Source organism: Crinia signifera, chromosome 3 (assembly GCF_055691185.1).
Source record: "Crinia signifera chromosome 3, ASM5569118v1, whole genome shotgun sequence".
In the NCBI taxonomy this organism is placed as follows: Eukaryota; Metazoa; Chordata; class Amphibia; order Anura; family Myobatrachidae; genus Crinia; species Crinia signifera.
In genome coordinates, this window is record NC_139219.1 from 50,548,528 (window position 1) to 50,692,706 (window position 144,179).

Below are 144,179 nucleotides of genomic sequence, written 5' to 3' on the forward strand. Positions count from 1 at the left end.
TCTTCATTCAAAAAATAATAGTTTATTTGGCATATTTTGTAGGTAGAATGCTTGCTTAACTTAAAATATTGCTATGCCATTTATTTTTTATTTTTAGAACAGTCCAGATGATCAGACTTTACAGGTGTAGTTCTCTCCAAGTCCTGCAGAGGGAAGTGTTTTCCATAGTCAGCACATTAGGAAAATAAATTCAAATACATCTGTCGCTGAGTCAACATATATGTCACAGTGTTTCCTAATTCTATAACATTCCTAGATTTTATTTTCAATATTTATTAGTAGAATACATTTTTTAGTAATTTTTGCTTCCGGTCGGACGCATGCGAGCTCCCATTCACTGGAGCTTCCATCCCCGGCCCCCGGAAAGAGGGTGCCCAGGACGGAGGGAGAGGACGAAGGGGGTGGACGGATGGCGGCACGGTGACCCCCCCCTGGCAGGACGGGCGCACCGCCTCGGCAGGAGAAGCAAGGAGACACGGAACTGGTCCAGGCCGCAGCCGCTGGCACAAAACCAGCAGCACACAGCCCGGCCCCCGGGGCTCCAGAGGTTCTAGACCCGTCCGCAGGCTCGCTTCCCCGTCATGATGACTCCCATCGGCACCCGGAGGCGGCTCCCGGCCACGACAAAGGAAGATCAGCGCAGATGTGGGAGCCCTCTATGCTGCGGAGGAGGTACGATTAGACTATAAGGGGCAGCGGCGTGGAACTCAGCCCAGGGAGGGCCCAACTCCAGCCCCAGGCCTCACTGTCTCTACCCAGGCCTCAATGATTCTCTCCCCCCGCACCACCACCACCGGTTCTCCTACAGGAAGTTGGCACTGCAAATGGCTGCCTGGGATCTGTGCACTTAGCCACATTAAAGAGTTTTAAGGGGGGGGGGGGGGGTGTCTGTGGAAAGAGTGCTGTGAGAGGTGCTCATTAAAGGGGCTGGTGGGGAGGGGTGCTGTGACCAGACCTTTGCCATACATTCTACCCTGTCACCCACCACATTTGTTCTGTAGACAAGACTGCCACAAACCACATCTGCCTGGCAGACACTGGGCAGGATGCATTGTCACCCCACCATGTGTGACACCCCTTTGATTTCTGTCCCAAATTTTGTGTCCCCCATCCCCCAAGTGGCGTACCTATCGTGCTGCAGCCCCACCGGCGGCTTGGAGGAGATGCCCGGCAGCGCAGATAATGACATGACACTGCAGTGGCCCACTGGATCCTGTTGGTTATAATATACACAGAGCCTATTGGCTTCTGTGTATAGAATGGGCGGGCCGCAGGCGTGGACGGCCAACGGGTCTGCCTTGACGGCTTACTTCGGGTTCTGAATAATAAGGTGCCTTCTGCCTGCCTACTAGGCAGCGATTAAGTTTGACCCCCTACCCCTCCTCCAGTGGCCATGCCCTAACCTAACTGTAAGTGCCTAATCATCCCCGCAGCCTAACCTTCCCTTCCCACTAATGTGACCCAGCTTAAAGTAAATTATCTGAATTTGGGCATTCTCTTTATGAATACTGTCATTTTTTTTGGCACCTTGAAATCAGTTATTATTTAAAAATAAAAATGGGAGGTACACTACCATTCAAATGTGTGGGTCACCCAATTTCGTGTTTTACATGAAAACTGACTTTTATTTATCAAATGAGTTGCAAAATGAATAGAACATATAGTCAAGATATTGGCAAGGTTAGACATATTGATTTTTATGTAGCGCCAACCTGGGACAGGGAGCCTGGAACAGCCAATGCCATGACAGCGCACCGCTAGATAATAAATATTAATGAATTTTAAAGCGGGCGTCCGGCAAAGCTGCTTGCATCGGCATAGCATGGTGGGCAGTGGCCGATTAAAATGTCAGACCGCCCCAGGCTCAACATTTTTGGCCGCCCCCACCTATTTTAACATTTAAAACATGGGGGCGGGGCCAGGAGAGTAAAGCCCGGCCACACTAACCATTGTGTGGCCGTCCTCCCTTCCATGCAGCCAGTGTGGCCGGTTAGACAGTCACTGTGCTGAATGTTAGGGAGGTAGGGTGCAAAAGTGACTGCAGCACTTGGTGTCACCTGGGTGCAGTCTGCACCCCTCACATGCCCCTAGTGGCACCACTGCCACAGCTCCCCCCCCCCCCAGTACCAAAAACCGTTTAAAATGATTTGGACATGTTTGCATAATAAAGATTAAATCAAAACCATACCAGCGCCTAAATAACAGACACTCGGATGAATGGAAAATAGCAAGTGATGTGCCAAAGTAAGCATGGTAAAATTGGAAGCGGGACAAGGGATCTACAACAAAAAGATAGACAACCATTAGGTCGACACCATTAGTTCGACAAGCAAAAAGGTTGACATGCAAAAAGGTCGACACTGCCATTAGGTCAACAGTCAAATGGTCGACATAGGGTTTTCCACTGTTTTTTCACCCAAATGTCAACACAGTTGACATGTATACAGTTTGAAGTGAACCCAGCCCCTCGCATCGCTCGCAATGCTTCGGGCACAGAGCCTCCCTGCGCTCAGCACACTATTTTATTCTCACACCTCGCCCTAGTGGATGGTAGGGCATGAAATACCGCCTGTCGGCTCAAATAACAGTGGAAAACCCCATGTCGACCTTTTGACTGTCGACCTAATGGCAGTGTCGACCTTTTTGCTTGTCGATCTATTGGTGTCGACCTAATGGTTGTTTATCTTTTTGCTGTAGACAAATAGTCCGGATACCAGTTAAATCAGATTGCCTAATACCTTTAACCATTGCATTTCCACACTGATGATGCCAAGCAAGCCACCCTAAACCGATCCCAATGACATGTGATTATTTGAGATTCCCTGCCATTGGCTGTCACAGTGCCAGCAAGCTTACCCTTGTTGTGACGCACTGGGAAGTGATCCAGGTGTCTGGGATCCACTAGAGTGCAGTAACCAGCCTAATCATTATCATAAACTGATGCTTAGCCGATCACTCGTTATGTGTTAAGTGCATTTATATTTATGTATATCACCATATTGGCACATCTAGTACTTTTACCAGGAGAGGGACTTTCAGAACAGAACCAGGAGAGGGACTTTCCTCTCCACCTTTCTGTGAATGCCAGTTGGCATTTAATTATCATTAATAATATATTATTTGCATAAATAGGACTCATTGATATTATCTGTGATGCTGTAATTGGTGCTGTGCAGTCCTAATTACAGTATTACACAATTACCCGTTCCTGTTAATCCTGTAACAAAATAAATAATTTAAGCAGATACATAGAGACATAGACTGTGACGCAGATCAGAACTACTTCTAGTCTGCCCCTTGTTTATCCTTTAGGTAACATAAAGGTGTCTGTATTTGTGGGGATCCCTCTTCTCAGGGCCAGATTAAGGTCTGTGGACAACAAAATTGCATCCAATCATGACACCATCTCAGAGGCAGAACTGCCATTGATGCAGCAGGTGCAGTGCACCAGGGCTCCTAAGGGCCGTACGATGCTGGTGGCTCAAATGTATTTGGCTGCCATAACTTTACGAATGGCTTCACCATTGGTTAATAGAAATATACGTCAGCTTCGGAAATGTGCTGTATTCTCCATTCGGTTTTTTGTCCCCGGTCGTACAAGGGATCGTCCGTAATCAGCCTTCTTAGTCAATCTCCCCGCACTTAATCTGATCAATTCAGACCACAGCCGCCATGACTGCAGTCATTTATGTTAACAATCATCTGCAAGTAACGTCCACCCTGTGAGTCATGTTATTTTCAGAGCTTGTCTTATTTGATTTCAGCTTGTTTGCTAGCAGTAGGAGACATGTAAAATAACAATCAGAAGCGTTTTGCTAATTCTCTAATTGAGCATTATGCACAAAGTCTGAGATCCGCCTTTTTTAATTATCTGCTATGGTTACATACAGTATATACACTGGAGGCTCTATATACACTGGAGACTGCTCCCTTTGGTTTCGGCATTAGCTCATAAATATTCCTGATTTTATTAGTATTTTCTGTTGAAACCTGTAAATTTTAACATTTTCTTTTGCCTCTCAGTATAGCGTTCAGATATGTAGCCAATCATAGAATTTAAATAAACCAATAAAAGAGCAGCTTATTGCGAGCAGTGAATGTAATAAAGGGGTGTATTTAATCCAGGATTCCAACTGTTGTAACGTCCCGTCAGTCGGAATCGCGGCCGAATTCAATGTTCTGACTGTCGAGTGTCTGAATGTCCGTAGATCAGCGAAAACGGCTGCAGATTGGCGAAAAACATCTGTGGTTTCGAGCTGTTTCCGAAAAAATACAAAAGTTTCGTTTAAAAGAAAAAAAAAAGATGAAACGGACAGCCTTCGATGCATTTGGAAATGGCAGCAGTGAATAGATGTGGCACAGATTGAATACCGGCCAAAGCCTCTTACATTATATGCAACAGTAACAGCACAGATGAGGAGAGTTTTTGAGGTTACTGTGTATACAAATGGTGCTATTCATATTTGCCAACCATACTGTAGCTACAGGTGTTCACAAGAGTTTGAAAACGCGTTTCATCTTTATACCACACTGTTGTTAAGAAGTACGCAGGCCCCCGCTCTGTTCTTACATACGTTTTTCAGAGATTGTGCTTTACAGTACATGATCGGAAGAGGCTCCAGTGGAATTTAGGGGTATATGTACTAATACTCTGTACACACATTCAATTTGGTCTATTTTTGTATTCTATTTTACTTGGATAAGCAAAATGGAATAAAAATGGAATTGAAATTGAATGGACATCAAATGTTTTTTTTTCAGCCGCATTCAATGCCGATTCGATCCCGGGTTTCCTCCGTGTACACCGGTATCCTCCCACAATCCAAAAAATATACTGGTAGGTTAGTGGGCTGCCAACAAAATTAACCCTTGAATGTCTGTGTGTGTGCATGTACATGTGGTAGGGAATATAGATTGTAAGCTCCACTGGAGCTAGGACTGATATGAATGTTCAAGTATTCTCTATAAAAGCACTGCAGAATATGTATGCGCTATATAAATAACTGGTAAAAAATAATAAATAATCTGCACTATATAGTCCAACTCAAATGTGTTTTGCTTGCCGTTCGATACGTTCTCAACTCAATCCCGAATTCAAAACCAATTGAATCAGGATCGAATCGCAAGCAAAATCACACTATGCGAACACCCCTTAAGAGAGATAAAGTGAAGAGAGCTAATACCTGCCATGTTACAGGCTTGGTTTGAAAAATGGAAATTAGCAGCTGGATGGTTGGTAATTTCCCTCTGTCCATTTTATTTAAGCTTTTCAAGGCTTAGCAAAGTGGTTCCCAAACTGTGTGCCTAGGCCCTCTGGGGTTCCTTGGGATGTTTGCAAGGGCGCCTCGGGTTAGGGGCCAACACCAAAACAAAGTGATAGGCAAAACCAGTGCTGGCGGCAGGGCCGTCTTAACAGCAGTGTGGGCCCCTGGGCAAAGCAATGCACTGGGGCCTTTACCCATTCTCCCCTCCTAGGGGTGGAGGGTGCTATCAGCAGCAGCTTTGATGTCCCACGGGTGGCAGGGGGCGCTCTATCTTCCACTCAACATGTAGGACCTGGAGCAGTAACTTCTGCTAATTATTCCTTTACTGCACAGGTGGTGGGAGGATGAGCACTAACGTGTGGAAGGGGGCACTGAGCTGAATGAAGGGTCCCTTGTAAATGACTTCCAGGGAGGAAGGGGGTGTTTTATACGCAGGGGAGGGTTGGATAATGGAGTGGGCTTTATATTCGTCATTTTCCGGTGGAAGGGCAGCTTGTTTCACTACAGATATCGCCATTATCTGGAAATAGATTTTTTAGCCTTCAATACTATAAAGACCTAGACTCCCAACTTTCAGGAGGTGCTGGGAACTTGGGGATCAGAGATCAGGAGCCAGAGCAATCCATTGACAAAAATATAAAACTGTACACCAGACGTTTGGAGCTGGAGCAGGGACCTGCTGCTGGATGGCTGATATCTCTGGTTCTGGGCATGATAGAAACAAGCTGCTAGTGTCGACAGAAAGGGGAGAGTCCCAGCTTTTGGAATATAACCTCAGAAAAACTTAAGTCAGAGACAACCTGAGAAATATGACTGGGAATTGCAATTAACAGGTCGGATGTGGACTGCTGCTTTGCAGTTGGATATCTCCAGTTCCCCAGGGCCGATTTTCAAAATTCTAGTATCCCTGGAAAAAGGGGATCCTCAGCTATGAGAATAGGGCCCTTATACACCTGGGGCCCCTGGGCAAGTGCCCATTAAGCCCATACGAAAAGACGGCCCTGGCTGGCGGCTGCTAATCATAAAATGTATGGACAATTAGAACCACAGCTATCTTCCCCACCACATAACTGAACCTGAGGGTGACAGTTAAGCACAATTTACTTGTTTTTTATTTATCCATAAGAAACTTTTTGACTAGGGTTACCTTGAACAAATGCTGATATTCTAGGGTGCCCTGGTCAATAAAGTTTGGGAACCACTGGCTTAGTACATACTGTAGACCCCACTATTTTTGATGAATGAAAATTAGGTGTGGGGGCGAGGTAGAAGTCCCGTGGCATGAATAGAGTCCGGTGCATCATTATAGTGAAATTGGGGCTACGAAAAAATAACTAATACCTTGTACCTAATCAAAATAGGGGATTTTTACCATCAATACCCTCTCCAATCCATCTCTGTATAATGCATTTTCCATATTATTCCTGGACACCTTTCCAAAGCTTACTCTATAGATACCTTCAAACAATCGCACAAGAATTACACTCCCATATTGTCTAGATAAGGCATGTCCAATCTATGGCCCTCCAGCTGTTGTAAAACTACAAGTCCCATCATGCCTTGACACAGATTTGCTATTAGGGAGTGCTAAAACTATGACAAGGCATGCTGGGATGTGTAGTTTCACAACAGCTGGAGGGCCACAGTTTGGACATGCCTGGTCTAGGTGCGGTAGAACTACAGGCCGGCGTGTATAGCACTATAGCATTATGATGCTTGTAATTGCACATCTGGAGGTTAATAGTTTACATAATATTGATTTGCTTAATCTGAATACAAATCAGATTAGCAGGATTTACTGTACCCCCAGTGAGACCATCCCTACCAGAGTCAAACTGGATGTTTAAGCCCTGTCTTAAACTCTGAATAAAAAGTAGAGACAGGTAATGAATAAGTTCAACAAGAAGTCAACATTTTAAATAATAAGATAAAAGTGATTAGGTAAAATAGGTGAATATTAAACATTAGAAATTTTATACTATGAGCATAAATATGATACAACAGCTAAACACTATATAAAGTATGCATCCATCATGTTGACATTGAAAAGGTCGTCAAAAGGAAAAAACGTTTGAATGATTTTTTAGCTGCATTTGATATCGATTCGATCCCGAATTGCAGTCCCGCAGCATCAAAATCCAATAAAAAAATAGACTGCGCAGGTAAGACTATAATACAGATCTGTACTATATAATCCAAATCGAATGCGTTTTGCTTGCCATTCGATTCAAACCTGATTTGATCCCAATCGAATAGAGATCGAACCGCAAGCAAAATCGCACAGTTTGAACACCTTTATGGGGCATACACATGGTTCGATGCCAGTGTGCATCGATACCAATTTGATATCGACCAGTACCTGGTGGGTTGTCAGAATCGAACAGGAGGGAGGAAGGGCGAAGCAAGGGCGGTGGGAGGACGGCATGCGGGGGGGGGGGAGGATGTTGTATAGAGCAGCATGTAACTACATCCTATCTTCCAAATCGAAGCAGAAAGTCTATTTCTGCTTTCATTGGGATCGAATCTAGAACGAAGGCAGTTAACACGAGTTTGATTCGATTTCCATTCTAGAAGCAAAATAGAATCGAAAACGTGTCCAAATCGAAACGTGTATGCCCTATTAGATTTAAGCTGCGGTTAAAGCTAAAATCAATACATAATACATGCCAACTGTCAACATTCATACTGTCGACATTCTGGTAGTGTCAGCCTTGTCGTCATTTGTCATGAATATTAACATTCAGGACTTGAATCAATTGCCTGCAAATTATTTGTGTCTGCGTATTACACCAGCTATATGCCACACTGAGAGCTGAACTCACGGACTTTTGCCTAACAGAGCTTCTTAGAAATAACAGCGAGTCTGGGTTAGTTCGGGTTCTGCGTTCCACTGCTGTTCATGGCGTTTCTACAACATTTCAATGGCAACTTGACCCTAACTTGAAGTGAACCTATTAAATGTCGATATTTTGTAACACACCATAACTCCATTTTAATTTTTTTTATTTTTCAGAATAGAATTTATTTTTTTCCTGCGGAATCACGGTCTGAAAACGTTACAAATTACAAAATGGCAACATTGTCTTAATACCTGTGCGTCAATACAAAAATGTAAAAAGCATGAAATTCACATTCCATACCCGGAATTAACCTATCTAACTAAGTATATCCAAAATATCTAAAATATCTTAAGTACATGAGATGTTTGATGAGCGATTCTCTAATCGAAAGCACGTTTTTGTACATTCAAAATGTTTAGCGCTTTATCTAAATAAGAAAGAAAAGATATTGCTTTTTTGTTCTACTCCTATAAACAATGGATGAAAAAGCAACAATGGAAGCTTCATAAAAGTGTAGACAATATACTGTGCAAACAATCTACATTCTATGCAAATACCCTGACTATATATATATATATATAAATATCTTGTTGTGCTATACTAATGGACTTCAGTGCAGAGACAAAGCTTTCACACAAACCTTTATCTTTATTTGAACGGATGCGGATGTTAGCACTATGGAAACGGGTGCGGTTGGTGAAGAATAGGCCTGCCTTGCCCCTACAAATAAAGCATGGCAGCACTCATTAGGTGAGATTGGCTCAGAAAATGATGGCGAGACACGGAACAATGGGTAATAACATGAAAGCGGACAGTAGCATTACTAGCCAATCAATAAAGGGGATATGGCTTGATTTAAAAAATAAAATATTATTTTTACAATTTAGTCAGTGAAACATGTATAAGTATGAAGGTATTTTCCAGTATAAATACTGCATATGTCATACTTACCTATTCTCTCAGAAGGTGCAGGAGACTCCCCATTTCTCAAGAAGTCCCATGAACCCCGGAAGAGATTATGGATTATCTCCCGTATCCCGCCCACTTCCTAGGGAATTGTGCGGTACGTTGAGATACTGGGAGTCGCAGGCGCATAGGAAGGGACAGGGCCAATTTGACGTGTTTCTCAAAGACTTGTGTCATTTTATCTCCTCCCCAACAGACCCACCATCATGGCATGATGATAAAAAGCCCACTAACAATATACCTAGTGGTAGCTGGTATGGGGGAATGTGACCAGTAGCAGTCAGGGAGACTTGACTGTGAACAATTACCTTCCTATCTATACTATAGGTATATAAAGTCGGCGCAGTGTCACCTTGGAGTGTTTTGTTTTGGTCATCTACTTCTATACCTTGATTCGTTCCTTTTCCTTCCTTCTCCTTCACTTTTACTTTTACTTTTTCTTTCTCTCTTTTTTCTGTTAAAGTGGAGACCGTTTTTCTTACCTCTTTTTGCAAAATCGACTATAAATACCTACTTATATTTTCGCTGAGACCAACATTATTCTCTGTGAATCTGATACATATACTGCCTAATAAAAATAAATACTAGCCTTCTTTCTAAAAACCCACTTATTCTCCAAACATTGGAAAAGGTGGCGAATACAGCCAAAACAATGGAACTGTACTTGAGCATAATATACTAAAAAGTGCAAAAACTTGGTTCTGTTAAAAGTATTTCAGTGTATCCAAATAACATCCCAAACTTTGGAAACTTTTGATACAAGGGTGGAAACACTGTAAACTTTTGATGTAAGAAGTGACTATATATAGCACTTCAATACTATCCTCTCTCTTTTTTCCAGATTGGTAAGCACTTTTTCTATAGATTATAAAGCGATAATTTTTTCTCTGTATATATGTTATCCATGGCTGCTTAGTGTCTGACCAATTCAGACTTGTAGAAAGAAACACCCACAAAATTGCTAGAGGGAGCCTATTCCTCAAATACCTATTGGAGGGATCACATCCCAGGTATACTGTTGGCCAAGGCAGTTGTATCTATTCATGTTATCTGTTTGTGTGTCCATGTCTAGTGTATAATTTTACTTTAATCTAATTAAAAGTTATATTTTAATAAATCAATAATACTTGTATCAGGGAACATTCCCGAACATACCAATAGTGTATCACTAGAATTTTAGGGTTTACCCACAATTGGCGTATCTGTGTCTGTCACATGCTCACCCACCTTTACTAATTGTCATAATTTTCGTTACTAAACTGTATTAATTACTGTATAAGAGTGCCCCAACAAAAAGAGAGTCTTTCCCCTCTTTCCCAATACTATATTCTTACTCTCTAGGGAGCACCTCCACATTTTCTATTTTTGAATATAGGTCTTGTACTTATATCTATAAATACATAATACTGTGGATTCGAACATACTATAATTTATTTATTTTCTTATACCTGTGCCCTGGTCACCTCCCATTCCCCTTTCCCTACTACAAACCAAATGATGATAATGGGGCCTTATGACACTATGAGAAAGGTTCCCACCCCAGGAGTGGTAATTTGCAGGTAATTTTACATAGCAGCCAATGAAATGACAGTTAGGGGTACATGACTAAGATTACCGTAGCAAACGATCAGATTCTATCTAATATCTTTGAGGTGATAAAAAAAAGAAGTACTGTAGAATCTGATTGATTGCTAGAACTTCAATAGAACGCCCATCTTGCTAAATTTACCCCTTTAAAGTGGAGTAGTTGCCTGAAGTAACCACTCAGCTCTGCAACCTTGCAGATGAGGGAAACTCTGAATACAGACGTAGATCTGCAATGGTTTCCCAGCATGCAATGCAGCTAACTTGCGTGTCACTGTAATTGAGTCCCTACATGCTTGCTTGAATATATATAATAAAGTAATTTTATTAGTATAGATGTCGGCATGTCGAGATAACCCTTCTCTGAATATTTGACCTTATACCGACAACAGGATCAAATAATGACACTCTCATCAGAAGCTGCTTCTATCTGTTCCAGTCCTTACAGTGGGGGATATTCTAATTCACTCGGAAAGGCACAATCACTCTCTAATGGACAAAATCATGTGCACTGCAGGTGGGGCAGATGTAACATGTGCAGAGTTAGATTTGGGTGGGGGGTGTACTTCAAACTGATATCTATATTGCAGTGTAAAAATAAAGCAGCCAGTAATTACCCTGCACAGAAACAATAAAACACCCAAATCTAACTCTCTCTGCACATGTTACATCAGCCCCACCTGCAGTGCAGATGGTTTTGTCCATTAGAGAGTGATTTTGCTTTTCCGAGTGAATCATAATAACCCCCAGTGTGCCTAGGAGGCCCAATTACTCTAAAGCAGGATTTTTGTACCAGTTTGCTGCTGGAGTGTTGTGGAATCTGGCCGACTTCCTGAGGTCTACGTGTCAGAATCCCTGGTTCAGAACAAGAGGCAAAGGATTACAGCAACTGGACCAAGAAATGACTGTAATCACCGGGAAGGGACAAAGGCTTCATTGTTGTCATCATGTGAGCAGACAATACAGGTAAGAACTCTCAGAATTGCAGCTAAATCTTTAGTGCTCGTTTGCCTACACATCTCGGGACAGTCATTTGCTGGACTGAAAAAATACTCACGAGAATGCAGCTTACCAATGCATTATTGCCGGATTCATGTTTGTTAAGAGCACAAAACTGGGCAAAACCATGCGGCATTGCATATGGATGCAGAGTGATTTCAGTTGGGTGGGTTATATTTTTTATCTGTGCAGGGTAAATACTGGCTACTTTTGCATGTAGCCCACATATGTTATAAAGCTTTACACTGCAATTGGTATTTCAGTTTGAACACGCCCCCTACACAAATATAACTCTATATGCCCATGTTACATCTACCCCACCTGCAGAACAATATAGTTTTGCCCAGTTGTTTGCTTTTTTGCTTTACTCAGAAACATGAAGCAGGTCCAATGAAAACACTTCGTACCTTGTGATGTCAGTGCTTCCCAGTGAGCCAATAAGCTGCAGTTTTAGAACCACACAATAGCTATTTCCATACTGTGTAGATCAGGGCCGGATTAACAATGAGGAGGATGGGACTACAGCGCTAGGCCTCCACATAATAATACTCCCACCATCATGATGGTAAGATGATCCCCAACTGGCCACATGGCCACTACAAATCATGATATTCCTTGCAAAACAACGCAATTTATCTGCATTTATATATATATTTAGGGAGGCACTAGGCTCAGAGTGTATGGGCAGTACAAACCCACATGACCACACAAAACTGTTCACAGCCCCTCCTAGGGTTTACTACCACCTGGACAGTCCGGTAATTAAGACTGAAGTCCGGAGGGCTGGCGCTATTGGACTATGCAATGACTGGGAATAGGCAGCTAGCCCGGGAACACCACTCCTCCAGACTCCGGTCTTAAGTACGGGACTGTCTGGAGTAATCCCATATGGGTGGTAGTAACCCTAGGAAACGATGTGAACAGTTTTGTGTGGTTAGAACCATAACCCTAGCTCCTCCACTTCTCACAATAGCCTCTTGGTCGTTTTCAGTCCCAGACCCATATGGCACCTAATCCAGCCCTAGTGGAGATCACAATACACTTTAAAAATGATTACAAGTTCTTCACTTCAAATACTAGATAGGTAATTCCCAAAGCCTGCTATCTCCCTAATATGTCCTCCATTGCTTGGTCCTGTCTCCTTCCAGGTCAATTAGCTGCTTAAACATTATATTGCTGTAACAGGAATTATAAATAGACTTCTGAATGCCCCCAAGCATGTTCTCCTATACCACACTATTTTACTGGAGAATGGCACAGTGATAGGGTATCTTCAGCACCAATGCATGATGGGACTCGCAGTGCTCAGTAGAACACAGGAGGATAAATATACCAAGCATGGAAACCATAATAAAAGCACTACAAATAACAGATTTATCATTGGCTGGAGAACACTGTTACAAAACACTATCCCCATCTTCCAAACATTCAAATTTGCACCACAGCACATTTTGAATGATTAACTGTATCGGCCGGGAAACAGCATACAAAACAATCCAAATATTACTGATCTGTTCACTGTAAATTCCTATGTTCACTCAATATGAACAGTGTTCCCTTTATTGATTGGCTCCTAGACACTCTAAAATGGTGATGACATACGGATAAAAAAATGACCACCAAGCGCCCTTTCATTCAAGTAAATTATGATTAAAAAAATGACAAAAATAATGATAAAATGACCTGCTTCATTATGAAAAGGGTAATCCGAGTCATTAGAAACTGTTTTACAGCCAGCCATTTCTATATACCAAAAACAAAATGGCTGATGGCGATTGTACTGTCCAGCAATCCTGCAGAGACGACGCTGTGTCACTGCAGAGGGAGTAAACGCGGTCTCCTCGCACCTCCTGGAGTGTGTTCTCTTAGTCCATTGGTCACAATTCTTCTTAGCCGTCAACCTAGTTTAGTAAGTTGGAGATCTCCGTTGATCTTAACAGTGTCAATTGCAGATAGTAGTTCAACACGATGGTAAAAGTCAAAAAGCTGGTGTCCATCGACAAATACCCTGAAACGTGGATGCTCACAAAGTATCTCAACCTACAATAAGAAAAAAAATAGAAATGAGTAACAAAAGGGCACTCTACCCTAAAGCACATTTCCCACTGTTTAACCCTTTTGAGTGCCAACATCTCTGTGAAATATGTTCAAAATATCTGCTAAAAATGCCACGGTCCCTCACATATGTTATTTAAATTCAAATAAAAAATGTTGTGTTAAAAAAAAAAAAAAGATTATATTTCCTATACTGTATAAGGTAAACATTATGGTCATTATGATGAATACAAATATTTGCTTGGCAATTTTCACATTCATTTTGCCAAATTCACTTGGCACTCAAAGGGTTAATCCTGACAAAAGCTGTATAAAGCAGAGAGCAAGCATACTGTAGATCCATAAGCTATTGTGGCGACTCCTTGTGTAATCACCACAGAAGGACATGAAAACATAAGTTAGTGTAATTAGTAAGACCGCTGCTTGTTCCGGACTAGTGATTTGTGTTTTTTTAAGGTGGAGATTCAAAGAAATCACAGAAATGTATGAAGTTCAAAGTCTTATTTAACGTTCAGCAATCAGATATGTTTTCCTTGCTTTTAGGACTTAGCATTCGTAGATCCAAGACATACTGTAGACCTACTGTATATAGCTGCAAATTTCCACAGACAGTCAGTGGCATAACAATAGCCCCGCAGACCACGCGGTGGCGGGGAGGCGCTTAGAAAGTGTGGGCGCCGGGGGGTCTGCGGGGCTATTGTTACCCGCTGCCGCCTGCCTGGACCTGCCGCTGCTGGGACATGCCACTGCCGCTGTCTGCGGTCCCATCCCGGCTCCGAGTCCTGCTAATGAAAAGTGACACACACAAAATGGCTGCCCCCATACAGCAGACAGTTTTTGAGGATGCTAGAGGAGGCGGAAGCCTCCTCTAGCATCCTTAAAAACGGTCTGCTGTATGGGGGCAGCCATTTTGTGAGTGTCACTTTTCAATTGCAGCAGTAGCCAGGAGAGCCGGGACGGGACCGCAGACAAGACCGGCAGCGGACACGGGAGGGGTAAGGGTTAACTCTACTTGGGGGTAGGGCACTGCCAACATTTTTGGCAGAGAGAAACATATTTAATAGTTCCGCCACTGCAGACAGTCCAAGGTGTTGAAAATTTGTCCCTGGAAATACATGTCCCTGGTAACATCCCTCTAACTGCGCCTTAATAACCTGCATGCATATTAGATGCAATTATTACCATCTGTCCTTAATCTTTATGTCTTATATGTTACGACTTAACGTGATACTTAAAATTTTATAATAACTAGCATTCAAATCTTCCTGACAGGTAAGTGTGACAATATATGTTTTTGTAGTGCTCCAGGGTCTGAGAAGAAAACATTAATGGGTCTATTTATGGCAGATCACATATTCAATGCGATGTGGGCGGGATTTTACCACCATGATCGCATTGCAATACGGGATCCCATTGGCGGGATTTATGATTGGGCACCTGCGGGGACAGAGGCTACGAAAGGAGTCCGTCCCTGCGCTGTGCTCAGCGAGCTGCCAGGGGTCCGCACTTATACAGCTGCCACTTCTGGAGAGGGTTCCCGGCTACCCTCTGCCTGGCCAGCAACATGGTGAGTAGCCCATAGTCTAAAATGGGCTAGTGGTAACCCCAGGGACCGGTATTGACAATTCTTGCATTCCTGATATTGATTAATCTGGCGGCATTGCATCCTTCATAAAAACCCATGGCGGATGCATCAGCGTGCAGGAATGAATACATAGGGCCAAATGTAATAGGGTGTAAGGATCAGAAAGTGAGAGATTTTGGGAGAGTTTTCCTTTTTTTAAAGTGGCATCATTAACACTGCAAAATCACCCTGATTTTTTCCCCAGTGTAAATGATTGCCGCTTTAAAAAATGAGAAAAATCTCCCAAAAATCTCTCACTTTCTGATTATCACACCCTATTACATTTGGCCCCTAAAGGATGCAGTTTAAATCCCGGCGGTCGGGATCCCGGCATTCAGAATCCCGACCGCCGAAATCCTGACACTTTCTCCCTCCGTGGGTGTCCACGACACCCCTGGAGGGAGAATAAATTAGCGTGCCGAGCGTAGCGAGGCACCGGGCCCGCTGCGTGGCGAGCGTAGCGAGCCCGCAAGGGGGGGGGGGCGATCCACGTCCCCCCCTTGTCGGGATTTCGGCGGTCGGGATTCCGGCGTCGGGATTTTGAATGCCAGGATCCCCATCGCCGGGATTTCATACTGAATCCGGCCCCTACTGTGGTCCTTTCATCATACAGATGAGGAATACTTCATATTTGCATCTCACCTCTGCAAATGTACAATGATAAATGGACCCCCAAGTGTCCTGTGATTAGATACAGCGCTGTGTTCTGAAACTCTATGGTCAATGAAACACACTACTGGTAGCTTCCTTGTTGATCCTATAAATAGCAAATGCTTATACCAAAGATTAAGCCATGCACATCCAGTGTCTGTACACACAGCTGGTTTATTGAAACTGCAAATGGCTTATTAACTGCTTCGGTGGCACACCCGGAAATCTTCTGGGGCCATGTGGCACTGACGTCACCTGCCACTGGGCTGTGTAATGGTTTGTGCCGATTCCCGGGCTCCACAAGCGACCAGGAAATAGAATTGCTCCAGCCCTTCACTGAAGGGGCTAAATCATATAAGGACAGGATGTTTGCTGTGGGTAGAAAAATATCCTCCTCCATAAGTGCAAAATGATCAAAAATACTTCTTTTTGAATGTTATTAGTGCAAAATGATCAAAAATACTTCTTTTTGAATGTTATTAGTGCTCTTTCATTGTAGTAATAGTTCTATAAGCAAACAAAGCAACTACAATAGGATTTCTACTCAACTGTTGTACTAACAGTTACCAGGTAAAGCTGCTGGGTGCCGGATGGCGGTGCCCCCGTTGGAATTCTGATGTTCAGTACAATGACATCGGAATCCTGACTGTAAAATGCCTGACAGTCGAGATCCCTATTGAAAGGGGCCATTCTCCCTCACCCCCCCCCCCCCCCCCATAGAGGGAGTATAGAACATGTTACATCTGCCCCCCCCCCCCCTGCAGTGCACATGTTTTGTCCATTTGAGAAGGAATTTGCCTTTGCGAGTGAACCAGAATATTGGCCAAGGTGTAGACTGACACTATAATTTGCATAGTATCACACACATTAATATTTACTTACCCTGAATGGCTGATCGGCAATAAATGGGAAATAGGGAATTGGTGATTCCTCTTCTCCCCACTCACCAGACACACAGGCGTTCCGGAGCAGCTGCTTATCGGTGAATTCCGCTTTCATCTCAATGGCCACATCGGCTGGTGGATATTCTGATTCCCCACAAGTCAGCCGGATGTCAAAGCTGAAAATATGAAAGACTTTCACATTCTGTACCACAGATAAGGTGATTTTAAGGTGAGAATGGATTTTTTTCTCTGAATTTTTACCAATGATCAACACAAATATTCTCCAGTGTCAAATACAACAAGATTGAAACAAAAAAAAATACACCCTAGTGCAGTGGTTTCCAAACTTTTGAAAGGGGTAGGAGGTACTTACCTGGGTTGCGGGTCCTCAGTATGCTGTCAGGCCAGGAATCCACACAGGCGGCAGGCGCAAATGACAGGACAGGTGCCTCCACTGCCGCCGGAGAGCTGCATCATCTGCACATGCCGTCTGACCTGTCATCTGCGCCCGCCGCCTGTGTGGATCACCGGCCTGCACCGAGGACCAGCAACCCAGGGTGAGTATTGTCCACCGCCTCTGCCGCCATTCCAGCTCCTGCCCACCTTCTGGCCTCCCCCCCCCGCCTCCTGCCCACCTCCTTCCCACACCAGAAAATGCAGGGACTTTTCTGTAGTGCCCCGGCATGATCCCTGGGCCTAATTCCTGGTGGTTCCCTGCATTTTCTTAGTGTGAAAGGGGTATAACTGGAAACGAATTAAAGGGCAAATGAATGGAGCAAAATGGATAGTCCAAATGTTCTAGGACTGTCCAAGCTCACAACTATAATTGAAGATCTAGATGAAGATTTCCTAATAAATATGTGAATTATGTACTGTAATAATTTATTTTTATTAATTATAATGAAATATGAAGCTGTCTAGATATCTTGCTTCAAACACAGTATTTTGTGTTGATCAGTGACAAACTCATGAATAAATCTATTATAATTGCAAAAAATCAAATGGGAATAATGTTAAACTCACTGTACATAGCAAGTAAACAATATTTTTTTTTATGGTGCTATAAGTGCTGTTCTTTTTACTATTTATTTAGTAACAGTTTCCTATATAGCGCACACATATTCCGCAGAGCTTTACAGAGTATAACATTCACATCAGTCCGTGCCCCAGTGGAGCTTACAATCTATACTCTAGAGTCTAGATGTACACACACACACAGACACTCTAGGGTTAATTTTTTGTTGGAAGCCGATTGACCTACTAGTATATTTTTGGATTGTGGGAGGAAACCGGAGAAAACCAACACAAACACGGGGATAATATACAACCTCCGCACAGTTGGGGCCATGGTGGGTATCGATCCCATGACCTCAGCGCCGTGAGGCAGTAATGCTAACCATTACACCATCCGTGATGCCATGGTACTAGGGTTACATTAAGGAATGACATATAAGGACAGGTGCAGTAAAGGTACAAATATAATCTAATGGATAACAGCAAGTATCAGAACTTTTTGTTCCTGAACTGATCTTATAAAATGCTGCAGTTTTAGAGGGAGGGAATGTGGCAATTCAATATCCTGTATGTGAGCACCACAGATATTGCATAGTCTTCTCCTTACACTGAAAAGCACAGAATAGTCTAGAATTTGTCATAGTGTCTGGACTAAGGGACATATTTAAAACGAGTGATATTCTTGTTCTCACTTGATAATAATTATGCTCCAACCAATTGGTCAATTAAATCTGCTTGTGGTAAAGGTGAATGCAATTAGTAAATTGTGTGAGATATATGATACGTTACATCTCGTACTTCCTGTGCCATCAGCTGCATGCTATTATACTGACACAAGTCATAGTAAATCCTATTGCATCTACACAGAAGACCATCAATTTAAATACCCCCATGTTGCACCATGGTTTAAAAATGGTGCCATCATTTCTTGTACAACCCTAACTTTATTCATGTAAACCTGAGATATTGAGACGCTATCACTGCACACAACGCTGTCATTCCCAAATCACAGACGCCGCAGGGCTAATATGAGACTTGCATCAAACTGTTCTCACCTCTCTGGGTTCATGCCAACTATTCCCATTATGAGGATCTTTTTCCCTGGTCTCATGCCACCTTTTATGTGACCACAGAAAGGGACTGTCTGAAAGAATAATAGGTTCAGTTACTTGAGGATACAAACTGTACACAGACACATTACTAACAGCACAGGAACCACAGGGGTAATACACAAGGGTATACACATAAAACATTTGTACTAGATAAATAAACTATTATGTAGTGAGTACATGAAGGAATTCCCATGCATTGTCAGCCAATGAGCTGAAGTGATACTAATACCCCTTTCACACCGTACAAATAACATGGGTTCAACCAAGGTTGTTACTGGGTGAAAGGACCAGCGACCAGGCAATCCGACCTGGGTTAAATGAAGGCTTTTACCCGTTCTGACATGGGTTGCTGGGTAGTGTGAATGGATAACCCGGGTCCCGTTCACACCATAGAGAGGAGGCAATGTCCGCTCCGGGAGTGACCCGGCACTGCAAGGCAATAATGACAGGTCGCTGACATCACAGGGGGTTGGGCAGGGCGGCGGCGCGTCATTGGATCCATGTCCGAACCCAGAGAGCGATCCGGCATTTGTTATGTGAAAGCGGTATAACCTGATCTCTCATTAGTTTAAATATCACTGGGAAAATACTGATGCTGGCAATATGACTGGGTGGTAGGACTAGTATGTATACAAGGGTTATGGTACAAAAGATCGGCGATGCCTAGATCGACAATGACTTGCTCGACCACTAATGGCATAAGGGCTTAAATGAGCGATATCGCTAATTTTATCGCATGGTGTGTATGCACCTTTACTTATGGTCGAGGGTAAAGGCCCAGCACAGCAATAACTGCACCTGAAAGTGATCCCTCTCCACACCTTTATCTCATAACAACATCAACTCTGCATAAAATAAAATCTGGGGTCCAAGGCCTCAGTTTCAGAGCTGCCATTGCAATTGCAAAGCGGCCATTTTGTGCTTCTAAGATGTCTTCAGGAAGCTTTACAAGTAAAAGCAAAACAACAGCTTGCAACGAGAAGCAAATCCTGTCACACAAATCACTACTACTGTGTAACAGAGGACCAGCGACTACCACACAGAGATCTATCCAACAACAGATGCTAATTACTTAGATATATTATAAACTACACCCTCATTATGCTCTATCAAAAGATACATATTTATACAGGAGAAAGGAACACCGTAGAGTTCAAGGGTTTGCCTCCATGAAAATGTGACCTCAACAACATAGACAAATAGCTTCTCTGTTTACGTTTGTGACACAGGACTTTTGTCAGCTATTTTCTCACAGGATGAATTGTAAAACACAGGCAGATGTGCAATATTTACTTTTATTGGTTCATAAAAGCCACCTGTCGCTTTCCTCTTCCAGCAAGATGCAGCAGAACAGTCACAGGAGGCTATATTCCATTACAATTAACAATGTCCTGAGCATGAAGCTGTATGTGGAAATTAATCCGGGATGGGCATCCCGATGGACAGGATGACGGCGGTCAGAAGACTCCCACCAGAATTCTGACAAGGAATTTAGGAAGGTTAGGGTTAGGCTGAAGGGGGAGAGGGTTAGGCACAAGGAGGAAGGTTAGGGTTAGGCGGCGGGAGAGAGGGTTAGGCTGCGGGGGAGAGTGTTAGGCTGCGGGGGAGAGTGTTAGGCTGAAGGGGAGAGGGTTAGGCACAAGGAGGAAGGTTAGGCTGCGGGGGAGAGGGTTAGGCACAAGGAGGAAGGTTAGGCTGCTCTTGAGAGGGTTAAGCACAAGCAGGAAGGTTAGGCTGCGGGGGAGAGGGTTAAGCACAAGGAGGAATGTTAGGGTTAGACTGCGGGGGAGAGGGTTAGGCACAAGGAGGAAGGTTAGGGTTAGGCTGCGGGGGAGAGGGTTAGGCACAAGGAGGAAGGTTAGGGTAAGGTGGCGGGGGAGAGGGTTAGGCACAAGGAGGAAGGTTAGGGTTAGGCTGCAGAGGAGAGGGTTAGGTACAAGGAGGAAGGTTAGGGTAAGGTGGCGGGGGAGAGGGTTAGGCACAAGGAGGTAGGTTAGGATTAGGCTGCGGGGGAGAGGGTTAGGCACAAGGAGGAAGGTTAGGGTTAGGCTGCCGGGGAGAGGGTTAGGCACAAGGAGGAAGGTTAGGCTGCGGGGGAGAGGGTTAGGTACAAGGAGGAAGGTTAGGCTGCTCTTGAGAGGGTTAGGCACAAGCAGGAAGGTTAGGCTGCGGGGGAGAGGGTTAAGCACAAGGAGGAATGTTAGGGTTAGACTGCAGGGGAGAGGGTTAGGCACAAGGAGGAAGGTTAGGGTTAGTCTGCGGACGAGAGGGTTAGGCACAAGGAGGAAGGTTAGGGTTAGGCTGCGGGGGAGAGGGTTAGGCACAAGGAGGAAGGTTAGGGTAAGGTGGCGGGGGAGAGGGTTAGGCACAAGGAGGAAGGTTAGGGTTAGGCTGCAGAGGAGAGGGTTAGGTACAAGGAGGAAGGTTAGGGTAAGGTGGCGGGGGAGAGGGTTAGGCACAAGGAGGAAGGTTAGGATTAGGCTGCGGGGGAGAGGGTTAGGCACAAGGAGGAAGGTTAGGGTTAGGCTGGGGGGGAGAGGGTTAGGCACTAGATGGAGAGACAGGATTAGGATGTGGGGAGGGGGATGAGGGTTTAGGAGAAGGTTAGTATATTTATCCACCAGGTGTTGGGATTCTAGGCATCGAGATATTGCTGTCAGTATACACTGCACACATACACATACAAAACATTGTGCTGGATTACCAATAGGACAGCCAGGGCCGCCCCCACACATCAACAGCTTGGATACACCGTGACATACTTTGTATTAGGGAATCTCTGTGGCATAATGTGAACTGGGGGTACTGAAGTGTGTTCTACACATTTGTGGTATTGGGAGTATTACATTCTAATTTCTAATAATATCGCTAGCATATCATTTAAATACATTTTTTTTTACATTTTTCTGTAGAGGCTCCAAAGTGCTAATTGCCCTGGGGCCACCACAAACCTTATCCGGTTTGTGGTGGCCCTAATCCGCAAGGGGCTTCATTGCCATACCACACCCCTCCAAACACATGTGCTGTACACTGTAGGTAAGATCCCAGGAGACAAATAAACACTTCAACTTAATTATTAAATGCATGATAAATAAAAGAATTACGTTACCAGTCGTGGAAAGTAGACTTCAGCTTGCACCGGAGACCCCAGCGGACTGCTCAGACGCCTGTTGTCCAGCTGCTGTAATCACAAAACATGACTCGGTGACACGTGGTGACAGCAATGCCCAAGCAGTTAAAGTGTATATAGCAAGAGGTGACAATTGAGCACGTTCCTGCTAATGCTGATAATAACAGTGTGCCAGGGTTTTTGTATCTTGCTGCAGAGGTTGTCAATGTTTTACCTACCATATATGGAAAACCATACAGACAGGTTACTGGAAAGATAACAGATATTTCTACCTTTGTACCCGTTGAACTAGATTAAGGAACCTGCAATATGATCCCTGGTAAAATAAAACAACATGGCATATATAAAGGGCTTACATGTGATTGGTAGGGTCACACTGACTGCTGATCATGTAACTGAGGGGTAGGGATGACCATCGAAGCAATGAAGCCCTGGACATGCACATTCAACATCAAACTCCCCTGTGCGAAATAGGGATGGCCATCGACCATCGTTGATTAGAAATCATCAATGGTTTATGGCCGATGTCAAATAGTTTTGCCATCGATGGAGGAGAACCAGATGCTTTCCCACCATCGATGTAAAGCTTAAACTAATAGTTTCGTTTTTGCTTTTTCCCTAAAGTGCTGGGACACGGAGCATAGCTCTGCCCCTGACACCCGCGAAGCCCCGCCCCCGCATTACGATTGGCCCACAGGCCACTCAATCACAGAAAATGGATGACCATCGATATACAAAAACATTGATGGTCATCCATTGGCTGGTTATACACTATCGATGGCCAGTTGCACTTTTGCCATCGATGGCAACCATCGATGGCAAAGGCAACGATGGCCATCCCTAGTGCGAATGAGCGGGTTAGTTTGCAAACCAGAATGAGTGCCTGTGTCCCTTCAGCTTCCCGATTAATGGGCTTGCAGTAGCAATTTCCATCACCTAGTGTAAATCTGATCCGGTTTATTCGCAGTCACCGCTTTTTTCTTATGTGCTTTTTGCATTGTTTTAACATTAGCAAAAAAAAACGTCTGGAATTGCTGATACGGCCAAATCACAATCAGGTGCATGCACGGACACAGATGGTTTTTCAGAAAGTAACCTCATATCTGCATAAACAGGGTTGTACACGTTATGGTTACTTCTTACGTAGTGCGGAGATGTGTGATTTTGCAAGAAGATTTTTTGGTTTCATTTTTTGCTTCAGCCATTATTGTTAATTATAAACTATATTAAATGTTGTTGAAGAGTTTTATGACCTTTCAAAAACACAATGCCTTTTTTTCCCTCGGTCATGGAACTCTGAGGTAACTCCTAATATCTGTAATATACTGTGGGGGAATGGGAATGCATTGTTCTCTAATACTAATAATTTCTTCACAGTCTTAGACAAACACATATGTAAGCAATAATAAAATAGAGACAAACTTTACTACTCATCTGATTTCAGTTTAATCTAAAATTTTCCATCTGTATTACAGCTGGCGAGTCAGGAAGGCGCCATTTTTCCCATCTGACTGACAATTGGCCTGATTTATACCCCTTTTCCACTAGCAACCTGGGTCGGACCCGGTAATTTGTACCCGGTTCGAACCCGGGTGGGACATGGGTAGGAGACACATTTCCACTACAGTGCTACCCGCTAAATTGCCTGATCGTCCCCTTTTACACTTAAACTGGGTAAGGCTTTTTTTTCCCTATAGATAAACATAAGAAAAAGCCTTTTTAAAGGGCTTTACCATGGGAGGTCACAAAATAGGGCCACCATTACACCAAAAGGGCCACCATTAAAAATATTACCATATTAGAAGAAGAGACCACACTCATTTCTTTTAAAATAACTTTTTTATTTTTACTGGCAAATATTACCACACTCATTTCTTTTAAAATAAAATTTTTAATATTTTACTGTAAAATATTAAATATTTGGAACTTTTAAAAGTTTCTTCACACAACACAAGAAAAGACATGCCAAAAAAGGGTAACAAACAGAGTCCTGGGTGCTTCTTTCTGGTGTTATGCTGCCTTGCCTTAACCCAGTGGTTCCCAACCCTGGTCCTCAAGTACCCCCAACAGTGCACGTTTTGCAGGTCTCCACACAGAATCACAAGTGCTATAATTAGCTCCACCTGTGGCTCTTTTCAAATGTGCCTGAATAATGAGTGCACCTGCCGGGTGACCTGGAAAATGTGCACTGTTGGGGGTACTTGAGGACCAGGGTTGGGAACCACTGCCTTAACCTGAGGGCTATTCCTTCTTCGCCCCAATAGAAGCAATGCAAATAGGTATTTTGGTAAGGAATCTGATGTAGCGCCTTATTCCTTACCAAAAAACCTATTGACCCGGTTAGGGAACGTTTCCACTACCCTTGAAGCCGGGTGCTAACCGGGTGCTACCCTGATCATGACCTGGGTAGGATTGCCGGGGAATCCAAACCGGGTTATTTGAAAGGGAGCATTTCCACTAGCAGAAAAACCCGGGTAGAAGCGCGTCCCCGCGGAGATTACCGGGTTATTTCTTCTAGTGGAAAAGGGGTATTAGACATAACCATTAACTTGTCAGGTCTAAATCAGACCTGACTATTGCAAGTGAATTGCGAAAGGATCGCTAACCGAAATCTATACGCAATTCCCGAACCGTTTAAAGGTTTTTGCCGTCTGTGCAAATGTGAGTAGCTTTGACCCTTCCACTAATCTGCTGAGACAGGCTGATAGAGGCCAGTGCTGACGTCACAGACCCTCCATTAAAATGATTGGGCGTGCCTGCACTATTTTTGACAAACCCAGAAAACGTCTGGTGTCCACGCACAAACGTCGACTTCCTGTCAGTCAAGCTCCAGTCGCTTTGCGTTTACAATCCATACGCATATTCAGTCGTTATGAGGCTCACACATGCGCAATGCGTACGATACTCATGTACGGTCATTCGATAATAATGTGTGTATTCTCTAATTAGCAATGAACTCTGAATCAGGCCCAATGTGCGACTGCCTATAGGAAGGTTGTATGCTAGGAGATATTTGAGGGTTGCCGTAAAAAAGGTGGCGCATCTGCTAACAGTCAGGGTAAATGTGCAGGTAGAACTGGCTACCAGTCTATAATAAGTGTATTATAATGGGCATAATGTCCCCCTACTGTAAAATATCATTGTATTAAATAAACCTGAGAAGTTGTGTGACTATAAAAAGCTGCAGGCCAATTGCTCAGCCTTGGAACGCCACAGTGACTTCTAATATGCTTTTAATTTTCCAAGGAGTACAATCTTCCTTACGAGACATTGGGCAGTATTCAATGCCGATTTTCGGCATGTGCAGTGAATCTTGTTTAGGATTCGCTGCACATTTGCCGCGTTCCGGAGGGCTGGAGCATTCGCTGCCAGCCCTCCCTGTCACCCTATTCAATGCCGCAGGGGCTCGCTGCCCCTGATGGCGAATTTTAACACAAGCTGCCCCCCCCCCCCCTGGAGAGCTGGCAGGGGACGCGGGTAGGGAGCCGCTGCACTGCTCCCGCTCGTGCATATGTAACGAGCGGGAGCATGGGAAGTGAATATATGAATATGTAATGAGCGGCTTCCTGCCCCCTGCTGGCTTATGTGTAAAAAATGTTTTAATATATATTCATCTGCAGCAGCCACATGAATAAAAATAGCATGCCCCTTCACAAGAAAAAAATTCAGATTTTTTGACAGCAAATAAAAAAAAACCTATATTTTAAAAAGTAACATTCCAGTTCACCTAAAAAAGATGGTGATTGCTACATGGTGAAGCACAGCGAAAATTACGCTGAAAGCAATTCGCCATCCTAGCATTGAATACACTCACGGCGAATCACGGCGAACCACAGTGAAAAACCCATTGAAAAACAGCAGCGAATTGCGGTGACTAACAGACGGCGAATTGTCCGTCATTCACTGTTCGCCGTCGGCGAATAGTGAGCGTTGAATAGGGCGAATCAATTATTCAGTAAAAAGATTCGCCTTGTAGCATGAAAATAGCACACATTTGCCGTAAATCAGCGGCATTGAATACTGCCCATTGACATAAGATGCTTCTCATATACTGGTGTATTTTGCCCCTCCAGACAGTTATAAATTCCATCAGGGAACACTTCAAAATGCTTTTGTAACAAGTGAAATCGCTACTTACTAAATCTAACCAAATGTTCTATCTCATTGCAGTGACATTAACCCTTTGAGTGCCAACACTGCTGTGAGTGATCCTCAAAATATCTGCATAAAATACCAGCGTCGCTCACAGCCACTGTTCTTTTAGTATAAATAAGTACAAATACAGCCAAGTTCATTCATTGAAGTATAGTTAAACACTGCACCAGGGTTCGCGAAAAACGCGCTATATCGCGTATTTTACCCTAAACCGGTCCCCGGGGACTCAGTTTTTAAAACTAAAGGGGTCCCTGAGGACGCGCTGTGCTGAACCTGTGGGATGCTGCGAGCCAATCACTGCAGCGGCTGCCGGGAACCAATCATTGAACAGTGGCCACCCGGCAGCCAATCACTGTACGTTTTACACGTTACGTTGCTGCCGCTCCGCACCCTGGGGTAGCAGCATGTTTTCTACTTTTACCGCGTCCCGTAGCGTCCGCGGTTACCAGGCAGCGCCAGTAGCTACCAGCCGGTGCCGGACATCATGTCGAGGTGTGGGACTCCAGGCTGGCCGCGGCGTGTGTCCAGACCCCTGTGCACCCCCACACTCGGGGCCCGGTCACCCTGTACAAAAGGCAGGAGGAAGAGCGACAGCGGTTCATCAGCGGCAGCAGGGCGCCCCCAGGAGAGGTGAGAGCCAGCTGTGCTCAGCATTGCCCGCAGTGTGTATTGGCTGATATTGCCCTTATTGCCCTGAATGCCGCCCCCCGCCATGTAAGACAAGGTGAGCGGGCTGTCAGGGTGGCGGGGGACTGGACGTGGCTAAAACAACTCAGAGCAGCGTGTCAGCTATTCCAGCCACATCCAGTCCCCCGCCACGCTGATAGCCCGCTCACCTACTCTGCTGAGCAGCATGTCAGCCTTTCCAGCCCTCGGGCAACAACCACCCCCCCCCCTCTGTGGCAACAAGCAAAATATGCCCCCCCCCTCCACTGTGGCAACGAACCTAAAATGCCCCCATCCCCCCCCCCCCCGCCTCATGGCAACCAGCATAAAACGCCCCCTCCCCTGTGGCAACCCGTATAAAATGCCCCCCCCCCCCCCCAGCATGTAACCCCTGCAAGGAGCATATAACCCCTAGCAACAAGCATGTAGGTAAGCAGCACTTATGTGCTATAATATATACTGGGCATATCGGTGTGTGCTGTAATATATACTGGGCATTGCAGTGTGTACTATAATGTGTGCTGGGCATAACGGTGTGTGCTGGAATGTGTACTGGGCATAACGAGTGTGCCAATTGATACTCCCCCCCCGACCCACATGTGCCATGCTGGGGAGAAGGTGAGAGAAGGCTTTATTGGGACCCAGAAAAAGTCAGGTAGGACCCCAATTTTTAGAAGTGAAGGGTCCCCGGGACCCACTTTTTTGGGTGGTTTTCGCGAACACTGTGCACCCACAAAAAGACCCGTCGTTGTGAGCGGCACTGACATTTTTAACGGATTTTGGGGATCTCTCACGGCAACATTGGCACTCAAAGGGTTAATTTAAAAAAAAAACACGTTTGCTTGGCAATTTTCACAATTTCTGTCAAATTTCCTTGGCACTCAAAGGGATAAACTTTCCAAAGTAGTAAGTTTACAGAATATGTTACAGTATTCATGTCACTTGTGTATTATATTTTATAAATTACCATTTATCTTTTTTTGACTAGGTGACCCCCAACCATGCATTCCCATCCCGTTGGCATATTGGGCCTGATTCATATATTGTTGGTGTGTCTATGGACGCTGCAGCGATGCACAGACATAATAATGCAGCAGGAGGAGACATCTGGTATAAATAGATGCTTCCAGCATGTATTTGTGTTCTAGGCCCTTATTCTGGTTCACTCGCAAAGGCAGATGCCTTCTCAAATGGACAAAACCATGTGCACTGCAGAGGGGGGCAGATGTAACATGTGCAGAGAGGAGGCAGCACCAGCTGTAAGTGCTGCCTCCTCCTCCTGCCAGCGATGATGCTCCGCCGCACCCCCACATGATGTCAGCAAACCGGCAATATTGCTGGATCGCAGAGGTGATGTGAACAGACCGCACATGCAGGGTCGCACCGGGACTGAACCGTTTCAAAGTCCCGGTGCGACCCTGCATTTTCGCTCTGAAAGCGGTATAAGTAAACACATAAAAGAGCTTCCACACAGCAAACTATATGGCAGCAAGCCTATGGACATATGTAAATATACGTGGCAAGCCATGCTGTCTTTAATTAAGGCTAACATGGCAGCAGGCAGAGACCTCGCTCACTTTGAAGGAGGCTGATTTGGAGGAGCTCAATTTGCTGGAGCAGCAGTAACATGAGCAATCGTGCCTGAGATACCGGCAGGCAACTTCTAAGGAGAGTTATCTGCAGCAAACATAAAAGTATTCTGAAACTCCTATCAGATGTCTACATTACAGAAATCTAGGACACAGGGATATTTATATTGTAACTATATGGGCAATATGCACAAGGTCAAAGGTCGACACACGCAAAATGTTGACATGGCAATGGTCAACACAGGAAAAGGTCAACATGAGTTTTTCATGTTTTTTATTTTTAACCCCTTCCTGACAGAGCCAGTTTTTGCGTTCCTGACAGAGCCCTTTTTTTCAAATCTGACATGTCTCACTTAAGTGGGGATAACTTTTTTTTGCTTTTACTTATCCCAGTGATTTTGAGATTGTTTTTTCGTGACACATTGTACTTCAAGTTAGTGGTAAATTTTCGTCGATACGGTCTGTGTTTTTTTGTGAAAAATACCAAAATATCGTGAAAAAATGGAAAATTTAGCGATTTGCAAAATGTTAAATTTTCTGCTTGTGAGACAAATAATCTTACCACTCAAAATAGTGAATAACTAACATAGACCATATGTCTACTTTATGTTGACATCATTATTTCAACTTCCTTTTAATTTTTTTGGACACTAGGAGGCTTACAATATGAATAGCAAATTCTCAATTTTTCAAGAAAATTTCAAACACTGATTTTTTTAGGGACCAGTTCAGTTCTGATGTGACTTTGAGGGACTTGTATGTGAGACACCCCCATAAATGATGCCATTTCAAAAACTGCACCCCTCACAGTATTCAAAACAGCATTTTGGAAGTTTGTTAACCCTTTAGGTGTTTCACAGGAATTAAAACAAAGTGTAGGTGAAATTTCAAAATTTCTTTTTTTTTGCAGATTTGCAATTTTAATACATTTTTCTAAGGAACACAGTACATTTTACTAGAGAAATGTGACTAAAAATTGATTCCCCCAATTCTTTTGTTTTCATAAATATCCTATATGTGGCCCTAGTGTGCACGGTGACCAAACCACAGGCTTCATAATAGAAGGAGCACCTACTTGATTTTGGAGCCTCCTTTTTATGAGATTATTTTTTAGGCACCATGTAGGTTTCTAGGCACCATAACATGCTAAAAGTTAGGAACCCCCCCACAAGTGACCCCATTTTGCAAACTACACCCCTCAGGGAATTCATCTAGGGGTATAGTGTACATTTCAAACCCGCAGGGGTTTCACCAATTGTGGTACAACTGGGCAGTGAAAATGAAAAATTATTTTTTTTACACAAAAATGCAGTTCTGGCTCCAAATTTGTCATTTTCAGAAGGTATGAAGGAGACAAAGCACCCCAAAATCTGTGCCCCAATTTCTCCCGAGTACGGCAATGCCTCACATGTGACCAAAAAATACCAGTTGGGTGCATGGCAGGACTCAAAAGGGAAGGAGTGATTTTTGGATTTTGCAGCTCAGATTCTGGTGGAATTTTGGTGGGTGCTATGTCGCATTAGCAAGACCCCCCAAGCACCAATACAGTGGAACCCCCCCACAAGTCACCCCATTTTGAAAACTACACCCCTCAGGGAATTCATCTAGGGGTATAGTGTACATTTCAAACCCCCAGGGGTTTCACCAATTTTGATACAAGTGGGCAGTGAAAATGAAAAATTACATTTTTTTACACAAAAATGCAGTTCTGGCTCAAAATTTTTCATTTTCAGAAGGTATGAAGGAGAAAAAGCACCCCAAAATCTGTGCCCCAATTTCTCCCGAGTACGGCAATGCCTCACATGTGACCAAAAAATACCAGTTGGGTGCATGGCAGGACTCAGAAGGGAAGGAGTGATTTTTGGATTTTGCAGCACAGATTCTGGTGGAATGAATGGTGGGTGCTATGTTGCACCAATACAGTGGAACCCCCCCACAAGTCACCCCATTTTGCAAACTACACCCCTCAGGGAATTCATCTAGGGGTATAGTGTACATTTCAAACCCCCAGGGGTTTCACCAATTTTGATACAAGTGGGCAGTGAAAATGAAAAATTACATTTTTTTACACAAAAATGCAGTTCTGGCTCACAATTTTTCATTTTCAGAAGGTATGAAGGAGAAAAAGCACCCCAAAATATGTGCCCCAATTTCTTCCGAGTACGGCAATGCCTCACATGTGACCAAAAAATACCAGTTGGGTGCATGGCAGGACTCAGAACGGAAGGAGTGATTTTTGGATTTTGCGGCTCAGATTCTGGTGGAATTTTGGTGGGTGCTATGTCGCATTAGCAAGACCCCCCAAGCACCAATACAGTGGAACCCCCCCACAAGTCACCCCATTTTGAAAACTACACCCTCAGGGAATTCATCTAGGGGTATAGTGTACATTTAAAACCCCCAGGGGTTTCACCAATTTTGATACAAGTGGGCAGTGAAAAAGAAAAATTACATTTTTTACACAAAAATGCAGTTCTGGCTCAAAATTTTTCATTTTCAGAAGGTATGAAGGAGAAAAAGCACCCCAAAATCTGTGCCCCAATTTCTCCCGAGTACGGCAATGCCTCACATGTGACCAAAAAATACCAGTTGGGTGCATGGCAGGACTCAAAAGGGAAGGAGTGATTTTTGGATTTTGCAGCTCAGATTCTGGTGGAATTTTGGTGGGTGCTATGTCGCATTAGCAAGACCCCCCAAGCACCAATACAGTAGAACCCCCCCACAAGTGACCCCATTTTGCAAACTACACCCCTCAGGGAATTCATCTAGGGGTATAGTGTACATTTAAAACCCCCAGGGGTTTCACCAATTTTGATACAAGTGGGCAGTGAAAAAGAAAAATTACATTTTTTACACAAAAATGCAGTTCTGGCTCAAAATTTTTCATTTTCAGAAGGTATGAAGGAGAAAAAGCACCCCAAAATCTGTGCCCCAATTTCTCCCGAGTACGGCAATGCCTCACATGTGACCAAAAAATACCAGTTGGGTGCATGGCAGGACTCAGAAGGGAAGGAGTGATTTTTGGATTTTGCAGCACAGATTCTGGTGGAATGAATGGTGGGTGCTATGTTGCACCAATACAGTGGAACCCCCCCACAAGTCACCCCATTTTGCAAACTACACCCCTCAGGGAATTCATCTAGGGGTATAGTGTACATTTCAAACCCCCAGGGGTTTCACCAATTTTGATACAAGTGGGCAGTGAAAATGAAAAATTACATTTTTTTACACAAAAATGCAGTTCTGGCTCAAAATATTTCATTTTCAGAAGGTATGAAGGAGAAAAAGCACCCCAAAATCTGTGCCCCAATTTCTCCCGAGTACGGCAATGCCTCATGTGTGACCAAAAAGTGGCAGGACTCAGAAGGGAAGGAGTGATATTTGGAGTTTGCAGCACAAATTCTGGTGGAATGATGGTGGGTGCTATGTCGCATTAGCAAGACCCCCCAAGCACCAATACAGTGGACCCCCCCCACAAGTGACCCCATTTTGCAAACTACACCCCTCAGGGAATTCATCTAGGGGTATAGTGTACATTTCAAACCCCCAGGGGTTTCACCAATTTTGATAAAACTGGGCAGTGAACATGAAAAATTACATTTTTTTACACAAAAATGCAGTTCTGGCTCAAAATTTTTCATTTTCACAAGGAATGAAGGAGAAAAAGCACCCCAAAATCTGTGCCCCAATATCTCCCGAGTACGGCAATGCCTCACATGTGACCAAAAAATACCAGTTGGGTGCATGGCAGGACTCAGAAGGGAAGGAGTGATTTTTGGATTTTGCGGCTCAGATTCTGGTGGAATGAATGGTGGGTGCTATGTGGCATTAGCAAGACCCCCGAAGCACGGTGAAATGATGAACCTAATATTCCATAGATGTGTGGTATATTTTAAAACACTCCTTTATACATAGGCCGGGTTTGTCGGGGCAAGTGTCACACTGGAAAATAGTTTGCTTTCTTATTCCCTTTTTATAGCAAACTTTGCACCTTTTTTGTGTCCTGCCCTTTTTTCCAGTGGAGGGGATTTCATCAGGAAAATGCTGCCCTGGTACAATACGGGGGCCAGTACTAGAAGTACTGGGGCCCTCTGCCTGCTGGTTCCCAAATATTAGGCCCTTTATGACTTCCTCTTGAAAGTGCATAAATGTCCCCCTCTGGCCGGTAGAACGGAATAGCACGTAAGCGTTATACAGTGCCATCTGGATGATATACACGGCCACCTTCTTGTACCAGATTTTTGTTTTCCGCAGGGCACTGTACGGCTTCAGTACCTGATCTGAAAGATCCACTCCGCCCATGTACCTATTGTAATCCAGGATACAATTAGGTTTGGAGGTGTGGGTACTGGTACCTCGTACAGGGACGGAGGTGGTACTGTCTCCGTGAATTGTTGTCAGTATAAGGACATCCCTCTTGTCCTTATATTTGACCAACAACATATTTTCGGTGCATATTCCCCTGCTTTCACCCCTTCTCATTACTTGGGCAATGTGCGTTTTTGGGAGGCCTCTTTGGTTCTTGCGCACAGTACCGCAAGCTGCTGTACCTCTTGAACCAAGGGCCTTAAACAGGGGGATGCTAGTGTAAAAGTTATCCACATAGAGGTGATAACCTTTATCCAGGAAGGGGTGCACTAAATCCCAGACAATTTTCCCACTAACACCTACGAGGGAGGGGGGGCATTCTGGCGGTTGAATTCTTGAATCCTTCCCTTCATAAACCCTAAACCTGTGGGTGTACCCTGAGGTGCTTTCACACAGCTTATACATTTTTATGCCATACCTTGCCCTCTTACTGGGAAGGTACTGGCGGAATTTAACCCTTCCTTTAAAATGTATAAGGGACTCGTCGATACAAATACATTTTTCAGGGATGTACACCTCTTCAAATTTGGCACTGAAATGATCAATGACCGGCCTGACTTTGAATAGCCGGTCAAAGGTGGGATCATCTCTGGGTGGGCACTGTGCATTATCGGTGTAATGTATAAATTTAAGAATTGTCTCAAATCGAGTCCGGGGCATGGCCATACGGTAAAATGGAGTACTGTACAGAACATCTGTACTCCAATATTGCCTAATTTCTGGCTTTTTTACTATGCCCATATGAAACACCAGACCCCAAAACGTCATCATCTCTACTGCATCTACAGGGGTCCACCTAGCAAATGATGACGTGGGGTTTTGAGCAATAAACTGCTGGGCATATAAATTAGTTTGGTCCACCATTAAATTTATAAAATCATCAGAGAAAAATAATTTGAAAAAGTCAATTTCTCTGAGACCTGTGGAATCAAATTGGATTCCTGGCATGGCCAAAAACTCAGGAACCTGGGGCTCAAAATTGTCTGGTGGTGGGGTCCATACTAGATCAATTATTGGGGGGGGAATCTCAGCTGATCTACGGGGGCGTCTTTGAGGGGGTCCCTCATCAGCAGAGGAGGAAGAGGAGCTTAAGGCAAATCCTTCAAATTCCCCGCTTGCATCACTGCCTGTGTCAGAGTCAGAAGCAAGCATGGCATATGCCTCCTCCACTGAATACATTCTCCTGGATGATTGGGAGGACATTTGGGAGGACATTTGGGAGGACATTTGGGATGCCATTTTTATTTTTGTGTTACCGGTAGTGAAATGTTTCAACACGTGTATAGTGTAGGGGGGGGCACAAACTTTATTTCAATCCGGGGGGTATGTAGTGTGTAGTGTGTATGTGGTGCAGAAAAAAAAAAAAATGCTTTATACCAATAAAAAAAAAAAAAATGAAGGGGTTAAAAAAAAAAAAAAATGAAGGGGTTAAAAAAAAAAAAAAAGGAAGGGGTTAAAAAAAAAAAAGGTCCTGCGCCAAAAATTGAGCACAGATGTTGGTCAGTAACGTCTGTCACTGAACAGCGCTCAAAGGCAACAGGAATTTGATCAAAAAAAAAAAAAAAATAGATCAACCCTGTGCCGAAAAAGATGATCAGTGATGTACGTCACTGATCAGCGCACAGCGGCCACAGGACACCCACAAAATCACAGTGTGTGTAAAAAAAAAAATTAAAAAAATACCCCACAGCACACACACAAAAAAAAAAGGTGATCAGTGATGCGACACTGATTACCAGTGAGGTGCAGCAGGTGCACAACCTTTGGTGCAACTGACAGGTATATATAAAAAAAAAAAAACCTCTGTACCCCCAAAAAAGTTGCTGATCACCTCAGATATAGTGATCAGCACAAAAGGCGGGGACAGCAGACACAAAATTTAGCACTCTCTATCACTATCTCTCTCTATCTCTCTATCTCTCACTATCTAACACTATCTAACACTCTATGACACTGCAGCAGCAGCACTCACAGGTATATCTATATATAAAAAAAAACCTGCGCCCCCAAAAAGTTACTGATCAGTTAATTTATACTGATCAGCACAAAAGGAGGGGGCAGCAGTCAGTTATATAAAAAATATATAGCACAATCTGTCACTATCTCTCTCTATCTCTCTCTATCTCTCTCTCTCTATCTCTCTCTGGGCGGGATGCTATATAGCAGAAATGCGGTAAAAACCCCGTTTTCGGGGTTTCTACCGCATTTCTATATGCTATATGGCGCCTCCGCAGTGTCAGCGCTGCGGAGGGAATCGCCAGCTAAAGCTGGCGAATCCCTGCAGAAGCCTATGGGCTTCTTACCGCAGCGCTGTTTGAGGGATCCGTCACGGATCCCTCCCAGCGTGCCCTGCGGCCGGCGCCGGGGTCTGCGCATGCGCAGATGGACTCCCGGGTCACAGACCCGGAAGTCCAGCGCCGGCACCGCATCGCAAGGGACAGCTCTTACCGCAAGAGCTGTCCCTTGCATGAATAACGGCATATGTTATAGCATATGCCGTTATTAAAAATGCGATGTCCGGCGAAGGGGGGCCGCGGATGTTATAACATCCCGCCCTCTATCTCTCTATAACTATCACACTGCAGCAGCACAAAATATAGCACTCTGTCAGTAGGCCTCTCTCTCTATCTCTCTCTCTCTATCTCTCTCTCTCTATCTATAACTATATCACACTGCAGCAGCACAAAATATAGCACTCTCTGACACTATCTCTCTCTCTATCTCTCTCTATCTCTCTCTATCTCTCTCTATCTCTCTCTATCTCTCTCTATCTCTCTCTTTCTATCTCTCTCTATCTCTCTCTATCTCTCTCTATCTATCTCTATCTATCTCTCTATCTATCTAGCTAATACTAATACAGTGCAGCAGCACAATATCACAGTATGGCACAATTATTGCACAGGATCCAGGAAGCAATCAGCAGCGATCAGGTAAGTATTGCAGCAAGTATTTCTGGTCAGTATGGCGGCAGGGGGGTACGGTGACCGCACTGCACGCTTTCCAGACCGGAATGGCGTCTGCAGTGCAGTCACCGTTAGTTTAAATCTCCCTCCTTGGCTGTGATTGGTCCGTCGGTCCGACGGACCAATCACGGCCTTTGGGGGCGGGCGGGGTGAGGTGGGGTGACACCAGTGTCACCCTTACACCCCGCGGTGATTGGTGCTGTACTTTACAGCACCAATCACCTCTGATCCCGTGTCACCGGCGAACGTTATTCGCCGGTGACACAGGAAAACGCTGTGAATGGCTGTTCACACTGAACAGCCAATCACAGCGATCGCCGACGGGGGGGCGGCATCGCAGCCCCCCCGGGGCATGCACGGACATGTCTGCTGTCAGGGACAGCAGACATGTTGAAACTGTCACCGCGTCTATAGACGCGGTGACAGTTTAAATCCATGACGTACATTTACGCCATGTGTCGGGAAGTGCTTCCCGACCATGACGTAAATGTACGTCAAATGTCGGGAAGGGGTTAATTGTTGAACTTTTTCATAAGTGAACGTGGACTCATATTGGGAACGTCCCAAAACATGGCAAAGGACGCGCTACACTAATTGGGGGACCATGTCGGCAGGTGTCGACATTGACAACACTTTTTAAACAAAAGGTATCGACTTTTTTAATAGTGACCTTTTGCTTGTGTCAGCCTTTTGTCAGTGTCGACTTGTGCATGTCATCCTTTTGGTGTTGATCTATTGACTGTCGACCGAGACACTGTCTATCCTGCGACTGATTGATCTATGTACTGTGAAATATTTTCCCCTCTGACATTTATGGTGCCAGTAAATTTACTGATTCTCAGTAAATACAGTAACTTTTTGCCAACACTCAAAAATAAAATCTGAGGACGAGTAAAATGATGACATCCTGGTGAAAGCACTAACAATGCATCATTTATTACAAGCCAGCAGTTTGGGATATAGGGAGGTATTCAATCTGGGATTCCGACTGTTAGAACATCCTGGCAGTAGGAACATCCTGACAGTCGGAATCCAGGCCTTTTTCACCGGCTTCCAACACTCAACAGTTGGAATTCAAAATGATATTTTTGGGTGTCAATGTCGACAACCGTTGACATGGACCCCAATTAGTTCAGCGTGTACCCTCGCCATGCATCAGGCTCTGTGCCTCGCTGTATTTGGCACACAATTATAATCTCCCTCTAAGCCAGTGATTTTCAACCAGTGTGCCGCGGCCAGTTCACAGGTGTGCCGCGGGACAGCGTGTCATGGCGACTCAACAGGACAAGGGGGAGGCAGGCGAGTCATCCTCCTCAGCGCTGTGTGTGTGCGCGCACAGTGATGACCTATGGAGCGGACGCCTGGACGTGCCTGTGCGCATTAGGTCATCCTATGCGTTGCAGGCACCAGGCGCATCCCGGCGCATGCGCAGAAGGCCGCCACAGACGGGAGTCACAAGACTGTCTGAACCATTTGTGCGCACTGGATGTTTTGAATACCTGTCCTGGAGGTAAAGGAGTGGCATTTGTGTGTGGCATTTTTAAGGGGAGCTGGTGCGTAGAATAATAAAGGAGGGGCAGGTATGTGGAATAACTAAGGGGGGAAGGTGTGTGGAATAACTAAGGGGGAGCAGGTGTGTGGAATAACTAATGGGGGGCAGGTGTATGGAATAACTAAGGGGGGAAGGTGTGTGGAATAACTAATGGGGGGCAGGTGTATGGAATAACTAATAACTAAGGAAATAACAGATCTCAACATATATTAAATATATGTCAATATTTGTTATTACTTGTCTTATATTTGATTAAAATCTGTTGGTGTGCCTTGGCAATTTTAAAGTCTGGTCCGGTGTGCCGTGACCTAAAAAAGGTTGAAAATCACTGCTCTATGCCAACATGGATGGTGACGTAAGAACAACCCGGTTTTAAAAAAAAATCCTGAAAAACTCACGTCGACTTTTTTTTGTGTCAACCTTTTTCATATTGATATTTTGACCCTGTCAACAGTTTGACCCCATCAAAATATTGCATGTCGACCTTTTGACCCTGATGATCTATTGCAAGTCGACTGTTTGGGGTAGACTTATTGATTGTCTATCTAGACACTGTAGATCTATCAACCAGTTACAGACTTATAGCAGGGGTGGGGAACCTTTTTTGTGCCAAGGGCCGTTTGTATGAGAGAAAAAATCCTTCAGGGGCCATATGTAAAAAAAATCTCTTACACATTGTCCTGCTGCAGCCGTTCCACGCTCCGGCGGCTGCCGCTGAATAGGACTGACAGTGTCCGGCTGCTGTTGATTAAGAGGAATCTCGCGAGAACTACCGACCTCTCACAATAATTCCCCTGTACTTGACTCCTGGCAAAGCCGCAGGGCTGGTGGGCGGGCCACTCAGACCCCCGAGCCGGAGGTTCCCCACCCCTGCTTTAGATAGAAGTCTTGCTGAGGTAATAGTGTATTATACAGTAGCAACCAGGGAGTTTATTCCATAATGCAAGTGCCGCTTCAGATGACCAGGCTGTAATGTCCCCACATTGTGATGGAGCTACATGCTAACATGCGGACATGCACTGAAACACAAGGACATGCACTGAAACTAGAGGGAGGAAGATTCAGGGGAAATTTGAGGAAACATTACTTCACAAAAAGAGTAGTGGATAAGTGGAATAGCCTCCCATCAGAGGTGGTATAGGCAAATACAGTAGTACAATGTAAACATGCTTGGGATAGGCATATTGATATCCTTACAAAGAAATACGGATCAAATATGGTTTGAGGTAACATGTTGATAAAAGGAGCAGACTAGATGGGCCAAGTGGTTCTTATCTGCCGTCAAATTCTATGTTTCTAACATATTCAGCATGTGACTCATTTAATGGTGAATTACCAAGGGGTGTGGTATGTCGGTCTGACAGGGGGGATCCTGACGGTCAGTATCCCGACATCGGAATCCTGAATGCCAGTGCTCCGACAGTGGAGCAAGCACACAGAAGCCCCTTGCGGGCTCACCAAAGGTTCTATTCTCCATCTATGGGGGTCGTGGACCCCCACAAGGGAGAATATGCCCTGTGAGCCGGGATCCCCTCTGTCGGAGCACCGGCAGTCAGGATTTAGATGTTGGGATACTGACCGTCAGGATCCCCCTGTCGGGCAATCATCCGGCACCCATTACCAAGTAGTCTCCCGCCCCTCTGCTCCCCTTTTAGCTATCGAACGAGATGAGGGGAAGTCATTCCAATGTTGTCAAGTGCATGTTTTCTACACTCAAAACAAATCTTATTCATATGCATCTATGCCGATGCTTGGTCCCTGTGCACCCGCCAGTGAAAGCAGCAATGATCACTATCAGCTTCCATTGGTATGAACCCAATCTTTTGTGCAAGAGATTAGTCTAAAAATAGATGGATCTCTACATACGCTTGCCAAGGTATAGCCCGCAAATCCTCCTACACGTCCACAGAATAATTATCCTACGTCCAAATGACCAGATTCCACCCAAGCATGGGGGAAGGAAAGGTTACCTGACTCCTGTTGGGATTCCCTCCTTTGGGATGCCGGCGTCAGTATTCTGCATCCCCACGGCCGGTCATCTGTATGTATTCCATGCATAACCTCCCACATTCTGACATAATTAAATCCAATAGAAGAATACACCAGGATATACTATAACCTGTACAGGGCTCATTCCTGTTAGCAATGTACAATATAATGCCCGTACTGCTGGCTACTGTACAGATACCATACTCTGGTGTCTATCCAACATAGGGCTCATTATCTAGTGCCCAAGTGTACAATATATACAGCAGTTGTGCACTATAGCAACCATTCCCGCGAACCATAATTAATACTCCTTCTCCACATGTAGACAGGTAGTGGAACACAGTTCTAAGCCGCGTCACGGCCATATTACAGCAGGTTGGACCCGGGTCAGTGGAGTGTCTTCACGCTGCCGTTGCCTGGAGATTACATCATCTCCAAGTGCCAGTGGGCGGTTCTCCAGAGTGTTTTACCTGTTTACACTGTAGCTGCCTGGGTGGGATTCCCAGGTAACTGGAGCGGGTTGGGATCATTGGGACACCCTCAAAAGGTCGACATGGGTCTAGGTTGACAGGGTCATTACGGTGACACAAGCATTAGGTCAAAATGTGAAAGGTCGGCAGTCAAAAGGACGACATGAGCTTTCCAATTTTTTGGTCCCGAATGTCGACACAGTCGACATGGACACTGTATTGGTGCACCGCGTCCCCTCACTGTGGTCGCCATGCTTCTGGCACTATTTTATACCGCCTATCCACGTCAACTCCAAAAAGAAGTGAAAGAACCATGTCGACCTATTGGCTGTCGACCTTTCCCATGTCGACATAATGCTTGTGTCGACCTAATGACCCTGTTGACTTAGACTCATGTCAACCTTTTGAGGGTGTCGACCTTCCTGTGGTCAACCTAGTGACCATATACCAACTGAAGCTACATGATATTTTAGGGACCCTTTTACGCTGAGCTGTGACCCAGGTAGACCCAGCAATAACCCGGGTTATTGTGGCCGGGGAAAAGAGGGATCAGCCATCGGCTGGGTCAGTGACCGAGGAGGTAGGTTGGCTTTTCCTATGTCATGTATCCTCAAAATATATATAAATAATATGCATTGTGGGTTGCAATTTCAGACATTTTATCTATAATATGTTCAAAAGTTTCTTTGATGTCCTTCACGCTGCAGCTATAAATATGACACAAATCCATTCCCACTTGTACTAATCAGAGTAACTTAATTATTTATGCATCTCATGGATCGCAGCCCTGGGAAATAGCTGATTTAATCATTGTGGTTTAATTAAGCAATAGAACATAAAACCGGCAACAAATAAAATACCAAAATAAATACGCAGCTGAAACCCACCATTGCATACAACAATATATAAATATCCGTGTTTTATACACATGGATGTGTAAAGCCAGTCAGCGAGACGTCATTATCCCACAGAAATATCCCATTCCGTGTCTCTGACTGCATGAAACTTTCCATCAAATGCCACGACTTGTGCGAGACTTCGCTAGTCGAGTTGTCCCATAAATTTCCATAGTTCGCGTCCCTTCAGGATAATACGCTGTCATTAAATATATCATAAATATGATTTATTCTTTCTTGAACATTTCACCACAGAGCACTAAAATGAAGGGTTCTCTGAAATGCCAAATCCTTCTATTACACAGCAAACACTCTAACCAGCAAGAACCACGTTTCTAGTCATAACAACACCATTCTTTAGCAAAAAGAGGCGTAAATCCAGAAGTATTCTGGAGGGTTGGGATTGTTGGGTCTACAACTAGGTCCACAAGCATTGGTTCGACACCACTAGGTCGACATGCAGCAAGGTCAACATGGATCAAGGTCGACATAACATTAGGTCGACACAAGCATTACGTCGACATGTACTAGGTCAACAGTCAAAAGGTCGACATGTGGGGTTTTCACTGTTTTTTTTACCCGACACAGTCGACATGGACACGGTTCGAAGTGCAGCGCATCCCCTCGCATCGCTCTCTTTGCTCGCTATGCTTCGGGCACGGTGCAACTATTTTATTCTCCCACCACGCCCTAGTGGATGGTAGGGCATGAAATACCGCCTGTCGGCACATGTCGGCTCAAAAAACAGTGAAAAACCGCATGTCAACCTATTGACTGTCGACCTAGCCCATGTCGACCTAATGCTTGTGTCGACCTAATGTCCTGCCGACCTAGACCCATGTCGATCTTAACACATGTTGACCTTGCTGCATGTCGACCTTGTGGTGTCGACCCAATGCTTTTCGACCTAGTTGTTGTAGACTGTATCCTCTTCTGGAGTGGTATTGTGTTCTAGCCAATTGTAAAGCGCAATGGAATATGCTGGCACTATATGGATAATGCAGTAGACATGGCATGGAGCTTGCAGAATGCCTAGAACTCCCAGATGATCATTCCAAAAGCACCCAGCCAGGATACAACCAGCCTTCATGGCTGCTTATTGCAATGACCCCAATATACAGTATGCCTTGTATGTATGTATGCATGTCAGCTAACCACGGGGGCTGCAGCAGTGACAGTGACACTGGGAATGTGACAGGCTGCTGCTGTCTGTGCTAACAGGTATGTGCGTGTAGACGTGGTGAGGGCAGGCAGCAGTAGTAAATGGGGTCACAGCAGCACGCAGTGCTGGCACACAAGGCTGGCAAGCTGGGTCCCTCCCTCTGCATCTCATTCCCGTGCCAGCCGGTCCCTGCTCTCCTTGGGCATGAATGGAATCACTTACCATCGTCTCCCGTTCAACCATGGATCCGGCCATCTTGCAGTAGGGTGTGCAGTTGTGCTGGCTGCAGGGGAACTGGATCAGCTGGAGCCCGGGAGGGAAGGAGGAGGGAGGGTGGCTGCAGCAGCAGGGTAAGGGAGGGCAGGTCTGAGCCAGGCTCAGCAAGGGATCAGACCACAAGGAAGCCGGGGCTGAGCTGCTGCTGCTGGCAGACTGAGAACCCTTCCCACCAGCAGGCAAGGAGAGGGGAGGCGGTGATTGCAGAGGAGGAGTTGGGCAGCACTGGCAGCGACTGGAGCAGCCACAGTACTATCCAGAGTAAATGGCACTGTCGTCTGGGCTAGAGATGCCTGTGTGTGTGTGTGTGTGACTATCTGCTTCTTACACAGCCCCAGCCCTGCCCTGAGAAGAAGCTGCTGCACCCACATCAGCATGGAGAAGGGTGGCTCTGTAGGGTGGTTTAGGTCTCATTGACTCAGACTGGGTGTCTAACCGATATGTGATGTGACATCTGTCAAAAATGGGATTTAGCCTATGGAAAACATTGCATCATGGATCAGTAAAAGTTACATCGGAAATACATGATATTGCAGTTGCACCCCATCCTTATAGTAAGGACACACTGCTACAGTCACATGTTGTCTGTGACCTGTTGCACCAGTATAGCAGCAGACATGCCTGTATTGGGATCACCACATGTGGCAGGTTTCTGGGCCTGTCCCTGAGACAATTATGTACTTGATCACTCACTCACCAAGTTATATGAGCAAGGGTGGTATATACTAATTTATTTATTTACAGTTTCTTATATAGCGCAGCAGATTCCGTTGCACTTTACAATACACAGAGATAACAACAGACAGACTTGGAGGTAGGAGGGCCCTGCTGCAAGCTTACAATCTATAGGGGTTGCAAGATGTGCTAAAAACTTGCCTGCATTTCCCGTATGAAAGCAAATCTTTCTGCAGTTTTATTGCATAGGCTCCTGTGGGTGGGCTAATTTCCCCCAAAGGGACCTTATAGTAGCCTTCACAGTGTGCTCCGTGGCTCTCGCATGCTCTGGACGACTGCCACGCGTGTGCAGACGGACTCCTGGGTCGTAAACATGGAAGTCGTCTCATCACAAAGGACAAATCTTATCGGAAGAGCTTTCTTTTGCTACTTTAATGTAAAAAAATGTACGTGCGTACAGCATTACTTAGACCTCATGGGTCATATGTCAGTACATATGTGATGAGCATCATGACAATGTGCAAATGGTCATCGCTGGGTGATGGGCATGCTCCCCCCCCCCCCCCCCAACTCCCCCTGTAATAGAATGGTCACAATGATGCAAGTCCCACCTACTTAACTAAGCGGGCCCCCATGGGTGGGTGGCTCTTGGAGACTTTTCCACTCCTCTAAAAGTTGTCCAGGAGTACACCTACGGGGTGATCTTGTAAGCATGATCTAGGTAACAAATGGACGATTGGAATTAAGGTCTAAGGAAGTGTTTACATTTGATAAAGTTGCCACTATAGCCTTTGATTTTGATTATTTTTGATTATTTCACAATTAATTCAAGTACAGACATGAAATGGAACCTCTACCATCACGTGGGTTTATTACGTCCATAGCTGCCTGGAAAGCGTGGGCACTCTCCTCCCTATCTGTACATGGGGCCTTTTTTAGATCTGAGCTCAGTACAAATTTGTTTGGAAAATGGGCAAAACCATGTGCACTGCAGGTGGGGCAGATGTAACATGTATAGGGGGTTATTCTGCTTGGTACGGTGGGACCGTATACGGGCGGATCGGGTTTTTTTCTTCATTTGCGCATGCGTAACTTTCGCAATGCACATGTGCGGCGACCGCACACCGCTCACGGACGGGTCTCTCCATGTGAAAAAACCTGTCCGCAAGAACACGGTCATTGAGGGCGGCATGTTGGCGTTTTTATGGGAGCACCTGGAATAATGAGGAAAACTGGGCGTAAACATGGGCGTACACGGGGGTGTGCACACAAAATTTACGGTGCTACAACCGCCTCGATCGGCGAACGCGCCGTGCATTTTTGTCCAAAAACAGGCGGATGCCAAAGATAGCTCCAGACCAGCCCTAGAGATACCGCATGAGAGCAGATGCCTGGGTCTGCTAATTACTCAAACACATACACCTGAATGTAATAAGTAATGCTGCAGCCTATTAAGTGAAAACCATGATTTCACTACCTGAAAGCCACACACAGCCCTCAAACACATTGGAAGCGTATCTTTCTACACTTCTCTACATGTAAAGGATGGTTTAATTTTAGGTAAGATTCATTCTAAGACCTGCTTATATATGTCAAGGTAGTTATTTTATAACCATCTACACCCATTCAGAAAGTGTTTCTGTATACTTTAAAAAGCAGGACACTCAATTCACAGTCGACATGTGTCAACTTTTCACTGTAACACAAACATACCAGTTTTTTATTAGGAAAAAGACACATAAACCACATCTAAGAGCAACAAGGATGTTTTTGGACTCAATTTCCACTTGCACTGTGGCGTGCGCTCAGATATACGGAAGGTGTCGGTGTGAGAACGGACAACATCCGTCCGTACACGGTGGCATGCGCTCTGATGTATGCCAGGTATCGGTGGCTAAGAGGGAGAGCCGTCCGTGCACGGTGGCGTACGCTCAAGTGTACGCCACTCCCCATTGTCGGTGTTTGTGACCGTCCATGTGCGGCTGTTCTGCGGGCGGACTTTCGCTCACTGCGAGCGTACGGGAAACATACGGTGAAACGGACCGTACGTCCGTTTCACCGACCGAACCAGAATAAGGCCCATAGAGAGAGAGAGTTAGATTTGTGTGAGTTATTTTGTTTCTGTGCAGGGTAAATACTGGCTGCATTATTTTTACACTGCAATTTAGATTTCAGTTTCAGCACACCCCACCCAAATGTAACTCTCTTTGCACAGGTTACCTCTGCCCCACCTGCAGTGCACATGGTTTTGCCTATTTTCCAAACAAATTTGTACTGAGCTCAGATCTGAATAAAGGCCCTGGTACAGCAAGCTGAATGCTTTAGGTCACCTATTGTATAAGTGTGAGCAGAAAACACACTCCTCATGCTAGTGACAAATATACTCATTTATTATGTGTTGCACAGCCAAGAAAAGACTCCTGTGAAGTGTTGGTTTATGCATATTAAAAAAATGTGTGAATGCTTCAAGGTTTCTCCACTTTCTCTAAGTATTGAAATGGAAATAATGTTCTTATTCTTAAGCATCTGTTACTTATTTCCATCTAAATGCTAAATTGTTGTTCTGCAAAATATACACATGAAAAACTAGTCAACAAGCCAGGAAAATATTAAGTAACCAGACTTAGGGCCTTATTCTGGTTGGTGCGGCCGGGCCGTACGCGTACGTCCCGGGGTTTTTCATGATCTGCGCATGCGTACAATCGCCAATGCGCAGGCGCGAACACTCCACAACGCTTACGGACGGGTCTCTCCGTGCGAAAAAACCTGTACGCAAGAGTATGGGCATTGGGGGCGGCATAGGGGCGTGTTGAGGGGAGCGGCCGAAATAATGAGGGAAAATGGGCGTAAATATGGGCGTACACGGGGGTGTGCACCAAAAATGAACGGTGCTACTACCGCACGATCGCCTAAAGCGCCGTTCATTTCGGACACAAAACAGGCGGCCGCCAACTGCCACCTCAGACCACCCCTACAGATACCGCATGCCAGCGTGCGCCTGGGTTTGCTAATTTACGCTGATTACTACTCAGACACATACACCTGAATGTAATAAGCAATGCTGCAGTCTATTAAGTCAAAACCATGATTTCACTACCTGCAAGCCACACACAGCACTCAAACACATTGGAAGCTTATCTTTCTATACTTCTCTACATTTAAAGGTTTGTTTAATTGGTACTTGTGAGTTATCCGGGCGCCCGATTTTTTGATTGTATGCCTTAAGTTAAGGCATACAATCAGATGCGATGCGATGCGATATCGCATCGCATCGCATGCGACCATCGGATGCGATGACCCGATTTTTCCATAGGAATCAATGTTAAAATGATTCCTATGGAAAAAGGGGTCCTTTTCATACCCCTACTATCCAAGTGGGCATGGAGTTGGATATAAACCTGTGGCGAGCGTAGCGAGCCACCGAGCCCGAAGCGTGGCGAGCGGACGGTATTCCGTGTCCGCTCGCCACGCTTCGGGCTCGGTGGCTCGCTACGCTCGCCACAGGTTTATATCCAACTCCATGCCCACTTGGATAGTAGGGGTATGAAAAGGACCCCTTTTTCCCATTGAATTCCATGTTAAAATGGATTCAGTCCATTTTAACATTGATTCCTATGGAAAAATCGGGTCATCGCATCGCATCGCATCCGATGGTCGCATGCGATGCGATGCGATGTCCCGATCCGACCCGATTTTGAAATCGGGCGCCCGGATAACTCACAAGTACCGTTTAATTTAAGGTAAGAATCTTTTTAAGACCTGCTTATATATGCTAAGGTAGGTATTTGTTAAACAGTTATACACATTCACTACGTGCTTTCATAGACTTTACACAGTAGCACACTCAATCTACACAAGTCGACATGTGTCAACGTGTTCACTCTAATACAAACATAGGTTTTGTATTTATGATACAATAACATAAACCACATCTAACACCTACAAAGGATGTTTCAGCAATGTTTTAAGCCCATGCCCACTATTTTGCACACAATCTTCAATTGAGTTAATAGAAAACAATAATTGAATAACAATTAGAATAATTAATTAATTGTCAGAATTGTAGTTGAAAGGCAAGATTTGCAGGTCCATATATGTGAAGGGTATGCCAGCGTGCACGGACGTACGCTCACTCTCACGAGCGGTGACATAAGCTGAGTTTTCTATTGAAAACAATAGGGACCCGTCCGTGCAAGCTGGCGTACGCTCAGATAGCCGCAAGAAGTCGGTGGGAAGACGGACGAGAGACGTCCGTAAACGGTGGCGTACGCTCTGTTGTACGCCAGTTGTCGGAGTGTAAGGGCTGGTCCGTCCATGTACGTTGGCGTACGCTCAATTGTACGCCACTCCCCTTCGACGTTGTTTCTGGCCGTACGTATGCGGCTGATTTGTGGGTGGACTTAACCCCAACGGCCGCGTACGGAGAGCGTACGTTAATAGTGAACGTACGCACGTTTGGCCGCTCCGATCAGAATTACCTCCTTAGAAACATAAAAAGGGTAACAGAAATTATACCAAATGTGTTGCCCACTCTTTGGGGTATACCTAAAGAGGAGAGAGGTAAACTGACAACCAATCAGCTCATAACTGGCATTTATAACTGGCATTTATCAAACACAGCCTGTAACATTGCAGTAAGGAGCTGATCGGCTGGTACTGCATCTCTCTAGACAGGGTAATCCTCCAATTACAGTGCCCCCCTATTCAGATGGATTGCTGGATATTGAATAATATAATTTATAAAAGATCTGTAGTGAAATGTTAGATTAACACTGAACAATTTATTCATCTCCACGATACCGGAAATTTCCAATGTGGAAGTTTAATGGTCCTTATCCCTACGGAAATTCAGAGCATCTCTGTTTCCATGTAACAGAAAACTGCTGCATAATAAAGTCTTCCATCGTATCTATGAAGTCAGCAGCTTTTGGTCACTAATTGGTCAGAGCAGATTATTTGCTTTGTGTGGTATGCTGGATTAAAGCATATTTATTTCAGTATTAATGCACCGTAAAATATGTGCAAGTGGCTGTTATAACGACGAATTCCGTAATTGTCCAGCCATTCAGATTTGCCAAACACAGTGGTGTCACTGTGAGGTGTCACCACCCTATCCCCCCCCCCCCCCCTCCGTGGTGGAAAAATGACCAAGGGATTCCAGCTTCTCTGTCCCCATACAAAGCAGCCTATGGGGGTTATTCTCGTCTACACGCTCACATGTTTAAGGTTGTTTAAGCTGTCTTTGTTCTACTACAAGAAAATTAGAATAAACAATTCTACACAGCACTCAGGCATTATTAAAACATTAGTTTAAAACTAATATATTGCCCAAATCAGACCTGATCGCTGGGGTGCAAATCTTCAGAGCCCATTACACTCTCCAAACTCGCTGGTTTATGCATCTTATTTGACAATATTCAGTATGATATAAATGTAATATTTCATGGTGCTTCTCCTGCATAATGTAAATGCACAGTTACACCAGCGATAATCCTCCAGCCTTGGTTCTGGCCATACTTGTGCTGCTTACTTTTATTTAGAGTCTCCTCAACAGGATAAGTCCGAAGAGGAGACTGCAACTTTTCTGGGGGTGTACAGCCCCGCCACACTAAGCCCCACCCTCATCCCAGTATATGCCGTGATTCACGGCTCTTCGGGGACGGGAAAGTACTAAATGAAGCGATTTGTGTCATTTTAGCTCCACCCCCTCCCAAAAGAGCCACAAATACCAATATTTCACTGGCAGAGGGAAGGGGTGCAGGGGCTGAATGTTGGAGTTTTGCCCACCAGTCTGGGGGGCCGGGAGTGTAGGTAAGTATGGTGCTGGCACTGTGCTGGATAATCCGACCGCCACCTGGTGTCCGGATTAAGGGCCAGATTCTCTAAGCTTCAAAAGTGATAAAATGGAGAGTAATAAACAGCCAGCCAATCAGCTCCTACCTGCCATGTCACAGACTGTTTAAAAAATGTCAGACAGGAGCTGATTGGCTGGCTGTCAGTTAAAAAATAAATATTAAAAAACAGAATAAAAGTGCATTTTCCATTATATGATATCTCTGAGTCGATGCTGTAGTTCCTGCTTACACCTGCCTCCTATTTATGTCTGCTGTCAGTTGTGTCACATTCCTCTATGCAGTAATGCATATGAACCTGTCTTGCTGGCTTTTTCGTCTTTTTTGTTTATTACAAGTATGCTGACATAATGGTATCACCTAGAAAACACGTCATGTACTTTCCCACCCTGCTGTTAATTAACACTGAAATGCCTGTATAATTATGTGTTTAGTATAGCCCCTGTAGGCAGGGCTGGTTAGCAGAACGCCTAGTTTCAGGCAAAGCCTGCTTTACTCCTCCAGCAGCAAATGGGTTAAGCAGACGGTGCCTAGATCAGAGTGTTTTATGGAGAATGGCAGGAGGGGACATTTATTCACACCTTGTTTTGGCTTCACTGGTAGTGATTCATTTATATACAGCCCAGTGTTCTAATCCTTCCATGTCATTTGCATAAATAATTCATTCATTCAGTCCAATTATTTCATTAAAGGCTTTCATAACTGTACTTGGATTGGCTTTGTAACATCATGGCCGATGTTTGTGTAAACACTTTTGAACATTACAGGTGCAGTCCATCATAGAACACAGGTGAAAAAGGCACTCAGCCTAATATAATGTTATTAACGCATCCCGGGTAGCCTTCTTCCTTCATAGAATGCTTGGACAGCTTGCATACCTGTATACTGAAAGTGTAGGACTGATAGGTCATCTCCCTGATGATAAGTAAAGTGCCAGTAAGTGGACTGCTGTTGACAGCCAACCACTAACCACTGTCTTTTCCCAGCAAAGAGGCAGCAATGTGGATAGACAAGACTATATTGCTCCGTATGGCTGAGACCACCAGGTGTAGATGATACAGTAGTGTTTGCTGTGGGGCTTAACGGTGCTCCCAGTAGGCAATAGGCCCGCGCCTGGTATGCTAGCCAAGAGGCCAGCTTCCTGAAGCCTGTGCCCCTGGTCGTGCCTAGAAAATGCATGGGTGATGGACTGGCAACTACAGTATGCACTAGTACGGGACTTTGCACTTCTGTTGTAGGATGCACTGTTTTTCCTTCACCTTAGCCTCCTGGCCAGGACAAGGATACATTTTGTTTCCCTGTCTGAATGGCTGGGACCTGTTTGTTTATTTATTGCACCTGTTTCAGCTGACCATTTAATGATTTATTGCGAGTGTGTTTTACATTTTTATCGTGTAGACCCTTATGGACCACCTTCTCCCCAAATCTCCTGATTTGGCCTGCTTTTTGGAGAGCTGAAGAATCTGTTAACCTTGAGGACGTTTCAGCCAACCTTGGAAAGAAAGGAGAGACTGCAAGCCTTGTAGTGGAGGCCTTTTTTCTTATTTGAGAGCATCCGAGGCACTGGGTGAATTGTACCATGCACCGTGAGCTTCTAAAATAAGTACCTGAGACATGCATAAACAGTTGCAAAATATAGAAACGGTTATCCCCTAGTTTCTCTTTCCTTAAAGTGAGTATTAAGGAACAGGCACATGTAATGACCATTGCATATAAAGGGAAGACAATAAGAGCGTGATACAAACTAAGCATATACAGTATATAGTACTCACAGCAGCGGTGGTAGTGGGCCGGAATGCAGTGGTATGGCACTTCGTTTCCACTGACTAAAAAGTGTTTTTTTGGTTTTTTTTATTGTATAAAAAAGTGTGAAGAGGAAGTGGCCAGCCTCATATGATGCTGCTACGGCCCCCCTGGAGCCCTATTAAATTCGTAAAAATGTGTCCATCATCCATCCTGCACTCCCCCTCTTACCCTATGTCCTCTCGCACCCTGCACCCCACCTCTTACCCTGAGTACTCTACCACCCTGCACCTCCTCCCTCTCAACTGCATCCCACCCTGCACCTCCCTCTTACGGTGACCCTGTATCCTCTCCCACCCTGCACCCCCCTCATACCTCGAGTCCTCTCCCACCCATCCTTGCCTTTCTCACCCTGAGTCCTCTAACACCCTGCACCCTCCTCATACCCTGCACGCACTCTAACACCCTGAGTCCTCTCTCACCCTGCACCTCCTCTTCCACTCTACACCCCCTCTCTCACCCTGCATCTTCTATAACCCTGCTTCCTCTCCAACCCTATGTTCTCCTCTTACCCCGTGTTCTCTCCCACCTAGACTCTCACCTCTTCCTCTATCCCTCTCCCCAATATGTCCTCCTCCCACCCTTTATCTCTCTCCCCAATATTTCCAACTCACACTCTGCATCCCCCTCTCACCCGGTGCCCCTCTACCACCCTGCATCCCTCTCCCATCCAGCGTCCCAATCACCAATATGTCCCTCTGCCACCCTACATCCTCTCCCACAACCTCCAAGAGAGTAGAGCCAGATAGTAGGGTAGGGCGACCAATATAAGGTGGGGTTGGTGTGGAGACACATACTAATGACTGATGGGGGGCACATGGATATATACAAATATGGGACTGTTTGTATGTCTCCATGGAGACTTAGGGGGTGATTCTCTATAATTCAGACGGGGTGGAATTTGGCCCCGTTCCCATGTTTGGGGCTCTGTGCATGTGCATGGTATATTATGTGCAGGTCCCCTTTGCGAAAGGCTTCGGTGACTTGCATAGTTTCCACTGACTTTTATTTGCGAAGGCAGGAAAAAAACATTCGATGGTCGGCGACCATCAAATGATATCTCCTGCTGCAGAGACATGTGAGGGGACGTGTTTTTGTTACACATCCACCCCCCCCCGCATGTTAATGAGGGAAATCGGTGGAGGTGTGGGGATCAGATGCTCAAACAGGCGGTGGGCGGCATCTCTGATCCTTGCAGCTTACTGAAGCCAACCAGAATCACCCCCTTACACACTGCTGATCAGGGCATAAAGTGGTCATGCAGAGGTGGGGGAACTCATTTCTTTATGCCACCTAATTACACCCCATCCCCTCCCCCCCATTAGGCAGAGACAGGGCCAGTGGTAGGGTTTTTGGCATCCCCCTGCAAACTAGAATGCTTTCCTGTAAGAATTACTGTCGAGGGCCAATGTGGAGGTTAAAATGTTCCACCTCATCATTAGAGGTGGTGGAACTCAGTTCCACCCCATTCCCCCTCACTTTAACCCCTGCTGCTGATGAATAAAGGACATGGAGATATAGAATAGAGACTGGTGGCATGGCAGGGCCTTAGATGGGACATGGAGACATTATATACATAGGAGGCTGGTTGGGGGGGGGGGGGTTGGAGTAGGGCAGGGCCTGAGGAGGACATGGAGAAAGTATTGGGTGGGAGTGGTGTGGATTTGTTCAGGACCAGGACCCCGCCCGCCGCACCCCGGCTCCCCTCGCCCTCCCCCTTGCAGCACAATCACGGCCACGGCTGACTGTCCCACCACGCGGCTGCGCTGCGGTCCTTACCAGGGAACGTGAGTGCACTCTCATTGAAGTAATATTTATGAGGTAACGGCCGCACGGGGGTCGGCGGGGGGGGGGGGGGGGGGTTGTTTACCCTTAGGGGCGCCCCCCTGCAATTTTGGCAGGGGGGCGCAGAATTATTAGTTACACCACTGATTTGTCTGTTTACCTATTTTTATCTGTAGTCAGTGCTATTTTTTAGCAGGAACCAGTGGCGTAAGTTCGCCCATGTCGCCCGGAGGCATGAAAAAAGTTGATCCCCCCCCCCCCATTGATAGATAGCTAGACAGAGGGAGAATGAGAGATAGTGAGAGTGAGGGAGAATAAGAGAGAGTAATACACCATTCACACGCACAAAAATATCCCAGGTTTGATGCACATGAACGCGCATCAACCCGGAATGTAGCGCAGTGTGAAAGGGTTCTACAAAGAATATCCCGGTATGAGCATTCCAGGATTTCTACCCAGGTCCTGACCTGGGTAGATTCCGGGAGCAACACGGGATGCTCAAAAACCCGGGATATTCTTGCGAGTATGAAAGGGGTATCAGGGAATCATGGACAAAGAGAGAAAGAAGGGTGTCAGAGAGAAATAATGTCAGGGAAAGAGGGGGGTGCCAGCATAAAGTAAAGAAATGAGAGGGGAGAGCGAGATAGTGTCAAGAGGGTGTCAGGGATAGAGAGAAGAGGATGAGATTATTTAAGGAATAGAAGAGAGGGGGGTTATAGAGAGGCATGGCAGGGCCTAAGAGAGGGCCTCTCTCTCTTAGGGCCAGATGTATCAAGCTTCAAAAAGTGATAAAATGGAGAGTGATAAACAACCAGCCAATCAGCTCCTGCCTGTTATTTTTCAAACCGAGCCTGTGACATGGCAGGTAAGAACTGATTGGCTGGCTGTTTATCACTCTCCATTTTATCACTTTTGAAGCTTGATACATCTGGCCCATAGAGAGAGTTCAGGTACAAAGTGAGAGGGGAAGTCAGGCATAGAGAGGGATGGGGTGACAGGTGCATCAGACAGAGAGGGATGGGGTGACAGGTGTGTCAGGCAGAGGATGGGCAGAGAGAGAGGGATGGGGTGACAGGTGCGTCAGGCAGAGAGAGAGGGATGGGGTGACAGGGGTGTCAGGCAGAGAGAGAGGGATGGGGTGACAGGGGTGTCAGGCAGAGAGAGGCATGGGGTGACAGGGGTGTCAGGCAGAGAGAGGGATGGGGTGACAGGGGTGTCAGGCAGAGAGAGAGGGATGGGGTGACAGGGGTGTGAGGCAGAGAGAGGGGTGTCAGGCAGATGGAGGATGCAGTCACTCAGGGCTAGAGTGGGAGGTGGGTGGCTGCACCGACCCGCAGAGGGCCCCATGGTGCTGATCTATTCTGGACCGTCCACACAAAGCCTGGGTGTGAGGTGATGGAGAGGGATGAGGGGGTGACAGGTACCTTCTCCTTCAATCTCCATGTCCTCGGGGGCTCGCTGGGCTGCTGTTTCCTGGGCTTCTCCTGATGGTACTTCTGATGGTGCTTTGGCCTTCGATTGGGCTTCAGGCCCAGCTGAGCTGGAGCATAGAGTGTCCTCGGCAGGGCCTGTGCCGGGGCTGCAGCCTGGGCCTTCCCCATGGGCGGTGGCAGAAGTGCTGCTGGAGGGAGAGCGGAGCGGTCCGGAGGCAGGCTGCACCACGCATTCGATGCCTGTTGGAGGAACAGGCGGTGGGGATGTTTCTCCCTGGGGGCACACCCGTCCTGCGTGCACTGACTGTGAGTCTCCTGCCCGGGCTGGGGATGGGATCTCGCGGTCGCGCTGCCTACAATCAGGGTATGGGGGGGGAGTCTCACGGACGTGCTGTGCTGCGCCGCTGCCTACAATCTGGGTACAGGGGAGCTTGCGGGTGCGCTGCGCCGCTGCTTACAATCTGGGAATGGGGGGGGGGGCCGCGGGCGCACTGGGCACCTCTATAAATGAGCAGAGCTTTGGGGGCAATGGAGCCAGTGCCCCCTTTAAGGCAGGCGCCCGGCGGCAAATGGCTCCATTGCCTCCGGGAGTTCCGCCACTGGCAGGAACGCAATTCCTGAACCTCTAATTATACAGTATATGACATCATCAGGAACTGGGTTCCTGAACCTGTTCTGTGCCAAAATGTACTTTCCATAAGATATGTTTTTCAAGATAAGTCAACTGTTAGTACCTTTGTTTCTAACAACAATATATACATCTCTCTCTCTCTCTTTTTATGTAATCGATCGTTCCACCCCCCAGACCCTGAGTTCCGGGACCTATTTTTCCAGAAAAATAGTACTGTGTGGTGTAGTATATCAGAGAACACATATTCCATGACTTCTACTATTGACTGCTGAGATATCGGCGTATCACTGTATCCTAATCTAATTAATACAAAGGATTACACTAAAGCAATACAAATGTATGCAGTACTCACTTTGATGGAACTACATTGCATGATATTATCACCAGTAACTTGGCCTGAGTTGCAGTTATTACAATAAACAATCTCTTTCTAAAGACTTAAGTTATTCCAGCAGAACACAGGTTCTAATCAACCATGTACTTTTGTCATACATTGTTTAACATCTTAACATACTTAACTTAAAAGTTATGTAAGTACAGTATTAACATCAACCAGGAAGAATCATTACTTAAGCAATGCCCTGCTGATGCTGAACATCACACTGCGACCCGCACCTTATTAAGGTGCTGTTATGTAAATGAGCAGATCGTGTGTTTATTTATACTCTGAGCCTTATTTTGGGCACTGGTGTTAAAGTGCAGTAATATATATATATAAGTGACTACATCGTCCGGAGTGCCGAACAACACAAAAGATTATATATATATATATATATATATATATATATATATGGGAAAAAGAGTTTCAAGAACCCGGCGACTGAGTCTTCCTCAGTCCTTATGCGACGAAACATGTTGGGCAGCTTCTGAAACCCTACCTCACTGCACTAAGTTAAGCCTCCTTTTTATCACAATTTTTTTATGATACTCGTTTTTATGATTCCTTGCTTCATCTATTTCTGTGTTTTTTATGACTTTCTAGGTGGTTTTTAACACAATATTGTTTTTTACCTACATAGTCAAAAAAAAAAAAAAATATATATATTTTTATTTGGTCATCTTACTCAATTGTTTTACTATACGTATTGTTCCCCTCCGATTTATAGTGGTACATCCCCCCCCCTTTTTAATAGATATATTTTTTATATATTTTTTCATATATACAGTGGGGCAAAAAAGTATTTAGTCAGCCACCAATTGTGCAAGTTCTCCCACTTAAAAAGATGAGAGGCCTGTAATTTTCATCATAGGTATACCTCAACTATGAGAGACAAAATGAGGAAAAAAAATCCAGAAAATGACATTGTCTGATTTTTAAAGAATTTATTTGCAAATTATGGTGGAAAATAAGTATTTGGTCAAAAACAAAAGTTCATCTCAGTACTTTGTTATATACCCTTTGTTGGCAATGACAGAGGTCAAACGTTTTCTGTAAGTCTTCACAAGGTTTTCACAAACTGTTGCTGGTATTTTGGCCCATTCCTCCATGCAGATCTCCTCTAGAGCAGTGATGTTTTGGGGCTGTCGCTGGGCAACACGGACTTTCAACTCCCTCCAAAGATTTTCTATGGGGTTGAGATCTGGAGACTGGCTCGGCCACTCCAGGACCTTGAAATGCTTCTTACGAAGCCACTCCTTTGTTACCCGGGCAGTGTGTTTGGGATCGTTGTCATGCTGAAAGACCCAGCCACGTTTCATCTTCAATGCCCTTGCTGATGGAAGGAGGTTTTCACTCAAAATCTGACGATACATGGCCCCATTCATTCTTTCCTTTACACGGAGCAGTCGTCCTGGTCCCTTTGCAGAAAAACAGCCCCAAAGCATGATGTTTCCACCCCCATGCTTTACAGTAGGTATGGTGTTCTTTGGGTGCAACTCAGCATTCTTTCTCCTCCAAACACGACGAGTAGAGTTGTTACCAAAAAGTTCTATTTTGGTTTCATCTGACCATATGACATTCTCCCAATCCTCTTCTGGATCATCCAAATGCTCTCTAGCAAACTTCAGACGGGCCTGCACATGTACTGCCTTTAGCAGGGGGACACGTCTGGCACTGCAGGATTTGAGTCCCTGGCGGCGTAGTGTGTTACTGATGGTAGCCTTTGTTACTTTGGTCCCAGCTCTCAGCAGGTCATTCACTAGGTCCCCCCGTGTGGTTCTGGGATTTTTGATCACCGTTCTTGTGATCATTTTGACCCCACGGGGTGAGATCTTGCGGGGAGCCCCAGATCGAGGGAGACTATCAGTGGTCTTGTATGCCTTCCATTTCCTAATAATTGCTCCCACAGTTGATTTCTTCACACCAAGCTGCTTACCTATTGCAGATTCAGTCTTCCCAGCCTGGTGCAGGTCTACAATTTTGTTTCTGGTGTCCTTTGACAGCTCTTTGCTCTTGGCCATAGTGGAGTTTGGAGTGTGACTGTTTGAAGTGTTGGACAGGTGTCTTTTATATAGATAAAGAGTTCAAACAGGTGTCATTAATACAGGTAACGAGTGGAGGACAGAGGAGCCTCTTACAGAAGTTGTTACAGGTCTGTGAGAGCAAGAAATCTTGCTTGTTTGTTTTTGACCAAATACTTATTTTCCACCATAATTTGCAAATAAATTCTTTAAAAATCAGACAATGTCATTTTCTGGATTTTTTTTCCTCATTTTGTCTCTCATAGTTGAGGTATACCTATGATGAAAATTACAGGCCTCTCTCATCTTTTTAAGTGGGAGAACTTGCACAATTGGTGGCTGACTAAATACTTTTTTGCCCAACTGTATATTATACATGTCCTGTCTGTGAAAATAAAAAAAAATTTTCATACTCGTACTATCTTGCATACTCTTGTCCACTCAGTCGCCGGGTTCTTGAAACTCTTTTTCCCATACCTATGCTCTAAAAGGCGGGACACCACCGCTTCCAACCAAGACCTGTGCTGACACCCCATATACCCAAGGGGAGTTAGTGAGACAAGAACTTTTTCTATTACCCGTCTTCCCTGTTTATTTGTACTTGGCGCTGACCACCCTTATCTTTTTTGTATCCATATATATATATATATATATAGATAGATATCTGGAAAGACCGCACTCTCACCCAACAAAGCAACACTTGGGGTGCCCGGCAAAGGTGCATGCAAATGCATGTACCCAACAAATAGTCCAGGATCCACACTCAGGCCCTTATTCTGATTCGGTCGGTACGGCCCGCGTGCGGCCGTACCGCCGATGTTTGGACTCTGCACATGCGCAGAGGTCAATCTGCGCATGTGCAGCCCCCTTCGCCGCAGACGTATTTCGTCCGCCGCAAAGGGGGCGTATAGGGGCGTGAGAGGCTTCATGCCCTCATTTCCCTATGTGTACGCCCCGCGTTTCATGGGCGTTCCCATGCAAACGCGGGGCGTATGCATGGTAATGAGGGCATGACGCCCTCATTACCATGACATGGGGGCGGAAAGCTGACGTCGCCGGATGTCAGCTTTCAGCCCCCATACAAGCTACCACACGGACGATTGTCCGTGTGGTCTTAGCTTGCGGGAGCTGCCGCGGCGTGCGGGCCTGCCTTCGATGGTCGACGACCATCGAATGCAGGGGGCAGCTCCCACCATGGTGGAGGCGTAGCCTCCACCATTTTAATGCGGATCGCCAGCCGTCCGTGTACGGACGGCCGTGGCGATCCGTCTGGTGGGCGGCCCTTGGTTTGTGCGGTCGGAGCCCCGTGTGCGGCTCTGACCGCACCAACCAGAATAAGGGCCTCAGTGTGGAAGCAGAGCACTCTCCAAAATCACAAATCAGCCTTGTGATTTATATAAAAAGATGATATAATCCAATAGGTGCAGTAAGGCAATATACTTAAGAGTATGTATGCTCCGACGTTTCGGTCCCAACATGGACCTTTATCAAGGAGCCTATAGCATACAAAGGTTACAGTCAGTAAATGCATGTATAAGCTGAAAAGAGAAAACATACATTTAAACTGGAAAAAATTGACATAGTTACGTTTTGCATCAAACTCGCATTCAGTCAACGGCGTGGGTATCAGCCTGGTGCAGGATAGGGTCAGCAGGCTAATCCAACTGCCCTCCTGTCCGGCTATTTATACCTGAGTGTGGGGTTAAGTGCTGGAAAGCGCCACAGACACAGGTCTGTGTAGCGCTATACGACTTCCGGTGAAACCGGAAGTTCATCGGCCGAGAGCCGGCCTCTGGAACGCACATTTGGAACGCACAGCTTCCGGGTTAGCCGGAGCTGTGCGCGATCACTGTTAATAGGGTCAATTGAACATGGTATGCAGTAATGCGGTATTGGGGTTATCGCTGATGCAGGGCAAACCCTGTGGGGTTATATGCTGTTAATGCGACTGTGTTTATAAACCATGTAGCGCTGTCAGTAGCGCGAGGTATAAAGCCGGACAGATGGGTAGTGTTTACCAGGGAGACAGGGGTTAACGTGAGTTAACGTGGTGACGTGATTGGGTGATGATTCAATTAGTGTGTGTGATTATGTGATTAACGGGAATAAATGATGGTGACAGTGCGGTGATAACGGTGCTTGCCAGGTACATGGGCACAGATACACCCGCAAACATACACATATGCACAAACTAGTGGATGCGCACATGAGGCGACGCGGATGCATATGTACACATGAACCTAAGTGCTCTGGGGGTGCGGTGATTGATGGGGGTCATACTATCCAGTGCTGGGGATAGAAGTTGGGGGTGTTATATATTAGTGCAGTCGTGCCAGTATTTGCTAAGTGCACGGGGACAGATGCACACAAAACACACATCCACAAACTCATAGATGTGCACATGAGATAATGTGGATGCATCTGTGTGCCTGCGCTCGTGGACCCGGTGGGTGTTAAGGTTTATGAGGCTACTGGGTGACGGTGGGTGATATTAGGTGCGTGGGATAAATGGTGGGCATAAGGGTGCATCAAGTGCTCTATATTTAGTGGGGTGTTGCGTTCTTTATATTAGCTATGTGGGTATTAATATTAATATTAATTTTTAGATAGGTAGGCTGTGGGTCCTGAGGCGTCACTTAATCGTACACAACAAGGGGGACAATTCATGCTGAGGCTGCAGTAAAAATAAATATAAATAAAATGTAGAAAATAAAAAACAAAAGTATCAAAAACAACAGCAGAAAAGCCAAGAAGTAAAAAAGAAGAAGGGAGAGGCATGTGCATAGGTTATTTGACAAAAAACCACTCTAATACAGGTAAGTTCAGGTATTGTTCATCTCAGGAAAATGGAAAGGGGATTGTTCTCATTAAGTCCCTTGGGGGCTAAGGTGTCCAACCTGTGGATCCACTTGCTTTCCAATTTTCTCAGGGTCAATCCTCGGTCTCCTCCATGGGGGGGTGGGGGTACCCAGTCAATGATACGACAGCGTAGACTAGAGTTCTGGTGTCCTGCTGACAAAAAGTGGCGTGGTATGGGTAGTTCGGCTTTCTTGAGTTCAAGTGCGCTCCTGATGGAGTTGCGATGATTCGCCATTCTTTCCCGGAATTTCCTGGTAGTCATGCCTACGTAGGCTAGGCCGCAAGGACAGTTTAAAAGGTAGATTACGTGGTCCATATTGCAGTGTAGACGGTGTTTAATTTTTATTGGTCGACCAGTTTGGGGATGTGGGAAGGTTGAGCCCGGTGTGAGGCTGTTGCAGGTTGTGCAGCCGGTGCATCTGAAGCAACCCGGTCTTTTAGAGTATAACCAGGTGGTGTTGGTGTCAGTCTGGGGGCTCATAGTGGGGCGCATGAGAAGCTCCTTCAAGTTTGGTCCCTTCTTGAAGGCCACCATGGGGGGCCCAAAGTTATGCATCTTAAGGGTGTGGTCTGAGGCTATAATCGGCCAGTGCTTTCTGAGGCTTTGTTGAATGGTAGCAGAGGCATGGTCATATTTATTTACAAAGACCATCCTTTTTAGTTTGGGCGTCTGTGTAGTCATTCAGGGTTTGCTCATATTATTTCTGGCCTTGATCAGGCATCGGTCGAGTGTGGTTCTTGAGTATCCTCGTTGCTTGAATCTTTCAGTCATTTCATGCAGTTGGGGTTCCATTTGGGTGATGTCTGTATTGTTCCGCATGACTCGCATTTATTGCGAAATCGGGAGGTGTTCTTTTAAAGCTGGTGGATGCTGGCTTGAAGTGTGGAGAAGCGTATTCCTGTCTGTATCCTTGCGGTAAAGACTTGTTTGTAATTTGCCATTAATTATTTGAACCTTGATATCGAGAAAATTAATCGATTCACCATCGATAAGATGTGTGAATTTTATGGGGTGGTCTTTGGAGTTCAGGGTTTTGACCATGTTGGAGAATTCATCTGGTGTGCCTGCCCATAGCAGGAAGACGTCATCTATAAATCTCCTGTAGAATCTGATCTGTTCACGATACTGGGGTAAGATGTGTTCATTCTCGTAGTCGAGCATATACAAGCCTGCATATGAGGGTGCCAGGTTCGACCCCATTGCGGTACCGGACACCTGGATGTAGTACTGTTTCTGGTAGGCAAAGTGGTTGCAATGCAGGATGGTGTCGGCCAATTCAACCAGGTAGTCGGTCGGAGGTGTGAGTACTGATCGTTCATCCAGTTTAGAACGTAGGACTCGGAGGCCATCAGAGTGAGGTATCACCGTGTATAGTGAGTTCACGTCCATGGTGGCTAGGTAAACTCGGCTGGTGGAGACGTCAGTCATTCTTAGTTGATCGATGAAGTCAGCAGTATCCCTGATGTAGGTGTTGCTGGAGATGACCAGTGGTTGTAGATAGTTGTCGACAAAGATGGCAAGTGGTTGCAATAGGGATGCCCTTGCCGAGATAATGGGCCTGCCAGGCGGGTGAGAGTGGGACTTATGGACTTTGGGGAGGGTATAAATAATGGGGCATACTGGGTGGTCTACCGTCAGGTATTCAAGTGTGTCTTTTGAGATCCAGCCATTGTTAAATCCTTTCTTAAGGAGTGTGTCAATAGTGCGCTTAAACTCTGGTATGGGGTTGTGTTGTACTAATTTGTACGTGTTGGTGTCCCCTAGTTGACGGACCACTTTAGAGTGGTAGTCAGACCAGTTTTGCACTACCACCGCTCCCCCTTTGTCCGCTGGACGTATCACTAGGTTGGGATTACCCTTAAGATCTTTGAGGGCCGCCCGTTCACCCCTGGTAAGGTTGTCGTATTTAGGTTTGACTGGGGCTTTTTGTATGTCCCTCTCAACCAGTCTGGTGAAGGTCTTTATGCTTGGGTTATGGGACATGGGATCGAACACAGAGGGTCTGTGGAATTTCGATCTAAGTTCTTCAGTCCGGGCGTCAGCAAATTGTTCATGGAGTCGGAGCTTACGGCTGAATTTGTAGATGTCTACAGCCGTGTCGAAGGTGTCATGGGGGTGGGTGGGGACAAACGAGAGTCCCTTGGCTAGGAGAGTGGTCATGTCTGGGGTTAGTGTGCTATCGGAAAGATTGAATACTAGGTTTGCACCTGTTTCCGTATTCTTTTTCCGGAAACGACCGCAGCGGGGGTGTGGTCGTGGCCCCTTCCTCGGGGTGGTCTGGGTGGCTTCACGGAGCCACTTGGTCCTGGGCCTAAAAAATCAGACTGGGGTTCTGATAGTTCGTTCTCAGAGGCCGAAGTAGATGACCCAGTGTTGAACTGGTATGGGTTTCTCTGGCGTCTTGGGCGGTATGGGCGTTGGGGTCGGGTATTCCCTGAGTCACCCGCCAGCCACCGGTATACAGTGTGGTTGTTGTAGTCTGATGTGACTACTGAAAGCTTATTGCGCTTGAATGAGATGAGGTCCTGCTTGTATGTGTCGATTTGGTTTTTGATTTTGTCAATCAGGTTGCAACTTTTATCTGCTTTAATGGTTGCTAAGTGGGCTGTGCCAAATTCGTCTATGTCATGCTTGACCTTCTTTAATTCTGCTCCTACCTCCTCGACCACTAATAACATTAAGTCGAAAGAGCATTTATTGAGAACCCCACACCAGCGGCTGCAGAATGTGGGGTTCCGTCTCCCTATGGTTGGGACATTAGCGACCCTGAAGCCTCTGGGAATAAATTTCTTGCGGTGATATTCTGAGAGAAAGTGTCCGTGTAATGACAAGTCGATTTCACGCTTTTTTAGCTTCAGTAGTCTTTGATAGAGGTCGGTAGGTGACTCGGTCGGAAGGGAGTCAAAGTCAGAGTGGTCGAAAAGGACCTTTTCGGCGTCGTCATCTGTCAATGAAATTATGCCATGCTCGGCTTGTGACAGTAAGTGATCGTCAAGAAAACCCAATCCGCCTGTGGCCATACCGGTCAGGGGTTGTGGGTAAAGTACAGAGAATAAACAAATAAATAAATAAAGAAACTGCAGGGGAGAGAAGGAAAGGGGGGGTTCCTGGTAAATACACTCGTGGGCAGCCGTATCAGGGCTGACGACTATGCCTATAGAACCAGGTCAAGTGTGGGTGTCAGGTCAAGAGGAAAAAATCCCCATAATCTAGATATCTGGAAAGACCGCACTCTCACCCAACAAAGCAACACTTGGGGTGCCCGGCAAAGGTGCATGCAAATGCATGTACCCAACAAATAGTCCAGGATCCACACTCAGGCCCTTATTCTGGTTGGTGCGGTCAGAGCCGCACACGGGGCTCCGACCGCACAAACCAAGGGCCGCCCACCAGACGGATCGCCACGGCCGTCCTTACACGGACGGCTGGCGATCCGCACAAAAATGGTGGAGGCGTACGCCTCCACCATGGTGGGAGCTGCCCCCTGCATTCGATGGTCGTCGACCATCGAAGGCAGGGCCGCACGCCGCGGCAGCTCCCGCAAGCTGAGACCACACGGACAATCGTCCGTGTGGTAGCTTGTATGGGGGCTGAAAGCTGACATCCGGCGACGTCAGCTTTCCGCCCCCATGTCATGGTAATGAGGGCGTCATGCCCTCATTACCATGCATACGCCCCGCGTTTGCATGGGAACGCCCATGAAACGCGGGGCGTACACATAGGGAAATGAGGGCATGATGCCTCTCACGCCCCTATACGCCCCCTTTGCGGCGGACGAAAGACGTCTGCGGCGAAGGGGGCTGCACATGCGCAGAATGACCTCTGCGCATGTGCAGACCAAAAACATCGGCAGTACGGCCGCACGCGGGCCGTACCGTGCCGATTAGAATAAGGGCCTCAGTGTGGAAGCAGAGCACTCTCCAAAATCACAAATCAGCCTTGTGATTTATATAAAAAGATGATTTAATCCAATAGGTGCAGTAAGGCAATATACTTAAGAGTATGTATGCTCCGACGTTTCGTTCCCAACATGGACCTTTATCAAGGAGCCTATAGCATACAAAGGTTACAGTCAGTAAATGCATGTATAAGCTGAAAAGAGAAAACATACATTTAAACTGGAAAAAATTGACATAGTTACGTTTTGCATCAAACTCGCATTCAGTCAACGGCGTGGGTATCAGCCTGGTGCAGGATAGGGTCAGCAGGCTAATCCAACTGCCCTCCTGTCCGGCTATTTATACCTGAGTGTGGGGTTAAGTGCTGGAAAGCGCCACAGACACAGGTCTGTGTAGCGCTATACGACTTCCGGTGAAACCGGAAGTTCAGCGGCCGAGAGCCGGCCGCTGGAACGCACATTTGGAACGCACAGCTTCCGGGTTATCAGCAGTTAAAGTAGGCTTTAGTTGCCTTCATCCAACTCCATTCCTTTTACCACAACATTCCTCATCTAATTCTTTGTACAACACTTACAATAGCACAGAGGTACAAAATCCAACATTTGCATAGTGTACTTTGAGCCCTATTCAGACCTGCTCACTGGGCAATTTTGAGCTGAAAGCCACTCAAACACCAAGTTTGAGAGGCTTTCAGCTCAAAGCCACCCAGTGTGTATGGCCCAGCGTTGAGCGGTGTTGCGCGCTCCCGCATCATCTCCGGGAAGCTGCTCATCTGGTATGACCAGTAGATGATCGGCTTTGCAGACAGCTTTGCATAGTGCTGCACTGTCCCGCATCCCACCCAGGCCCAGCAGTGTCCCTCGATGAGGGGGGCAGTTGGGAGTCCCCCCTGCGTATTGTTCATCCTCTGAGCAGAGCAGCGGTGGGCGCTTATATGCTATGGGCACAGTAAAGTGGTGTGAAGCTAGGGTACTCACTACAGTTACTAGATACATTTACATTCACTTATCAACACCATTTCCCAGTATTGGTGATAAAACACCATGATGCCTATATCTTGTGGCCATTTATATGGAATCACGTGTAAAACACAATAGATGAACAATCCCTGACTTGTATCAGTGAATTTTCTTTAGCAAGTATAGTATCTGTTACTAACTGCTTTGGGCTTATCTACATTTGGATATAAAGGTGCCCACACACTAGAAAGATCTGCGATCATAAGATGTGCGCATAAATTAGCCTTGAAATCTTTTTTCCGCCCTGGACCAAAGATTTCAGGCAAGCGCACATCTTTACCAAAGATTTTTCTTAAGATCCTGTGTGCGTTCCTATGGATCTTTTGTTAAATCTTCTGATATTTTGTGCAGCACGTAAGATCAGAAGATTCAGCTAAAGATCCACGGGAGCGCGCATCGGACCGATATCGGCCGATTTTCGACCGATTATCGGTAACTATCGTACGATACATCGGCCGATTTATCGAAAACAACAAATCGTTCTAGTGTGTGGGCACCTTAAGTCATTTTAAAAGATTCCTCTCAGTAGCAGTACACACCCACGCTTCTAGGTGCCACGTTCACCTTTATGGAGCTAGACACACCCTTTGGGTGGAGCATGACCCGCCCCCTCAATGGGGCGCTGTGCAGAATTCTACTACCAACCATAATCTCCCTGAAACTAGTTTTCAAAAGTAGGCAAGTATAAGATACGGTTATAGCTGAAACACATTTGTATCACCGTGGACCAGATGTAACTATCTGCCCTATATACAGTATAATCATTTAAAGAATGAACCATGAAAAGGATTAATTTTCTGTGTATAATCACTTGTATCTTTGCAGAAAATTACTTTTACATTGCAATACATACTGTACTTGCCAACATTTAAACACAAGCTTGATAACACAGCTTAAAAATTGTCTATACCTTCAGGGGCAGGTGCGGAAATATCACAGGCCAAGCTTCACATTTGGCCTATTACCAAATAATTCACTCTATATATACAAGCAAATGACTATGAACACAAAGAGGTGTATTAATGGGATGTGGTCAGAAGAGGAAAAGCAGAACCCTGACAGATCCCACCGCTAAGTAGTGGGGCTGGGATTAGGCACTAGGGGAAGGGTTAGGCTGCATGGCGAGGTTAGGCTGTGGGGTGGGGGAGGTTAGGGTTAGACTGCAGCAGGATTAGGGTTGGGCTGTGGTTGGGGATGTTAGGATTAGGTTGTGGCTGGGGGCAGTAAGGGTTACGCTACAGGAGGGGGAGGTCATGGTTAGGCTGCATGGCAAGGTTAGGGTTAGGCTGTGGGGTGGAGGAGGTTAGGGTTAGACTGCAAGGACCTGCACCTAGGACTTTGGTGGATATTAACTCACATTAGGGGAAGTCGTAAGGGTTGAGGAAATAACCGCAGTGGCAGAGCGTTTTTTTAGCCCTGAAGTACACGATACATCTTTGGAGTGTATTCACCGTAAAGGTCCGCAGTGCAGTCTGTATTACACTGGGTATTGTTATGTCTCCAAGAATCTGGTGAGCTACCTTTGAAAAAATTGGTACTCTTTACTTAGAAGGGCGCCCATCTCGGCCATCTCGGGCATTGAATGCACTAAAAAATCAGGTGCGATGCGATAGACGAGATGCCCGAGATTTCCCATAGGGAACAATGTTAAATGTCTCAATTGACCCGATTTTCCTGTTCAATGCCTCAATTGACCCAATTTTTCCATAGGAAACAATGTTAAATGGGCCACAGAGGCCAAATAGGCACCCTGAAGTGAATGATGGCCACCCGAATTGTTAACGCCACCCCACGATCAATGTCAACCCGAAGCGTGGCGAGCGGCGGCGGTACGCGTCCTACGACCTTTTCATACCCCCACTATCCACGTCGGCGTGGAGTTGAGAATAGAAAGTGTGGCGAGCGCAGCGAGCCACCGAGCCCGAAGCGTGGCGAGCTTCACAGCTGTCCGCGTACCCTCGCGGGGCTCGCTGCACTCGCCACGCTTCGGGCTCGGTGGCTCGCTGCGCTCGCCACACTTTCTATTCTCAACTCCACGCCGACGTGGATAGTGGGGGTATGAAAAGGTCGTAGGACGCGTACCGCCGCCCCTCGCGGGCTCGCTGCGTTGGCCACGCATCGGGTTGACGTTGATCGTGGGGTGGCGTTAACAATTCGGGTGGCCATTATACACTTCAGGGTGCCTATTTGGCCTCTGTGTTTCCTATGGAAAAATCGGGTCAATTGAGGCATTGAACAGGAAAATTGGGTCAATTGAGACATTTAACATTGTTCCCCATGGGAAATCTCGGGCATCTCGTCGGTTGATCGCACCCGATTTTTTAGTGCATTCAATGCCCGAGATTTTTTACTAACGATGCCCACGATCAAAATCGTGGGCGCCCTTCTAAGTAAAGAGTACCAAAAAATTTCCCATGCAAGGAACAATATATATTTTTTTCTTTTTTAGACTGTTTGTGTGTGATGCAATTTTATGAAGAAGTTTTTGTCCTTTTAATAAAGGAACTGTATTTTTTTGCACTATGGAACTTAGAAGTGGACTTTTTTTTTACTACTTCCGATAAGTCAAAGCATATTGTCCAGCGCTGCAGAACTGTTCTCATAATCCTGTATAACAATAATTGTTACCTTGTTTTACTGGTTTTAAAACCTGATGATTCCCTCTATTCTATTAATACGAATAGCATTAACTGCAATTGAATAAGTGTTCATGGGGCATCATGGATGGTGTAATGGTTAGCACTGAGGTCATGGGATCGATACCCACCATGGCCCTAACTGTGCAGAGTTTGTATATTTTCCTCCCACAATCCAAAAATATACTGGTAGGTTAATTGGCTCCCAACAAATGTCTGTGTGTGCGTGCACGGGGATGGATCATTAGGTCACCAGCATTATGGTAGACATGACTTTAGGTCGACAGGGTCATTAGGTTGACATGCTTTTTTTTTTAACCAGAATGTCAACACAGTCAACATAAACAGTAAAACGTAGCACCGCTGCGCTCGCCATGCTTCGGGCATGGTGTCTCGCTAGGCTCGGCACACTATTTTATTCTCCCACCACATCAGAGTATGAAATACTACCTGTCAGCACATTTTTGCTAAAAAAAACAGTAAAAAAAACCATGTTGACCTAATGACCCTGTCGACCTTAACTATATCGACCTAATGACCCTGCATGTCAACCTAATGCTTGTCTACCATCATGCTGGTGACCCAATGATCGTATCCCGCGTGTACATGTGGTAGGGAATATAGATTGTAATCTCCACTGGGGCAGGAGAATAAAATCTAGGGGGAAGCGGCTGGCGACGGCGCAGGAGGGATCGCACCGGCTTCGGAGATTCCTGCCGAGTTCCCCCTGATACATTTGGGGGATTTTTTTGGCTAACCTCTGAAAACACCAGCTGCAAATATTATATAATATAAATGTGCCCCTTAGACTACTATCTTCTGGAGGAACCAGGACAAGGGGCCGTAGGCAAAAAGATAGACAACCATTAGGTCGACGTCATTAGTTTGACAAGCAAAAAGGTTGACATGTGAAAAGGTCAACATGCAAAATGGTCGACATGCAAAAAGGTTGACACTACCATTAGGTTGACAGTGTCTAGGTCGACATTCAAAAAGGTTGACATTGGGGTTTTTCCCCTTTTTTACCCAAATGTCGACACAGTCGACATGGACACAGTTTGAAGTGAACCGCAGCCGATCGCAATGCTTTGGGCACGGTGCCTCTCTATGCTCGGCACACAATTTTAGTCTCACACCTCGCCCTAGTGGATGGTAGGGCATGAAATACCACCTGTCGGCTCAAAAAAACTGTGAAAAAAACCATGTCGACATTTTGACTGTCGACCTAGACACTGTCGACCTAATGGTAGTGTCGACCAGTCTGCATGTCGACCTTTTTGCTTGTCGAACTAATGGTGTCGACCTAATGGTTGTCTATCTTTTTGCTGTAGACATATAGGGGGTTATTCTAGTTCACTCTTTCTGACAAAATCCTTTTTAGATGGACAAAACCATGTGCACTGCAGGTGGGGTAGATGTTACTTGTGCAGAGAGAATTAGATGTGGGTGGGGTTTTACTTCAAAGTGAGATCTATATTGCAGTGTAAAAATAAAGCAGCCAGTATTTACCCTGCACAGAAACAAAATAACTCACCCAAATCTAATTCTCTTTGCACATTTTACATCTGCCCCCCCTGCAGTGCACATGGTTTTGTCCATCTAAGAAGGATTTTGTCAGAAAGAGTGAACTAGAATAAGGCCCATAGTCCGGATCCTCTTCTGGAAGGAAAGCAGCAACTACCACTTGGGTGATCTCAACACACCTACAGTACATGTCTGTCTGAAATACATTGTTACCATAAAATTACCCACATTACATTGCTGCAACATTCACTTATAGGGCCCAAAAAGACCCCAAATACAACCCGAGTTTTTCAATGCTCCAAACGTTAAGTGCCAGATGTATCAAGCTCAAAAAAGTGACAAAATGGAGAGTGATAAACATCCAGCCAATCAGCTCCTACCTATCTTATCACAGGCTGGGTTTAAAAAAGGACAGGTAGAAGCTGATTGGCTGGTTGTTTATCACCATTTTATCACTTTTTGAAGCTTCATATCTGGCCCTAATTGAGCTATATTCTTACCCAGCAATACAACTGTGTCAGTGTATTCAGTTCTAAATGCCTGTGAAAATATATTACTGCAGTTTGCCCAGTATTGTAGTCATCCTCTCCTTTATAAATACAATGGAGAATAGAATTCTATGAGCAAAAAATATACTGTAGTAAGTGTGGAACTATGCTGATGCTCGGCAGTGCCGGCTATGGGAACGAGATGTTTGCAGGATCACATGGATCATGCCAATATTTTGAAACTTCTGACGTTTTATTTTCTCATCACTCGAGTTAACAAGCTAAGAAAAGATGTTGGCACTCAGACTAGGAATCAGCGCACATTTATAGCCACCAGATGACTAAGAATTTAAAGGCAAATGGTTAATAAAAAGGAAATTAAGTAGTTGTAAACTGTTACATAAATGTTCCTGGAAATAACTGAGACACTGAAGACTTTGCTGAGTCAGTAAGAGAACATCTCTGCTAGACGCTATAGTGAAGATGTCCTAGTTATACTCTAACCACAGCATGGACTGATTGGAGCCTAACCACAGATGGAGGGGTACAGTATATTCAATGCGGGCGGCGAGCCCCTGATTGCTGCATTTGCGGCGAACCTCACTATTTAAGGGGATCCTCACCATCCCCACAGCGAGAATTTCTCCCAGACATTTGGGCGGTATTCAATGAGCCTGATTCGCCATGTTTTTATGGCGAATTTGTGCTGTTTGGCGAATTTCTGACTAAAACGGTGAATCACCCTATTCAATGACCACATGGCGAATACATTTGAAGGTTTTTTTCGCCATGATTCACCGAGTAGCAATCGCTATCTTTTTATGGAGAAGTGGAATGTGAACTTTTAAAATAAAGTGTTTTGTTTTTTACATTTGGTATAAAAAAATCAGGAATTTTATTCTGAGGAGGGGCATGCTATTTTTATTCATGTGCTGTTAGCACATGAATATATATTTAATTTTAAAAAAAAATATATTTTTTTTTTTACACAGCAGCCAGCAGGGGGCGCCGGAGCCGAGCCGCTCATTACATATTCATATATTCACTGCACCCGATCGTTACGATCGGGTATAGTGAATATAGGTCCCCTGCTGGCACCCCCGGGGGGCAGCCTGTGCTGCCTGGCACCCGGGGAGCCCACCTAACCCCCACAAACGTTCTGGGGCAGGCAGATAGACTTCCATCTCTCTGCCTGCCACCGTCCTCAGGCTCCCTGGGGCAATCGCCGCAGGAGCTCATATTCGCCAGTCAGGGGCAGCGAGCCCCTGACACGTTGAATACCGGAGCCAGCTGGCTCCGGAACGTGGCGAATGTGCAGCGAATCCTAAAAAGGATTCGCTGCACCTCGCAGGTATTCTCATTGAATACCGCCCATTGAATACTGCAGCAGAGATGGCTTTTCCTCACCAAAAAAAGCCACCCACGACACACAAACCCCCCTCGCCACTGCTCGCCGACCAATTAAATAAAGGTGCAAAGAGGCTTTGGGGGAGATTCTCTAAGAATCTCCGCCCCCTTCGCCGCCCATCGCATTTATAATTATCGCATATGTTGTAACATATGCGATAATTATAGCAAAGGACAGCTCTTGCGTTAAGAGCTGTCCTTTGCGGTGAGAGTCGCCGGGTCCCAGCAGGTCCCGGCGGCTCCCCCCTCCCTCACACACCCGGCGCTGCTGCTGCGCCGCGCTCTCCTCCTCCCTGCACCCGGAAGAGGATCAGTGCAGGGAGGAGGTCACAGGTCCGGGCAGCACTGCGCTGTGCTGCCCGGACACAGGTGAGGGGGCGATGCGGGGCGGCGGAGGTCCGTGCCGGGCAGGGGAGGGTTGCGGTAGAAGCCCATTGGCTTCTATGGGGCATCGCCAGATTTTTCTGGCGATGCCCCCCGCCGCGGTAACCCGGCGAGGGATGCTTACAGCATCCCAAAATGCGGTAAAAACCCTGATAACGGGGTTTTTACCGCATTTGTAGCTTAGAGAATCTCCCCCTTTGAGTGTAGAGAACTTCCATCCGTGCAATTCAAGCTGCCAGGCTAAGAGGTGTGCACTGAGGATAGCATCTGATTGGCTACTGTGGGCGAGATTCTCTAATATTCGCCGCTCAGCTCCGCCCCCCTTCGCCTCTCTTCGCATACATAATTATCGCATATGCAGTAACATATGCGATAATTATAGCAAAGGACAGCTCTTGCGTTAAGAGCTGTCCTTTGCGGTGAGAGTCGCCGGGTCCCAGCAGATCCCGGCAGCTCCCCCCTCCCTCCCACACCCGGAACTGCTGCTGCTGCGCCAGGCTCTCCTCCTCCCTGCACCCGGAAGAGGATCAGTGCAGGGAGGAGGTCACAGGTCCGGGCAGCACAGCTCTGTGCTGCCCGGACACAGGTGAGGGGGTGATGCGGGGCGGCGGTGGTCCATGCGGGGCGGCGGTGGGTTCGCGTTAGAAGCCCATTGGCTTCTATGGGGCATCGCCAGATTTTTCTGGCGATGCCCCCCGCTGGGTTACCGAAATGCGGTAAAAACCCAGACAACGGGGTTTTTACCGCATTTTTACCTTAGAGAATCTCCCCCTATATCTTTTAAACAAAGCCGCACCCCTCCCCCCCCCCCCCTTTACAAATGGGTCCCTATAATTTGCCGTTTCTTTCTAATGATAGCAAAGTTCCTCTGTGGTGGTTGACCACACCCCCTTTGGTGACTAGTCACACCCCTAGTCTACCACTGCACTCCCGGGTGGGCCCTTCATACCCAAGTCTGACACTGAACACAGCCTATAATGCACTTGATTTGCCTGTACCATCTTGCATACCATCATCTTGCCTTAGAATTTGCCTTTGCGAGTGAACCAGAATAAGGGCCCATAACTGCAATCCCCAGACAGAAAGCCAGCACTTGGGGGTGGTAACTGGCTATTTTGTGGGGATGACAGAAAAATCTTGCTTGTGAAATGGGCAGGATGGGAGGTGTAATGAAGTGATTCTCAGACAATTGCCATTCTCTTCATTGGCTTGCATGGTATTATTATAATGAGATGCATCAGGCCCCATTCTGCACAGACCTTGGGGATGAGGGGGCCGATTCTGGATCACTCGTGGTAATCCGAATTCGGGCCATGCCCTGATGGTAGGGGTTCGCGCATCCACACTTCGGCGCATAGGCAACCCCAACTGCGAACGGGGCAGGGAGGGAGGGGCGGTTGCTGATGGGGTGGTGGCGGTGCTGCGCCATGGGAATGCTGAGTGTTCCCATGGGTACGCAGGCGGGCCAATGTCAGCCGCTCCCCCTGTCTTTGTCCTAGCCCCCGCAAATAAAGTTCAGACTGACTTTCATTTGCGAAGGCAGGAGAAATCATTCGATGGTCAGTGGCAGCATGTGAGGGGATGTGTCTTCGTTACACATCCCCTCGCATGGTTGTGAGGGGAAATGGTGGTGAGGCCGGTGACACAGGTGCTCGGTAAGCTCAAGCATCGCAGCTTACTGATCTAATCAGAATCACCCCTAAGATGTTTCCAGTGAGAGCGTTCCATGGAACATTCAGAGTAGGTGCGCCAGCGCTCCTAGCATCGCCGAGCAGCGTAACAACAAGGTTTAATGCTGAACTGAGGTAAACAGGTGGAACGTGCGCATTTGTAAGGGCATAGCAAGCACATGCACTAGAAAGAAGCAAAGTACCTCGCAGCGTCAGAAGGTTGTCTAACATTTTAATAGGATCCATGAAATAAATTAAGAACGTAGCCAGATTAAGGTATAAGGCAATGCACTGCTAAGAAAGGGTGTAGGTGTAGTAATTAGTAATCACATATACATTATAAATAGTATAGGATACTCCCTAGATAATGGGCCATAGCAATATGATGTTGGTAACACACACAAGGTTGCACAATGCAAAAAGACAAAAAGTTATTTCTATTAAAAGAAAATGGCTATAAAAATTGTAGTTTCCCAGGTAATTCATATGTATTACATATTGCCAGTAAAATATATGTTCATTTTGTATTTTGATTATAATATTTTGACGATAGATAGATAGATAGATAGATAGATAGATAGATAGATAGATAGATAGATATGGACTAATTGATCTGCAAGGGCTGCAGTTAATGCTGACTTCTGTCCAAGACTGAGGAAGACCAAAATCTGCAATAAGGGGGTTATTCAGTAACGATCTCAAAAGCGAAATCTTCTTTAAATGGACAAAACCATGCTGCACTGCAGGTGGGGCAAATGTGATGTGTACAGAGAGATGGATTTGGGTGTTTTATTGTTTCTGTGTAGAGTAAATACTGACTATTTTTACACTGCAATTTAGATTTACATTTGATCACACCCCGACCAACCAACTTTTCCATCTCTCTTCAGCACTTTGGGTTCTTGAGGAAGGAAATCTGGCTTCTCATTGGTCGTCGGTGGCCATGTTTTAGTAGCCTGCTATAGGGCAGCCATTTTCTGTTACCCAATCTATCCTATGGAGGTTACAGGTTATGCAACGAAGCTCCTTGCGGGCTGGCTATGCTATGCTATGCTTGCCACGCTGCGGGCACAGTGGCTCTCTATGCTTGCCACCTATTCTATTCTCCCTCTATGGGGGTCGTGGACCCCCACGAGGGAGAATAGCCGCTGCCCGTGTGTCAGGTTTTTAGCAGTCAGGATTTTGACTTTGGGGTAATGACTGTCATTAACAGAACAGCTAAGAAGCAGGCAATGCGGCCCTATATCACTGTTCTTGTACTGGCCTGGGGGGCAGTTGGCACCCTGTCCCCCTTGCCCTGCCTGCCTCTGTCTTCGAGTCTTCTGCACAGTGAGGGCTGAAGCCGGACTCCTGAACAGTGGCAGCTGTAGCTGGGCGAGCCGGGTCTCCTGCAGATGCCGGCTGTGTGGGATGGCGTGTAAGGGAAGGGGGAAACAACTGCTGCTCCTCTACAGAAAGGGCAGGTGTCCCGCAATCCTTCCGATCACTGCAGGCCACAGTGCTCATGAGTAAGACAAAAAAAAAAAGAGCTTGAAGTGAAGGGCCGGTATACCATACCGTTGCATACTGGCACACTCCTAGCACTGGTCTGTTCCTCAAATACGAGTTGTCATCTCTGTTTTGTTGTATAGCCGACTGAAGTATTTTTCCTCACCTCATAACGCAGTTTTACTGACTTTGACAGCAGGCTTCAGATCTAAATTGGAATATCATGAAGGTTCCTCAGGTGACAGATGGTCACACCTTAAGACGCAACAGCGGATCATGGAAGCAGGCAAGAGGAGTCTATTTACACTAGATACCTCCTGCTGCAATATAGTACAGGTCCTCAAAGTCGTTTCTCAGGACCCCACACAGCACATGTTTTTCAGGTCTCCTAACAGAATCAAGTGATATAATTAGCTCCATCTGTGCATCTTTTAAAATGTGTCAGTCAGTAATTAGTGTACCTGGAAAACGTGAACTGTGAGGGGTCTTGACGACCGAGTTTGAGAACCGCTGCAATATACTGAAGTATTGAACAGGCACTTCCCTGCGGCTGTGTTACATTGCAAACCTCTCAATCAGCCCCTTTATAACCTGAAAACCGGCATAATCTGCCAACATAAGGAAAGTCCCAGGTATACAGGAACTAAGGGCCCTTTTTTCTTGATTTACCCTTTGGGCACTTGGCGGGCCCCTTCAGGTCCACATGGAAAGTTGGTATGCCCTCATGGAAATACATGGACAACATTAGGATGCCCATTAGCCTTAGCTCCCTGCAGTGCCATTGCAAACTACTTGTTGGAAAGAGAGTCCACCAATGGAATTTGTGACACATGGTTCCATTTGGGGGGGGGGGGGAGAAGGATAAGAATGAGTTTTATTGGAGACTGGGTATTTCTATTCAACAAATTAACATTTAATTTGCGCTACGCTACATGTGGCACTGCCATTTGTGTACCTTATCCATAATATTTCTTCTCACTTTCATCCCGTTTGCAATGCCAAACATTATCATATATACAGTATGTCAAAATCCTGCGCTAGAAAAGTTTACAAGCTATTGTGAGGCTAGGCAGCCTAGGTGAGCTCTGCACCGCCATCTGCAGGACTCATGTGGCATTGACACTGGAGTCACCCCTATCTTATTAAGTTTTGATTCTCTGCTCCTATGAAAACAGCTCCTGCATATGCTATTTTCTGTAATAGAAAATAAATTGGGTTTGGGTCATAGGGTCGACAGTAATTAAGATCAGTAAAGACAGTAATAAGACTGACAGTCAATAGGTTGACCACTATTGGTCAGTATACCTTAGGTCGACATGGTCAAAATGTGGACGAGTTTTTCATGTTTTTTTTGGTATCTATGTCGACATAGGTCTACATGGACCTCGTATAAGTGTACCACTTCTCTCGCCATGCTTTGGGCACGGTGCCTTGTTTTGCTCAGCAAACTATTACAATCTAACTCTATGTCCACTTAGATGGTAAAGTAGGAAACGTTAAAAAAGAATGAAAAACTCATGTCGACTTTCTCCGTGTCGACCTAATGTTTGTGTTGACTGTTGTCCACGTCGACCTAAGGCATGTTAACCTTTTTCATGTGTCATCCTATACCAATAGTGCTTGACCTTATTACGGTTTACAATTACTTATTACAATGATGCTAGTTCAGTTGGAACACCAGGAGCCCCTTATCACTGTATAAGTCAGATCTCCCAACTTTTGATTGCTTAAAATCAGGACCTACCGCACCGAACCAAAAATGTGGCGGGTCTGCACTTTGTGCAGGCGTGGTCCTGGGTGAAGGGGGCATGGTCTAGCGCTGCAACCCTCATTTTGATCACTTTGGGGTCGTGCCCACCGCTCCCTGTGCAAATTTGCAATCCATTCAATTATCGACTGACACGTACGGAATGGTGTGCACCCAACAGCGCTGTCCCTCCAAAGAAAAATAATAATCTGACAAAAATATTTAAAAAAGTACATTCAAAATTCCTATGAATTTTCCCAATGGTGGAGGCAACCAACCTCACGGACAGTGTTTGACTCCTCCTATGTCTGGTTGATAATACCGGCAATGTAAGGGATAGGTTTATATTCACATAAGGGTTTCTTTTCAATTTGATGTGTGTCTTCTCCCTCAGTAGACTTCCACAGATCAAATTCACACCTGCTGAATTAACAGACTGTGCATACCGGAAATTCCAGTCCTGTGATACACAAACACCGGAACTTTGCCGATGCTCACTGGATGCAGGACACTCTGGGTTCCATATTGGAAAGATTCCTGTTTATACAGTAATTGTTAGACAGTAAAAGATACCTTTTAATGCACATAGGGCTTTGTCCCGAGGGGAGTTATCCTTTTGAGGGGTAATTTGACTGGTGATGGTGGGGACATCATTGGATTGAAAATAGTGACTGAAAGTGAACAATATACACACCCGGCGAAAGAAAAAATAAACCCTAAAGGTGCGTACACACGGGGAGATATATTGCTAGCAATATATTGCTTGCAATATATTGCTGAGCAATATATTGCTGAGCAATATATTGCTCAGTGTCTCCTTTTCAACAAGCGACCAGAGATGGTCGCTGTTGAAAAAGAACCTCTGCTGGGGGTGCCGCCGAGGTAATTAGCTGGTTGCAGGAGCAAGCTCCTGCGACCAGCGATTACAATGGGGCAGAAAACGGGAACGCGCACCGGGGATTTATCGCTGGTGCGCACTCCAATCACTGGCAATATGGTCGCCTGCGACCATATTCCCAGCGATTATAGCCCCTATCGCCCCCGTGTGTACACAGCATTATATGAATATAGGGCTTTGGCTTAAGGTCAGTTCCCCGTGTCTATTAATTCAGCAGGTGTGATTTCTTTCTGTGGAAGTCTACGGAGGCAGAAAATGAAAAAAAATTAAATGAAAATGAAAAAACCCTTATATGAATATAGGGCTTTGGCTTAAGGGCAAAGTTAAATTGCCAGTTTTGTCAACCAGACATAGGAGGAGTCAAACACAGTCAGTGAAGTTGGTTGCCTCCCCTCCACAATTGGGAAAAGTCATCTGAATTTTGATTGTACTTTTTATATATTTTTGTCAGATTATTGTTTTTCTTTGGAGGGGCTGTTGGGTGTTATCCATATTTTAGGTGGCATGTATGTGAGGAACTGCTAAATCCAAGGATACATGAATAACCGCAGTTCTAGTGGCTTATGGCTGCGTGTACACACGATACAATTTGACATTTGGTTTTGACTATATACTCAATATCGAATTGGGATCGCATAGACATCGAATGGAGATAGAGCATGTTTTTAAGCTTTCTATCCCGATTCTATGCTGATGCGCGCTCCCGTTCAGCTGAAATCGAAAAGCCAAATAGACAGGGCAGCAATGACAGCAATGACTATATAGTGCAAATCGAATGTAGATAGTATGAATTGTATGTAAATAGTACAGAGTTAGCAAAGATTGCATAGCACTCAAATCTTAAGTTGAATAGCAAAGGAATCTCACCGTGTGTACACAGCATTACACGAGGCAGGTTTTCTTTCTGTCTGGGTCATGGGTCCTCAAACTGCGGCCCTCCAGATGTTGTGAAACTACAAATCCCAGCATGCCTTGCCACAGTTCTAACACTCCGTTATAGCAAAACTGTGGCAAGGCGTGCTGGGATTTGTAGTTTCACAACATCTGGAGGGCCGCAGTTTGAGGACTCATGGGTGGTGGCTAACTACTTTGCAGATCAGTAATCAGTTCTAAATCAGGTGATCCTTGATGTGATTCTGGTGAGACAGCCATTAGATTTAAAGCAGTAATCATCTTAAATGCAAATCCAGGTTGGGTTTGCCTTTAACCGCCCTATACACCCGGGGTGATGTGTGTTTTTACTTTTGTGTTGAGCAATCTAGTAAGCACAGATCGCTTAGCACACCATCATATACACACATAGAGATGTGTGCTGAGTGCTCTGTGGTAACCAGTGCTATACTCAGTGGGGCAGATGTATTAATCTGCCCCTAATGCTTGTTAAATAACGGGTCCTGCTTCTCCTGCTTATCATGGAGAAGCAGGCACTCATTGCTCCCTCATGTATTAACAACCCCCCCCCCCCCCCGTGCCGATAAGGAGAGCCGTTATGACCAGTGTTTACGGCTCTCCTTAACGGTGCCCCCTCAGGCCTGCGCATGTGTGTTTTAAGTCCCTCTCTCTACCCCCGGCTGGCTCACTGCGTATGTGTGAGATCTCGCTTCTAGCGTGGGATCTCCAGCACAGCCCGGAGCCACAGTAGGGCTAGTGTTGTCCCCACAGTGGGGGATAGGACAACGCTAGCCCTGAGCTAGCAAAAGTAGTCGGGGCAATTTAACGCCTGGGCGGCTGTAAATACATTGCCAGTGGCACACGCAGGGGGGGGTCTGAGTACCCAGAAACCCACCCAGGAGTCTAAGGGCCCTAGGCTGAAAGCTGAGGGTCCCCTCTTTCCATGGGTACAAGAACCGGAGATATCTGACTTCAAAGCAGTGGTCCCCATCCAAGCCTGTTAATTGCTGTTCCCAGTCAGATATTTCAGGTCCTTTCTGACTCTGAGTTTTTCTGAGGGTATATTACAAAAGCTGGGACTCTCCCCCTTTGATGGACACTAGTAGCTTGTCTCTACTGTTCCCAGAACCAGAGATATCAGCCTTCCAGCAGCTGGTTACTGCTCCAGCTCCACACACCTGGTATGTAGTTTTATATTCTCGTTGGCAGATTGCTCTGCCTCCTGAACTCCGATCCCCTAAAATCTAAGAAATCTATTTTCGGGAACTGGAGATATCTGCAGTCAAGTAAGTTGTCCTCCCACCAGAAATTTATGAATAATAAGCCCAATCCACTATACACCCCTCCTCTGCGTATTAAACATCCTCTACCACCCTGGAAGTTATGTATCAGGGCCCCTTCATTCAGCCCAATGGCCCTTCTCCCACCATCTGTGCAGTAAAGGGGTAATTAGTGGAAATTACTGATCCAGGCCCTACATGCTGAGCGATTGATATAATACCCCCTACCACCCGCGAGACATCAAAGCTTCCGCTCAGAGCACCCCCACCCCTAATGTGTGTATATATATATATATATATATATATATATATATATATATATATATATATATATATATATATATTTTTTTTATTATTATTATTATTATTATTATTATTTATATACATTTGGTCTATCTATAATCCTTTAACTGACCTGGCATATACTGGGTCACCTAAGTGTCCATCTCCGTGCTTTGCTCCGCCCCTCTCTGGAAACCCCCTTCTGAAAATCCTGCATTTGCCCCTGATCGCCCCGGCTGCTAATCACTGGGGGGGATTGCAGGGGACAGCCTCGCCGAGCATAACTCAGCGGGCTGTCACTAGCGCACGTTGGGGGCGCTAGTAAAACATTGGGGAAACGTAATCCCCCCCAGAAATGCACTGAACGCTAGTTTATACATCTGCTTCATTGTTCCTTATCCACATGGAGACAATCTATCTAGATCTTGACTGCATGTGCTAAAGATCTGTGATCGCCATCGCTAGGGGGATACATACAGGCAAACGTTTACTTTCTGCCTAGACAAATTGCTTAGAAAATAAGGAACGAATCTCCCCGTTGGTACGCTTTTGTAGACATAAGGAGCCATTGAGTATTTTTAATAGGGAATTACGTGACATTTAGCAGCATTTAGGGCAGTACGGATGGTGTAATGGTTAGCATTACTGCCTCACAGCACTGAGGTCATGGGTTCTATCCCCACCATGTGTTATATATACAGGGCAGTACGGATGGTGTAATGGTTAGCATTACTGCCTCACAGCACTGAGGTCATGGGTTCCATTCCCACCATGGCCCTAACTGTGCGGAGTTTGTATATTCTCCCTGTGCTTGCGTGGGTTTCCTCCGGGTTCTCCAGTTTCCTCCCACAATCCAAAAAATACACTGGTAGGTTATTGGGCTCTTAACAAAATTAACCCTAGAATGTCTGTGCGTGTACGTGTGGTAGGGAATATAGATTGTAAGCTCCACCGGGGCAGGGACTGATGTGCTCAAATATTATCTGTAAAGCGCTGAGGAATATGTGTGCGCTATATAAAGAACTGTTAATAAATAAATAATAAGTACAAATTTCCAAATAGAACAATTCGTATTTATTCGCAGAATTTATCAATGAAAATATATAAAGTAACTTCTCAGTTTGCTCATTTCAATATACTATTAATATTACATGGAATATAGCAACTCCTTCTCTTCCAAACATACGATCTATAGGTTGAGTCCCCGGCAGTATGTGTGATTAAGTTTCAGATATATTCTAAATTTAAATGTTAATCCAAGAATCCAAAATGTAATCTCCTTTGAGGTTAATCTGGTGCTGTTTGCTGAGCCCAATGGATTAAAACTTTGGCCCCACCATGAGGTTGAAAAGGTGACCCCATTCTGTAGTCATTGTAAGGTGAACGTGCACAATCCTATGTAAGGATCCATCAGCCATTATCCATTATGACAGTGCAGCATTTGGCTAAGTATATCTATTGTGGAATTAAAGTGGCCTTTTATTTACAATCGTGCATTGGATCGGATTTGGAGTCTTACCTGTATCAAGTGCTCATTTCAGGAAAAATAGGTTCAGGAACTCTGCATCTGGGGTGGAGCTATTTGATAAAAAAAAAATATATATATATATATATATATATATATATATATATATATATATATTATTCTGGGTACCACTCCCAAGATAAGAGTATTGGTCACCGGTACCTGCCTAGAATGGTGTACCAGTGAAGGCTTGTGAAAAAAATAAAATAAATTGCTACTAGAACGGTATCTTTTACAATTTATAAAATTTTACTCAGCTGTAATTAAAATGATGGAATTCCATATATAAAAATTGATTAGGAATTTTATGGACATACAATAGTCAATCAATAATCATCACTGTGTAATTGATCAATATTGTTGGGCATATTACCAAGCGGACATCATAAGTCAGTAGTCTCCAATTTAGCAGCAGGTGAAACACCAGGTGGCCGATGAGTCCCAAATAGCAGAGTCCATGGATGGAATAAGGTCCTCTGGAAGGGTAGATGGTAAACCTGGATGACTGTTGCAAGTCTAACGCTGCCTCGGATTGTCCTCTGGATATGTGGTAAGTATGGAGATAGAAGACTGGATTGTCCGTGTACTTGGATCGCCCACAGTGAGAAGGCTGGATTTCCCTGGGATTGATCTCCCAGCTTCCTCAGGAGCAGAATGAGCAGGGATGAGGATGGGCCAGCAAAGCACTGTGTTGAGGACCCAGCCACACCCCATCCAACAGTACTGCTGACTGCTAGCCCATGCACACATTTCTTTACCTGCGGTTACTTGCTCCACCCAGTATTAGTGGAGGGAGAGTAACCACCTCTCCCCGCAGACAACACCCGTCGTGCTCCTTCCACCCCACTATGGGCCTGATTCATACCTGTTAGCAAAGCAGCAATTTGTGCAGGTGGACAAAACCATGCTGCACTGAAGAGGTCAGAGGTGTGTTCACATCTTAATTGCATTGTAAGAATAAAGCAGCCAGTATTTACTCTGCACAGAAACAAATAACTCCCCCAAATCTAACTCTCTCTGCACCTGTTACATCAGCCCCACCTGCAGTGCAGCTTGGTTTTGTCCATCTGCAAAAATTGCAGACTTGCTAACAAGTCTGAACCATGCCCTACGTGTGGTGAGGTATCCAGGCTGTAGAATACTATTGGTCGATAGTCTAGCCAAAAAGGTAGACATGGTCAAAGGTCTATATGAAAAAGGTTGACGTGAGTTTTTTTAAGGTCGGCATGAGTTTTTCATATTTTTGGGAAACCGCTGACTTCATATTTTACCATCCACATGGGCATAGTTAGATCATAGTAGTGTGCCAAGCACCACAAGGCACTGTGCCCGAAGCATGGCAAACGCAGCGAGTACACTTATACGGTGTCCATGACGACCTATGTTGACAGACACAAAAAAATGTAAGAACTCATGTCGACCTTTGTAGACCAAAAGAAAACCACTGAAAAACTCATGTCGACGTTTTGACCATGTCAACATTTTGACAATCAACCTTTTGATTGTAGGCCTAGACACTGTAGACCTTGTGGTGAAGTCCTTTCTCTTTTAGGCCGAGATGTACTATGCCTTGAAAAGTGATAAAACGGAGAGTGATAATCCACTAACCCAGTGGTTCTCAACCTCGTTCCTCAAGTACCCCTACACAGTGCATGTTCTCCAGGTCTCTACACAGAATCACAAGTGAAGTCATTAGTTCCTCCTGTGGATGTCTTAAAATGTGTCAGTAATTAGTGCACCTGTACACCTGCCGGGTGACCTGGAAAACGTGAACTGTTTGGGGTACTTGAGGACTGAGGTTGAGAACCACGGCACTAACCAATCAGCTGCTACCTGTCATTTTTCAAACACAGCCCGTGATATGACAGGTAGGAGCTGATTGGTTGGTGGTTTATCACTCTCCATGTTATCACTTTTCAAGCTTAGAACTTCCGGCCCATATTATCCTCTCCCTCCTCTACCTGCCCCACACCTCCCAACATGACCCTCTCCAGGAGGGACAAAATGCTCTATATTTACCGATAATCGGTCAATAATCGGTCGGAAATCGGCCGATGCTCGCTCACGTGGATCTTTTGCTAAATCTTCTGATCTTACGTGCTGCACAAAAGATCAGAAGATTTAACAAAAGATCCATAGGAACGCACACGGGATCTTAAGAAAAATCTTTGGTAAAAGATGTACTCTTGCCTGAAATCTTTTGTCCAGATCGGACAAAAGATTTGAAGGCTAATTTATGCGCACATCTTAAGATCGCAGATCTTTCTAGTGTGTGGGCACCTTTAATGTATGATTGCCATCACCTGTGGTGACACACCTTTCTTATCCATTAACCTGTTTAAAACAGGTGATGGCAATCATACATTACCAGGGAAGTCCAGGAACAGAGCATTGTGTTCCTCCTGGAGAGGGTCATGTTGGGAGGTATGCATCTCCCAGCATGCTCCTCTACGATTTTTTTTTTTCTGGTCCTGTGATATGAACAAGCCCCTAGTTATGTTTCAACGTGGCATTAAAAGGGAATAAGTGCTAGGAGAGGGTGTATAACTTGTGTATGTAGAAAGGCTGTGCTGCCAGAAGCTAGCAGTGACTGGGCAGCCGGTATTTTGGAGGGCCTGGGAGGTGTCCTGGTGTATCCCTATAAGCCTAGTTGTTGGGAACCCACTATTTGGTACAGCCCAGTGGCAGAGCAGCCAGGACCCTGACAAGTCTGCTGAGATCCTGGTAAGAACTGTATTATGCTGGGGTAACTCTCTGTAAAGCACTGCGGAATATGTATGCACTATGTAAGAAACTGTTAATAAATAAACTCGTGGGAAGACCTTTGTGTGATGTTTCCAAGGAGGCCTGTGTTATTTTTAACATTAGCCTCCAAGAAATGTGTGCTAATAAGATATATCTTACCCTTATCTGGATGAGCAAGGGGTCTGTGTGTCTCACACTCCTTGTGGTCTGCTCTCAGCTTGACTCCACACAGGTTTGTGTGATTGGAAGCTGTATACAGCTAATAGCTGATTTTGACACTCATATGTGATATCGTTCATTATATTGCACAGTGTGTATGCTTTCATGGGTTGTTAATATCCTGCCCGTCGTCTGATTATTTACAGATGAGAGCACTTTTTTTTACAAAGATCCCAGGCATCCTATACTGTGTATGGGCCTTATCTCTTACCTGCAAAGACATGGTGGCTGCTTGGAGTGAACCTTGGCCCTTATTCAGATCTGATCGCAGTACAGATTTGTTCTCAAAATGGGCAAAACCATGTGCACTTCAGGTGGGGCAGATGTAACACATGCAGAGAGTTAGATTTGTGTGAGTTATTTTGTTTACTGCATTATTTTTACACTGCAATGTAGATTTCAGTTTGAATACACCCCACCCAAATTTAACTCTCTCTATACATGTTACATCTGCCCCACCTGCAGTGCACATGGTTTTGACCATTTTTAAAATTTGTACTGCGATCAGATCTGAATAAGTGCCCTTATGTCTGCTCCATAACAATAGATGCTTGTGGACATACATATGTTTTAAATTCACTAATGCTTCTACCTTTTTATCTGTGTTACACTGCTCAGTGGTGTCTCTGAGTTCTCCTCTCAGAGGCCACAACAGTCTCCCCTCCAGCTGCTCTTCTGATTTTTACATTGCTGTAAAATTCTTTGAAATGGCCACAAAATTGCTGTCATCAGGTTTGCTACAAGGTAATGGTGTCCGAAAACAGCATATTATATGTGGTGGGACAGGTCTTTGATACCCCTTTCAGACATACTACCTGGGATTTTAATCCCGGTTCAAACCCGGGTCCATTGCAGGTGTGCAGGACCCGGGATTTTAGAGGACTAATATACCGGGTAGAGCCTTTCATACATACCCTAGTCCCGGGATTGTGCACGTGAAAAATCCCGGGATTTTGCCATATGTCTGAAAGGGGTATGAGTGATACCTCATGGCTTCAGGGTAACATACCTGTCCTGACCTCTGGCTGCGTTTATGTAATTAATGTCTGCAATAAACCAGAATGGCTGATTCTTAATGATGTGACTGGATGGAAGCCTTTTGATTCTTCATAAATCCGAATGCTCTGCAGCAGTGTTTCCCAAACTCTTTTGAATCACAGCGCCCAAGAGAATTAAAGTATTTTCACAGCACCCTAGTCCAAATGATTCATATTGAGAAATTTAGAAACAAATATTCCATTAAGTACATTGTCATTATATGTCCACCATGAGATCCGTTATGAGGTGAGGGACAGGGTTTGCTTCCAAAACTCTGCGACAGATACAGGCTGATCTAGGCCAGAGCTGATGTCAAACACCCTCCTGGAAACCGCTTGGGCAAGCCTGCATTTTTCCTGACGCTCTGCAAAAATGGCCAGTTAACACCTAAAAATGGCTACTTCCTGTCAATCAAACTGCAATCTGGGTTGGAAATAAAAAAAAAAAAAATTGCTGTTTTTTGTTGGTTTGACAAAGCGCATGCATACTGTGAACTCATTTGTTAATCGATCACAGTTTGAATTCGCACAACCCGTAACTAGGGGAGGGCTGGGGGGGGGGTCACGCGCACCGGGGGCGCTAGTGTGAGGTCCTGGCAGTGTGTCCGGGACGGGCAGCGGGGGTCCGGGGACTGGTGGGTTAACTCCGGCTCCTAGCGCTGCCGGGCGGTGGGCGGGAAGCAGATTTTGAAAAGACTTGCCGGATGCTGATTGGCTGAATTCAGCCAATTAGCGTCTGGCAAGTCTTTTCAAAGTCATCAGCGCTTCACGCCGCCAGGCAGATAGCGCTAGGAGACGGAGTGAGTGAAGGCTGCCGCTACACCAGTCCCTGGACCCCTGGACGCTGCCTACCCCTGCTGGCTGCACACAGGTATGTTGGCAGCGGGGGTCCAGGGACTGGTGTAGCGGCAGCTTTCACTCACTCGTCACTCTGTCTCCTAGCGCTATTTGCCTGGCGGCGGGAAGCGCTGATGATTTTGAAAAGACTTGCCGGACGCTGATTGGCTGAATTCAGCCAATCAGCGTCCGGCAAGTTTTTTCAAAATCTGCTTCCCGCCCACCGGGTGGTGGTGGTGGGGGGGGGGGGGGGCTCCCCTATTTGAAGTTTGGACATTGGTGCAGTCCCAGCTCTGCCACTGCCACCGCCACCGGCAAGGAAGTCCATGAGCAGAGCATATATATCGGCGGGGGGGCGCACAAATTCTAGTTACGCCACTGCTCCACTGTATTTCCCTCTAAGGGCGAGATGTACTAAACAGAAAATGTGGTAAAAACCCCGTTATTTGCTTTTTACCGCATTTTCAGATGCACCAAAGGTTCACCGCTGGGGCTTCATGTCCCCCGCTGCCCCCCCATGTCAGGACAGCCTCCTGTTGTGTTGCCCGAACCAGTGACCTCCGCCTTAGCAACAGAATATCCCCCTTCCGGGTACAGGGAGGAGGAGCCCAGCAGTCCCTGCAGCCGTCTGAGCAGGAGGCTGCCGGGCACAGCAGTAGGGGGAGAGATGCTTTTTGCTGCCCTTTGTGATACTGAAGACTAGAGCTGCCTTTTGCAATACTAATCGCATATGTTGGTATCAAATGCAAATTGCTTGGTAAAACCAGGTAATTTAGGGACGCATTTATCAAACAATGTTTGCGGTTAAATCCCTGAAAACACCAGTTTTCGGAGGTTAGCCACAAATATTAAGTATCACACCAATGTACCAAAGGGGGACCGCAGCAGGAATCTCCGATGCCTCCTACACCGCCGCCGGATGTATTAACATTGGGCAGCCTGGCTTCACGTCCCTTGGCTATTGACATTCTAAGATGGCGATAGCCCATTATAGCCTATGGGATACTGATAGCACTGCTGCCTGGGCAGTGCGGTCAGCTGGTCGGTGGGGGGTCAGCGCATGCGCAGACCCCCGGCTTCCGGCTGAGCGCATTGCGAGGACGGGCTCCTTTCGGACCCCTGTGCCTGCGGGCAGGGGATGATACATCCCACCATTTAGGATTGCAGTTTACAATGTGATCCTGGGTGGTAATATTCTGCCCAGATCACATTTTAAATGCAATCAATGATAAATGGGCCCCATAGAGTGTTCACTTCACTGGGATAGGAAGGAACTGATATTAACCCCTTCCCGACATTTGACGTACATTTACGTCATGGTCGGGAAGTACTTCCCGACACATGGCGTAAATGTACGTCATGGCTTTAAACTGTCACCGCGTCTATAGACGCGGTGACAGTTTAAACATGTCTGCTGTCCCTGACAGCAGACATGTCCCTGCATGCCCAGGGGGGGCTGCGATGCCGCCCCCCCGTCGGCGATCGCTGTGATTGGCTGTTCAGTGTGAACAGCCATTCACAGCGTTTTCTGTGTCACCGGCGAATAACGTTCGCCGGTGACACAGGGATCGGAGGTGATTGGTGCTGTAAAGTACAGCACCAATCACCGCGGGGTGTAAGGGTGACACTGGTGTCACCCCACCTCACCCCGCCCGCCCCCAAAGGCCGTGATTGGTTCGTCGGACCGACGAACCAATCACAGCCATGGAGGGGGGTTTAAACTAACGGTGACTGCACTGCAGACGCCATTCCGGTCTGGAATTGCGTGCAGTGCGGTCACCGTGCCTAGCTGCCGCGATATACTGACCAGAACCTTGCAAAATACTTACCTGATCACTGCTTGGGATCTTGCTACTTGTTGTGACTTCCAGTGTTGTGCTGCTGCAGTGTCATCGAGTTTTAGATAGAGAGAGAGAGATAGAGAGGGCTAGTGACAGAGAGTGCTATATTTTGTGCTGCTGCAGTGTGATAGAGAGAGAGATAGAGAGATAGGGCGGGATGTATTAAAATACATCGCCGCCCTTCGCGCCCCCCCCGCCGCGATGCCGCCGCATATGTACTAACATATGCGGCTGGCATCGCGATGCGGTGACGGAGGCCCCCCGCGATACCTGTACTGTGGTCTGCGGGGGGTCTCCGTCACCTCCCTGCCGGCTTCTGCAGCTTTCACGCCGGGGACAGCTAAGGAAGCTGTCCCCGGCGCTTCCTCCTCCCCCTGCAGCCGGAAGGACGTCCGGCTGCGTTGCTAGGGGGAGGAAGGGCTTACCTTCCGGGGTCCAGGAGGACCTGCAAGAAGGTAAGCCCAAGGGAGGGGGGAAAGGGGGGGTCGGCGAGGCGGCGGGTTGCGGCGACGCGTCGGGCGGCGAAAAGAAGCCCATAGGCTTCTATAGGGTATCGCCACCCAAAGGTGGCGATACCCTGCCCTGCGAAACCGCTGCGAACGGGATTTAGTACATAGGAAAATGCGGTAAAACGGGGGTTTTACCGCATTTTCCCTTTAGTACATCTCGCCGATAGAGAGATAGTGACAGATTGTGCTATATATTTTTTATATAACTGACTGCTGCCCCCCCTTTTGTGCTGATCAGTATAAATTAACTGATCAGCAACTTTTTGGGGGCGCAGGTTTTTTTTTTAGATAGATATACCTGTAAGTGCTGCTGCTGCAGTGTCATAGAGTGATAGATAGAGAGAGATAGAGAGAGATAGTGACAGAGAGTGATAGAGACTGCTATATTTTGTGTCTGCTGCCCCCCTTTTGTGCACCCCCAGCAACTTTTTGGGGGTGCAGGGGTTATTTTTCATATATATATAACTGTCAGTGCTGCTGCTGCAGTGTCATAGAGTGATAGATAGTGATAGATAGTGAGAGATAGTGAGAGATAGAGAGAGATAGTGACAGAGAGTGATAGAGAGTGCTATATTTTGTGTCTGCTGCCCCCGCCTTTTGTGCTGATCACTATATCTGAGGTGATCAGCAACTTTTTGGGGGTGCAGAGGTTTTTTTTTTTTATATATACCTGTCAGTTGCTGCCAGTTGCACCAAAGGTCGTGCACCTGCTGCCCCTCACTGGTAATCAGTGTCGCATCACTGATCACCTTTTTTTTTTTTTTGAGGGTGCTGTGGGGTCTTTTTTTTATTTATTTTTTACACACACTGTGATTTTGTGGGTGTCCTAACCCCTTCAATTTTTTTTTTTTTTATTGGGATCAAATTCCTGTATAAAGTATTTTTTTTTTTCTGCACTACATACACACTACATACCCCCCGGGTTGAAATAAAGTTTGTACCCCCCCCCCCTACACTATACACGTGTTGAAACATTTCACTACCAGTAACACAAAAATAAAAATGTCATCCCAAATGTCATCCCAGTCATCCAGAAGAATGTATTCAGCGGAGGAGGCATATGCCATGCTTGCCTCTGACTCTGACACAGCCAGTGAGGCAAGCGGGGAATTTGAAGGATTCGTCTTAAGCTCCTCTTCCTCCTCTGGTGATGAGGGACCCCCTCAAAGACGCCCCCGTAGAGCAGCTGAGACCCCCCCCCCCCCAATAATTGATCTCGTATGGACCCCACCACCAGACAATTTTGAGCCCCAGGTTCCTGAGTTTTTTTGGCCATGCCAGGAATCCAATTTGATTCCACAGGTCTCAGAGAAATTGACTTTTTCAAATTATTTTTCTCTGATGATTTTATAAATTTAATGGTGGACCAAACTAATTTATATGCCCAGCAGTTTATTGCTCAAAACCCCACGTCATCATTTGCTAGGTGGACCCCTGTAGATGCAGTAGAGATGATGACGTTTTGGGGTCTGGTGTTTCATATGGGCATAGTAAAAAAGCCAGAAATTAGGCAATATTGGAGTACAGATGTTCTGTACAGCACCCCATTTTACCGTATGGCCATGACCCGGGCTCGATTTGAGACGATCCTTAAATTTTTGCATTACAACGATAATGCACAGTGCCCACCCAGAGATGATCCCACCTTTGACCGGCTATTCAAAGTCAGGCCGGTCATTGATCATTTCAGTGCCAAATTTGAAGAGATGTACATCCCAGATAAATTCATTTGCATAGACGAGTCCCTTATACATTTTAAAGGAAGGGTTAAATTCCGCCAGTACCTTCCCAGTAAGAGGGCAAGGTATGGCATAAAAATGTATAAACTGTGTGAAAGCACCTCAGGGTACACTCACAGGTTTAGGGTATATGAAGGGAAGGATTCAAGAATTGAACCGCCAGAATGCCCCCCCTCCCTCGTAGGTGTTAGTGGAAAAATTGTCTGGGATTTAGTGCACCCCTTCCTGGATAAAGGTTATCACCCTATGTGGATAACTTTTACACTAGCATCCCCCTGTTTAAGTCCCTTGGTTAAAGAGGTACAGCAGCTTGCGGTACTGTGCGCAAGAACCAAAGAGGCCTCCCAAAAACGCACATTGCCCAAGTAATGAGAAGGGGTGAAAGCAGGGGAATATGCACCGAAAATATGTTGGTCAAATATAAGGACAAGAGGGATGTCCTTATACTGACAACAATTCACGGAGACAGTACCACCTCCGTCCCTGTACGAGGTACCAGTACCCACACCTCAAAACCTAATTGTATCCTGGATTACAATAGGTACATGGGCGGAGTGGATCTTTCAGATCAGGTACTGAAGCCGTACAGTGCCCTGCGGAAAACAAAAATCTGGTACAAGAAGCTGGCCGTGTATATCATCCAGATGGCACTGTATAACGCTTACGTGCTATTCCGTTCTACCGGCCAGAGGGGGACATTTATGCACTTTCTAGAGGAAGTCATAAAGGGCCTAATATTTGGGAACCAGCAGGCAGAGGGCCCCAGTACTTCTAGTACTGGCCCCCGTTTTGTACCAGGGCAGCATTTTCCTGATGAAATCCCCTCCACTGGAAAAAAGGGCAGGACACAAAAAAGGTGCAAAGTTTGCTATAAAAAGGGAATAAGAAAGCAAACTATTTTCCAGTGTGACACTTGCCCCGACAAACCCGGCCTATGTATAAAGGAGTGTTTTAAAATATACCACACATCTATGGATTATTAGGTTTATAATTTCACCGTGCTTCGGGGGTCTTGCTAATGCCACATAGCACCCACCGTTCATTCCACCAGAATCTGAGCCGCAAAATCCAAAAATCACTCCTTCCCTTCTGAGTCCTGCCATGCACCCAACTGGTATTTTTTGGTCACATGTGAGGCATTGCCGTACTCGGGAGAAATTGGGGCACAGATTTTGGGGTGCTTTTTCTCCTTCATACCTTCTGAAAATGAAAAATTTTGAGCCAGAACTGCATTTTTGTGTAAAAAATGTAATTTTTCATTTGCACAGCCCAGTTGTATCAAAATTGGTGAAACCCCTGGGGGTTTGAAATGTACACTATACCCCTAGATGAATTCCCTGAGGGGTGTAGTTTGCAAAATGGGGTCACTTGTGGGGGGGTTCCTAACTTTTAGCATCTTATGGTGCCTAGAAACCTACATGGTGCCTAAAAAATAATCTCATAAAAAGGAGGCTCCAAAATCAAGTAGGTGCTCCTTCTATTATGAAGCCTGTGGTTTGGTCAACGTGCACACTAGGGCCACATATAGGATATTTATGAAAACAAAAGAATTGGGGGAATCAATTTTTAGTCACATTTCTCTAGTAAAATGTACTGTGTTCCTTAGAAAAATGTATTAAAATTGCAAATCTGCAAAAAAAAATTTTTTTTGAAATTTCACCTACACTTTGTTTTAATTCCTGTGAAACATCTAAAGGGTTAACAAACTTCCAAAATGCTGTTTTGAATACTGTGAGGGGTGCAGTTTTTGAAATGGCATCATTTATGGGGGTGTCTCACATACAAGTCCCTCAAAGTCACATCAGAAATGAACTGGTCCCTAAAAAAATCAGTGTTTGAAATTTTCTTGAAAAATTGAGAATTTGCTATTCATATTGTAAGCCTCCTAGTGTCCAAAAAAATTAAAAGGAAGTTGAAATAATGATGGAAACAGGTTGAAATAATGATGGAAACATAAAGTAGACATATGGTCTATGTTAGTTATTAACTATTTTGAGTGGTATGATTATTTGTCTCACAAGCAGAAAATTTAACATTTTGCAAATTGCTAAATTTTCCACTTTTTTACGACATTTTGGTATTTTTCACAAAAAAACACAGACTGTATCAACCCAAATTTACCACTAATTTGAAGTACAATGTGTCATGAGAAAACAATCTCAAAATCACTGGGATAAGTAAAAGCAAAAAAAAGTTATCCCCACTTAAGTGATACATGTCAGATTTGGAAAAAAAGGGCTCTGTCAGGAAGGCAAAAACTAGCTCTGTCAGGAAGGGGTTAATGATTAAAATCTACAGGACTTTATACAAGCAGCAGAGTGTGTGTAAATAAAAAAATATATATTTTATCCATTTTATTGTAGTTCAGCGTTCCACCACTAGAGGGAGACATGCTGTTATGGATGATCATACTTCACATTCCTGTATTTGCTATCAAACAACCTTTTGGGCCCATTTATCATACAAAATGTTTTTAAACGTATGTATCTCATTGATAAATGGGACTCTAAATATTGTACGACAACATGCTATATTAGGTCAAACCCAGGCTTTAAATCAAGAGTTTCCCTGGAGTGAACATAAATGTTGCTGCAGGGTACATAAATGACATGGATTATGTACAATGACTATTGGTTATATAATCGTACAAATGTATTCAATTTTTAATACATTAAAGGACAGCATGATATATGGTAAAATAAAGGATAAATGTACAAGCCATATGCACAAAATGATCAAAAAATAACAAAGCAACAACAAGTCGCTGGCCCTTTACACTCACATAACATGGAGGCTGCTGAGGACATCCAGCCAGTTTTAGTGTAAAAAGAAGGCAGAACATTGCTGCTCACAATAGTAAAACACACATGCACAATTTAATAACTGTTACAGTAATATCCCTCGAATGCTATGTAGACACGGCTAAGGGAAAAACTAGTGCACAGATAACTGACCAGTCCAAAAGGAATACTGCATAACTCCCAACTGTCCCTCTAAACGCGGGAACGTCCCGATTTTTTTCGGGTACGTTCCCGTGGCCGGCAGTATCCCACTGCGGGGGGGTGCAGTTGGGAGTCCCCCCCCCCCCCCCCCCAATCTCACAGAATAGACGCTGTGGGCATGCCCACAGCGTCTATTCGCGGGCGAAAATGATGGCGCGGCCTAATTTGCATACACCACACCCCCTTTTCGGACGCGAGTGTCCCTATTCTTATCGTCACAAAGTTGGGAGGTATGATACTGTTATGCACCTGGCTGTATATAGGGCTGCCATAGTAAAGGGGGTGGTGGTGCGGTATGGTGCCTGCTACCATGCAGGTGTATCCTGACCACGTACCTGGTGCTGCACCTTCTCACCTTCAGGCCGTGACAAACCACGGTCCTGGTAAACTTCAACACAATCCCCTAGGAGGAAGGAGAAGAGATGAGTTGTGTTCCTCCTTGACATAGACTGATGCGCCCTCTGTCCCGCAATGAGTCTACACAATTAAGCCAGTGGTGTAGGGTGTAGCCAGGGCACCCGGAGCAACCTCACATCACGGCGCCCCCCCATTTTTACTATGTGCACATATATTATTCTATAATCATATATATTCACCCTGTATGCCCCCCCCCCTTTCCAGTCTGCACTGCTGCAAATAGTGCTCCCCAAAATGAGCCCCTCCTAGCCCAAACATGTGCAGTGACCACAGTCAAAGTGACTCAGGCTGCACACTGGGCTAGGCTAGTTAGCCTTAATATACGTGCAGCACTTACTTTAGTTGGGGGATTGCCCGGTCAGGCCGCCGCCAGACATTTCCTCCTATTTGGATGAGCACACCACAGAAGAAGCAGCATCTTCCCGCCCTCCTCCATCCCCAGGCAGCACAGCGCAGGACAGGAGGGATGGAAAGGGAGCAAGGGCTGGCTCAATGCGATGGGGGGTGGGGCCACAGTCCGGGGGAAGCAGCATCATGCTGAATGACCGCGCGGCCATGACTGGTGGGACTGGAGGCAGTGCGGCATGTGTGCAATCGTGTGAGGGGTACAGGAGGTCATTAAGAGGTGCCTGTGCACCCCTGGCACCCCCCGTGTGCATGCCTGTGGCGGGCGATGTAAGTATACATGGCGCCGCACAGGACACAGCAGGGGGGCGCCCTGCAAACCTTTGGTGCCCGGAGCACAAGCTCCACCAGCGCCACCCTAGCTATGCCTCTGAATTAAGCTTTGGGCTCCGGGGAGCGTCATCCTCGGAACACAGCCTCAGAACACGAAGTGTCCCCTTTAGTCCCTTATGCACTCAGGTGAAAACTTGACCTTGCACAGGGTGCACATTCTGCTTGAAGGTAGGGAGATAGGCAGAGACAGACACCCAAAGATAGACGGACAAGATGATGTTCACTGTCCTCAATCTTGTACTCCCCCTCGGTTCTCCTGTAAGGAGACGAGAACAAAAGACACGTGCAGAGCCTAACACTACTTAAATGTGGCACAACTACTATAAATAACACAAAGCCCTAGAACTGACTAAGGGTGTGTGGGGCGACACAACTAAATCAAACCAGCTAAACAACTTTGCTCTGCACGAACACTATACACACATGTAATACAGTACAACACAAGATTTACAACTGAACTGTCCCTTCAAATCTCTGCCTATTTTCTGGTGTCACAACTCCCTACCTAGAGCTGGCCAGCTTACACACACCCCTGGCTATTCCCGCTGGTCCTACTTGGGGACCGGAGAGGTGACAGCCGCACAGCCTGTCCACCTCTTAACCCCCAACCACCCATGGGAAACTGTACTCTTTCTCTCTGCTGGGTTAACCTGGAAAGGTGGCAACCAGACAGCCTATCCACTAGTGGGGTAGCTAGTGTAAGGGAGCCCCCGCCACTGCTTGGGGGAGCGGGGGGCTGTGTGGGCGCCGGCGCTGATGGACAAAACCCCAGAAGTGTCATTTACAAATAAATGACGATATACACATATGCTGCTGTGTGTCAGTGTGTTTGCTGGCGCGCCGCCTGCCGCTACCGCACAGGCGAGTCGGCCGCGGCACGGACGCAGCCATGACAGTCTCTCACTGTCAGTCTGGACTGTCACATTGCCCTTGATGGGCGAGCAGGCGGGCGTTCGGCTGTCCAATGGGAGGGAGGGCGGGGGCCCGGCCTTGCACGGAGGGACAGGAGAAGCAGCAGTGACTGCAGTGCTGGGCAGCGCCGGTGCTATAGAGCCGAAAGCAGCAGGGTCAGTCCGGGGAGCAGCATGCCAGCATCATGGGCGGGAACGGAGCCGGCAGCCACAGCAGTAATCCAAGGATCAGTGGGCACACCAGCGGTAAGGTGCCTTTTCCCTGCCTACCTGTATTCACAACCCGCTGAAGGTGGCCTGGGGAGGGGAGAAGAGAGATATATATATATATATATATATATATATATATATGTGTATATATATATATATATATATATATGTGTGTATATATATATATATATATATATATATATATATATGTGTATATATATATATATATGTGTATATATATATATATATATGTATGTGTATATATATATATATGTATGTGTATATATATATATATATATGTATGTGTATATATATATATATGTATGTGTATATATATATGTATGTGTATATATATATATATGTATGTGTATATATATATATATATATATGTATGTGTGTATATATATATATATATATATATATATATATATATATGTATGTGTGTATATATATATATATATATATATATATATATATATATATATATGTATGTGTGTATGTATGTATTATGTATGTATGTGTAATAAATATATATATATATATATATATATATATATATATATATATATATATATATATATATATATATATATATATATATATATATATATATATATATATGTGTGTATATGTGTGTATGTATGTGAGGCAGTGTATGTGTGTGTGTGTACCTTATATGTAGCTGGTGTGTATGTATAGGAGAGGCGGTTTGTGTTTTTATATATATTTCAGCAGTGGTGTATGTATGTTAGAGATGGAGTATGTATGTATGTATGCATACCCTCCAACATTTTATACCTAAAAATCGGTACAAATTTGGGGAGGGGCGTGGCCACGGGTAAAGGGGGTGTGGCCATGCCCCCTTTCCTATTGTTTAAATAAATTTCATGTGAAAGTATCAGGTACAACTTGCTCTGTTCATGGGCACCTCACACACACAAAAATATATTAATAGACCAATATACACAGTATTAGTGGGGTACAGAATGGATATAACAACCTCCTGTGCAGTGAGCCCTATCCTAGTTGTGCATTACTGATGGTCTCCCAGGCTCCCCACAGCCCAAGTTCCCTCTCTGCAGCGTCCAGGTCCTGGCTCAGCGTTACCATGCACTGTGGCCCTTCCACACATGCTCGTACAGCTGTTTTAAGAGCATCAGGTTCTCCTTGCTGATCAGGGAGCATCTTCCTGTGGGGACACGGTGCACAGTGAGTGCACACACGCACAGTCCGGCCGCATCGCAGGCAGCCATCGCCCCAGAGTCGGAGCCGTCCTAGCCGGGACCGGGGACACACACTGACCAGAAGTAACTGGCTAACCATCATACAGCAATTAGTGCTGCTATCACCAGGACTGCCCAATCAGAGGCAGCAGCGCGGTGACTGACACAGCACTGGCCAATCAGATGGATTCACTGCCTCATGGACTGCCCAATCACTGGAGTGGAAGCATAGATATACTCAAAATTTGGGTACTTGTGAATTATCCGGGCTGCCGATTTTGTCCTTAAGTTTAGTTAACTTAAGGACACCCGACCGACGCGATGCCCGCGATTTAGCCCAAATCGGGGGCATCGCGTCGGTCGTGGCCGTTATAAGGGGCCGCGACGCGATGCCCGCGATTTCCCATAGACAGTAATGTTAAAAGACCTTTCATACCCCTCCGACCTTTTCATACCCCTACTATCCACGTCGGCGTGGAGTTGAGAATAGAATAGTGTGGAGAGTCCCCCGCGAGGGGACGCGGACACCTGTGAAGCCCGCAAGGGGACGCGGATACCTGTGAAGGTATCCGTCCCCGCTCGCCACGCTTCGGGCTCGGTGGCTCGCTGCGCTCGCCCCACTATTCTATTCTCAACTCCACGCCGACGTGGATAGTAGGGGTATGAAAAGGTCGGAGGACGCGTACCGCCGCCGCTCGCCACGCTTCGGGTTGGCGTCAATAGCGAGGTGGCGTTAACGGTGGTGGGGGGCCATGAAACATTTTTTTTTAAAACCTATCCATATTGGCCAATTTCACATTGTCATTTTATTTTAACATTGCTTTCTATGGGAAATCGGGTCCATCGCGTCTTTTAACATTACTGTCTATGGGAAATCGGGTCGGAAATCGGGTCCATCGTGTCTTTTAACATTACTGTCTATGGGAAATCGCGGGCATCACGTCGCGGCTCCTTATAACGGCCACGACCGACGCGATGCCCACGATTTCGGGCGCGATTAAAAAATCGGCAGCCCGGATAACTCACAAGTACCAAAATTTGCAGCACCGCTGGAACATACTGAAAATCCGTACAAACAGGTACATTGGTTTTAGCCGGTACAGACCATAACAAAACGGTACTGTACCGGCTAAAACGGTACAGTTGGAGGGTATGTGCATGTATGTATGTATGTATGTATGTATGTATGTATGTATGTATGTATGTATGTATGTATGTATGTATGTATGTATGTATGTATGTATGTATGTGAGAGGTAGTGTGTGTATGCAAAAGGGTGTGTATATGTATGTATGAGAGCAGCTGTGTTTGTATGTATGATAAAGGCAATGGATGTATGTGAAAGGCAGTATATGATTTATATTTGTATGTATGAGCAGCAGAATAAAATAAAGACATATAGGTGTGTATGTGGCAGAAATAAAAGGAGATAGTAAAGGTGTTAAAGAGAATGAGAGAGACAAAGAAGAGATATGTGAAGGAATACTGTATGATAGAGACCAGAGGGTGTATGAGTGAGAGGAGAAAGAAACAAGGAAATATAAATGAGAGTCCTACTCTGTGTTGGGTGGAAGCACAGTGAGTGACCCCCACAGTCCTGGTGACTCCCATCCTGCTGGGCCAGTGATAAACTATTAGGCAACACTATACCTCTTGCATGGCACGAGGCATAAAGACACTGGATACCTGAGTTGGAAGGGACCCCTGTAATAAATTTGCTCCCCCCCGGGGGGAGGGGCGCCACAAGCTATTTTGGCAGGGGGGAGCAAAATTTATAGTTACGCCACTGCTATCCACCTTTTAATGAAGGAACAGGGGAAACTCTTTTCTACTGAGCCTAGTTTCCAGCATCACTTCTAAGGGGGTAGAGGCCTGTGTGCCTGCCTAGTTGGGCCGGTTGGAGAGATCTGGGCCCGGAGCCCAGATCACTCATTCATTTCCCTATGCCAACAATTATACTGGGCCTAGAACCCCCTACTTGTGCACAGGCCTAAGGCCTAACCAACAATGGCCACGGGCCTAGTACCTGACTAAACTGACCACAGGCTTAAAGTCCGACCTACTGGGGGCCTTGGGCCTAGTAACAGCTGAATAAAAGGCCAGGAGGGCCCCACAATTATATGGCCACGGCCTGACTATATGCCCCCAGGCCGAGTAGGCCTGACTTTACCCCACAGGCCTAATGCACAATCACCCGGTGATCCAGGGTAGGAGGTAGGTGGCCACCAACAAGGCCACTGTGGGGAGCTTCTTCAGCTCTAGTGTTTTCCACCCCTGCTGGCCTCTCCGGGGACAGCCGCCATCTTCTTTCTTCTGCCGCTGGCCTGTGCTGGCCAGCAGCGGTGTAGTTTCTTGTCTTCTGCTAGATATATGTGTATATGTGTGTATGTATGTGAGGCAGTGTATGTGTGTGTGTGTGTACCTTATATGTAGCTGGTGTGTATGTATAGGAGAGGCGGTTTGTGTTTTTATATATATTTCAGCAGTGGTGTATGTATGTTAGAGATGGAGTATGTATGTATGTATGTATGTATGCATACCCTCCAACATTTTATACCTAAAAATCGGTACAAATTTGGGGAGGGGCGTGGCCACGGGTAAAGGGGGTGTGGCCATGCCCCCTTTCCTATTGTTTAAATAAATTTCATGTGAAAGTATCAGGTACAACTTGCTCTGTTCATGGGCACCTCACACACACAAAAATATATTAATAGACCAATATACACAGTATTAGTGGGGTACAGAATGGATATAACAACCTCCTGTGCAGTGAGCCCTATCCTAGTTGTGCATTACTGATGGTCTCCCAGGCTCCCCACAGCCCAAGTTCCCTCTCTGCAGCGTCCAGGTCCTGGCTCAGCGTTACCATGCACTGTGGCCCTTCCACACATGCTCGTACAGCTGTTTTAAGAGCATCAGGTTCTCCTTGCTGATCAGGGAGCATCTTCCTGTGGGGACACGGTGCACAGTGAGTGCACACACGCACAGTCCGGCCGCATCGCAGGCAGCCATCGCCCCAGAGTCGGAGCCGTCCTAGCCGGGACCGGGGACACACACTGACCAGAAGTAACTGGCTAACCATCATACAGCAATTAGTGCTGCTATCACCAGGACTGCCCAATCAGAGGCAGCAGCGCGGTGACTGACACAGCACTGGCCAATCAGATGGATTCACTGCCTCATGGACTGCCCAATCACTGGAGTGGAAGCATAGATATACTCAAAATTTGGGTACTTGTGAATTATCCGGGCTGCCGATTTTGTCCTTAAGTTTAGTTAACTTAAGGACACCCGACCGACGCGATGCCCGCGATTTAGCCCAAATCGGGGGCATCGCGTCGGTCGTGGCCGTTATAAGGGGCCGCGACGCGATGCCCGCGATTTCCCATAGACAGTAATGTTAAAAGACCTTTCATACCCCTCCGACCTTTTCATACCCCTACTATCCACGTCGGCGTGGAGTTGAGAATAGAATAGTGTGGAGAGTCCCCCGCGAGGGGACGCGGACACCTGTGAAGCCCGCAAGGGGACGCGGATACCTGTGAAGGTATCCGTCCCCGCTCGCCACGCTTCGGGCTCGGTGGCTCGCTGCGCTCGCCCCACTATTCTATTCTCAACTCCACGCCGACGTGGATAGTAGGGGTATGAAAAGGTCGGAGGACGCGTACCGCCGCCGCTCGCCACGCTTCGGGTTGGCGTCAATAGCGAGGTGGCGTTAACGGTGGTGGGGGGCCATGAAACATTTTTTTTTAAAACCTATCCATATTGGCCAATTTCACATTGTCATTTTATTTTAACATTGCTTTCTATGGGAAATCGGGTCCATCGCGTCTTTTAACATTACTGTCTATGGGAAATCGGGTCGGAAATCGGGTCCATCGTGTCTTTTAACATTACTGTCTATGGGAAATCGCGGGCATCACGTCGCGGCTCCTTATAACGGCCACGACCGACGCGATGCCCACGATTTCGGGCGCGATTAAAAAATCGGCAGCCCGGATAACTCACAAGTACCAAAATTTGCAGCACCGCTGGAACATACTGAAAATCCGTACAAACAGGTACATTGGTTTTAGCCGGTACAGACCATAACAAAACGGTACTGTACCGGCTAAAACGGTACAGTTGGAGGGTATGTGCATGTATGTATGTATGTATGTATGTATGTATGTATGTATGTATGTATGTATGTATGTATGTATGTATGTATGTATGTATGTATGTATGTGAGAGGTAGTGTGTGTATGCAAAAGGGTGTGTATATGTATGTATGAGAGCAGCTGTGTTTGTATGTATGATAAAGGCAATGGATGTATGTGAAAGGCAGTATATGATTTATATTTGTATGTATGAGCAGCAGAATAAAATAAAGACATATAGGTGTGTATGTGGCAGAAATAAAAGGAGATAGTAAAGGTGTTAAAGAGAATGAGAGAGACAAAGAAGAGATATGTGAAGGAATACTGTATGATAGAGACCAGAGGGTGTATGAGTGAGAGGAGAAAGAAACAAGGAAATATAAATGAGAGTCCTACTCTGTGTTGGGTGGAAGCACAGTGAGTGACCCCCACAGTCCTGGTGACTCCCATCCTGCTGGGCCAGTGATAAACTATTAGGCAACACTATACCTCTTGCATGGCACGAGGCATAAAGACACTGGATACCTGAGTTGGAAGGGACCCCTGTAATAAATTTGCTCCCCCCCGGGGGGAGGGGCGCCACAAGCTATTTTGGCAGGGGGGAGCAAAATTTATAGTTACGCCACTGCTATCCACCTTTTAATGAAGGAACAGGGGAAACTCTTTTCTACTGAGCCTAGTTTCCAGCATCACTTCTAAGGGGGTAGAGGCCTGTGTGCCTGCCTAGTTGGGCCGGTTGGAGAGATCTGGGCCCGGAGCCCAGATCACTCATTCATTTCCCTATGCCAACAATTATACTGGGCCTAGAACCCCCTACTTGTGCACAGGCCTAAGGCCTAACCAACAATGGCCACGGGCCTAGTACCTGACTAAACTGACCACAGGCTTAAAGTCCGACCTACTGGGGGCCTTGGGCCTAGTAACAGCTGAATAAAAGGCCAGGAGGGCCCCACAATTATATGGCCACGGCCTGACTATATGCCCCCAGGCCGAGTAGGCCTGACTTTACCCCACAGGCCTAATGCACAATCACCCGGTGATCCAGGGTAGGAGGTAGGTGGCCACCAACAAGGCCACTGTGGGGAGCTTCTTCAGCTCTAGTGTTTTCCACCCCTGCTGGCCTCTCCGGGGACAGCCGCCATCTTCTTTCTTCTGCCGCTGGCCTGTGCTGGCCAGCAGCGGTGTAGTTTCTTGTCTTCTGCTAGATATATGTGTATATGTGTGTATGTATGTGAGGCAGTGTATGTGTGTGTGTGTGTACCTTATATGTAGCTGGTGTGTATGTATAGGAGAGGCGGTTTGTGTTTTTATATATATTTCAGCAGTGGTGTATGTATGTTAGAGATGGAGTATGTATGTATGTATGTATGTATGCATACCCTCCAACATTTTATACCTAAAAATCGGTACAAATTTGGGGAGGGGCGTGGCCACGGGTAAAGGGGGTGTGGCCATGCCCCCTTTCCTATTGTTTAAATAAATTTCATGTGAAAGTATCAGGTACAACTTGCTCTGTTCATGGGCACCTCACACACACAAAAATATATTAATAGACCAATATACACAGTATTAGTGGGGTACAGAATGGATATAACAACCTCCTGTGCAGTGAGCCCTATCCTAGTTGTGCATTACTGATGGTCTCCCAGGCTCCCCACAGCCCAAGTTCCCTCTCTGCAGCGTCCAGGTCCTGGCTCAGCGTTACCATGCACTGTGGCCCTTCCACACATGCTCGTACAGCTGTTTTAAGAGCATCAGGTTCTCCTTGCTGATCAGGGAGCATCTTCCTGTGGGGACACGGTGCACAGTGAGTGCACACACGCACAGTCCGGCCGCATCGCAGGCAGCCATCGCCCCAGAGTCGGAGCCGTCCTAGCCGGGACCGGGGACACACACTGACCAGAAGTAACTGGCTAACCATCATACAGCAATTAGTGCTGCTATCACCAGGACTGCCCAATCAGAGGCAGCAGCGCGGTGACTGACACAGCACTGGCCAATCAGATGGATTCACTGCCTCATGGACTGCCCAATCACTGGAGTGGAAGCATAGATATACTCAAAATTTGGGTACTTGTGAATTATCCGGGCTGCCGATTTTGTCCTTAAGTTTAGTTAACTTAAGGACACCCGACCGACGCGATGCCCGCGATTTAGCCCAAATCGGGGGCATCGCGTCGGTCGTGGCCGTTATAAGGGGCCGCGACGCGATGCCCGCGATTTCCCATAGACAGTAATGTTAAAAGACCTTTCATACCCCTCCGACCTTTTCATACCCCTACTATCCACGTCGGCGTGGAGTTGAGAATAGAATAGTGTGGAGAGTCCCCCGCGAGGGGACGCGGACACCTGTGAAGCCCGCAAGGGGACGCGGATACCTGTGAAGGTATCCGTCCCCGCTCGCCACGCTTCGGGCTCGGTGGCTCGCTGCGCTCGCCCCACTATTCTATTCTCAACTCCACGCCGACGTGGATAGTAGGGGTATGAAAAGGTCGGAGGACGCGTACCGCCGCCGCTCGCCACGCTTCGGGTTGGCGTCAATAGCGAGGTGGCGTTAACGGTGGTGGGGGGCCATGAAACATTTTTTTTTAAAACATATCCATATTGGCCAATTTCACATTGTCATTTTATTTTAACATTGCTTTCTATGGGAAATCGGGTCCATCGCGTCTTTTAACATTACTGTCTATGGGAAATCGGGTCGGAAATCGGGTCCATCGTGTCTTTTAACATTACTGTCTATGGGAAATCGCGGGCATCACGTCGCGGCTCCTTATAACGGCCACGACCGACGCGATGCCCACGATTTCGGGCGCGATTAAAAAATCGGCAGCCCGGATAACTCACAAGTACCAAAATTTGCAGCACCGCTGGAACATACTGAAAATCCGTACAAACAGGTACATTGGTTTTAGCCGGTACAGACCATAACAAAACGGTACTGTACCGGCTAAAACGGTACAGTTGGAGGGTATGTGCATGTATGTATGTATGTATGTATGTATGTATGTATGTATGTATGTATGTATGTATGTATGTGAGAGGTAGTGTGTGTATGCAAAAGGGTGTGTATATGTATGTATGAGAGCAGCTGTGTTTGTATGTATGATAAAGGCAATGGATGTATGTGAAAGGCAGTATATGATTTATATTTGTATGTATGAGCAGCAGAATAAAATAAAGACATATAGGTGTGTATGTGGCAGAAATAAAAGGAGATAGTAAAGGTGTTAAAGAGAATGAGAGAGACAAAGGAGAGATATGTGAAGGAATACTGTATGATAGAGACCAGAGGGTGTATGAGTGAGAGGAGAAAGAAACAAGGAAATATAAATGAGAGTCCTACTCTGTGTTGGGTGGAAGCACAGTGAGTGACCCCCACAGTCCTGGTGACTCCCATCCTGCTGGGCCAGTGATAAACTATTAGGCAACACTATACCTCTTGCATGGCACGAGGCATAAAGACACTGGATACCTGAGTTGGAAGGGACCCCTGTAATAAATTTGCTCCCCCCCGGGGGGAGGGGCGCCACAAGCTATTTTGGCAGGGGGGAGCAAAATTTATAGTTACGCCACTGCTATCCACCTTTTAATGAAGGAACAGGGGAAACTCTTTTCTACTGAGCCTAGTTTCCAGCATCACTTCTAAGGGGGTAGAGGCCTGTGTGCCTGCCTAGTTGGGCCGGTTGGAGAGATCTGGGCCCGGAGCCCAGATCACTCATTCATTTCCCTATGCCAACAATTATACTGGGCCTAGAACCCCCTACTTGTGCACAGGCCTAAGGCCTAACCAACAATGGCCACGGGCCTAGTACCTGACTAAACTGACCACAGGCTTAAAGTCCGACCTACTGGGGGCCTTGGGCCTAGTAACAGCTGAATAAAAGGCCAGGAGGGCCCCACAATTATATGGCCACGGCCTGACTATATGCCCCCAGGCCGAGTAGGCCTGACTTTACCCCACAGGCCTAATGCACAATCACCCGGTGATCCAGGGTAGGAGGTAGGTGGCCACCAACAAGGCCACTGTGGGGAGCTTCTTCAGCTCTAGTGTTTTCCACCCCTGCTGGCCTCTCCGGGGACAGCCGCCATCTTCTTTCTTCTGCCGCTGGCCTGTGCTGGCCAGCAGCGGTGTAGTTTCTTGTCTTCTGCTAGATGGCGCCAGTCTTGATCCTGGCTTCTTCTGGCCCCTTCAGCGGCCGCTGGAATGCTTCATGCAATCTGCGCCATCCTCTGTTCTGCTCCGCCTCCACCAAAGTACTTTCATCTTCTACCAACTGTTGGTGCCTGACATCAGTGGGATGGGGACGGGGCCGAGTATGGCGCGGCGAGCGCCGATTGGCTCGCTGCAGCTGTTTTCTATTGCCTGCCGCTTCGGGAGCCGTGAATGGCAGAGCGGCAGTTTGGATTGCCAGCCGAATTGGATTCTGAATTGCCAGCCAATTTTAGAACGCCACTCTGACCGCTGCAACGCTCCCTGCTCCCACGGTCTCCCGATGCTGGGAGCAGGGGAGCTGCCCCAGGACCTGGGTACTCTCCTACACCATCATAAATTGTGGGGCCTAAGACTGACCAAATAGATAGTGCCCTGCCCCAAAAAGATTCTACTGCACTCCTATGGGACTTCACATATATGTGAGTCCGCAGATCTCCAGATATTGGCAACTAGGTGATTCATCGCGCCCTACGGGCGCTCTTCACACCGGCGTAAGGGGCTACGCCCCTTAATTTGTGAACGTTTGTATTGTGAGAAATATGGTTAGAATTGTATGAAAGATGCCTGTATTGCAGCTTCTGCCAGTGGGTGAGGGTCCAGCGTGGCAGCACAGGATACAGGACGGTGGCCCTGAGTCAGTGTCTCCTCCTACTGGGTGGGAGTTAGGGTGCGTGAGAGCAGGAGGCTGGGCTATGAGGCATGATAGGGGTATGTGGGCAACACAGCATCAGCGACTCCCCAGTGGTGGAAGTTACGGTTCAGGAGAGCAGGAAGCTGGGTAGTGATAGGGGTGTGTGGGCATACGGGGGACTAAAGAGGGTGGGGGACACTGTGCAGCTTCTGCCAGTGGGTGAGGGTCCAGCGTGGCAGCACAGGACGGTGCCCCTGAGTCAGTGTCTCCTCCTACTGGGTGGGAGTTAGGGTGCGTGAGAGCAGGAGGCTGGGCGGTAAAGCATGATAGGGGAATGTGGGCAACACAGGGTGAGCGGGTCCCCACTGGCGGAAGTTACGGGGCAGGAGAACAGGAGGAAGGGCAGTGATAGAGGTGTGTGGGCATGAGGGATAATAAAGGTTTTTGGCTGTTGCGGAGTAGGGATAGGCATTGGTGCACGGGGGACCGCAAATCGTGGGAGGGGGCGCGGGGGGCTTGAATCGTGGGAAGGGCGGTCCGCAAATTGCGGGAGGGGGGTTGTCGGGGTTAGTGAATTGCGGGAGGGTGGGTTGTGGAGGTCCGTGAATTGCGGGAGGGGCGCGGGGGGTGCCGTGAATCAAGGGGGGGGCGCTGGGGGGTGGTGCGGGGTTCCGTAAATCGCGGGAGGGGTCATGAATCACAGGAGGGGGGGTCGTGGGGGGCTGCGAATCGCAGGAAGGGGGGGTGCCATGAATTGCGTGAGGGGGGCATGAATCGCGGGAGGGGGGGGTCCCCGAATCACGGGAGGGGGTCTGCAAATTGCGGGAGGGGGCGCTGGAGGTGGTGTGTGAATTACGGGGCGGTTGTAAATCGCGAGAGGTGCCGAGGGGGTCCGCAAATCGCGGGAGGTGGGCGCTACGGGGGGTTCCGTGAATCGCGGGAGGGGGCGGGGGTCCGCAAATCGCGGGGAGGGGGGGGGGCGCGAATTGCGGGAGGGGGGGGTCGCAAATCGCAGTAGGGGGGTGCCGTGAAGCACAGGAGGGGGTGGTGGTCCGCAAATCGCGGGAGGGGGGGGTCGCGTGGGGCCCTTTTAATGCCGGGAGGGGGGGTCTCGGGGGTCCCGCGTTTCGCGGGAGGGGGGGTCGCGACGGTCCCGCGAATCGCGGGAGGGGGTGGTCGCGGGGGTCCAGCGGATCACGGGAGGGGGGGTCCCGCAAATCGCGGGAGGGGGTGGTCGCGGGGGGGTCCCGCGAATCGTGGGAGGGGGTGGTCGCGGGGGGGGGTCCCGCGAATCACGGGAGGGGGGGTCGCGGGGTTCCCGCGAATCGTGGGAGGGGGGTCGCGGGGGTCCTGGCAGAGGGTAGGGATGTGCTGGAGTAATGGTGGATGGTGGCTGTGGAGTAATGGTGGATGGTGAGCATGTACTGTAGCCCTGGCTGGGCGGGGGGAGGTGATGTCAAGGGGGTGGAACGTTATACACATGAAAATGTTCTACACAGGAACGTTCTACACAGGGGTTGAGTGACAGATCTGGCTAAATATATATGAGATGAGATAGGAGCCAGGGGTAGGCCCCTCTCTCTGTCTGGGCCTAGGACTCCAGTCCCCATGGCCTCCCACAATGACAGCCCTGCCCATACCTCCCAACTTCTGGCTGTACGAAATAGGGACACTCGCCGCGCGAGCGTCCGAAAAGGGGGCGGGGCGTATGCAAATGAGGGCGCGGCTTATGCTAATTAGCCGCGACCTCATTTTCATACGAGAATAGACGCTGTGCGCATGCGCACAGCGTCTATTCTACTAGATTGGGGGTCTCCCAACTGTCACCCCCCCGCAGCGGGACAATGCCTGCCGCGGGTGGGACAGCGGGACAGGACCCGAAAATCGGGACTGTCCCTCCAAAATCGTGACAGTTGGGAGGTATGCCTGCCTGTAAAACATCGTTGGCAAGGTAACACTGACAACTATTGCTCATAAACAGATAAAATAGAGCCTATTAAAAGGATCTGAAATGACAGATATATCTGGCTCAGTTGGATTTATGTTTGTGAATATTTGTATATATACAGTATACACCAGTGTTTTTATGTTACACAATTACAGAGTCTAATGGTGATTGGAAATAGTATTTTTGGCATTCTATTAACCCTTTGAGTGCCAACGTTGCTGTGAGCTATTCTCAATATATCCATTAAAAATGTCAGCCCGGCTCACAGCGACTGTTTTTTTTTTTTTTTGGGTGCATTGTTTAACTATACTTCATTTAAATGACTTTAAAAGACAAAGAATCGTGCGCAGTACCTATAATACACACCACAAGTATAAAAAGATTATTCCTAAACCCTCAAATTCTTGAATTTGCTGCTCCAAAAAAAATATAGATAATTACTTGGCAAAACTAAAATAATAATAAATTTAAGAGAGCAATTTATTAAACCTAAAAGTGCACCAATAAATGCCCTAGTCAAGCATGTATTAGTGCACTTTTATGTTTAATCGATTCTGATTAACATTTATTACTTGAATTTGCTCTCTCAATTTATTATTGTTTTATACTTGGCTGTATTTGTATTTATACTAAAAGAACAATCGCTGGGAGCGACGCTGATAATTTTAGCAGACATTTTGAGGATCGCTCACAGCAACGTTGGCACTCAAAGGGTTAAATAACAATAGCTATCCAGGGGCAAACGCAGGATTTTCAGAAGGGGGTTCTCAGAGAGGGGCGGAGAAAAGCACGGAGATGGACACTTAGGTGACCCAGTATATGCCGGGTCAGTTAAAGTATTATAGATAGACCAAATGTATAATAATAAATATATATATATATATCGAGAAAAAGAAGGCCACACAATGCGCTCAGTGAATTTAGTTAAGCAGCAACCCTGAGGGGGTCCCCTGTTAGATAGGACCCAGTATAGAAATAGAGAGAAAAGGGGTTTTCAGGGTGCGCTAGGACCTTTCAATTATTTAAGACAGTATGGTTTAAAATAGGAAAAATTTAATAAACATTTGCTCACAGAGCATAGCAGTATAAACAAAGGTCGAATTGATACACTTTACAATGTATAAAATGACATAAACACAATTCAGGTCAACAGTCGAAATGCGCCCAATAGGCCCAACGCGTTTCGTCGTGAACACGACTTCCTCAGGGGCACAATACAACAGTAGGCAACGATGGTCACACTGTGAATTACAGTAAATACAAATAAATACAATGTCCATAAATTGGATAAAAACAAATAATAAGAAGAGGGGGTACTCTTTACCTAGAACGGCGCCCGCGATTAGAATCGCGGGCGTCGGGGGTAAAAAATCGCGGGCATCGCGGGTAAATCGCGGGTACATAAAAATCGTGTACCCGCGATGACCGCGATTTTCCCATAGGGAACAATGTTAAAAAGCCTGATTGACCGCGATTTTACTTTAAATCTTAAATGTCACCCCAATTTTTGTACGCCACCCCACGATCCACGCCAACCCGAAGCGTGGCGAGCGCAGCGAGCCCGCGAGGGGCGGCGGTACGCGTCCTCCGACCTTTTCATGCCCTACTATCCACGTCGGCGTGGAGTTGAGAATAGAATAGTGTGGCGAGCGCAGCGAGCCACCGAGCCCGAAGCGTGGCGAGCGGACGCGGATACCTTCACAGTTATACGCGTCCCCTCGCGGGCTTCACAGGTATCCGTGGCGAAAAGCGGACACCTGTGAAGCCCGCGAGGGGACGCGTTTACCTGTGAAGGTATCCGCTGCGCTCGCCACGCTTCGGGCTCGGTGGCTCGCTACGCTCGCCACACTATTCTATTCTCAACTCCACGCCGACGTGGATAGTAGGGCATGAAAAGGTCGGAGGACGCGTACCGCCGCCCCATTTGCGGGCTCGCTGCGCTCACCACGCTTCGGGTTGGCGTGGATCGTGGGGTGGCGTACAAAAATTGGGGGGACATTTAAGGGTTAATTGTGCCTATTTGGGCTCTGTAGCCCATTTAACATTGATTCCTATGGGAAAATCGCGGGCATTGAGGCATTGAATGCAAAATCGCGGTCAATCAGGCTTTTTAACATTGTTCCCTATGGGAAAATCGCGGTGATCGCGGGCATCGCGTCGCGGCCGTTTATGTACTGCCCGCGATGCCGCGATCACCGCGATGGGCGCCGTTCTAGGTAAAGAGTACCGAAGAGGGTAATAGGTTGAGCAGGTGTAAGAAAAGGGAGAAGGAAAACGATTAAATATTGGTCCTTTGGATCACATACCAGTCAAACCCTAAACCATTGACTGGTATGTGATCCAAAGGACCAATATTTAATCGTTTTCCTTCTCCCTTTTCTTACACCTGCTCAACCTATTACCCTCTTCTTATTATTTGTTTTTATCCAATTTATGGACATTGTATTTATTTGTATTTACTGTAATTCACAGTGTGACCATCGTTGCCTACTGTTGTATTGTGCCCCTGAGGAAGTCGTGTTCACGACGAAACGCGTTGGGCCTATTGGGCGCATTTCGACTGTTGACCTGAATTGTGTTTATGTCATTTTATACATTGTAAAGTGTATCAATTCGACCTTTGTTTATACTGCTATGCTCTGTGAGCAAATGTTTATTAAATTTTTCCTATTTTAAACCATACTGTCTTAAATAATTGAAAGGTCCTAGCGCACCCTGAAAACCCCTTTTCTCTCTCTCTCTCTCTCTCTCTCTCTATATATATATATATATATATATATATATATATATATATATATATCTATCATACTAGCAGTGTAGACCCCTGGGCATAGCAATGTATTGGGGCCCCTACCTATCCTCCAGCGGTGGGGGTGGGGGGGGCTGTGCTATGAGCGGAAGCTTAGATGTCCCGCGGTCGGTAGGGGGTATTATATCAACCGCTCAGCATGTAGGGCCTGGATCAGTAATTTCCACTAATTACCCCTTTACTGCACAGATGGTGGGAGAAGGGGGCATTGGGCTGAATGAAGGGGTCCTGAAACATAACTCACCAGGCACGTCACTGCACACCTCCTCTATGTTTAGGCAATACGTGTTCTTGCTAATCTAGGTGGGTGGTTCTTCCAGATATAGTTCATCAACAATGCTTGGCATTTTACCATATACTGGCGAGGGATAGAATATGGGATCGTCCGAAAAAGATACATTAGTTTAGGAAGTACCATCATTTTAAATGCTGACAGTCTGCCTAGCCATGATACTTCGTAGGCTAACCATGATTTAATTTATTATTATTATTATTATTATCGTTTATTTATATGGCGCAACAAAGGTTCTGCAGCGCCTAACAATACATAAATGGAGCAAAAACAGATAACAAATTACAGTACAAGACAATTTAGGGTGGCAGAGGTTTATATATTCTAAGAAAGGCACATGAGGAGAGAGGGCCCTGCTCGTGAGAGCTTACATTCTAAAAGGGAGGGTTAGACAGACCGGGGTGACACAGAAGGGCACCATCCACGCCTGCCTATAAAACATCTTTGGCAAGGTTGCACTGACAACTATTGCTCATAAACAGATGAAATGGAGCCTTTACAAGGTTCTGAAATGACAGATGTAGATATTTCTAGTTGAGTCAAATTTATGTTGATGAATGATATTTGTATATACATACACCAGTGTTTCTATGTTACACAATTACAGAGAGACTAATGTTGATGGAAATAGTACTTTTTGCACTCGACTTAAATAACAGGCTTTTTGCCTTGTCATATGGTGTTTTTAGGATAACAGCAAAAGGTTAGAGATAAGTTGTTTTTTTGTTTGTTTTTACTATTTTCAATACAGCACTATATGCAATGAACCTGTAGTATAATTTAAATAGCATATCCGTATGGTAGGGGCAGGGCTATTTTTCAGCAGGCTCCAGCAGGAACTGAGGCCCTTATACTAGTTCACTATTTCTGACAAAATATTTCTTAGATGGACAAAACCATGTGCACTGCAGGTGAGGCAGGTGTTACTTGTGCAGAGATAATTGGATTTGGGTGGGGTTTTACACCTGCCTCACCTGCAGTGCACATGGTTTTGTCCATCTAAGAAATATTTTGTCAGAAATAGTGAACTAGTATAAGGGCCACAGTTCCTGCTGGAGCCTGCTGAAAAATAGCCCTGGGTAGGGGTAAGGGGCTCTTCCACTGACCATCTCCATTATACTGTGTTCTACATACAAGCAGCAACAAGAGTCCTTAATGTTAACAGTGCAAAGTGCCAATGCAATATATATGCCTGTCCGAAGCATATATACAGTTGTGTGTTGTACAGTACTAGTTAAAAGCCTGTCAATGTCAGTTTTTAGCCCAAAAACTACATCCCAGTCCCTATCTGCTCCTACCTCCAATCTCTGTCTTCACAGCTCCTTCCCTCCATATGCAGCATGTTTGAAACAGATCAGAGTCCCTGCAAAAATTGCTTTCACTTCACTTGGCCTGTCGAATGGCCTCTAGTGGTCAATGGTTGTACTTTACTAATAGATAGAAGAAGGACTATGCTTCACCTCAGCAAAGTGGAGAGAGGACCTTTGGGCCACCCTGAAAACCTACACAATTGTGCTCCCTTCAAGCGGTTTCAGGGGCACCATACCACCTGAGAGGAGTTTTTGGGCCACCCAAATCCAACATCCTAATTAGCTCACAGACACCTCCAGCGGCATCACACTCGGAGACCGTAGGAATAGTGAGGACCTGTGAACATTTCCCCATTCTCTCTATACATGGACATTGAGCCATCGTCCAGATGTGCTTACCCTTTGAGCCTTTGCTATACCATTTTATTCCAGGAGTGAGCAATCCAATCAGCTTTTTATTATATTGATGTATTATTGTATTAATTGGGTTTCTTTTTTACATAAATATTATTACATTTAATTGACTGTGTGTCATTCATTATAGGAGAGAGGCACTGTTCTCCAATATATTCTTTTTTCTTGCTATCTCGTTTTTAGGGCCTGACTGACCCTAAACAGAACAGCGGCCTCCATTGGGGGATTAGCTCATATATAGGGGGCCCTTGTCTTGACCTCTAGTAGAATAAGACCTTTTCTTTCCATTAGCGAGCAATGGGGCCACATTCGACCCCACCACCACGCCTTGCTGTCTGCAGTGTTATTCTAGCACCCACTATATTTGAGAACCCATGCAGTTCCTCTTCCCTGCCTGGGGTGTCACTGTCTGCTCTGGTGTTTCTAGCACAGGTCTGGTTTGCATAGAAGTGCTGATATACAGACCACACAGTGCTAGAAGCACCACAGCAGACAGCGACACACCAGGCATGGAAGAGGAACTGCATGGGTTTTCAAATATGGCGGGTGCTAGAATGAACACTAGTCTGAAGTTAGAAAGAGCAGTCACAATAGAAGTAATTTTTACTCCATGCCAAATCTAGCAGAGCCAGAAAAAAAATACAAATCGAGACCCACATGTTTTGCATTGTTAGTGAGCAATCTTCTCACTGCCTGCGCTCGGACTTGATGTGGAATGCAGATATACAGGCTGCATACGTCATTTGTTATTAATAGACAAGATGAAGGTAAATGTCCCAACTTCTGTAGTGCCACCAGTAGAGCTGTGGTATCCTTAAAGAAAGTTGGTTCTGATTTGTATCGCTGGCTGAAGGTATTCATGATCCAGGTAGGCCGGCACCTACTGAAAGATCGATCCCCTTGCCAAGATGATCGGTCTACCTGGGGGTTTGGTAGAATGTTTGTGTTTCTTCGGGATTGTGTATAAGACGGGTTTAATGGGAAAGGCTGTGGTTAAAAATCCTTTGCAGGATTCCGTAATAAAACCCTCCTGAACTCCCTCACTTAACAACTCGTCCAGCTTTCTTTTAAATGTAGCTGTAGGATTTCGTGTTCATTTTCTATATGTGGATCCATCAACAAATTGACGACAAATTTGCTCTCAATAGTCAGATATATTTTGGATGACAATTGAGCCCCCTTTATCAGATTGTTGGATTATGAGATCTTTGTATGTTGATAGATCTTTCAACCCTTTACGTTCCTGGAATGTCATGTTCCGGTGTATTAGAGAAATGGACCCTATGGGGGAAATTTACTAAAGGAAATTTGTAAAAAATAGGTGTATTTGTATCCAGAAATACACTTATTTTTGACATTTACTATCCGGAAAATACGGCAATTCGTAGTCGTATTGATGTGCTATCAATATGAATACGAATTGCCGTATTTTCGGTATAGTAAATGTCAAAAATAAGTGTATTTCTGGATACAAATACACCTATTTTTTACAAATTTCCTTTAGTAAATTTCCCCCTTTATTACTGGACACCTCGTTATCCAGTAACCGTGTGAATGTTTTTAATGACGGATTATAGCCGATTAGATCAAACATCGAAGGTGGTTTGAATTTAGCAAGGTGTGATGGAACCATTGCTATAGACTATTCTTGACTTGTTCTCTGAGCTTGATCTTTCTATTTAATTGGAACAATTCGATCTTAGATTGTAAAGGGTCTACAGACCAATTGGGAATGAATGCTAGGCCTTTTTGAAGTACCCTGATTTCGTCCCCTGTGAGTATTATTGACGACAGGTTAAGACTTAAGTACTGCAGGGCTTGGGTGTTTTTCTTGCTTGCTTTTTTTTCCTGGAGGTTTTGCTTTGCCCTCCTTGTGCAGTTGTGCCCCATGCCATCGATTTGGGCCCTGGTGCAAACCCCTAAGGGGCGAGGACCAGAGATGTCTCTCCTGTCCGCCCAGTCACTGTCGCTGCTGGTTTTGGCCAAGTCTGTTTAATTTTATCCTGAAAAGGGGACGATTGTCATTGCTGGGGTATGCCCCCATAAACCACCAGTAGACTTGTTGGTGCTTGTAGTCCCTTTTTGAACTGAAGTTCCTCTTTTTGTATCTATCAATGTCCTTATTTAATTTAGAGACCCAACCTGAGGTAGTATCTGCCACCAGTTTTGGCATGTGTAAATTGTCATAAGCCTCAGTTTTGAGTTTTACTGCATCCAGTTCTTTCTTGGATTCCTCAATTATCAGTAATAGAAGATCAAATAAGCACTTGTTAAGGTCCATTTGACGCATTATATCGTCTGATCGGAACATTTTTAATTCTGAATTCCCATAGGATTTTCTTGTCTCTAAAGTAGTTGGACAATATTAACCCATGATAGGAAAAATCAAGCTCACATTTTTTTTCAATTTAACTAACTCCTGGTAAATTTCCTTGAGATTTTCTTTACCTTCAAGTTGATCCACATCCTCCGAAAACAGGATCCCCTCTGCTTTTATAGGTTGAACTCGATGGACATAGGACCTTATTCTGGTTCACTCGCAAAGGCAAATTCCTTCTCAAATGGAAAAAACCATGTGCACTGTAAGGGGATGTAACATGTGCAGAGAGATTTAGATTTGGGTGAGTTATTTTGTTTCTGTGCAGGGAAAATATTGGCTGCTTTATTTTAACACTGCAATATAGATCTCACTTTAACGTAAAACCCCACCCAAATCTAACACTCTCTGCCCAAGTTACATCTGCCCCACCTGCAGTGCACATGGTTTTGTCCATTTGAGAAGCAATTTGTCTTTGTGAGTGAACCAGAATAATGGCCATACTGTCGGTCTTTTCTCAACATGTACTATGAACACTGCCCTAAAACCCGGTAGTTCCCATTTTAAAACCTGCTCTCTATACAGATTGGATTGCCGGTCAGTTGACACAGGTTTTTCCTCAGTGACCCTTTTTTCACTTTAGGGTCGACCTGGCAATACCCGGGTTATTTGGGCAGTGTAACAGCAGCAGCATTGGTTCGGGTTGTACATCTCTAATGTTCTTTATTGCTATGGAAACAATATCAGCTTTGTTTTAACATTTTTAAATCAGGCCCTTATAATAAATTATAATACAGCAGACTCTAACGCTGGCTTAACGCTACAGAAACGCAAACCGTGACCGTTCAAGAAAAACAAACGTATGAATATTTTCCTATACAGCCCTCCCATGCAATCTCTCCACAAGCCCATGGCCTGAATAGCTATGTCTTTTTGAATGGAATGGTCTCTCATGTCACTTAACAGAACAGCTTCAAGTGTTTAGTGTGTGTGTGGATGTCCATGGAATCGTGCAGCAGTTACTATGAGGCCTTGGTGGTTACATTCCTCATATGCTGTGTTGTGTAAACTCTCCCATTGAGACTAGAGTTGCATAAGCCTCCCCATTCATCACTTAGCAAATCACAGAGCAGGGATGTGACTCACACTGCAGGACACCCCTCCTTATTGGCCCCAAATTCACAGCCTGGCCTACTGTTGTATAAGTCCTGTTGTTGTAGATAAACGTGACTGTTCCTGATTCCTGCAGCCTGCTGCTCAGACAAGTAAGCAGAGTACTAAACAAGAACTGTAAGTACAGAGCTTTCAGAGTAGAATACTCCTGCATGTACTACTTGCCTACCTGACCCTCTCCTTCAGGTAGAACATGCTCTGTTCCTGGGCTTCCCTGGTAATGTATGATTGCCATCACCTGTGGGGAGCTAGGTAATAGATAAGAAAGGTTACATTTATTTATTTACAGTTTCTTATATAGCGCAGCAGTGATAAAACAAACTGGGTAACAACAGACAGAGTTGGAGGTAGGAGAGCCCTGCTGCAAGCTTACAATCTATAGCAGGGCTGGGCAATTGCGGCCCTCCAGATGTTGAACTACACATCCCAGCATGCCTTGCATCCGTTTCAGCATGGCCACATAGCAAAACTAATGCAAAGCATCCTGAGATGTGTAGTTCCTCAACATCTGGAGGGCCGCAATTGCCCAGCCCTGATCTCTAGGGATATAGGAGGGAAACACAAGGACAGGCACCAGTAATAGCATAGCAGTCCCACCAAGTTACAAGTCCAGAAGGGAAGCTATATAATACATAAGTGCCTCAGAGGGTTATGCGTGTAGAACTTAGATATGATAGGCTTGCCTGAAGAGGTGCGTTTTCAGGGAACGCGTAAAATTTTGGAGGCTAGTGGAGAGTCCGATGAAAGTCCTGTAACAGTGAATGTGAGCTAGTGATCCATGCAGAAGAGACGCAGGTGTTTTGTAGAGCGGAGTGGTGGAGATGGGAGATATTTTGTGATCAGTAAGGAGATATATGCTGGTGCAGTATGGTTAATAGCTTTATATGCGAGTAGAAGTGTTTTATATTGAATACAGTAGATACATGTGGTTTAACTTCTATATAATGTGTAATCAGTATAGCAGAACATAAATTATACCTCCCAACATGACCCTCTCCAGGAGGGACACCATGCTCTGTTCCTGGACTTCTCTCTTGATGTATGATTGCCATCACCTGTGTTGAACAGGTTAATTGAAAAGAAAGGTGTTCCACAGGCGATGGTAATCATACATTAGAGGGAAGTCAGAAACAGAGCATTGTGTCCCTCCTGGAATCGGTCCTGTTGGGAGGTATGCGTAAACTATTATCTCATTTGAGTTTTCAGGTGACATATATGTTATGCTGGCCATACACTCGGACAACTTAACCCCACTAAGAAGTTGCCTGTGACCTTCCCCGGTGGCAGGTTCGTATGCGGTACTTTTGCATAAGACATATCGCATACGACATACCTCCCAACATGACCCTCTCCAGGAGGGACAAAATGCTCTGTTTCTGGACTTCTCTCTTAATGTATGATTGCTATCACCTGTGTGGAAACACCTTTCTTGCCTATTTACCTGTTTAAAACAGGTGACAGCAATCATATATTAAGAGGGAAGTCCAGAAACAGAGCATTGTGTCCCTCCTGGAATCGGTCCTGTTGGGAGGTATGCGTAAACTATTATCTCAGTTGAGTTCTCAGGTGACATATGTGTTATGCTGGCCGGAATCGGTACATCTGTCAGAATGAACTTAGGTCTACAGTCATTAGGTCGACCCCACTAGGTCGACTGGCAGGAAGGTCGACATGGGCCAAGGTCGATATGACTTAAGGTCGAATTTGCATAAAGGTCGACATGATCAAGGTTGACTGGTCATAAGGTCGACATGGGTTTTTCACGGGTTTTTTTTTTTATCCGAATGTCGACACAGTCGACATGGACACCGTTGGCAATGAAAATCGGAGCCTCGCATCGCTCGCAATGCTTCGGGCATGGTGGCTCGCTTCGCTCGCCACAGCTTTAATAACCTCCTCCACGCCCTAGTGGATGGTAGGGCATGAAATACCGCATGTCGGCTCAAAAAACAGTGAAAAACCCCATGTCGACCTTATGACCAGTCGGCCTTCCTCATGTCGACCTTTATGCAAATTCAACCTTAAGTCATGTCGACCTTGGCCCATGTCGACCTTAAGTCAAGTCGGCCTTCCTGCCAGTCGACCTAGTGGGGTCGACCTAATGACTGCAGACCTAAGTTCATTCTAATAGATGACCGCATCCCGGTACTTTTGTATAAGACATATCGCATACGATCCCAGCCGAACATTCCTTGCTTAGCTGTTGCTTCTGCAGTTGCTCCAACTCGCATGCAGGCTCCGAAGCAATGCGCACAGGACCGCGCTGCGCATCGGACCAGCTGTAAAATACATGCAATTTGCTTTTTATATGATTTGCAATCGCATACAAAGTGGGCAAATTGCATGTATATCGCATATCGTATGGGGGCCTTTACCTATCTATGCAATCTTTTGGTCATAAGCTATGTTTTATCTAGAATTATACTTCTTTCTCCTGCTATTGAGTAACACTGTAATTTATGTTTTGTTTCTTCATTGTCTTGCTATTCTGTATATTATATAATATCTCTCTGTTCCTCACAGATACTTGGTGCAGTACTCTGCATTCCCATCACTGTTGGCCCAGCGCACGGATTTGCATAGTTTTATTAGTACAATATAAGCTACTGCACAGACTTAACTAGGACAACGTCTCAGCTGAGGTTACCAGACATTTATGCAATTGCACCTATTTTAGCATGTTATATGTACTTAATAAATGGTTATTAATATTTTTAAATATAAACCTTGTTCTACCATCAATTCAGCGCAATCTACACCCACACATTTATGCCACACACACCATTTTACACCATCTTATGTGACCGTGTTGTTGATACTCATGTTGGTGGGCTGTGCCCACACTTTGAGGCTCAGGCTGAGTTGGACGTTGGCCTGATAGCCTGTTTGCTTAGCATGGAATGTGCAAATGTAACAACCTTAAATAGCTGCAGATTGCCGCATACACCCCTGTCAGTAGCGGATGCCTGAAGGATGATGAGGATACACCCTGATTATAGAGATGTGTGGATCCCTGTCTTTTGGTACTGGGAAAACCACCCTTTTGGTTCTGATTCGATATTTGTTTTTTTGGGGGGCGTGGGGGGGGGGGGGTTGGATTTGCGACAGTCCCGTCCCCCCTAATGGTGGCCCTGAGCCCCACATGACTGGCTGCATAGACAGTGCCAGGGTGTATGGTTTAGGGATGGCCATCAATGTTTTGAAATCATTGATGGTTCATGGCCAATGTTGAATACTTTTGCCATCAAGAACCAGATGGTTTCCCTTTTCTTTTTTTTTTCCTGTGTCAGGACAGAGAGCATAGCTTTGCCCCTACATTCAAATTGGGCCACGGGCCATTCAGTCAAAGATAATGGATAACCAACGATGGCTAAAACTATAGATCAGTGGTCAGGGAACTCGGTCCTCATTACCCCACACAGTGCATGTTTTGCTGGTAACCCAGCAGGTGCACAGGTGTACTAATTACTCAGACACATTTTATAAGGTCCGCAGGTGGAGTTAATTATTTCACTTGTGATTCTGTGAGGAGACCTGCAAAACATGCACTGCGTGGGGTAATGAGGACCAAGTTCCCTGACCACTGCTAGAGATAGGTTACCCATAACATTGTTTACGTCTATCGATGGTTTGTTGCAGAATCGCCATCGATGGCAACCAACGATGGCGACTGCAGCAAAAGGTTTGTAAAAAGTTTCAAATAGGACAGGTCTGGCAATACTGTAATTCTCTAGCTACACATCCCAGCATGCCTTGCCACAGTATTTGCATTCCCTAGCAGCAAAACTGTGGCAGGGCATGCTGGAACTTATAGTTTCAAAGCAGCTGGAGAGCCACCGCAGGCCTCAAGTACAGTAGGTTGTATTGAAGCTTTTTTGGGGGGTTTATTTCACAGTTATGTTAATTGTAGTAGCAACCACTGACCATCGTTTTCTTCTCTTTTTTTCACCAGATTTAAAAATGTATGAACACAGTATATTCAAACTAATCCTGATTCTCCTCACTGTTGCTGTCTATGTTGTTATGGTGGCATTCAATGCTGGAGCTGGCTCTGGGTTAATGAAAGGTAAAGGAATGTGATGGTTGCTTGTTTGCAGGCCCTGGACAAAGGGAAGCACTGGGGCCTCTCTGCATGCTTTTATACAGTCCATTGCTGTCGGCACTCTGATTGGTGGATAGCTCCAGCAATCCACCAATCAGCATGCTGATGTCCATTCACGGTCGGGATGCAGGCTGGGAGGAAGGTATAGAATGCTGCCTGTGTAATCCACAATCAAAGCAGCATTTTTCTCTGTGTCTGTCAGCCATATCCACTAAGCTTCAAAAGTGATAAAATGGAGAATGATAAACAGCCAGCCAATCAGCTCCTACCTGACATTTTCCAAGCAGAGCCTGTGGCATGACAGGTAGAAGCTGATTGGCTGGCTGTTGATCACTCTCCATTTTATCACTTTTGAAGCTTAGTACATCTGACACTCTGTCAGTTTCCCTAAGCATGGAGCAAATGTCCACACACTCCATGCTCTGTGCGTGGGGCTACCGGCTGAGAAGCAGCAAAAGATGCTCCCTGACCGTTCTGATTGTGGATTACATATAGTCAGAGCTACCGGGCCGCATTCTCTACCTGTCTTGCATAAGCTTAGGAGGCTCCAACTCGTACCTGCCTGACAGTCCCTAGAATGTGGGCTTTTGGGTCAGTGGATTACAATTATCTGGTATATGAAAACTTGAAACATTCATTAATTATAATACTTAATTTTGAATGTGTGTCTGTGGCCCTCATTGCGGTTGGCTCGGAATGCAGCGGTTGTTTGAGCCATGTAACGCAGCCCACTACACACAGAATGTCTCCGCAGCACTGTGATTGGATGTTTTGCATAAACATCCATTCACAGGCTTGTGTGCGGGCCCAAAATCATTTGATGGTGATTTAGAATAGCAGCTACCTGCTCCGAGAACAGGGCGGGCAGTTGACTTCCGGCGACTCTGGCCGCCCCCAATCCCATAGGGATGCCCGGCGTTTTCTTGGAAGCTCAGGGTGTTCGCATGCAGGCGCCCCCTGCCTACCTCCTACACGCCCCACACTTTGCGAGCACTCCGGAGACTACGCAAGTCTCCGAAGGCGCCCGCATTGAAGCCCTGCACATGCGCATTAGCGAATATGCGCAGAGCTTCAACGTTGAACAAACATACGGGTGAGTTCGCTAACCTGAATGAGGACCTGTGTGTGTCTGTATCAAAAAATAGCAAACCTTTCTTAGTAATAAGTTGGCATTTACAAGAGGAAGTTGGAGCACTGTACGGATTGTGGTCCAGAAATATGTTTGACCTTGTATTGGTAAACTAATGATATACTGTATATTTAAAAAAAAAAGGACCAAAACATTTCCCTTATACTGTGCATGTAAATGTCTTTGTACAATGGTATTTCCTCTTTACAGGAATATTCACACAGGCAGTGGGAAATATCTCCAATAAATTCAATACCAATTTTACACCATCTGGATGGACGTTCATGATCTGGAATGTGATATATGCCTGGCAGTTTCTTTGGCTTGGTTACGTCCTCTCTGGGCTCTGCAGAAGGTAATTATGATAACGACGTCGGTCTCTAACGTTACTGTACACCGCAAACCATTGTGTTGCATAATTACCAGGAAACGCCCAACGGTGGTGCTGGACTGGGCTAGCCAAGCCATCGGCGGATAAGTTACTGGAAGATTTATACTGTACAGTAATCTACAGGATTACATTGTTTGGTTAATAGGGCAGTTATAAGATCTGTGTCACCATATTTTGCAGACATTGAGAATGTTGACAGGACTATTTTACCCTAGTCCGAACTTAACCGGAATCTAATGCTGTGTACACATGGTGCGATTCAGGATCACTTTCTGTTAGATTTGGACTATAAAGTTCAATTCAAATAGAATGTGACCCTAAATTGCACATGGACAGTTGCGTTCGATGCAGAAGCACAGCCCTGCGGTATTGGGATCGAAAGTAGAAATTGACTTAGCAGGAAAGTCTAGATCTGCTTTGATCTGCGAGATCAAAAGGAGGGACTGCCCCATTCACACTGATCCCGGGAAATCCCTGCAAATACATATGCATGTCATTAGAAATGGACTCCAGGGCTCTCAAAGATGACATCAGCATTTGTGAGCACAAGAAAGCTCCAATCAGCAGCTTTTTTAAAGTCCCATGTCCCCGATCCCGGGTACAGGACCATTCACACTGACCGCATCCTGGGTTGATTCAGGAATCTACCCAGGTCAGGACCTGGGTAGAAATCCCAGGATGTTCATCCTGGGATATTCTTTCACTACCCTTTCACACTGAGCTAAATCCCGGGTTGATGCGCGTCGATGTGCAAAAACCCGGGATAAAATTGCGAGTGTGAAAGGGGTATAAGTGTAGCGTGTACCCTTGCTTCGCTCCTCATGCTTCGGGCCAGGTGACAGCTTTACCAGCGTACTTTCCATTCGGACTCCACGGGGATGTTAAAGTATGAAAAAGTCTAAAAACCTAAGAAACTAAAACGTGACAAATGCATGTCGACCTTTTGTCAATGCCGACCTTTTGCATGTCAGTCTTTTGGTGTCGACCTATTAACAGTCAACCTAGACACTGAAGACCAGGCATGTCCAATCTATGGCCCTCCAGCTGTGAAACTACAAGTCCCATCATGCCTTGCCACTGTTTTGCTATTAGGCAATGCTAAAACTATGGCAAAGCATGCTGGGATGTGTAGTTTCACAGCAGCTGGAGGGCCACAGTTTGGGCATGCCTGCTGTATACCTACAGTATCAACCATATACCTGTTATGATGATGATGATGCCGGCGTCTCTAGCAGAAGACTTTATAACTATTTGCTTTACGCATGCTCTGACTACAAAAAGGGGATATCCAAAGAAGGATATAAAGAAATCTCCCGAGCGGGGCACAGCCTTCTATTGACAGAAAATAACTATAGGTCCCATAGGGTTGGACCTAGATGATACTAGACAGAACTAGTTTCTGTCTGGTATCATCTAGGTCTAACCCTATGGGACCTATCTTAACCTAATAAAGTTTAATTTCAACAGAGTTATTTTCTGTCAATAGAAGGCTGTGCCCCGCTCGGGCGATTTTTTTTTCTTTATATCCTTCTTTGGATGTCCCCTTTTTTCATCTACTTACCCTACTCCCCTGGGAGCACCTCCACAACCATACAAGTTATTTATTGATAATTTCGTTAAACGGAGTACGCCTTCTCAACCAATGTTAAATTTAGTCCTGTGCCAGGGACGGGTTTAAGGGGGCGAACGGGGAACCAGTGGAATCACTGCGGAGGGTATACTCCTCACTGCTGCCGGCTGCATCTGCACCCGCACCTACTAAGTAATGATTGTAGTGATGATGGGGATGTGATGACGCCGCCTCTCTTACCAAGTAGCTGATATAGCGGGGCTTTCTCTCCCCATCCTGCCATCCTATTGGCTGGTGGGCTGTAAATTAGGTGGTTTGTCACCATGATTGCTCACAGACAGTGTGGGGTGGGCTTTGTCTGTAGCACTGCCCGGTGGGCACACGGTGGCTATGTGCCCGGTTTCAGGATGAAGTTGCCTGATGAGCGGGAGCAGCCACAGCCTGGAGCTCCCTTGTGTGTGCACTGTCCGGCTGCTGTTGTGTCCGCCCCCCCCCCCCCCCCCGTGCAGGGTTTTTTCTTTTACATTACACCCCGTTCACATCGCACTTTTAAAAACGGTATATTGCTGTTTTTTTTCCATTTTAAAACGTTTAAGGCTGCAATGTGAAAGTGCCAGAGTTGATTTACCGGTTAAAGTTAAAAAGCAGAGTCCTACACGTTTTAAAGCCCTTTTTTGGGGAGTTTGAACAGCTCTATTTCAATGGCTTGAAACGTGTCCCTTGGGGGTTAAACGGGTTGAATGTTTGAATGGTATTAAATGATTTTTAAAACGGTTTTCACCTGCAATGTGAAAGGTCTCAAGGCTCAGACCCGTTTTAAAGTCCCATTTAAGAATACCGTGTCATTACCCATTTCTGCAATGTGAAAGCAGTATTACTGTTGTTTTTTTGTTTTGTTATTATTATAGTCTTACAATGGGAGGAGTCAGGAATGAAAAGGGGAGGAGTCAGCACTGGAGGGGGAGGGTCAAGTTTAAACAGTAAACCCCCCCCCCCAGAAGAGAAGTCTAGATCCGCCACTGTCCTGTGCCCTAGGCCACTTCCCCATTCCCCCTTTTCCCCATTACCTACGCATCCTCTGATTATCCTCTGATTGGTTATTATATACTAGTGTACCTGCATTGTTACCTTATCACACTGGAATTATAATGTTTTCTCTTGCCGGCAGGAGCGAGCTCGGATGGATGTATTTAAAACCAGATGTTTTTCCTGTCTCCTTCTACGTTGTGTGGATCCTGAATAATGTCTTTAATATAGGATGGCTTTTCCTGTGGGACCGAGAGTGAGTGATCGCTGCTAGTATGACGCAGTTATTAGTACTGTAATTAGATATGTTCTTTGATGGTTTATAAATGTGTTGTGTTTCGTCTGTGTAATGAGATAAACTTGCCTTACCCAGGAAACACCATGAAATCTGACCCAACATCCACATACGACTGACATTTGTTTCCTTTCCCGGTAGTCGGGGTTTTGTAGCAACATTGCATTAACCCTTTGAGTGCCAATTGAATTTGTCAAAATAGGTGTGAAAATTGGCAAGCAAACATTTCTTATATAGAAAATATAGGGCCTGATTCCAATTCATTCTGCCAGATTTGCCTGATGTTGCGGCTCTGCGCATGCGTGTCGATGACCATCACAATCGCGAGGTGTTCACACAGAGGTGGTGGGCGGATAAGGGACATTTCCAGCACTTCTTTGGCGTGCCCACATATATGGTGGGTGTGCCCAAAAAAAAATGCTGGACATCCCAATGCGAACACAGGCTGGTCAAAACACGTACGGGTGTGGATGTTTGTCATCACATGACGAAAGTGCCCACCCCGTTCTCAGCCACTTACGAGTCACATAAGTCAGTCTAGACTGACTTTTTTATTCTATTTGCGAACGCCTAAAAAAATCTTTCGATACTCGGCGACCATTGAATGTTTTTTCGATTGTGCGCTCGCATGCGAATGGATGTGTGAACTCGTTAAGCAGCAACTTACCACTGTTTAACGAGCCAACCTGAATTAGACCCATTATCATTTTTTTTATTTTGTTTACACAACACTTTTTATTTGAATTTATATAGCAAATGTGCGCGACGCTGGCATGTCTCAGATTTTGGCACTCAAAGGGTTCAAGAAAAAACGTTTTCTAATTTGTCAAAAGCATTCATGGAGAAGACGAAGTAACCTGCTTTGTTCTGGTTGTGCATGAGATAACAAACACAATCACAACTCACTCAAGCACAATAGGGAGCGACAGACTGTACTGGGTCATACGGCTGGTTCTGCCACTCATCTGCTGGTATTACAGCAGATGAGCGATGGGGTGGACGGCTTTTCATAGTGTCCTGCTATAGTAAGTCGTCCACCCCCCCGGATTTTCGCTTAAATGGGCAAAAATCCCTCAATGTTTATGAGCCTTAAAATTTGGGAGAGTTATTTTGTTTCTGTAAATAAAAGCAAAAAGTGTCAGCGCTGGCTAAACCAAATGAATGGAGCAGACAGTTCTCAAAAATATAACAATTTAATATTACAATAATACACAATAATATAAAGCATAAAAAAGGTAAGTTAAAAGGTGTGAATCAATTAGACTGAAGTGTCCAATTTTTCTTTTAAAAAGAATATCACCGGGATATTTAAAGGTATAGGCCCTTATTGACTGACGGGTATGTTACCATCCTAGGTGGTCTGGCAGGTTGATGGATCCAGACAGGTGATCGATTGTGTCCTTGGATGTCCTATAATTTCAAGGAATTTCAAGTGACCTGTCCGATCCACCCACAGATTCTCCTCAAATCAATACTGGACTCTTGCATTGGGAAAACAGCACAATCCCTAATATCATCCAGCAAAATTAGAGGCAATCAGCAATAGTGGGAACCGTGAGTCCTTGAAATTATAGGACATCCAAGGACACAATCGATCACCTGTCTGGATCCATCAACCTGCCAGACCACCTAGGATGGTAACATACCCGTCAGTCAATAAGGGCCTATACCTTTAAATATCCCGGTGATATTCTTTTTAAAAGAAAAATTGGACACTTCAGTCTAATTGATTCACACCTTTTAACTTACCTTTTTTATGCTTTATATTATTGTGTATTATTGTAATATTAAATTGTTATATTTTTGAGAACCGTCTGCTCCATTCATTTGGTTTAGCCAGCGCTGACACTTTTTGCTTTTATTTCCATAACCTCTTGTGGTTTGACTACCCCGTGTCAGCTGCTGATTGGTTGCGCACCACGCACACACACTACTTTTTTCTTATTTTGTTTCTGTGCAGGGTAAATATTGGCTGCTTTATTTTTACAATGCAATTTATATTTCTTCTACGATCCCCATGGCAGCCTATACATTGGGTTAATCCCCTCCTCCTCTAGTTCAGACAGGATCTTTTTTGCAGGGACCGCCCACCTTGGGTATAACTGACCCCTCCTCCCTGTACCCTGTGTCTTTTTTTCCTGTCTCCGGTTTAGTTAGACAGTGTAGGGGCTGTTTGTTTGTTTATTTTAAAGAGGGTTACCTCAATGTACAGCTGGAGCTGTGGGGAGCCCCCCCGGGGAGAAGAGTGCAGGGGGATGTGGCCTTTATAGATTCCTGCCCCTTGCACTATAAAATATGCCCAGGAAACTTGCATATATACCTGCCGTCCATAGGGTACCTGGTGGAAGCAGGATGCCGGCAGCAATGGCGTCTGGTCGGCGTCAGCGTCAGCCTGCGGTATCTGGTACTATGTGGAGCAGCAGGACGTCAGGCGAGCGCTCAGGAGGTGAGTGCCGGGCGCGTACATTCAATGGAGACGCTGGCCGGGTCCCGGCAGCAGCGTCTCAGGCAGAAGGGGCGGAAGTGCGCGTCACCTCACTTCCGCCCAGCGCGTCCATGTGCGCTTTGGAAAAGCTTCCCCGCAAACGGGGAAGTGGTTTGTTTGGTCCGCTCGGTCATCCTGAATGAAATAAACGGGCAACAAAGGGTTAAATGACGCCCTTATATACAGCGCAGCGGGGCCATTTGAAAACAGTGCTGTTAGCATGGATACTCCAGCTGCTGCTAGCACAATGGATGAGCCTTCTCCCCAGAAGCCTGGTGATGCCCCTGTGAGGTAAGCGCCTGTTTTATGGGCATTAGATGTATTTTTATTTCTAGTACTTAGTCAGTTTTGTACTTCTCTGCAGTGTGCCTTCATCTCCTGCAAGGAAGAAGAGAGTAACAAAGAAGAAAAACCTCTCCTATACTTGTGTATCATGTGATAAAAGTTTCTCTGCAACTCATAAAAAGACTTTATGTGAGGAATGTGATGCCGTTAGGGTTAAAGCACCTGAAGCTGCTGACCAAACAGAAGTATTAAGAAATTTGATGGACTGGATGAGACAGTCATTTATGTCAAAAGAGGAGTTTAGACAGACACAGACCGCTAAAAGATCCAGGGCTCAGGCGGAATTTTCAGGTGAAGATGAACCAGTAATAGATGATGTGGATGATATACATACAGATAAATCCGGAGAATTGGAAGAGCCTAGAGCGTTTAACCTGGATATAGTAGAGAGTTTACTAAAGAATATCTATAAAACAATGGAATACAAGGAAGAACCTAAATCAGCAGATGCAGATACATTGTTTGAAGATCGATTTAAGAAAGGGAGAACCTTTCCTATCCATAAGGTCGTTAGAGAAATTATATCTAAAGAATGTTCAGCGGTGGACAAAAGAATGGGTGCGTGTGTCAGAGTTGATAAGATGTACCCATTTAAGGATGATGAATTTCTTAACTGGTACTCCCTACCGAAGGTGGATGCAGCCGTGGCCGAGTTGACATCTAAAACCACCATACCAGTAGAGGATGGAGTGGCATTTAAAGACTCCATGGATAAGAAAATTGAGAACTCTCTTCGTAAGGTTCATTCAGCCTCAGCGGTAGCCTTGAAGTCTAGTGTCGCTATAGCCTCAGTATCAAGAGTGCTAAGGTTATGGGCTACTAATCTCCATGAAGATATTGAAGAAAAAATCTCTAAACAATATCTTCTTAGGAATCTGGGCATCATGCAGAAGGCGATTGAGTACCTGTGCGAATCTTCATTAGACGCAGTCACGTTCTCAGCTAAGACTATGGCGGCTGGGGTAACAGCTAGAAGGGCACTGTGGTTAAGACCCTGGAGTGCGGATGCCAGTTCGAAAAACAAGTTGGCAGCATTGCCTTATGAGGGGACTTACCTGTTTGGTCCAAAATTGGATACAATGATTAGTAAGTTATCAGGGGGGAAGTCAGTCAGACAAATTTCCCATCCCTGGCTCATATCAGCAGAACTTCAAGGAGGCTAGGAGTTACAGACCGGGTCGTCCTTACTACAGGAGAGGAAATCCCAACACCTTTCGGCAGCCATTCCGAAGAGGATCGAGATTATGACTATGGACAGGGGCTGGAGGTGGGAGCCAGACTTCTCAAATTTGCAGAAGTTTGGATGCAGTAGATTTCAGATAAGTGGATTCAGAACATTGTCCAGCATGGATACGAGATAGAGTTTTTGTCAGTGCCTTATCAAAACAGGTTCATTCAATCGAGAATGCCAGTAGAGAAGTCAAAGAGAGCGGCGTTATGGGAGAAGATCCAACAGCTGATAGTGACAAAGGCAGTAGAACAGGTCCCATGGGACCAAAGAAAAAAGGGGTTCTATTCGAATCTGTTTCTGGTAGAGAAAAGTACTGGCGGTTACAGAACGATTTTAGACCTGAGAGACTTGAACAAATTTTATAAAGACAGTCAAGTTCAAAATGGAGACAATATCGTCTATTGTGATGGGGATAAGAAAGAAAGAATTCCTCGCATCCATAGACCTCAAGGATGCCTACTATCACGTGGTGATTCATCAAAGAGACAGAAAATTGTTGAGGTTCGCGATAGGAAAGACACATCTGCAATTCACCTGTCTTCCCTTTGGGCTAAAGACGTCACCCAGAATATTTACAAAAACTCTGGTCCCACTAATGGCGGAGTTGAGAAAAGATGGAGTGCAAATCTGTCCGTCCCTGGACGACCTGCTGATAGCAGGAGCTACAGTAGAAGAGGTTCGACAGAAGGTATCTTTGACGATTCACTACCTAGGGAGACATGGCTGGATAGTGAACAAGGAAAAGAGTCAATTGAATCCATCTCAAGAAATACAATTCCTGGGTGTCAGAATAAATACAGCGAAATTCACCATAGCTCTTTCAATAGAAAGATGTATCAAGATCCAGAGGCTAGCAAACTCTGTTTTAAGATCAAGAAGGAGTCAGCTTTCAACGTTGTCAAGATTGCTAGGCATGATGTCATCTGGGATTCATGTAATACCTTGGGCCCAACGGAACATGAGAGGACTGCAGTGGTTCCTATTGAAGTTTATGAAGAACCAAGACAACAGTCATCAAATGTTAACACTAAACAAAGGGGTCAGGAGGTCAGTGAAATGGTGGACGAAGGGTCTAGAATACAGATTCTTGAGTCTAGAGCCTCCAAACTACCGTATCCTAACTACAGACGCAAGTTTGACCGGTTGGGGAGCACATATGGAAGATCTCTCAACCCAGGGTACATGGTCGGTGAAGCAAAGCCTAAGATCGTCGAATGTAAGAGAACTAATGGCAGTAGAGGAAGCGCTAAGCCGATTTTCAAAAGAAATCAGAAGATCACACCTGAGAATAATGACCGACAACTCAACAGTCGTCGCCCACATAAATCACCAAGGGGGCACCAAAAGCAGATTACTGATGACAATATCAGAAGACATCATGAGATGGGCAGAACAAAATCTCCAGTCCATAACAGCGGTGTATATTCCAGGGTCGGAAAACACTATAGCAGATTTTCTGAGCAGAAGATAAGTACAGCCCGGAGAATGGGAGTTGAACACACAGGTGTTCAACATGATAACGGAGAAATGGGGTGTTCCGGACATAGACTTGATGGCAACGCATTCAAACACGAAGGTGAAGAGCTTTTACGCAAAGTATTATCATCCTCAAGTCTTAGCCTTAGATGCCTTTTCAAGAAAGTGGCAGTTCCATCTAGCCTATGTTTTCCCTCCGATACCAAAGATAAGCAGGGTACTGAGGAAGATTCAGGAGGAACAAGTGGAAGTAATTGCTATCCTACCTTACTGGCCGAGGAGAACTTAGTTTGTCAACGCCATGAAAATGTCGATACAAACACCTTGGAGTCTTCCCAACAGGCCAGATTTACTGAATCAAGGACCGATATTCCATCCAGATCCAATGACCTTCTCTCTGAGGGCATGGAGGTTGAGCGGCAGATTATAGAAAATCATAATGTGTCACGCCAAGTATCAGAAATGCTATTGAAATCCAGAAAAGAGGTATCTTCCATGGTATACTATAAAATCTGGAATAAATTTATAAGGTGGAGTAAGATCACTGACAACTTCCCGGAAATACCAACAGGAAGGGTTTTGCAGTTCTTACTTAATGGGTTCCAAATGGGGTTGGCGGTCGCAACCATCAAGACCCAAATAGCAGCTCTCAGTGTACTACTGGATCGAAGACTAGCGGATTTGGTCAAAAGATTCTGTAGAGCCATGAAGAGAATGCGACCATCTATGAAGAATCTGGTAGCACCATGGGATCTAAATCTGGTGTTAAACGTCCTAGTCAAACAACCTTTTGAACCTCTGGCCGAAATATCTCTTAAACTGCTTACATGGAAGGTGGTTTTCTTAGTTGCCATCACGTCAGCTAGGAGAGTAAGTGAACTGCAGGCACTCTGGATAGAGGAACCATACCTCAACATATTTCCAGATAGAATTGTCCTGAGGACAAACCCAAACTTTTTACCTAAGGTAATATCGAAATTCCACATTAATCAACAGATTACCTTGCCATGTTTTCATGCAAAGCCAGAAAATGATGAACAAAAGCTGTGGCATATGTTGGATCTGGTTAGAGCCATTTCCATATATTTAGAAAGAACAGCAGAGGTCAGGAAAACCAAACATCTTTTCATAATACCTGAAGGAGCTAAGAAAGGATTAGTTCCAACAAAACAAACCATATCCAGATGGATTAGAGAAATGATCCTGTTCGCCTATAAGTTGGAAGGAAAAGCCGCTCCACCAATTGTGAAGGCACATTCGACAAGGGCAGTTGCTACGTCATGGGCTAGAAAGGCCAACGCTTCAACTGCAGAGATTTGCCAGGCAGCTACCTGGTCGTCTATCCACACATTCTCTAATCACTATGCGTTAAATGTATCTACCGCCCACTTTGGGAATTATGTTCTTGAGGAAGCCCTTTCTGGGAATTAAATACCTCAGAATAAATATTTCTTGCATTACTTATCCCTCCCGTTGGTTTTTATTATGATTTGGTATGTCCCAATGTATAGGCTGCCATGGGGATCGTAGAAGAAATGTGCGAATTATACTCACCGATAATTCCTTTTTCTTCCTAGAGATCCCATGGCAGCCATGATTTCCCGCCCTGGTGTTGTCTCTCTTTTTTTCCAGGGACCAATATGATGGAGACACTCAAAAGACACAGGGTACAGGGAGGAGGGGTCAGTTATACCCAAGGTGGGCGGTCTCTGCAAAAAAGATCCTGTCTGAACTAGAGGAGGAGGGGATTAACCCAATGTATAGGCTGCCATGGGATCTCTAGGAAGAAAAAGGAATTATCGGTTAGTATAATTCGCACATTTCAGTTTGAACACATCCCACCCAAATCTAACTCTCTCTGCACATGTTACATCTACCCCACCTGCAGTGCACACAGGTTTGCCCAATTTGAGAACAAATTTGCCCTGTGATCAAGTCTGAATTAGTTTGTCAATCACTGGTATGCTGTAGGCCAGTGGTTCCCAAACTGTTTGCCGTGATACCCTGGTGTGCCTTGGGAGGCTAGCAGAGGTGTTTGAGTTTGTGGTCCAGGACAGATTTGAATTTTTTATGGACAATGTTATAGCCAATAAATCAGTGCTTGTGGCTACTAATCATGAAATATGTGGACAACCAGGTTTAATTATGTGGTGAAGGACAAGATTTGCTTCTAAGGATGACATATTAACACAATTTTACTTAATGTTCTAATTATTTCTAAATTTCTCAATGAGAAACCATTGGCCTAGAGGTGCCACAAAAGAAAACTATGGAACTCTAGGGTGCTGTGATCATCTGCAACACCACTGTCCGGCAGAATGACCCCATGGGGTCCTGCAGGCTGGCCACTAAAACAATCCAAGAGATCTCCATCCTCCGACGGAGAACCTGGCCTTGTCCCTCCTCCACAATGGTGGCAAAACATTGGGAAACTGAACTGTTGTTGCTCCCACCCCTCCAAACTGCATCACACTGAATCTGAATCTGCCTGCCAGTCACAGGATCTCGGTCAAGATGAACATATTTGCGAACAAGGAAAAAAAATTATTTGGTGGTCGGTGACCGTTGAATGATTTCGGCCCCGTACGCACCCTTGCTAATGGATGTTTATGCAAAACAACCATTCGCAATGTATCGGGAATGTACGTGCGGGGGACAGCATTTGCTCGCCCAGCAGGCGGCTGGCGTTAGTTGGCTCGCTAAGCAGTGAATTTACACTGCTTAGCAAATTAACCAGAATAAGGCTCTTAGCTCTTATGCTATCTGTGCTGCTCCACCCCAGTCCTCAGGACCCCAATACAGTTTTCCAGGTCACCAGCAGCTGCCTTCTGTATCACCAACTGTCACATTTTAAAAATGCACATAACCAACCAACTATATGCACACAGGGTGGTCACCGAATATATGTGCACTTATGTAACATTGAAACATGTAGCAATTGCTTATATATGAGAGTATTAAGTGAATAATGCTATTGGTAATTTCATCTTCTTCTTTTACTTATTTTAGATATTTGATTCCTGCCTTGGTATTTCTTGGTGCCATTGCCTTTACAAACTATATAGTGCTTTTTATTTCCTACCGAGCTCTGTACCTCAATGGGAGCTGGCTATGCAGGCACAGAAAAGTGGACTTGTGGCTGATAAGGATTTTTGTAAGTTGAATTACTACATCAAAGCCTGATAAAATACTGACAGTATCATTCCCATGGATTAGCCAAATGTTGGTACCTCTTACCTGCCTACATTAGTCATCTCCTCTCCTGCAAATGTCCAGTCTTTGGGATTTCATTCTGGTGGGCGGTGGCTATCTGATCGCAGGGCTCTGAAAAATTAGCACAGAAGCGTCTGAATAATCCCAAATATTATGTTCTACATTATATGCAAATAGCCATTTATCTTTGGTGTGATAACTTCTCGATCCTGGTGGTGGCGCCATTGATCCACTCATTTCAGTGATCGCTTTTGCTAGTAACGTCTATATTTTATCTATAGATCTCCTGTATATGTAAAAAAAAATGGTATTTAAGTCTTTTTTAATAGAAGAAAGTACTGTATATGGAGACAGAAATATATATGAAATGTAAATCTTACTTGTTAAATTCCTGTACAATTGCTTTGTACTTATTTTTGCAGAGTTAATTAGGGACTTTAGTAAGCAAAAAAGATGGATGTTGCTGATTCTGAGTTGGGAACAAAGCAAAAAAAAAAAAAAAAATAGCCAGATACTTTGTTTATGGAAAAAACAATGTTGCACCGTAAGGGATTTCACGGGAATGCTGTAACATTTAGCAGAGCCCCACGATTAGATAGTCGCCACCCAGTCAGAGAGAAAATCCGCCCCATTACTTTCAAAGATATTGCTGATGGCCGTCCCGCTGCTTACCATCGAGGCTCCTGAATCTCGGGAGCCAATCCCAGCTTCCACAGTTGAAGTTCTCCATTTCCAAGTAAAGTGGGCGGTCCAGGCATTTGGAATGAATCGTGTCTTCATAGCCACACCCCTGCTATATAATGACGTAATCTCACCATTGTAAAGGGGTGGGGCCACAATAATGCATATTTTGCCTTTATAAAAAGGGTTGGAAACTGTGCAAATGTTTTTGCATGCACTGTAAATACTGGCTTCTTTTTGCATGTAGCTCACAAATGCTAGATAACTTTATTTTTACATTGTTCTTTGAATTTGAGTTAGGACACGCCCCTCTCAGATCTAGATCTCTCTCTCTCTCTCTGTACATTTAAAAATCTCCCCACTTGCGGTGCAGTGTGTTTTGCAAGTAACTGAAGGTGGCCATACACTAGGGCAATTTATCTCATGCTTGAAGTTGCATCAGATTTCCCTTGAACTCCCCGGCAGTTTCCTGGGAGTCAGATGTTGTACTTGAGTGCTTATATTGCATAGATTTATCAACCTGTGACAAATCGCACGCAATTTATCTTATTGCATATACTTGTACCATACAATTTATCTGATGGGCTGGCCTAAACCATGATATTCAATGCTATGTAGAAAAACCTAGTAGCTACCCTACCTATGGGGCCTAGGGATGGCCATTGTTGCCTTTGCCATCGATGGCAAAAAGTGCAACTGGCCATCAATAGTTCATTACTATGAAATGGATGACCATAAATGTTTTTACATATCGATGGTCATCCATTTTCTTTGATTGGCCTGTGGGTCAATCAAAAGACAGGGGCGGGGCTTCACAGGTGTCAGGGGCGGGGCTATGCTCAGTGTCCCGGCCCATTGGGGGGAAAAAGCAAAACAAAACTATTCATATAAGCTTGACATCGATGGTGGTAAGCCATCTGGTTCTCCTCCATCGATGGCAAAACTATTCAACATCATCCATAAACCATCAATGATTTCTAAACATCGATGGTCGATGGCCATCCCTAATGGGGCCCATTCAGACCCGTTTGGTCAGCCTGAGAATTCACAGTCCAACCGATTTACCGGTCGGACGCGCATGCGCACGGTACGCTGCATGAACTGTTCACATGCACAAAGTTATTGCTTGGCTCTAGTAAGGTAATACTGTAAATAGGAGAATATAGTTTGGAAATAAAGTAGAAAAATTAGGTTATATTGTCCTTCATTAGACAGTTTCCCACAAATTGATGATCCGGATTGTAGAAATAATGGTTCAGCCAAATACCGTAATGTACATTTTGTTTTTTCCTCCACTGACCTGTGCAAGTATCCCCGCAACCCGCACTGCAGCTGTCCTTATGAAAATGAAGTTAGACACTGTCGACCATTTTTTAGTGAACCAACATGAGTAATGACATTGCAGAACTGTATGTTGGCAATCAAATGTCGACCACTATTGCTTGAGAGTCAAAAGATCGGACTTGTTCATACTTTACCATCCCAGTGACCACAGAGAGAGAATATAATAGTGATGCACTGTGCCCGAAGCATTGCGAGCACAGTGGTACATTTATATGTCCATGTCAACCTGTGTCATCATATGCACAAAACCTCCGACTCAACTTGTGCTTGCGTTCACTTTTAGCCTGTGTCGATTGTTTGATCATGTCAACCAATAGCGGTCGACCTTTTGGCTGTCTACTCACACAGTGTCGACCTACTGACCCATACCCCACTAAAAGTAAACACAACACCGAAGTAGAGTACTCACCCTGTGATGACGCAATGTGACAACGTGACATAACGATACACTGCAGCCACTGTACACACTTAGGGCGTGAAATCATTCCATTGGACGAGCAACACATCCAGTGGGACCAATCAGAAAGATGACTGTGTACGACAGATCGGGGGTTCACAGTGTGTGGTGTATTTAATATGTCATTACATGATCTATCTTATAGTGTGTACCCAGCCTCAGTATTAGCCACAAACTCATGGAGATGTTCATTGTGTACCACAGGCTCAGAATGGCATCGCTATATATGCCACTTGGACTACCATTGCGTGTTTATTAAACTTCGCTGTTGCTTTGACATACAATGGAAACATTCCCAATGATGTATCCACTACGGTTGCACTGTCCATCCTGGCATTTGAAGTGATCTTATGGTATGTATAATAACACATGTCTATTGCATTCTGTATATTAATGTGACTATAATAGAAATTTATAATTTTATATGCATATGGATATACTAGGTCCTTAGACTTACGTAGGTCATCTTCTACTTAATTTTTAATATTAGTACCATGGTGGGAATGGAACCCATGCCCTCAGTGCTGTGAGGCAGTAATGCTAACCATTACACAGACCGTGCTGTCGCTACTTATTTGTTGTATTACGTGGCTGTCTAGTCAGAGCTTCATGGGATTTTTGCAGTCCTTCTAGTGCTTCATGTTGGCCCTGACTGCCTTAATAACTGAGATTTTATTACTGTGTATATGTATTCAGTTCACCACCTTCTTAGATGTGGTCCATGTGCATCCGTTCACTTCGCTGCTGTTAAATAAAGTTTGTCATGTTTGGTAGAACACTGAGCAATCCTCTGTTCCATTTATTTCTTCAGGTTTTCTTTGGAAAACTTTGTTTTTGATAAGTATGTGCGATATACACTGACTGTGTACCCTGTGGTGATCGTGGCCTTATCTGGAGCTTTGGACAAGAACTTTACAGTTTCTTCACCATATGGAAATAATATTTACATAGGTAAGATAAACTTACAATTATTGTTCTTAATTTAGAGATGTGCAGGTTCTGATTTACTCTGATTTCAAATCTATCCCAAATCACATGACAGTTGTTGACAGTTGATAGCCAATAAGATCCTGCTTTGAAATCAGAGTAAATCAGAGTCACATCTCTAGTTCTTATCAATGTTAATAAAAGGAAATGTAATGATACCCATTCGTCTCTGTAAGGGCAGCCTATTTTGTGTCAGGAGTGGATCCATGTGGGGGAGATCAGGGCATAATAACACTTCTCCACCTGCCCACTACCGGTGGCTGCTGAATAGCAGAGCAGCAGCACATTGGTCAGGGAGAGAACAGTGATTGTGGCTGCCCAGCTCCCCTCCCCTGGATCCGCCACTGCTGTGATTTCCTCTTGTGCTAATCATCGCTCTGTCTTCCTTGCAGCTGTGTTGCTGGCTGTGGCTATTGCCCTCTTCGTTGTACGTCTAATTTTGGTCATATGGAGACATGTCAAGCAGCCACTTTATGCAGCAATGTCCAACAAGTCTTCTTTTCAACTGGTATAAGAAGAAGTTACTGCATCAATACTTCCTCTATAATTATTATTAATACTACGGTACTTTAGAGGAAACGACAAGCCTGGAAAACAATATTATCTTTTTACTGTATTCGGGGAACATGAATGTTCATCAACTTGGACCAACTAATAGGAAAACTCAGAACTGTCCAGAAAAACCTTTATGGTTCCCCCCTGTATTCTGCCATTTGGAGGTTGGCGACCAGCAGCAGCGTCCTGGACCTCCTGGCTGTAGAATCTTTACTTTCAGTGGTTCTGACCCATTTGTGCCAGTAAACAAAAATGACAACAAGGTTCTTCTGAAACGCAAATAAATGTGTACATAATATTTCTATATGTAAATAGTGCAGCAGTAATAATTAAACTAAGTGGCTGGTTTGAGAGGAAAATGGCAAATAGAGGGGCTATTTATCAAAGGATGAAGAGAAATAAAGGGAAGGGAAAGCACTAACCAATCAGCTTCTGTCAACACAGCCTGTACAAAGAGAGACTAAGCTGATTTAGGACTTTATCTCTCTCCTTGCTATGATAAATACCCCCTTAGTGTTCCTAATTGAAGCAAAAAATAATGCATGTGCATGTTCGGCATTACCCGGATCTCAAAACAGGATCTTATTGGCTATCGGCTGTCACATGTTTTGGCTTCAAAACATGTGACCTCTCAATAGCCAATAAGATCCCGTTTTGAGCCCCATACATGATAATTGATGAGTTTTGTCAATGATACCGTTAATGATATTGTCGGAGTACCTGGCAAACTATATAGCACTTGCACACTGACCAATATCACTCAGGGCCAGATGCACTAAGCTTCAAAAGTGATAAAGTAGAGTGATAAACAGCCAGCCAATCAGCTCCTACCTGCCATGTCACAGACTGTGTTTGAAAAATGTCAGCCAGGAGCTGATTGGTTGGTTGTTTTTCACTCTCCATTTTATCACTTTTGAAGTGATTTTGGCATCTGGCCCTGTGTGATGTCACCAACCCCACTGCTCAAATGCATCATTAGCAATATAGTCAACATTGTGCGTGCAGCACATGTGAGGTGGGGGATATTGAATAAGTGGATGTAAAGGGAATGCGGCCAATATGTCAACCAATATAGGTCGATTTGTTAAAATGTCTACACATGAAAAAGATCGACATGCACTAGAGTGACAGTCAAAAAGTCGACACACTCTAAATGTCGACGTGGAAATGATTGACATGAGGTGTTTTTTTTTTGGGGTGGTTTTTCACACTTCAGTATTTAAGTGGACATAGAGGGTAAATATAATAGTGTGCTGACCGTCAACCCGATGACCCATAAACATATAAAGTCGCAGTGAATCCACGTGTATATACATTCCGTCTATTAACAGCAGGAGCTAAACAGCTATGGAGGCATTGGGATTTTGGGGTGGGATATATGACTTCCATCATTCAGATAGCTGGAACAATAATAAAAAAAAAAAAATCTTGACTTAACCATGTATGTGATTGGGCTGTGATCAGGACCAATGTCTGTGGTGGATGTTGCATGAGTTACATTTCCAGGCTGTGACTGCCACCATGAGGGACCTGGGTTTATTAGCTGTACAGTGTCCATTAGTGAAGACGATAAATAGCACTTTCCGTGTTATCAGGTTAGATGATAACCGTTTCCATTTGTCATTACTTCAGTTTCTTTATGACCGCAATTAATAAATGAGCATAACTGTATAGTGACCACAACTCCATAATGAAGGATGTAGAAAGTAGAAACACTCCAAACGATGGTGCTCTATTACTACAGACAAGATTAGTTTTTGATACATAAACTAATGAAGTTTTTTCTGAAGACAGTGTGAACATTTTTTTGTATTGGAAATATATTTTTGTTTGTGCAATCATTTCCTGTATGTATATTTTTTTCATATGATCTATTTTCATTAATAAATGAATTAACGGTTATAGCTTCCCAGTGTACTTATACTAGACTGGCCATTATTAGACACCTCTATGGCGGGTGCCCTGTGTGCGCTGATTCCCTGCAATCATGGAATTACCATGGGAACTCCCAGCATTCTCATGGGATTGCCCATGAAACGCTGGGCACTCCCATAGGCAAATTCCCTGGCCTACCTCTCCACCCCCCTCCACGCCCCCCCCCCCCCCCTGCCCAAACTTCTGTGGGCGCTCGCACACAGCAGCTGCACAGGAGCATAAAACCATATGCACATTCCCAATCGCAAACAATTGGTCCCCCGAATAGGGCCTAATTCTGGTTGGTTTGCAAAAGCAAACTCCTTCTTTAACGGACAAAACTATGTGCACTGCAGGTGGGGCAGATGTAACATGTGCAGAGAGAGTAACATTTGGGTGGGGTGTGTTCAAACTGAAATCTAAATTGCAGGGTAAATACTGGCTGCTTTATTTTTACACTGCAAAGAGACACAATAACTTCCCCCAAATCAAACTCTCTCTCTGCACATGTTACATCAGCCCCACCTGCAGTGCACATGGTTGTGTCCATTGAAGAATGAGTTTGCTTTTGCAAACCAACCTGAATCACCCCCATAATGCAGTGGGACATGTGGCAGTTTGGGAGAGCGGAGGTGAATGCAGGCTGCTGGGGGCGAGGCAGAGTGGGATGATAGAAATGTTTCATATGCCTGATTCATTCTCCGATGTGGGATATTAGTCAGCAGAGAATTCTTCCTTCTCCTGCAGCTGACTGGGGTGAACCTTCTGTAACACACAGGAGAACATTCAGAAAGTGTTTCCCTCTGTGGTGTTCATCTGGTGCCTCATGAGATCAGTGCTTCCACTAATAAATAACCTGTATTTCCAATGTGGTTCTAATGCTTTGGTGCAGAAAGCCACGAGCTTAACCCACGGGGCATCCAAAGCATAACACAGGGAACAATAGAAGCAAGTTAGTCATAGGGGTTATTCAGACCTGATCGCACGGCTGCTAATTCACAGGCTGGCCAATAATTGATAGACCGCGCATGCGTTTGGCTTCCATTATACAGGTGCGAGGCCGTCCTGTGATTGATTCAGCAATTTTTTTTTTTCATCGTGTGCCGTACGTAAGTTAAAAACATAGAATTTGACGGCAGATAAGAACCACTTGGCCCATCTAGTCTGCCCCTTTTTTAAACATGTTACCTCAAACCATATTTGATCCTTATTTTTTTGTAAGGATATCAATATGCCTATCCCAAGCATGTTTAAATTGTACTACTGTATTTGCCTCTACCACCTCTGATGGGAGGCTATTCCACTTATCTACTACTCTTTCTGTGAAGTAATTCTTCCTCACATTTCCCCTGAATCTTCCTCCCTCTAGTTTCAGTGCATGTCCTCGTGTTCTGTTGCTCCTTTTCCTGTGAAGAATGTCTCCCACCTGTACCTTGTTAAAACCCTTGATATATGTGAAAGTTTCTATCATGTCCCCCCTTTCCCTTCTCTGCTGTAAAGTCTAGATATTTAGATCTTTTAGGGGGAGATTCTCTAAGAATCTCCACCCCCCTTCGCCGCCCATCGCATATTTAATTATCGCATATGCTGTAACATATGCGATAATTAAGGCAAAGGACAGCTTTTGCGTAAAGAGCTGTCCTTTGCGGTGAGAGTTGCCGGGTCCCAGCAGGTCCCGGCGGCTCCCCCCTCCCTCCCACACCTGGCGCTGCTGCTGCTGCGCCAGGCTCTCCTCCTCCCTGCACCCGGAAGAGGATCAGTGCAGGGAGGAGGTCACAGGTCTGGGCAGCACTGCGCTGTGCTGCCCGGACACAGGTGAGGGGGCGATGCGGGGGGGGGAGGGGGGGGGGGGTCGGCGCGGGGGGGGGGGGGGTTTGCGATAGAAGCCCATTGGCTTCTATGGGGCATCGCCAGATTTTTCTGGCGATGCCCCCCGCCGCGGTAACCCGGCGGGGGATGCTTACAGCATCCCAAAATGCGGTAAAAACCCCGATAACGGGGTTTTTACCGCATTTTTAGTTTAGAGAATCTCCCCCTTAGTCTTTCCTGGTACGTTTTGTGATGTAGGCCATGCACCATTTTAGTTGCCCTTCTTTGTACAGTCTCTAATGTATTTATATCCTCCTAGAGATACGGCCTCCGGAACTGAACACAATACTCTAGGTGAGGTACAAGTTAATTAACAGGAAGCTGGCGTTTGGGGGGTGGTAACCGGATGATTTCTGGGAGTGTCAGGAAAAACAGGCGTGCCCAAGTGTGACGTCATCTCTGGCTGCGGACAGCCTGCTTCTATTGCAGCCGCCGAGTAAGTCCTGGGCTATGCACACACAGTACAAATCATTCATTAGTGAGCGGTGTGCATATGGATTTTCTGCATAGGTGATGAGATGCTGCCCACTTTACCAATATCTGGAACGAGACGCATCTCAGAATGGCGGTAGCCTATTGTAGCCTATGGGCTGCACACCGCACTGCTGGCTTGAGTGCAAACAGTGGTCAGCTGGTGATCCGCGCTGATCGCGTATGCACAGACCCCTTGGAACCCACCAGAGCAGATCACAGGGACAGGCTATTTTGGAGCCCCTGTCCCTGCACATGCTCTGTGTTACATGCCGCCGATGGAATCGCATATTGCAATGCCATCCTGGGTGGTAAGAGCCCGCCCAGATCGTTTTGAATATGCAGTCCATAGTAAATGTGCCCCATAGCCTGTTAAGAACTTCAGCAGGTCCCCTAAGTGGCTTTTTATCGGGTGTGGGTCAGTTGGTCACCAGCAAGTTGTTAGACAGTCATTAGGTCGACATGCAGGAAGGTCGACATGGGTTAGGTCGATAAGGTCGACAGGGTCATTAGGTCGACATGGGTAAGGTCGACGGTGAAAAGGTCGATATGTTTTTTTTTTGTTACCCTTATGTCGACACAGTTAACAAACACTAAAACGTACCACCACGTCCTCTCACATGGCTCGCTGCCATGCTTTGGGCACGGTGCCTCGCTGTGCTCGGCACACTATTCTATTCTCCCTCCATGGCCTAGTGGATGGTAGGGCATAAAATAGCACCTGTCGGCTCAAAAAAAAAAAAACAGTAAAAAAAAAACACAATGTCGACCTAAACTCATGTTGACCTATTGTTTGTCGACCTACTTGGTGGTGACCCAATGACCGTATCTCTTTTTATCTATGCTCTGCATTTCTTCCATGCTCATTTATTTACTAGCAGGTCTGCATAAGGAGGAGAATCTCCTATAACCACCCAGCTTCATTCACTTTCCTGCAGAGCCGGCCTTAGGCATAAGAAAACTAGGCAATTGCCATGGGCATTTGGAATGCCTAGGGGCATCAGCAGATTCTGCTGATTAAAATGATATGCAGCATGCCTATATTCTGTGTGTGAGTGAGGCTGTATCTGCATATGAAATAGTGTATTCATGGAAATCACTGTAACATAGCATGCCGTATGCAGGTACAGCCACAGTCGCACACAGAATATAGGCATGCCGCATATCATTGGAAGCTCCTTGTGTGTCCTGGTCACATAACAATGCAAATAAGACGAATTTTCAGCAAAAAAGGTACCCAACGTTAACAGAACTGCGCAGGGGCGTAACTTGAACTCAGTGGGCCCCATAGCAAATTCCTGAAAGGGCCCCCCCCCCCATTACCGTGTTTCCCCGATAATAAGACACTGTCTTATTTTTTTTTTTCCCTCAAAAAAGACCATAGGTCTTATTTTCGGGGGAGGGCTTATTTTAATAGATGCTCCATGTTACCGTACATGCCCCACTGTGCCTTTACAAAATGCCCCAGGAAGGGGGGCGTGACCACGGCAGAGCGGGTGTAGGGAAGCGTGGTATGGGAGCTCCCTGGAATACATCCTGATAAAAAAAAAGCAAATGCCCTAGCCGGAGAGTGTTGGAGGGAGCCAAAGGCTGAGAATACTTGCCGTTTGATGCTCGGAGAGTGCAGGACTGAGCTGGGCTGTTTTATCGTGTGGCTGGCGGCAGTGCAAGCCGGCTGACGGAGTGAGGACGCGGGGCGCACAGCAGTGACGTGCGGCAGCCACAGCTGTCCAGATAGTGGAGAAGCCGGAGAGGCGCTACGGGAGGGGAGCTGAGCGGCTGTACGGGACCTTGAACTTCATCTACATTACAAGAACCAGGAGGGGAGGTGCAGGCTGGAAGGATTGCTGCATGAGGAGCGGCTAGCCAGAGACGCTGAGGCTGGGCAGACGGGGGAGTGCCCCAGGAGAGAATCGCAGTGGCTACACAAGAAAACTCTGTGAGTGAGAGGAGGTGAGCGGAGGGCAGCAGGGGTCAGCGGGGGTCAGCGGGGTCAGCGGGGGCTGAGCGGGGGCTACACATATGAGGTACATCAAATTACATGGGGAAAATGATAGGGCTTAATTTCGGGGGAGGGCTTATTTTGGACCAGCGTCCAAAATCTGGGGTAGGGCTTATTATCGGGGTAGGTCTAATTATCGGGGAAACACGGTAGTGTCAGGCAGTGAGAGAGACATAGTCAGGGATAGATTGTCAGAGAAAGGAAGTGTCAGGGATAGAGAGCGTGAGAGAGAGTGTGCCAGGGTAGAGAGAGCAGAAGAAAGTGTCAGAGAGAGAAAGAGCATTTGGAAGAAAAAGAGAGCAGGAGAATGTGTGCATGAATTGGGGGAGGGGGGGTGAGTGAGAGTCAGGGAGAGAGCAGAGAGGGTTGGAAAGAGCATCATGGAGAGGAAAAGAGCATCAGGGAGAGAGAAATACCATGTCAGAGAGATAAAGAGAGAGAGGGGAGCAAGAAATAGTGGGATACAGAGGGGAAAAAACAGCACATGAAGGAGGGACCAGGTGCGGGGATAAGATACACAAGACAGACAGTTTTGGGGGGAAAGGGGGAGCAGGCTGACATGCATGAGAGCAGGGAGTTGGAGCAGGCTGTCACACTGGAGATGTAGGGGGCAGGCTGCTCACGCAGCAGAGCAGGCCATTACACAGGAGAGCAGACTGTCACACTGGAGTTCAGGGGGGGGGGGGGGGCAGGCTGTCACACAAGAGAGCAGGAGGTAGCAGGCTGTCACGCAGGAGATCAGGGGGGAGCAGGCTGTCACGCAGTAATGCAGGGCGGGCAGGGTGTCACGCAGGAGAGCAGGGGAGGGCAGGCTGTCACGCAGGGGAGGGGGGGCAGGCTGTCATGCAGGAGTGGAAGCAGACTGTCATGCTGGAGAGCAGGTGGGGAGCAGGCTGGCTACTCCACCATGACCTGCTGAGCGTACCCCCGCATCCCACCACCTGCCCGACCTCTTTTACCTGGTTGATCACAGGCAGCTCCGGAATTTCAAGTAAGGGACCGCGCGGCACAGGCTTCTTCTGCCGGGGTCCACACCTCTGCGGCGTTACAGCTCTGCGGCACCTGGGCCTGCACTGAGATAACTGCTGGGACTGTGTGTGTGCGTGCAGGCCCAGGGATGATGACTGCCAGCTAGCGCCAGAGAATAGAGAAGGCAGCTGCAGCGCCCTCTAG

The 144,179-nt window shown here is 45.8% G+C and overlaps 2 protein-coding genes across 9 annotated transcripts; one reads left to right on the forward strand and one right to left on the reverse strand.

Annotated features, from left to right (window-relative positions):
* Positions 1–8,250: 8,250 nt before the first annotated feature.
* On the reverse strand, positions 8,251–42,439 carry LGALSL (galectin like). Its single transcript, XM_083175768.1, has 5 exons — positions 42,156–42,439; positions 22,103–22,174; positions 18,937–19,025; positions 16,866–17,043; positions 8,251–13,693 (listed from the first exon to the last, which is right to left on the reverse strand). The coding sequence occupies exons 1-5, from the start codon at positions 42,186–42,188 to the stop codon at positions 13,550–13,552; spliced, it is 516 nt and encodes a 171-aa protein (XP_083031894.1). The 5' UTR covers positions 42,189–42,439; the 3' UTR covers positions 8,251–13,549.
* A 40,828-nt stretch (positions 42,440–83,267) lies between these two features.
* LOC146063424 (uncharacterized) lies at positions 83,268–138,652 on the forward strand. 8 transcript variants are annotated; one of them, XM_083175772.1, is made up of 8 exons: positions 83,268–83,510; positions 119,416–119,529; positions 120,905–121,049; positions 123,824–123,937; positions 132,523–132,667; positions 135,413–135,561; positions 136,020–136,159; positions 136,588–138,652. In XM_083175772.1, the coding sequence occupies exons 2-8, from the start codon at positions 119,424–119,426 to the stop codon at positions 136,707–136,709; spliced, it is 921 nt and encodes a 306-aa protein (XP_083031898.1). In that variant the 5' UTR covers positions 83,268–83,510; positions 119,416–119,423; the 3' UTR covers positions 136,710–138,652. The 8 variants fall into 8 exon arrangements, with proteins under 8 accessions (XP_083031898.1, XP_083031897.1, XP_083031899.1 ...); XM_083175771.1 differs by lacking the exon at positions 83,268–83,510 and adding an exon at positions 115,475–115,580; XM_083175773.1 differs by lacking the exon at positions 83,268–83,510 and adding an exon at positions 115,591–115,680.
* The last annotated feature ends 5,527 nt before the right edge of the window (positions 138,653–144,179 follow it).

Coding starts and splice junctions, on each gene's coding strand:
- LGALSL (XM_083175768.1), bottom strand. CDS start 42,188: ATGGCCGGATCCATGGTTGAACGGGAGACGATG. Junction 22,175..42,155: donor TGGTTGAACGGGAGACGATG/GTAAGTGATTCC, acceptor TTGTGATTACAG/CAGCTGGACAACAGGCGTCT. Junction 13,694..16,865: donor TTGCCGATCAGCCATTCAGG/GTAAGTAAATAT, acceptor TTCTTATTGTAG/GTTGAGATACTTTGTGAGCA.
- LOC146063424 (XM_083175769.1), top strand. CDS start 115,688: ATGATTGCCATCACCTGTGGGGAGCTAG. Junction 121,050..123,823: donor CTCTCTGGGCTCTGCAGAAG/GTAATTATGATA, acceptor TCTTGCCGGCAG/GAGCGAGCTCGGATGGATGT. Junction 136,160..136,587: donor TGGAAATAATATTTACATAG/GTAAGATAAACT, acceptor TCTTCCTTGCAG/CTGTGTTGCTGGCTGTGGCT.